Source organism: Streptopelia decaocto, assembly GCF_964273445.1.
Source record: "Streptopelia decaocto genome assembly, chromosome: 1".
In the NCBI taxonomy this organism is placed as follows: Eukaryota; Metazoa; Chordata; class Aves; order Columbiformes; family Columbidae; genus Streptopelia; species Streptopelia decaocto.
This window is the reverse complement of record NC_138663.1, coordinates 16827441-16971619: the sequence shown is the minus strand read 5'-3', so window position 1 is coordinate 16971619 and position 144179 is coordinate 16827441. Positions and strand designations below refer to the sequence as shown.

At 39.9% G+C, this 144179-nt stretch overlaps 1 protein-coding gene across 1 annotated transcript; it reads right to left on the bottom strand.

The window, feature by feature from the left end:
- Positions 1-38866: 38866 nt before the first annotated feature.
- CPNE8 (copine 8) lies at positions 38867-140305 on the bottom strand. The gene is made up of 20 exons (XM_082063450.1): positions 139868-140305; positions 127549-127589; positions 120197-120243; positions 111375-111478; positions 107174-107213; positions 104095-104171; positions 93324-93387; positions 90259-90362; positions 89042-89146; positions 83469-83510; positions 77676-77751; positions 72676-72729; positions 69680-69741; positions 60078-60124; positions 58333-58514; positions 56280-56407; positions 52621-52723; positions 49230-49287; positions 45575-45648; positions 38867-39455 (listed from the first exon to the last, which is right to left on the bottom strand). Exons 1-20 carry the CDS (start codon positions 140005-140007, stop codon positions 39267-39269), a joined length of 1737 nt encoding a protein of 578 aa, XP_081919576.1. The 5' UTR covers positions 140008-140305; the 3' UTR covers positions 38867-39266.
- Positions 140306-144179: the final 3874 nt, after the last annotated feature.

The following is a 144179-nucleotide window of genomic DNA, read 5'->3' as shown; positions in this document are numbered from 1 at the left end:
AATCACTGTGTGACACGTATCTCCAGTGGAGATACGGGCTGGAGGCTGCTACCGCGTCACACAACTGAGTCAGCCTCCCATGCCTGAGTGTGCTTCTTAATTTAGATGTACCGGGTGACAGTTCCTTCACATGTTCAACCCTGGTGCTCAGAGAGCCATTTGCTTTATTGCTGGTTCGCTGATGCCCTCCTGTGACTTACTGCAGGTGACTGACAGCACCGCTGTGGCACCAGTGGGTGAGAAGGAGCTGCGTCAGGAAGGGAAATATTTCCACAGCATGAGCAGACAAGCAATATAAATTGCTTTGAAAGATCATTGCAGGAGCTAAGCTCTAGAGCATGGCCCACACATGGTGCTTCTATCATAGCACTGTTGCCCAAATGATTTTGGAATCAAGGTCTTGGAATGTGTCCCACCTTAATTAATAAACATCAGGGACTAAGACTGCACTCACATTATTATTAAATTCTGTTCATTTAAGTAACAGGTCTAAGTACTGAAGGTCTCTCTTACCACTGAGGAAAGAGGTGACGATTTTCTTTTCAAAGTGAAATCTTAATAATGTCCCACAAAGGATATGACAGGACTCCCAAAATAAACCCCCTCAGTCACTGTGTGAAGTGGTAGCAGGACAGTGGTCGGGTGTCCACCCTTTTTGGCTTACCTTGTCTCTGGCTGCGGTTCTCTTTCAGACAGGTTAATAATGAACTTACAGAGCAAGCCATGGAAAGAAAGTAATGACATTTTATTGTGATTGTTAATTATTTTCATTACAATAGCTCCTAGCAGCTGCGGCACAGAATGGATCCCTGCTGGGGAAGACACTTTGCAAGCACAATGGAAAGACAATCCCTGTCCCAAGCAGTTTAAACATTAAGCAAAAAGCTTACAAGAGGGTAGACCATGTCTCAGTGTCATAAAGCTCTGCTTGCCTTCTGCAACAGTGAAAACATCAAAATCAAAGATTATTGGCTGTCAGATGCTTCCATAAAGCAATAAAATGAGCAAGGAGAAAAGCAGTCTTGCATGAAGACAATAATTTCCCTTTGGATGCTTGACTGCCGCTTCCCTGAGAAGTTTTCCATGTCTCTCTCCATCCCCCTGACTGGCAGCCTTTCCTCTCTGTGAGCAAGTTCTAGAGGCCAACAAGGGAAAGCCTTGAGACAAGAAAAGCTTTTGAGTGGGAAACCTCCACAAGACATCTCTTTAACCCCGTGCCTGCTCTGCAACCTCACCCGCCTCCCGCAGGGAAACGGCTCCCAAGGGGCCGTTTCGATACTCAACAAAAATAAATTTCCCATGGTCTCTGTAAGGCTGTGTGTTAGAATTTCTCAAAATATTTTATTAATGGGACAATGCCCACCTGCAGTGTAATGCTCAGGTCCAAAGCCAGCTCTTAGCCTCTCTGTACCAGTGACGAGGCTTATGTAAGGGTGACTCATGCCCTGAGCAGCTAACACTCTCGGTGCTATTTTCTCCTCAATAGCAGTACATGTAAGCTAGGGTCTGTTTTTGGAGCTGAAACTGCTTATTTCATCGCCCAGCATTTCTGTGGCCAGTAGGGAAAAAGCAGTAATGCAAATTTCTGTTTTGCGGCAAAAAAGAGGAAAGATTCATTTAGTAATGCCCATGTGTTGTATAAACATTTATGACTTGGCTCTTTCTGAGAACTAGTTCTCATCAATTTATCATGCACCTTACATTTTGCTACCTACATTTTCTTACTTTTGGTAAATCTTTTAAAGGCAACCTGAAAAGGTGAAAGACCAGCCACGAGCCACTTTGAAGTTGGTGGCTGGGTGTCTGAATGCCTCTGCTGCTCAGCACTGGGAAAAATGTGTCTGAAAAACCCACTTTCTCCACTCTGCTGGCAGCATCCCTGTCCTTGCCAGCCACCAACACCTTCCCTTTCCACCAGGACAGCCAGCCACTGAAATAAGACCCCTGGGAGGTGAAGTAATATGGATTTGGGCATCTCCCTCTGCCCACTTTTGTGGCCAGGTGGTGGGCAGCATTTGGGGGATGCAGCTGTGGAGCCAGTCATGGACGAGCTGTGGTGAACACCTGCAACACTGGTACCTCCTGCCTAGATGAGGGGTCTGGGTATTTGGCTAACACTGAGAGCTGCTCCTCTGATTCTGGGCTCAGAGCCCTGGATGGTCTGAAAAAGCCTGGTTGATGCCTGGCCAGGAGAAGCCACTTGGCCACTGTCCTCCACCCCCGCACCGCTAATCAGCTGCTTCCAGGTACCACGGGGGCATTGGGCACCCAGAAAGCCAGTTAGTAAGGATAGTACCTTCTCCTGTACCATAGTGCCACCTGAAGCCCTCTCCTCATGCTGATAGGGGTACAGCTGGGATGCAGCATGCTTCCCATGCCAGTCACGCCAAAGGGCTTCACAGGCTGCACCGAATTCCAGCTTTGAAGGCTGAAGTGCAGACTGGCTGCTACCCCTCACAATGCAAAAGTTGTTTCTTCACAATCCTCATGGTTTATCCCCACACGACAACTAAGCATCATGCAGCCACTCACTCTCTTCTCCTCCAGAGGAACTGGGGAGAGAATCAGGAGAGTAAAAGTGAGAAAAGTCCTGGGTTGAGATAGACAGTTTAATAGGTAAAGCAAAAGCTGTGTGCACAAGCAATGCAAAATAAGGAATTAATTCACTCCCTCCCATGGGCAGGCAGGTGCTCAGCCATCCCCAGGACAGCAGGGCTCTATCATGCATAACAGTTACTTGGGAAAACAAATACCGCCACTCCTAATGACCCCCTTTCCTTCTTCTCCCCCCAGCTTTACATGCTGATCATTACATCATATAGTGTGGAATATCCCTTTGGTCACTGAGGTCACCTGTCCCAGCTGTGTCCCCTCCCAGCTTCTTGTGCACCCCCAGCCCATTCACTGGTGGGTGGTGTGAGGAGCAGAAAAGGCCTTGACCCTGTGTTAGCGCTGCTCAGCCGTAACTAAAACATCCCTGTTATCAACACTGTTTCCAGCACAAATCCAGCATATAGCCTTAGACTTGTTACTCTGAAGAAAATTAACTCTATCCCAACCAAAACCAGCACAACGATGTATATTTAATTTATAGATTAACATTAGCATTTGCAAGAGGAATGACTAGGGCTCTGAGTTATCACTTCCTATTAACCTAAATTATTGAGTGTCTGAAATGCGTGAGGAAAATCAGTGAGCAGAAAGTATCAGAAAATTGTTCCTCTGCTTTCCTTGAAGCACAAAGAATAAACAACCTCCTCCTCCTCCCTTTGGAGGGCTGTGCAAAAGCATGGAAATGTCAAATGAGAGAGCCAGGCAATTGTCTTTTTAAAGAATCACAAACATTATCCATTTTCCATCTCATTTGTGTAAAGCTCTTAATACATATTGCATATCATGTACATTATCAGATTCCTAATTGCCATTAAAACTTGATTTTTTGACTGCATAGAGGGGCCGATCCTGCAGCCCTCTGTTGTGTGTTACAGCCCTTGCTCCTGTGGACGTGTCTCCCTCCAGCAACAATGCAGCAGTCTTGGGTTTTTGTTTGAACAGGCTTTGGGGACCTGGGAAAACCAAACCAAACCAAACCAAACCAAACCAAACCAAACCAAACCAAACCAAACCAAACCCAACCAAACCCAACCAAACCAAACCAGAACATAACAAATGTCCCCATTCAGCTGCGCAGGGCATGCAGGATGGGCATGAGGATGGGGAAGGGATGCAATGGCTCCCTTGCCCCACTGCTGTGAGTCCAGCCCCACTCCCATCCCCAGTAGTAGATTTCTGTGGGCTGCTTGGGACATAGGCCAGGGCTCATCTCAGCAAGTTTAGACACCTACAATTAAGGCAACTTCTTACTCTGATTGTCTAGGTCCCTCCTTCGTGCCACCTGGAAGCCAGCTACCCCATGCAGTCAGTAAATAGATGGTCAGAGCTGTTCTCTTTCTCCACAATTACAAGGAGAACTTTCCTGACTAGCTTGGGAGAGATGTCTAACTTTTTTTTTTAGATGTCTAAATGATCCGTCATGAAGCGAGGCTGTGAGGAGGAGGGCAATCCTCATACTTCCAGGGTAGCCATCGCAATTATGCTGTGGCAATTACGCCGCTTGCCATCCCTGAGCCCAGAAATCCAGGCGAGGCAAGGGAAGGAAGCTTACTCTCGTTGTTTAACCTCCACATCTGAAATGCAATATTTTTAGTGCCTCATTTTCAAGCATTCTTCCTCTTCATTCAGTCAAATCAAGAATAATCACTTGCATTTATGTAGCAACTTTCAGGCATCAGAAGTGTAAAATGCTTTACAGATCTAAGATGGCTATTTACATTGCTTTTTATTTAGTCCTCCTTATGCTCTGGTTAGGGACAAACTGGTATCAATCAATTCGTTCTGCACTTATGAACTTTCATGATCTGTGACTGACAACTTTAATAATCTTCTTTATGAAGACGAGGCAGCATCCAGAGTAGCACCTAAATGGTCCCCAGGAGCTGTAATTAAAATTAAGCCGCCCATGGGTTGCTTTGATTACAACAGGGCAGGCCAGCTTAACCTTCAATTTATGCTGACTTGAAAGATGGCTCATACAGAGAACCTGTATGCCAGACATAGATTTGAATTAATTATGCTGATTCTCTGGTTTTATTTTACTATCTGATTAGGCTTACAAATGAAATCACAGTCCCATCCTTTGCAAGAGCTTTGTTGCGAGCGCCAAGCCCCGGCAGCCCACCGTGGGGTACCTACCTGCTTTCCACCCCTTCTCCGGAGCCAGGGACGTGTTTGGGCAGCTGCGGGAGGTTGTCCCCTGTCCTGCACCCACTGCCGAGCTATTGCTGGCTGCAGACACAAACCTGCTTATCTGAGTGCAGAAATGATGGGCTGCAAATGTGTACTGAGCAGCAGCAAGATGGGCAAACCTCAGCTGAGCTCGATCCACTCTTTCCTCCTGCTTCTCACACATCAACCAGGCTCTTTGGTGTTCTTTGTCTTCCAGCCGCATGGAATAAGGCTCTTAATTAGCATCAACAGTATCTGAAAAACTAATCAGAAAATATGGTTTCTTAGGTGAGGTTATTTTCTAAATTCTGTGTATGAAAATATACCTTCACATACAGCATTTTGCATAAATTAAGCTGGGTGTCTCTCATGTCATGTAGTTTGAAAAGCCAGAACTGAAAGGTGGTGGATGCATCTCAGTAAGGCTATAATTTTGTTACTGTCACTTTTAGAAAATGTCAAAACAGATGTATGAAACCTTCTTGTCCTCAGCAAACTTACCAAACCCACTGGTACCAGATGAGCAGCACGTAGCACAGCTTCTTACCAACCTTCTGGAATAACTTCTTAACAACTGTATTTTCAGAGGTTTCTTTCCTTTTCTTTCCTAAAAGCCTGTATCATATCACCAATTGAACTACAGTCTCCCTCACACAGTATTGTTTTTCCATAGATTGGCAAAGTACATGGATTAGGGGATTTCTTCAAATGCCTGTTTCTCCTCTGGCAAAATAATATCTTTTTACAGCAGCAAAGACATGCTGTGTACTTCTGCTACACTTGTGATAGATCCAGACTGTCTGTTTCATTGGCATCTTTTAATGCAATGCAGACAAAAAGCTACTATGCTCTTTTATTGGTAAGTATGACACAAAATGGGCTTGGGCTCTCTTTCTTGCTGCCTCTTGTTAGTCCATGAACAGATGTGTAGGTTGAGATGGGAAAATACAGTTTGACTAGAGTCAACTGACTGCCAGTGCCTATGCCCACGTTTCTGTTGTTCCCGCTGCTGTTGATCCCTGGGGTATCGCTGTCCCCAGCTGCCAGCTCGAGCCTGCCAGGGCAAAGCTGGCACTCACACCTCTTTGCCAGGCAGCGGTCAGGTGTCCTGAATTGGCTAAATGGAGAAGTCCTCACCCCTCTGTGAATCTGCAAAGTGGCAGGGTGTGAAGGTGGATCCCCCTTGAGAGTGAATGTACCCTGCAAGCAGAGCCCCGCACCCACACAGGGCTCTTGTAGAGGAGAGGAAATCACGGCCCAGCTTCTTCCTCATGTGCAATTTTTTAATTCTGTCCTTAAACTAAAGGCTTCTCAAGACACTGCCCTTGCAAGTTCGGGTGGCTGATGTGATAATTTCTGCTGGTCTTCTGTTGAACTGAGTGTGTCCTTATGGACGATTACTTCCCATCTCCTGTAATGTTTCATTCGGTCCAGCATGCAAACAGCTCCTTCAAACACCAGTTTAAAACATCTGTCACAAAGATGGAAGAACACTGGGTGTTTTGGTAGTCAGTCTTTGGAGTGTTTAAGCCTAAAATTCCTCTTCCCTCTAAGCTTCAGTCAGGGAGCTCTTGCAGTGAGAGCCACAGTGCTGAAGCTGGAGTAGGTCTTACTCTGAAAAGGGAGATGAGGAATTTGCCAGATATTTGGCTCACCCTGCACTGTCTTCCGGGTGTTTTAGGAAGGCTTTGCAGACGTTTCCTGAGCCTTACTTCTTCATTTCCACAAATTATTAAACTGCCAATCTTCGTATTGCTGGTGAAATCCTATTAAAAGGTTTCAAATTATCATTACAAATTGAATCTTCTCTCACGTGTCTTATGTACTATGAATCCTGTTTTATTAATGCTGCAATATTTCAGGTCTAGAATTAAAGCCAGGAGGTTTGGTATAGTAATTAGTCCTTGAAATAATTTTATCTGCAGTGTTTTGATCCATTTAATATTCGGTGAGTTAATGACAGAGCTCTTCCTAGCAGCATTTCCACCTCTGCATTTTTGTGATGCCATTTGAAATGGGAATTGGTTTACTGGGAAAGTGGTAATTGAGGAATGTCTCTGGACAAAGGGAAAGAGAAAGGCCAGACTTTGCCTTGTTTTAGGAGAGGCTGGGACACATGCTCACCCCTCACAGCCTGCCAAGGATAGAGCATCTCTAAGGGAGAGGGACAGTGGCAGGAAAAAAAAGACATGAAGAAGGAAGGGGCTGAGACAATGCTATGCCACTCTGTGAGGCTGGGGAATCAAATGTCCCCTGTGCTCTGCAACAGCAAGAGAAAAACCCAGAGCATGTCTTTACCTTAGCTGTAAGTGACCTCCCAAAGATGTTTCTCAGTGACGGGGTACAATCCTGCAGCTTCTGGGACCACCTTCCCTGTGTATATCAACTTTCTGCGAAGTCCTGGTCAATGGCAGGTCAGACCATGTCCCATCTCTAAGACAGCTTCTCAAAAAAGTTCCCTTCGGTGCTTACCTGACCTCTAGAAACCTCAGACAAAAAATCACACCTAAGAAGAGCTTAAATAAGCAAGGCTGTGCAGGGAGGAGCAGAAAGAAGAACCACAGCCTCACACCAATTTTGGAAGCATGGATTACCGCCAAAGGCCACCCTCTCTGCTTGAATCCCAGCCTTATTCTGGCTCACAGAGGGTTGGAAACTGGCTTCAGATCTTCACAGGCATGCTGGCTGGAGAGGACTTGTGGACCCGTCCAGCCCAGCCTCAACAACAATGGGACAAGACACAGTCAAGCCCATCAACTCTTCGTCTACTTGAATCTTGAGGACCTCCATGAACGGTACTTTCACAGCCTCTCTGGGCAGCCTCTCCACCACTGTTCTGATGAAGAGAGTGATGTTGCCGGTCAGTGGGGCTTGGTGTGTCCTCTGCCACCACTGAGCAGCTTGTGCCACTGCCAGGGTGGGCATGAGGATTATCCCACGGAGGGGTTTTGCTCCAGTGCTTTGAAGAGTGAACCACAGTTGGGTTTGACAGCTAAAGCCATTCTGCACCGCTGTTGGGAGGCACAGCTCTTGGAGATGGTCTAGAGATACTGCTTTTTTTTCCCTTGGTGTCAGTAGAAGCTAAAGCTGCAGTTGTTACCACTAATTACCTGAATATATCTTTTATCTCCTGCTGTGTCAGTGAAATGTCAAGAAGAGAAAGTGCATTATGAAGCACTACATAGAGCCAAGGTAGATGGGGGATGTCAATAGTTCAGGTCCTTTTGAAATCTTTAGGTTTCCTTTACATAATTCAAATTAACATGGCTGTTTTAATGGCTTCTTTTATTATGTTGTTGCTTCCCTCCTAGAGCTCTTAAAGCATTGTCAGTGTGAAGCTGATAGGCTGATGTTAACTACAAAGGGACAGATTATTAAGTGTAACAGCTCTTAGACAAAGAAAGTGGGAGAACCAAACAATTGGCTTCAAGAAACAGTTTTCAGTAACCAAAGAAAGATAATAGATAATAGTTTGTGAAAAAATAGTTTAGAAGAAGAAATAGTTCAGGAGAATTGTCAGTTCCTTGTAGCAAATGATGTTATCATACAACTGGAAAATCTACCAGCATGTAGGCAGGCTGGAAATTGCAGCAGAAGACCAGTTTGGATAAATTCCAGTTCTTTAGTGAACTCATACAAGAAAGAAGTACAGAGAAAATGGGCATGAGGTCAAGTGAGTAAGGATGAATATCAAAGGACAGCATGTGCCGGAGGGGAGAAAATAAAATTCAAGTGAAAAAGAAACAAAGAATAGCAAAAACCACAGTCTGTGGAGGCATTAGTGGAATGAGAAATATCAGAGGACACATTGGTTCACTACCCATTGCAGAAGGAAAAATAATGGCAAGCGATACCGAGGAGGCTGAACTGCAGAATGCTTTTTTTGACTCAGTTTTCACTAGAGGCACCAATGATCAAACAGCCTATATAACGGAGGGGGAAAAGTACAAATTCTGGCTAAAAGGAAAGAACAGGAAAGTTAAAAATGTTATAAAGTACAGCAATATATGAAATATTTGAAATTGTTGGAGCCTGCTGAAATTTGGAAGTTGGATACTCTCCAAGGATACTTCAAGAACTGGCTGTGCAATTTCAGAATAGAAGTCGGGAATCAAGAAACTACATAAAAGAAAATTGTATTTCTTGCTAAGGAGAGATAGAAGGAAGCTCTGGTAAATGCACATCATTCAGCTTAATTCTGATTCCCAGAAGCAGCACTGGACAAACAAACATCCAATTTGTAAGTGTTTCAAAGACAACAAATATACAAGTAATAGCTACTGTAGATTTGTCATACACTAATAATGTGCATTGATGGTTTGGATACCACCTTACATGAGATTTTCATTACTAAGCTAAGTAGATAATACCTAGAAAAAGCTGAGGGTGAACACAAGTCTGGTGTGGAGCTCAGCAGCTGTCAGTGAGGTGCTGCCCAAAGGGTCATGTGGATCAGTCTCAGTTTCAGAGGAGACTTTGTGGAACCAAGGACCCACCAGCATCTTCACCCACAACTTGGGTGAATAAAGGGTTTGTGCACTAGGTTTTCAAAATTTCACAGAGTGGGAGGAGCTACTGAAGGAAGGGAGCTGGACTTAGCTGGGCAGATTCTGAAAATGCCCTGAAATTTTGAATTCAGTTCAACAGAAGTGAAGCCCTACATCCAGGTAGATGTTACCAACTACACGAACAGATGGGGCATGATCCTGAGTATGCGACAGACCTGCAGAATAGGCTGTGGGGTTTTGGAGGACCAAGCAGAATGAGGAGTGTGCTGCCTGGGAAGGCTGCAGGGAAGTGGGGCCACAGCTGGGAGAGGAGGGTGGTGAGAATGGGTTGGACCAACATCCCACCCCCTGCACACCCCAGCCTGCCCCAAGTGTGGGAAAGGGCTTGGGCCCCACCAAGGTGCTTCCCTGCTAATCACAGAATATCCTGAGTTGGAAGGGACCCCCAAGAATCATTGAGTCCAGCTCCTGTCCCTCCATGTGACAACTCAAAAATTCACAGCGTGTGTCCAAGGGCATTGTCCAGTCGCTCTTTGAATAATGTTGTCTTGAATACTCTTCCAGAAATCAGGTGTTACTAATGTTCTTTGCTATTACTCATTAAACGAAACAAACAAACAAAACCAAACAAACAACAGCCAAACCATACATTCAGAGCACAGTAACACAAAATCTCTCTATTCAGTAGATTAAAAGGCACAATACAAAAGTACCTGTATGTATTTATTCACTGCATCCTTCTCATCCTTTTCCTATCTCCTCCAAAAGCCTTGGCATAAGAACTGGTGGAAGCAATAATCACCAAAGTATTTTCTTTTTATTGAGCCTATGATAACCTGAATTCAGCTCCAGGCACCTCTCCTGCCCTACTGAGTGGGTATTACCAAGATAACCAGCAAGGGCTAGTGGCAGCTCTTTGATCTCTTTGCCAGGTGATGCGGGAGCAAGTTCAAAGAGGCCAGGGCTTGTGCTCCCTCTGCACGTTGCACCCCTGCACGTTGCACCCCTGGGTGCTCCCGGTCTGGGCTGTGGCGGGATGCACCAGCTCTCCCACCCCTGCTCCAGCCGGCATCAGGGAGCCACGTCCCCTCTCTGCTCTGGTGTGGGGACGAGTGGGATCACAGCTGCAGGTGACCCGAGCAGGTTTGTTCCTGGAGACACTGAAAAGTCAGATGAGCAAATAATGAGCAGTTCAAGGTGACACTGAGCCAAAAGCTGTTGTGGGACATATAGGAACTAATTCAGATAATTGTCAAATGCCATTGATAAAACAATGGAGGAATCCTGCTTTAACAGATCTTAACACTTCAACCTTTTATTTCTAGCTGATTTTTAAGAGACACATAAGTAATTTTAACCCTAGCAAGAGAGTACTGAACAGTGTCCTTCAATTGATTTTAACTATCATAAACACTGTCAGTGTTTTCCAAGTTTCATTACTCAGACGCAGCCAGCAAAGCCTGCTCCGCAAAAAAATCAGACTAGCAAAGTGAAAATTAATTCATGATCACTGACAAAGAACTTGCATATATCAAAGGAGGAAGAAAATGTTTTTTGTAAACCTTCCTTTGCCTAGCATTTAAACATTGTTCCTTTCTGTTCTTCTGCAAAGAACATTTTAATGGGACTCTGTAGGTGAAAAAATGCATTAAAAGCAATTATTTCTGTAATTACTATCTTTCTTCTCCTGACCTCAAAAAACACAATCCTGCACTCACTGTTAGCAAATTATTCCTGGGGTAGATGCCTGTGTAAATGGGGTCAAATATGTGAGACATCTAAGATGAGTGGATAGCAGGAAAGTAGAGTGATCAGAGGCAATGTGCATTTTTCCTCGCAGAGGAATTGCGTGGAGGCTGAGCTCGCAGCATTTCTCACCGCTGATGCTCTGAGCGATCTCACACAATCACTGTGCCTCTGGCACTGAACAGCCAATGTTGAGGCTACCTGACTGCAGCAGTATGCCGAGCTGCTTCCAAACTCCATTATTTATGACTGCAAACAAGTGCACACAAGCAACTGAGGCTCACGTTCCCACCCGCAATGGTACCTGGCACTTAGTCAAAAAAATCCTGGCAATGGCCTTTGTGTCACAAGACAGATGATGAACCTCACCCCAGATTTGCTGTGAAAGCTGTGGATTTCCAGCTATTAGACACAACATGAGTTTTTCCTCACAGAGGAATTGTGTGGAGGCTGAGCTTGCAGCATTTCTCACCCCTGCTGCTCGAAGTACTCTCATATAAAAAAACCCAGAGTTTCAGCCCAGCTTTTAAGTATGACTAGATTAATATTCGAGGCAATTGGCTGCTGAATTAGGATTCAGGATTCATTCTCTAAACTGTCCTGTGCTGCTGGAAAAGGGCTCCCCAACACCCCTGATGGAAATCAGCCAGTTGAGTTATAATGAAGGCTCGTAGCAGGACTTCTCAGAAAAACACTCTTTTTCTGCCTTTGCATCAGAAAGTGAGGAAGTGTAATCACATTTATTTTACTTCAATCACTGGCAGGATGGGTCTCAATGATGCTCGGCCACCCTGTCCTGAGTGCTGGTGGCTGCATCCCCGCTGCCTGCAGCTGCGGAAAGCTGGGGCGAGCCAGAGCTTGTGCAGCTCCTCAGTGCACCCCTGAGCGTGTCAGGGCACACGTGGCTCTGGTTTGGCCCGCTCACCTGGTGCTGTCACAGCGGCACCATCACTCCTGACATGAGTGTCGCAGGACTGTTGGAAGGATGCAGCTGCTCAGATCCTCAGACCTAGAGGCCACCATGAACCCTCCCCATGACAGCTGCTATTTTTAATCACTTTAACCATTGCAACTAATTCAACCAGAGAGCCTAAAGTACCTGTTAGCTGTGCTTGTTCCATGGTGCTCAACTGGGGAATCTGGGGATAGAAACCAAATTTTTTTCCCCATCATAAAAATGGATGTCAGGCACCGAGCTACCTTAAGTGGCTTGGGGAATCTCTTCCCACATCTTTTGCATAAGACAAATGGTGTTTCTAGACCTTTTTGTCTGCAAGGTAAATAGAGGGTACTCTGAAAAATGTACTGTTGGACCCCCGAGTCTGCAGATGGCCAGAAGCACCACCCTGCGGGGAGTGTCCACCAGCCTAAGGGGGTGTCCACCAGCCTGGGGCTGTGTCTACCACATTCACCTGGATGGGACACTAAGTGCTAGGTCTGGACATGTTGCAAAGAGCTGAGCTGAGAGGGCTGGAAATATTGTCCTGATTCTTTCTTGGAGGTAAGAGTATTAAACTGTCTCTAATGTGCTGGGGTAGACAATACTGAATGCCCTGGGGAGAATTACAGCCCATCACACACAAGGAATCAGAGAACATGCAGGGAAAGAGACATTCTGGGTCTTTTTGACTTAAACTGAGGGCAGACAATTGAATACAGCATGTGCAGCAGGGTTTATCTATAGGTATGACAGCTACCTGTGAGCAGATATATACCAGTAAGTGTGTCAGCTTGACACGACAGTTACAGCAATCTCCTCTCCATGTAGCCAACAGAAACTGCAAAGGAAATGATCTGCCTCCACAGATAACCTTGTTGTAAGCATCTCTTGACAGGAATTAAGTCCAAATTCTTCAGAGGAAAACTCCTGCTCAGGAGAAAGGAGCTCCCAGCAATGCCTGCCCTGCCTCCGGGTGAATCTGCTGCTCCCAGGCAGGAGGGAATTAGGTGACCCAAGTTGCAATTTTTAGGTCACATCAGCAGTGAAGCTGCTCCCAGATGGAGTCGAGGCAATTTGCCTGTGATATGAAATGCATATGTGAGATCAGAGTTAAAAAGTCCCTCACTTATTTCATCTACTTAATTCATTTATTTTATCCTTGGTGCCTCTTCTGGCTCTCAGCAAGGACAGAAGCTATCTGGCATGCTGGATACCGGAGCTGGAGAGAGCATGATCAGCAACATTGGGTTGGTCTCACTCCTGAGAAGCTCAAAAGGAACTATTATTTTATTTCTGGTTACACTTTCAATGCTTCTTGCATCCATTTTTTTCCCCCTTCTCCTCGCCTGGCAGTGCATAGTCAGAATCCTTTTCTGAGGCTTTCCTGGGCATTGAAATTGGTTTTACAAGCAGGCACCTTGCCAGTTATTTTTCTCCTGTTTTCTTAGAAAAGGATCAGACGTATTTATTGTCCTGGTATTTGTAACCATGGCAAAATACCTTACCTTATCTTCTCTGATGCTTATGTGGTAACATGGCTATTTTCTACTGGAAGTATATCAAATTGCCTCCCAATTCTTCTAAGTCTATTAACATTTTTATAGGCCTCTTTCTTATAGTTATATTGGAGTCGAACTATACAATCCACTCAACAGATCTTGGGCTTTGTGTTTTGTAGTGACACAAATCCTGTGCTTACATGATCAGGCCTGTAAATCAGTATTTTTACTTGGTCTGTATAGAAGAGATGGGAGGAGTAACATTCTCTCTCTGCCCCAGAAATGTGAATGCCCCCGAGCATAATGTTGAATCTCTGAGGCCCATCCACTGAAGAGAAAGACACAGTATTTTCTACAGAGATGTGCCAATCAAAAAGCAGAGCTTTTGGGGTCTGAAAAATAACACCAAAGCATAGAAAAATAGGAAAGTGCAGGTGCAAGGAATCTGTGTGAAAGAATGGGTAAGTTAAAGTACCATAGGAGGAAAACTAAGCTCATAAGAAAAAGAGGAAACATTCTAGATGCACTATCAGGCGACAAGGGCTGAAAGGAAATATGTTGGAGGAATATTGTGAACTTCTGCCTCCTGTATTAAGCAATTATCTCCTATTAAGGTTTTCAACACAGCATATTTTCTTGCTTAAATTTGTGACCTCACTAAATTTCAATTGATTACACACAACTAAATCAATTTAGGATATTTTTAAAGATGGCCTGAAAGGGAAAGAAGCCATACCACTTCTGCTTTATTAGCAAGTAAGCATCTTCTTTTAATGTCACAAACGTGCATGCAAGACTTCCTGTTGCTTTTGTTATTTTTAATACTTTGTTGTCCTTTGGAAATTCCTAATTGATTTTTGCAGGATATTTGTGTGCTCTTTAGGTGTGTGCATGTATAATCTGATCATGAAAGTAATTTTCCTGCAAGACTGGAGACTGAATGAGATGGTAATACAAAGAGAATGGCACCTGAACAACTGGGAGAGGCAGAAGTTTTTAGTTAAACTATTTTAAAAGGTTTGACATTGTTTTCAGTGCTCACTACTTCCAGCTTCCCGCAGTGCTCTGGGAATGGCGCTGCCTGCCAGGCAGAGGTAGAGCCCGGGGAGCTGTGCTATCGCAAGATCCAGCATTGAAGTCAAAACCAGGGCCTCACTTTTTGCTGGGTCCTTCACCCTGCAACACAACCCACATCCCATGCACCTGCAGGGGCCGTTCAAGCCTCCTACAACCTGCATTATTGGGGTGGCAGGTTTAGGAGTTGCTATTTCTAAGCTAAAATTTGGGATGAAAGAGAATTACACAGGCTGTCTCAACATGGATGAAAGATCCGGAGGTGACAGAGAGCAACCACAGTCTGTATGTGTAAATACCCACATCTGAGCTGGCCTTCCTTTATAGTCACCAGAGAGAAAAAGGCACAGCCTGTGTGAAAACTCACTTCATCCTAATGAAGCTGCAGAAATAGCCCAGTGAAGTTGCACCCTCTAAGAGCCCATTTCTTGCTCTTACCTAGAAAGGAAGATCAGGGTGATGGGCTCATCTATAGATATTTGCACCACAGACATCTAATGTTAAGGCAGATGAATCCTTTGATTCCACCATAGCTGGCATCAGTTCTGACACCTCCTGCCTCTATGTTTATTTTTTCCTGTCTTCAAAAATATCATATGACTTACAAGATAAGCTTGCTCAGGAAAAGAACAAACAAAATTGATCAAAAATGAACCACATCCTCTTGATACAACAAATAGACTCAGACAAAACGAAATGAGATTAAAACCTGTCAATATTTAAAGGACTTGTAAATTGATAATTTTGGCATAGTTGTGCAAATCTGCAGCCTGCCTACTGCCATGGAATCCAGAAGTGGCCTCTTGCCCCTTTTATTAGCAGTCATTGATTTCTACGATGCTGCAGACATGCAAATTGCTTTGCAATCAAATAGATTGATTCTTGGAGGGGGTGCAGGGTCCAGAAAACCTGTTGGCTGCCCTGAAAACTGAGGCTGCTCAAGTAGGAGCTGAAGCAGGTTCCCAGTTGCAGTGTTCAGAGCTCTCCCGGCAGCAACCTTCCTCTGGAGGTTCAAGCCTAATGAACACTCAGACTGGTACTAATGATCTCTTAAAAGTGTTCATGCTCTGAACATTCCAGCAAACAACTTTTCTTTGAAGAGGCAGTAACTTAATGCACCAGAATATCCTATTCATACAAGCTCTTTCCTATATTTTCATTTTCCTCCACAGTTCCTTGGCTTTTGCCTTTGTCCAGAAGGATGTTTGTTAGTTAAGAGCTTTGGAACCTGTGGCTCTCCAGTGGCTCTGGGTGTTTTTCTTCCTGCACACTGGGCTGTTGGTGACACTAGTCTGGCATGGTGGAATTGAAAGCTGAGAGATGTGACAAAATACGCAGTATGTGATCCAAGCTCTTTAGAAAACAGCAGTTATCACTGACAGGACACGGTCTGTGCTCCTTGGTCCATTACAGTCAGAAGGAAACTTTACAGGGCTTTAGGATCACAGAAAAGAGAACCCAAACTGACTCAATCAGTAATTTAAAGACAGGCTTGAAAGATGAAGAGAGAGATGAAGGAGAAGTCATGTTGTCCATGGCTGACCACAAGCATGAAAATTGTGTTCACAGTTGACTGGTGGCACACAAGCAGGACAGGAGTAGATCATTTGGTGCAACACTTGGAGCCTGGCAGGATCCGAGACCAAAAATTGTAGCTTGCAAAAAGAAGTCAAAGGTTAATGGAGTCCTCCCACCAGAAGAGCCCTGTGCTCGGTGTCATCAGCAGCCAATGGGGCCCAAAGGACCGTTGCCCCTCCTGCAGCAGGGCTGTGTGCCGCGATGGGGAGGGGGCAAGGAGAAATCACCCTGCCAGGGACAGTGGGGCTCCCTGGCTGCAGACAAAGGCTCAACAGCACTTTGGGAACAGTAAGCTGCGAAGATTTATTATCTAGCCTGTGAGGCCCATTTTCAGTTATCAGTTTTAATTTGGACAGGGGTTGCATTGTGCTCTTTCACCATATCACTCTGTTCTTTGGGGAGAAGGCTGAGAGAAGCACCTGATTTATCTTCCCTCTGGCACTTATTGCTTTGTGCCTACTGATGCATACCCTTCTTTGTCTTAGCTAAAGCCTAATAGGTTCAACCTTCTTGGTCCCTTTGCACAGCAGTCCCAAGATATTACTAATGAGAACAAATTATATTTTGGCATTAAAGCTTTTGAATCCAGGGGGAGGCCTAAGGTACAATAGTCTAGAAGACATGTACTATCAATTTGTGCAATGACATTAAAATAAGGCTCTAGTGACTGGAAACTGATATTGGATAAATTTAAGTTAGCAGGAGAATAAGGACTTTCAGCAGAGTAATTAATCAGTAAAATGGCTGGGTTGGGATGATGGAACATTCTATGTCTATTGAAGATCAGGTGTCCCCTTCTGGAGGGGTGAAATACTTGAATTTGTTTACTGGTCTCTAAATCTATGTGAGAATTCTCCTTTACTGGATTATTTTTTTTCCCCAGCTCTGCGTACTTCGGGAATGATTTCTTCTAGTTGAAACAGCGATTAGCACAGGGAAGTTGACAGGGAAGTACTATGATGTGGGCTGCACTAAGAGGAAGCTAGAGCTGGTACCTTGGGTTTCAACAACAGCAAGGGCTTTAGGGAGTCTGTGATGTCTATAGACACACATGGATTGGGTAGCTGCTGTTGAAGGTTCATCTGCATGGCCACATGCTAATGGACATGTGACCCTGCTCGCCCTGTGTGCTGTCAAACTTTGGCAGTGCTGGCCCAGGAGCCAGCCCGGGGCAGAGGGGTAGATAAGAGACCTGAGGGGTTTGTGCCCCACCTGCTCAGAGGATATGTGTTTGCCAGCATCCCTGGAGAGCTCGCCTGGTTTTTGATGTACTCGTGATGGAGAAGCTGTGAGGGACACAGGGAAATGAGCCCACTATGACAGTAGCTGGAGATGACCCAGCCCCAGACTGGTGCCCCTCCCTCGCTGCAGTTTGAGGGAAACTGCACAGAGCAGACCTGGACTTTTAATTAATACTCAGTTACTACTGACAGGTTAGACATAATTCTACTGGGAACAGCTGCAGCAAAAGCTTAGGGTCACCACCCTGGTTGACTCCGGAGGCTCTATCCCAGTCCTTTTTTTCACAACTTCAAGTGTAATGGAATGTGAGTGGTTCTTTCACTACCTCACACATGTGCCACCAAGAAACTATGCTGCTTGTACAGGGAACATTGAGCCCACATTGCCAGCATCCCTCTGTCCTGCTCCGCTCCTTCTCCCTAAGCCCCAGTTTGTGCGCATTTTTACCCTCCTGACTGCAAGCACCCTAATTCAGCCACAAACCAATGCAGCTCAGGACTCGCAGGCAGCTTTGATTCACTCAGTCAGCTCCTGGTCCTGCTCTGGCACAGGCACAGGCGCAGGCTGCCACCAACGTTCACGTGCAAGCAGGAACCAGATGCTGATGGACTCCTGTCTGCAGGAGGCAGATTTAGGGTGGAGCAGTGGGTCTGGCATCACACTCGACCACATCCCCTGCAGTGTCTCTGGCAGCGAAGGTGCTCTCAGGGAGAAGGCACATATGAACCTTTACCAGATCTGGCCAATGGATATTTCTTACACACTCCAACAGAAGACTCCTCCTCAAGCCAAAGGATCTGCTTCATATGAAGCACAGAGAGGAAAGCAGAACAGCAAGTTGTTCCACTCACAGTCAGAAGGAGACAGATCAATATTTGGAAAGCTCTGGCCCTGAACTGAAAACAGATACAACATCAAGTATCAGGATTTCAGGAAGCTGTGGCCATGTTCAGAAAGAGTGATGGAGCACCTCTTTTTTATGCAAAGATTTTTCATCAGTCTTCTGAAAAATGTAGTGTACATCAGCTTTCACCTGTTGAGGTTGTCCTAGTCACCATTAGGAAAAGTCCTCTGACTTATGTACAAGAGAAATGCAGATGATAAAGTCTCATTTTCTCTTAAAAGCTACATTAACATCTCTTACAGCAACTCCTGGCAGACAATACTACGGGAACAGGCACCCTGCTCCAGCTGGGACATTGACAAACATCCACCAGGAGCCACTGTTGGTACAGTCATCTCTGCAGCTGGAGCTGGGGAAGGGCTCACGTTGCCACACAGACAGGGCTCCCCACAGCAGCCAAGCAGAACAACGTGTCCTTTCAGTGTCTGACACCACTGATGAAGAAAAGATAACTTCCAAGTCCTTCCTAGCTGTCAGCAAGATTAAACTCGGCCTGGCTCAGCAAATGAGCCAAGAAGCAGCTGCCACCCAAAATATATGGTGATGGCCAAAAGCAGCACACTGAAGTGCGGCATCTCACCTGAAATCTTTCCACTCCTGCCTGACTTGTGGCTCTCCAGACAGAGCTGTGAGCTCTCACACCTCCAGCAAGTCACTGGAAGTTCAACATGGTTTATTACCATCCATCTATTATATACTATAGTACTTATAACTGAGGGGAAGGCCTATTCTTCTCTGACAGTAAATCTACACCACGGAACAAAAGAGAAAGCTTGTTTTGACTTGTAATCTGACTAAACCTGACAAGGAGGGAACAGAAAGGCAAAAGAAACAAAGGCCATTTTTATAGCATTTTTTAAACAAAGAAACAACAAAGCCAAAGTAAGGCAGCTGAAATGTTTGAAGTGTTGCTGCTAGAGCAGTTCCCTCTCTTATCAGTCTTCTTCCAAAGTCACTTTCTAAATAACTAATGCAACTATCACCTCTGCAACCAGGCCAAAACCACTTGGATACTCGTTTGTAAGCATTAAGGATTCACAAGGAAAGAGAAGTAGTGCATCTGAAATTCAGTTTCAAAACACTTAAAAATAATCTAGCTCACTCTAATCATTCGCTATTCCTAGTGAAGCCTGATGAACAAGGCAGTAAGGCGCAACTGGCCCTAACATATCCGCTACATCTCATCTCCATCATCTGGGTGTACGAGCAATTGCACTTTTCAACATCTGTGCACCCCCGACTTGCTATCTGGACATGTTTTTCATCCCAGTTAAAACTCCAAAGCATACATAATACCAAATGTGAGTTTTGCCTTACAAAATGGAAAAAGTAAACCTGAACTTCTAACTGTGGCATTCACTGGATAAAATGCACAGTTTTAGTGTAGCAGAGAGGACAGGCATGATACTTGAATCTAGTCTTTGTAGCCAAGAAGCTGGTCCCTCTAAGTCAGGGGTGTCAAACTCATTTTCACCAGGGGCCACATAAGCCTCGTGGTTTCTTCAAAGGGCTGAACATAATTTTAGGACTGTATAAATGTAGGAGTAGTTACATTCATACAGTCCTAAAATTACATTCGGCCCTGTGAAAGCAATTGAGTGAAAATGAGTCTGACACCCCTGCTCTAAGTGCTCAGATTACCCAGTGCTTAGTGTTCGCCCTATGACAGGGACTGCAAGAACCTGGGACCCACCAGAACTCCACAATTTCCGGGTGTGACGCACAGATACAGAGACACTGAAACCACTTTTATTTCCCAGCTGCAGGTAAAGAGGTGCTGATTGCTCCTGTGCTTCTCCCTGAATGTGTGCAGCTGGAGCCTGCTCCAGAAAGTTGTGAGGTTGTTATCTGAAAGCCAGCCCCAGGCCTCATGCACAACATGGTGGTGTCAGAGCTGCATTCAGTGGGCTCAGCTGCCCCTGAAGAGCTGGCCATGGAAGGGAGCTCCCACGACTGTACCCCACTGGAGTTTCTTATATTGAGCTGATATATGTAGAGCGATCTCAATGTATTACCCTGTCTAATGCTCCTGCTCACTTCCTTAGTCACTACCCAGCAAAGCAATTTGCTCAAGAGCAAGGAGGAGACTTTGGGAGCAGATCCTTTCCCCGGTCTGGAAATGGGCGATGCTGCCACTATGGCACATGCAGGGGATGCGGTTTTGTGATACTGAACCCCACTGCTCCACCCTAAATCTGCCTCCTGCAGCAGGAGGACAAGGGACCAGGAGTGCTGTGGTACAGATGGGATCTCAGCTACTCTAGCTGTCCTGCAGCCCACAGTGGGGAGAAACCTGTATGAGCAGTTGTGGTCTCCAGATACTTATCCATCTCCACAGACGCTGACAAGTCCTGGAAAGTGGGAGGCACTGACACTATGAAAGATCCCAGCTATTTCTTGGGCGACAATCCAGGAGCCACCCTCAGTGGGACCGCATCATTGTGCTGAAGCAAATCCTTTTCTACAGCAGCATGGCCCTGTGTATCCAGCATGGAACACTGAGTTGAATGCACCACGTGACCCCTTCTGAGAACTTACACTAGGCCACTCCTATCCTGGTACTCACCTCCACAGGCTCCATTGCCTCAAGATCATGTTTTTACAGAGGGCTTTATGTTGGAAGGGTCCACTGGATTACAGCTGGTCCAATCTCCTGCTCAAGTTACATCAGGTTTCTCAGGGTCATATCCAGTTGAGTTGTGAATGTCTCCAAGAGGTGGATCCATTTTTCAAAGGAGATCCTCTCACCTCTAGGTAAGACATGTAAGGTTTGAGTTGGCCTGGAGCATGGACCCTGATTTAGATGTCTGTGATCAGGGCAGTGCTGATTTACAGATGACGTCCGAGTCACGACAGCAACACCCATACTGTTCTACAATGCCAACTCACTTCCACACTTGGGATCCTCTGAGGCTGTCCAGATTGTTTCCTCTGGTTGAAATATTTTAACCCACCCAAGCAGCACTAGAAAGGGAAATCCCACCTTGGAACAAGGGATTTTTACTGTGGATGAACAGATAAAGAGAACCAAGAGACAGCAGAGGTGTAAGCTGAAATAGGACATGACAGCAAGAGGAAGAACAAGAGTGACATGTACAAGAAGTGAAGGTAACACAAGCAGTGAATGAAGAGGACATTCAAAGGACATTTATTTTTTTTAATAACTATTTTGGTAGCTGGGGAAGTTGTATGGGCAAGACACAGACTTCTTTCATACAGAAACCTTTCACATAGTCGCCTGAACCAGTCTTTGTCCTTGTACCTCCAAATGGAAAGGGCTCTGGCTCCCCGCACCAGGGAGAGCGGTGCCATAGAGGTGTAGACCCAAGTGGAAGTGGCAGCGGTGCTTCCTCCAGTGCTTCACTGAAGGTGAAACTTTGAGACACAAAGAGCAGCTACAGACATGCAAGGGAACTGGTTGTTATCAATAACATTTTAATGGACATGTCCCATCCCTGAGTCCTGCTCTGCCCCATTGCTCTTTTCTCCCAAATGGGGAGGTCAGCAAGAGTCTAGTGAGATATGGAGCCAATGTGTGCTGCATGGGGGCACGGGGCCTTGCAGCTGCCCAGAGTAGACAACGGCAAGTCCAAGTTTAAGAGCAGGTGCTTCACAGCTTCTTTGAGTGAAAAATCAAACAGAGCAGACTAAATACATTACACTAATTAGGAGATGCAATATCCAGAGAAGAACAAGACAGTGTTTTCTTTGGGGGACATTAGCTGCTGCCCATGTGAAAAATAAAGTTTTCCCAAATGATCTGTCCTGGCTAATGTCCTTGCAGATGTACTTTGGAATAAATTAAACAAAGTCATTGTCTTGGGTTTGTATCTGCTCAGTTATCTCACACCCTCCAAGGCTCTTCCTATTTAAGTTCAGTTATTAAAAGGATGAACAAAAAATACACTTAGCAATTGAAAGGAAGACTAATGTTGCTCTCCCAGCACCTGGAAACATGGGACACTGTCTTACATTCAGCTAGACAAGAGCTAAGCCTTGTTGTGTAATTATAGTTGTAGGAGGCTTTGTTCTGCATCCCTGCGGCCAGGAGGCTGCTGTGGCTGCCTTCAAATTCATCACTGTCCAATGTGATTCATGGCATTGCTGGCACAGATCAGGATGCAGCCCCTCAGTCCTGAGCTTCTTGGTGCTGCAATTGCTGACAGCTGTGCCAGGATGGCGACTGCTGGTGCCAGTAACATCTGCCACCACTTGTGCTTCTTAAAAATGGAACAGCAGGACCCCAAAGCAGGGCAGGCATAGCGACCAGAGCTTGGAAGTGAAACAGCACCATCAGGAATAGGGCAAAGAGTTTGTTGATGCAACCAAGTCTATTTAACACTTCTGGGTGAATGGCAATGCAGTGTGCTGCAAGCTGACAAATATTATACTACAGAGATCTTCAGTTCATACGGTTTAGTGCTTCTCTCTGATGTGCTGGAAATCCCACTGGATTTGCCACAAATACTAACGGACAAATTAGCAGTGGAGGTCTCCTTTCTGACTGAAATCCAAATTAGTTTTAGTGCTGCCACCTGAACTCCTCCAAATGTTGCAAAACCAGACCCAGTCCTGGCAAATCACCCTTGTGGGTGAAGAGCAGAAGGACGCCACTGCCTGCAGTTCCACTGCAGGGCTGTGAAGATGTTGAGCTCACCTTTCGCCTCTCTTGCTGCACAAGCTGTTGGGCTACTGGCCCAGGGGAGCCCCCAGTCCCCACCAGCTGCCCCAGCAGCATGAGAGCCCTTCAGGCTCCCTCCTGGGTGTTTGGGGGGGGCCTCCTCTCCATAGCACTGGAGACCCATCCTCATCCTGAGCCACCTGCCCCCAGCCCCCTGTCCTCATGAAATCTGTTATTCACGTGATGTGCTTTGCCTTTTGGTCTTTGTTTTTTTCTTGTGCAGAGTCTTCCCAATTATTTTTTTTATTGGCTACTTAGTAGAGGAGTCCATTGTTTAGATATTAAAATTTTCTTCAGCCTGTTTGTTTGACATCCAAATGTTTAATCAGTGATTGTGCTTAAGGATAGTCTGTATTTTTATTATCTACTTAATCAGATGAAAGAAGGCCTTTTTTTTTTTTTTCTTTTTAATTCATTTTTAATTAAGAAAATGCCTAGACTTATGGCACAAGAGGAGCACAGCCTTGTACCTCCTAGGCAGGAGCAAGCAATGCTGCCAGGGGAAATGTCTTGTACAAATTCTTTCTTTCAGATCTGGTTACAAAAGAGAAGTAGCACTGACATGATCAGTGTGGTAAATGCCAACTGTTGACTTGCTGAACCTTCCGCCAACCTTGGACAACTAAAAATGCACTTATCTGAACAGCTTATCTCAATTAATTTTTATAGATAAATATACAAACTATATATATGTCATTAATGCACAGAGGCTTCCTTTCTTTGAAGCTAGTATGGATTTCAGCAAAGCATTAATATGTTGAAACAGAGAAAAAAACCTTGAAATATGAAAGAGATGGTTAATTGAAACTGAAAATCCTCTTGAGTAGTTCTCTGCTCTTCCCAAGCCACCTGCTTCTCAGCTGGGCATCTCCTGTCCATGCAGCAGGAACACAGCCCTAGCTGGACACCAGACACCAGGAGAAGGATCCAGTTTTAGACCAGCTTTCCCACCACTGATTTTAGGTCAGCAATAACTGCTGTATTTATATTGTCTCTATTTTTCTTCATTTAACATTCTCTTTACAGCTTTCCATGGCATTGCTATTCCTTTTGTGAACTGGGACTCTGCTCTATTCCTTTCCCTTTCACTACAAAGAATTAAACGCTAATATCCCTGGAGCCCCCTCTCCCCTAATGGAGGCCCCTGTAACTGCTTGCTCTCCCATAGACTGGGGCCATTGGGTGATGCCATCATCAGCCTTGGCCTCTGCGGGACCCAGTGTCGCCAGAACTGAAGTGCTCACTGGCCACCACGGTGGTGGGGCTGCACCACTCTCCTTGTGCTGCGCTTGTTCCTCTGGCTGTTTGTCTCCCACGTCCCTGCCACAGCACCCACCACCATGTGCACCACCACCACCGCCTGCTGATCACCTGGCCCCAGCCCACCACTGTTCCAGCAGCCATTCCCACCCAACACCTGGCTGTGGGGCTCCCTTCCCATCTGGGAAGGAAGTCACAGGAGTATTTGGGTCACTTTGGAGGTGTGACTGTGTTTGCAAGTCCCTTCAACCTCCTTTAAGCCTGAGATGGATGCTCACACTCCCAGAAGTGCCAGCAGCTCTGCTCTGTCCTGCTGCTTCCACTAGAGCCCATGACAACAGCTGAAGCCCTTCCAGACAGCCCTTCCTGGCATTGCAGCCAACACTTGTCTTGATAGGGGATTTTCATCAGCTTCACAGAGCACTATTATGGCATTACTTCAAGTGTCAAGTGCTTCTACTGAATTTAAACACTGAAGACTTCCTTGGAGAGGCTCCTTGCAGGCAAGGGTCCTCTGTGCAATCACTCCCAGATCCTCCAGTGACAATCGGATGTCAGTTGAGGCTTCGGGCAGAGATTTCTGCCACAGGCAGCAAACAACACTGCTGCTGCTTCCAAAATGCCTTGTAGTGCCTCACCTGGGGTGTGCAGCTTTGAGGTCTTGTCAGTTGGCATACGTTACCTTCACTCTTCCCACCCCACATCTTGCTCCAGGATCACAGGAATCACTGTTCATGCCTTGTGGCAAGAGCCACCACTCTTCTTCACTATAAGGTGCTTGAGCATCCAGCCACTTGCTGCAAATGCAAGCAGTGCTGCTGCAAGTGGACCTGAGTCTCTCTCAGCTCTGCTAAGATCTTCTGCATGACGAGGACCAGTGGAGTCTTGGCTGCCAGGCCTGCCTGGACAGATTTCTCAACTCATTGCATCTTCTGGCTCCCCTAAGCCAGGGGAAACAGGTGAAGGCTTGTTAAGGGTGGAAGCAGCTTCTGTGGACATAGGGCTTCTGGTATCAGGGCTCAAGGGGGTTGAAGTTGGGCCAGAAAACTTTGCTGGTGGTGAACACCTGCCCTTATTGTTGTGAGCAGTGAGTAAGGGTTTCCATGTGCTGCATGGCTCCCAGGCAGCATGGGCAGGGAGGGATGGAGAAATGGAACTGGAAGGCTGAAGGAAAGGGAGCATTTTGCACCATGCTGATGTGAATTCAAAAGGCCTTTAGGTGGCAGAGACAATATAAATACAACACTGGTGGCAGCCAACTGTTGATGTCATTGGAGGTGCAATGTGACTCCATGCCTGCATCCCTTTCCTGGTGAGCAGGAGCAGTTCACATGGAAAAGAAGGGTCTACAATGTACGCTGTTGTCTCTCATTTTTCAGGGGACAGTGCACAGCCGCACGTGCTGAGCCCTCCTGAACATGGTGGTGCAGAGCATCTTTCAATGGTGCTTTGACATGTCCCATCATTTCAGTTTTGAGGCAGACATTTGGGGCCCCATGAATCAGTGCACTGTTCCTGCACTGTTGAAGTCTGGAGCTGTCCCAAGGTCTATGAACAGTCCGAGGAGCCTTCTGGTGCTCCCCAAACTGCTGCACAGACCAGCCTGGGCATCAGTCTCCCTTCAGTCTGGCACGGACATCATGCTCGTGGCAGAAGAACTGAGAAATATCACACTTGCCAAGAGTTCTCACAAGAGATGGGTTTAACCTACCTCGGTGCCTGTGCTGGCCCCAGACCCTGCTTTGGCAGCCCCAGAACTTGCCAGTTTTTGCCACCGCTGCACAGTGCAGTGCGGGTCCAGAGTACCATAAATCCTACCCAGACAGATGCAAACAAGTTTCTCTTCTTCCCTGTAAACAACTGTTAGTAAAACTAGAAATTGTCCACCTACCCCAGACATGGCTATACACCACTAAGCAGATCCAGGAGCCCTCTGCTTCAGTCCTCTGGGAGGACACAGCCCGTGCTGAGCCCTGCTCACCCAAGACATCACACAGGGGGATACACCACCGGGACAAAGCACATTAGTGGGACCCCTCTGTGTTAGGTGTCACTCGGGGATGAGCTGAGGTTCGTGGGGAGCCTGAGTTGCCCATGTGTATTTGGCTCCTTACCTTGGAGAGTATGTCCACATGGGCTTACATGGGATCATGACAGAGACAGACTTGTCTGAGTGCAGGATCACAAAGGTCTCACCACGTTGCCTGGAGGATCTAGGCATGGAGCAGCCCCATGAGAGTACAAGCCAGAAGGAAAGGTTTCCTCGCATGTACATGTGACATGTTGAATTCGTTGCCTTTTTCCACAGACCTTTGTTGCAAAGTTAGCCAAGCCCACCTATTTTAATAAGAAAGGAAGAAATACTAAACCAATGATTCTACAACAATGTGAAAATTAGTGGTGGAGAGGAGAAAATGTCATGATCTTTTTTCTTAAACTAATATTTTGATTTTTCCCAGGAGTATAAACAAGTGGCATTGGGGCTGTCAATTAGCTACACAGTGATGGTGGCACTGGTGTTGGGGTTTTATGCTCCAGCCTCTTTGAAAGGCAGAAATGCAGGTCGGCCCTGTCCCTGCTCACCTGGGGCCACTGCAGATGCTCCTGCCCTCAGAGCCATCACAACCCAGCTCTGCAGAGCCATGTCCTAGCACAGCCTGTGCCAAGGAGAGACTTTCAGGTGTGATCCCACCAAAGGTGGCCCAGCACCAGGTAGTTTTTCACAGTTATCATTACTATATGAAGCCTTCCAATGGGAAGAACCTATTTGGCTTATTGCTTAATTTTGGGTGTTTCCTTTTTACTCTCAGTTTCCTTGTGAGGGCAAATGCCAACCCTGGTGGTTTCTGACAGCAGCTAAGACTTGTTGAATCTCACCTATTTTGTATCTTCAGTCCTTGCGGAATTTTCCTTCCATTCTTTGACATGGTGGGATGGGAAGTTATTCTTCCTCCTTCTCCTGTCACCTCCCCCCATAAGCTGGGAAAATGGTGATTTTTTTGAGATAAAAGTAACTTTCCAAAGAACATTGAGGCTCTGTTTCTGCCTTCATTTTATTCAGGTTTTGCTTGGGTTTAACTGAAGGTTGTCAGCAGCTACAAAGGTATAAATCCGAAATAGCTTCTTGCCTGGCTCATTCAGTGCTGCACCGCACCTCATCCCATCCGGTGAGAGCTCCTGTTCAGCTGCTTTGGTTCAGACTTCCTGCTTCTGGGAGACTGGAAGGCCAGAGACCGTTCTCAGAAGGGGAACTGCTCATGGTTCACCACCTGTCTCCTGGGCTGCCTGCACCCGTTGATGGAGCGAGACCTGCCCGTCCCCACAGCTGGTGGGGCTCTCCCAGCCCACAGGTCTTTAAACATCAGCTTTCCTGCCTCTGCCAGAACAAAATAATGGAGAAAACAAATGTTTTCCCAAAAATAGTGCCTCCCTTTGTGGCTTTGAACCACCGTGTGTCACCCGTGCTCCTGCTGAGGCTGGCTTTAAGTACAGCTGGCTGCTCCGAGTATGGAGGGCCATTACTTCTCCCCAGAACAGATTGTCCATACAATCGACAGACTTTGTACATAATGACTCAATGTCTATGAAAAAAAAACCAAAACCAAACCAAACAAAACAAATAATAAACCCAGGAGAGGAGCTATTGAACCAGTCTGCTGGGTTGGAAGCAGCACGAGGTTGTGCCAGCCAGATGGGAGCCCAGAAGGGGTCCCCTCCAGCCCTACTCCCCTCACCCAGAGCTCACCAAGCCCCTGCCTGGGCTCGGTTCCTCGGGCACCCACACCTGGGGCCAAGGTGTGTGACCACGATGCGACCATGGCTGTCACAGTGATGTCCGCACACTCCAGCCCTGGATACAGGAGAAGGTGCCGGACAGACCATGAGGGTGGATGGATGGGAACCACGGCAGAAGGATGAAAGAGAGCAGAGGAAGGTGGTGCTGCTCTGAGTCTCCACTGAAGCTCTTATTTGAGGTTAAACACAGTACATAAACTTCAAACAAGCAGGTGGGAGAGTTTTCAAAGCATGCAGGGACTTACCCCTCCTCCTCCACTACTGCAAGACCTGCCCGTGGACAGTGAGCACAGGTATGAGTTGGCAGGGACGGCAGAGCAGCACATCCCCAAACAGCCCTGAGCTCTGGCTTCTAATAAAATTCATGCAAATTTTAGAAAGCAATTGAGATATCTGGAGCTTCCTCCACCTGTCACTGGCTTATTTCTAACAGAAGCCATAATGAGGCACCTGGAGGACAGGATCATTTAGTTTTCTTTACAGTAATCGCAATTTAGATGCACCATAATGTAATAAGAGCAAGAAGGGAACAGCGACTGGAACGGCTCGCTGTTTTGTCAGGCCTGATCAGCTGCCAGCAGCCAGGCAGGCCCTATCCCATCATGCTGAGAATACAGCTTTGCAGTCCCATTTTGCAATAAAAGCTGTCCATTCCTGTCCCCGCCAGCCAAGCATGCTGACCAGAGGCACGACCACCCGCAGCCACACACCTCGCTGCCCTGGCCACCCCGCGGCACCTGTCTCAGCACACAGCAGCCCAGCACACAGAGAAAGCCAGTGACTGCCGGGGGCAAAAACACGTAATTCAGCTCCTACCAACTCAAACAGGGCTCTCCAAGGGCCCTTGGTCACCCAAGTGTGTCCTGAGCATCCCACAGTGCTGAAGCCAGAGTGCAGAGGCACATCTGTCCTTAGAAAGTCCCAGCTTGCATTGCTGGGAAATTTTGCCTACAAACTCTAAACACAGAGCTTGCTGCACCTGCTTACATGTTTTATACGGACTTACCTACAGCTGTCTGCACAAAACAAGTACAACCCTTCCCACACTGTGCTGAGCAGCGAGCCCTCTTTCAGCTCCCTTTACATCTAGGCAGGGCTGGTGTTTAGCAGCTGGGCAAGAGCTGTAGCTAACGTGTGTATAATGTATAGCACGGAGCTCAGCTGAGCTGCACCCTTACCTACTCCTGCTCTGAAAAGCAACAAGTCCCTTTTACTAATCAAAAGGCCAGAAAAAGGCCTGACCCTTCCCCTCCCTGCTGGCTTTGTTAGCACAGAACAACTCTGCCATTTATCTTTTCCTCCTGAACCTGCAGGAAAAAGCGCAGCAGGAGAACTGAGGAGAAACCAGCAACCTGCTCGGTGGTTTCCTGGCAGGTTTGCAGGGAGGAGCAGGGCTCGGGGACAGTGGCCAAAGGCCACACACCAGCCTCTCAGGGGCCACTGGCACAGAGTGGTTTGGTGCCCACCATTTGTCTCCCCAGCACAAGGCAGGATCTGCTCTGAGAGAAGTAAATCAGCTCAGGCACCTACATTACCACCAGCTGCTCCTGACAGTGATTGGCATTCAACTGGTTTCACCTTCCTCCAACCCTCAGATGTTTAAGGCTTCATCAAAAAAGCACATTCAGTACCGTTTGCCTCTGCCTTCCGTTTCTCCAGCAGTAACTTCCATTTCTGTAGATGATGGAAAACTAAATGGCTGTTGGCAAGGATATCCTAAATTCATGACAGTGATCACTTGCTGTCCCCTGGGGCTCCAGGTGTCCTCAGTGTAAATTCAGCAGGATTCCTTGCCACACATTGAGTACTGGGGAGCTGTGCAGGCCTGAGGAGCAGCTCTAGCTGCTTCCCGGTGAAGCCTGTTCCTCTCACAGCATCCCACCATCATCAGCCATCTCCTAAAAATCCAGTTTCTCATTTTGCAGAGTGACCTGGGAACCTCAGCTGTGAAGCACAGCAGGAGCCAGGCTGCTTAGATCTATCAGCATGCATGTGTGATGGAACAAGTGTGTCCACTGAGGAGGACATCCCGTGCTGGGAGATGTCCTGGGGGGAAGACTGCAGGCAAGGAGGCCCCAGCCTGGGCAGGAGCGGCCATTGTCCTGGTAGCTCTGCGGTGGGCAGCTGTGGGACTCTTGGCTGGGGTGTCAGCTCTGCCAGTGACATTGCAAAGGGAGAATCTGCTCTCTGATCATACAAAAACCACAGATCCTGTTTTTACTGTGTTTTCTTCAGCAGCTTTTTCAATTGCCATTCGTATCCCTCTCCCATGCCACCTTGTCAGCTCTCCGTGGTCTCTCAGCTGCCAGTCACATCTTAGGTGCCTGCCAGGCTCCTGGCAGCCATTCCTTTCCATTCCCCAGTCCCTTCTGTGCTGCCCATAGCCCAACACTGCTGCAGAGAAGAGCCAGGCTCATGGTCTCCATTGCTGTCCCTGGAGCTGGAACAACTGGTGCCACAGAGCCCCAACTTCAATGTCTTGGATGTAACACAGTTCTGCTGGTGATGTTCTGCTGCATGTCACTGTGGTGGAGGATTGCAGGTTAACCACTTGTGCTGGGGTCTTCTCCCTTGTCTGTGGTGGTTACTAATTAATTACACTTGTAGTCTTATACCAATGAGGCCTGCTGCTATGATCCTTCATGGTAAAACTGAACTTAAAAATGGGGCTGCCCCTCTCAAGAGGCAGGTGGGGCTGGGGCCCCTCAGCTTCCCTCACTGTCCGCAGCACCCAGCTCGGGGCAGGGAGCCACAGGGCCACCCACCTTCAGCCACTGCCGAGCACTGGAAGTTTATGGTTCCAAGTTTTGGAAGCCTGGTACTTCCTTCCAATGACAGGTAATAGACAGATCTGTTGATAAGGACACAGCGCAGGCGTGAAGAGCATTTAAAATCTCTCTATGCTGTGAAATACCTAACAGTGCCAGAAAAAAACGACTCACTAATGCTGTGGGTGTGTGCTAAAATGTGTGTTTCTTTTCTGCTAATTCTTCCAGGGAAGTGGGAGATGTTGCGGTGCAGCTGACAGCATCTCTCAAGTAATGAAATGCTGCGATTCAATGGTTTTCCACACTTGCAATAGCAGCACCTTCTTCCCATTTTTATTCCTCCAAGAGGCTTAGCAAGATGAGAAAATCTACTTCAGAAGCAATTGCAGTGTGTCTGCAATTGACTTGTGGGTTTGGGGCTTTTTTTAAAGACTTTATCTGCTGTAACACCTCTTCTTATGCTGGAAAGAATTTAGCAAGCAGTAAATAGCTAAATTCATTAGCAGATGTGATTTCTCTGTAGTGTGAGTTCTACTGAATGAATCACAGAGAAAATGCTAAAAAGAAACTTTTATTCTAAGCTTTTCGAAGGGCTATCGAAATGGCATTTGCAGAGGAATTTGTATAGGTCTAAGTTAGAGAAAGGTGACAAGTTTTGAGGAGTTCTAGATAAGAGAAAATGAGGATGACTCAGGTTCAAAACCAGTGGGGTTTCTTTTGTCAAATACTTGTCATGGTTGCAACAAAAGGATGTCTGCAACTCCAACTATTAGTTAAACAGAAGGTCAGTGGGGGAGAGCATGATTAACTGACAGCTTGCATTGTAAAATGATTTTTCATCCACACCAAGGAATTTTTACATGGTGAACATTCAAAGCACAGATTTAAGGGCATCTGATAATGTTAATCCAATTATAGTTCTATTCCAACATCCCTTAAATGCTTCCTCTATTACCACTGAGTGAATTAGAGATATGAGGGAAATATCACTTCTTGTTATGGAAGAAACTGAGTGTTTCAGTATTGCCTGGTGCTATGAGTCCCAAGGATCCAACAGCACATTGTGTCCCTCCCTGTGAAGATTGTAGGGAATACTTCTGTTGATTTTTTTAAAATTTTTTTAACAGCCCACAAGCTTAAAATGTGAGTTTTAACTCCCAAGCTGTTATGGATAAACCATGCTAACACGTGTGATATTCAATTATTGAATTACAGGTAAATATGACTGATGGAGCACATCTAGCCAACGTGTCATGACTGTAGGATTGGTTGTACTTAATTATCAATGGGAACTAGGGGCCAGTGACCAGGAGCTGAAGTACGCCAGAGATTTTGGTGCCCAGTCTGTAATGCCAGTGACACGGCGTCCCCAAGCACCCTGCACTGTGCTGGAGGCCACGCTGGACACGGAGCTCCTTCTGGCTCCGATGGTTCGAGCTCATTTCTGAGACTCCTGGAACTCTCTGCTCCCCCGAACATGTGCTTTCACATCTAACTGGAAGCATGTTTGACAGCAGCGAGCCGGCCATGCTGTTCAGCTTCTCCACCACCCACACTCCCTGAGCCTGGTGGAGGGGAGATGTCCTGTGCTGCGGGTGAGAACAATGGAACATTGGGGAATTAAATTCCCAGATATTGCAGGCAATAATATGACCCCAGCTCCTTCATAAACTCTTTAAGTAAGTTTCTCACAGAAATAAGCCAGATTTACTGCCGTTACAACACTTCACCACAGTTATGCTTAGAAGCCTCAGGTGCGCAGACAGGGACTCCCACCTCACTTTGCCCTTGGACCAACTCCCTTGGCACCTCTTGCTCCTCACCTGATGCTGACCTGGCTGGTGTGACCACCGTGAGGCCGTAGCCTCCACGTAGCCTTTGGTCACACACAGGGGCAGTCATCTCACCTGTCCACCAAACAGAAATGTCCAAAGAGACTCTCTCTTCACCAGCCTGAGTCCATCACTCTGAAAATGGGTGACTGGAAGCATTCTTGTATTTCAGACAAAAACCTTCCAGAGCCTTCCTCAGCCCTCCCAGGGCCTCCCTACTCACCCACTCACCCCTTTCCTCCTCCCCTAATGTATTATCCTTGCCACTATCTTAATTAGGCCGCCTACATTTGCAGTATTGACAAACAGGGTTTCAGGAGGGTATTTAACTGTTTAATGTCATATTTTCCTGCTCAGAGAGAGGCCACACAACTAGGCCATCTCTAGTGGCTGTCCAGCCTGTTCTGAACAATTCCTAAGACAAAGATGACAGAATTTCCCCATAATGCACTAGAAGGTGCCTCCAGTTAGTGAAGGAGGTTTGTCTATCAGCCTGTATAAGCCTTCCTTGCTGCCAAAGATGATCACATCCCCTGTCATCACTGACCTTTGAGAATAGCTCATTATAGCACCTCTTTGCACAGACACAGTTATCACCATCCCTCTGGTCTTTTGCATACAAAACATACCCAAGTGCTTTAATTTTTTCCTCACAGGATAAAAATTATCTACTTTTCCTCTCTCCTGGACTCTTTCAAAAGTGTCTGCACCATGCCTAAAGTGTGGCCCCATGGTCCAGGCTCAGTGCCAAGCTAAGGCTTCAGCCTAGTTTAGCATGGAGCAGTAATTATCTCCCTCTTCCACATGAACACAACCACTGTTAACATCTTCCAGGGTGATCTTTGCTTTTTATGCAGCAATATCACAATTTGATTCATATTCTGTTTGGAGCTCAGCTGTAATCTGCAGATTATTAAGTTCTGAACTGCTGCTTATCCAGGTATTTTTCATTTTCCTTTCATTTGTGCTTATTTATTTTCCTCCTGACTGCAGTATTTTCCACTTTTTATTTTTTCACAGCAGTTTATCTCACTGATTCCTGACCTCCTCTCCAATTCATCTAAACCATTTTTGAATTCTAATCAGGCCTCCCAGCTTGCAACCCCATTGAGGTGATACATTCGTTGGTTTTATAAATGTAGCCCCTAATCCCTTTGTTAATTGCGTTCATGACAATATTTGCCAGAAACAGCCATGAGTGACTCCAGCTGGACTCCCCTCCATTCTTCCAGGTTTGACAACCTGTTGGTATTTTCCATTCACTCCTGCTCACAGAAAGCAACCTATCCAGGCTATGTGCTCACTCCTGTACTTTTGGAGGCTTTCTGTCAGAGCCAGTGGAAGTATTTAACAATATTGTGAGGGGCTTATTCACTCTCTTCTTCTCGCAAAGAAGTTCCCCAGGCTGCAGTATTCCTGTGCTCGCAGAAACCAGCCAATTCATTTCCCCCTGAATTCCCTTTGGCTGGTGATTGCATGCTGATGGCCCACTCAGTTGGAGACACAGCGTTCAGCGCTGATCACTTTGCACATGCAGTCAATTGCTTTGATTTCATGATCAGCCTGAAGCAAACTGAACTATGTAACAGCCTGTGGCACAAGGACATGCAGGCCACCCAGTTATGATGTTCATGTTCCCCTCCAGGCTGGGCAGAATTTTTGCTCCCTGAGGAACAGACCAATGCAGTGGTCATGGAATTGCTCAGCGCACAGCCCCAGCCTGCTGGGGCTTGGGAAGGCTGTCCCACCACCCATGGCTCGGGAAGGCTGTCCCACCACCCATGGCTTGGGAAGGCTGTCCCACCACCCATGGCACACATGGCAGTAGGTGACATGCAGCACACTTGTGGTGCAGGTACCTTGCAGCAGTCATACACCTTCTATAGCATGGAATATCTGTAAGAACACTCAGCCACTTCAATGCCTTTGATTGTTTGCAAAATAAAATCAGCAAATAAGAATCTCAATGAGGAAATCTATTTTTGTCAAATGTTTGGCTGTAGGCACATACTCAGAAATGAAGTACTCTATATTCTTCATTTAGGTGGCCAACTTGAAAACACTGGTCATGTACAGTCACTCACACTCTAATGGCAATGAATACAAATGCACAATTCTGGCTTGAAATAAAACCTGAAATCATACTCTATCAATCCAGTGGCAAAGAAGCAATAAACCACTATGGAGTACTGAAGAAAATTTGTACTATTGCCATAAAGCATTTTGAAAGAAAGTAAGGGTGCACTTCAAACGAAAAATGTGAGCAGTACGAAACAACAACCTAACAATGTGAACGGATGTGGTCAGTCCTTCCTGAAAATATTCCTGCTACAATGGGATCAACGTGCTCCCCCACATGCACTGACACCAGAAAGGCTTGTTGTGATAACACACAGTGCCCCTTGCTGTGGTAGTTCACTGTGGTCATCAAAAAAGGTTAGAGACCTCTGGCCAACTCCACAGAAACCTTCCCTGATCATTTGCCCAACTTGCTCCAGCAGTCTTCTGGGACTTTTTCCAATTGACCCACATCTTGTCTGAAGCCTCAAAACTGTACCTTGTACATGAGATGAAGCCTTATTGTTTTGCGAACAATGAAAGGATTATCTCAGGTGCCTATATAAAAAACTGTCCATTTTGTCATCCACTGTAATCAGTCACTATTTTGCAGAACTGCCGCAGAGCCAGAAACTGCTGCAACTATGTAGTGGGTTTCTGCTACTGGAGCACCATTTACCTACTTGCACTGATTGAATTTGCTTCTCTTTCAGGTATTTTTTCTAACTCATAAAAATAATTCCAACTTTTAATCTCATCTTTGGAAGTGATTAAACTATCTCTGGTTGATAGAATCTGCTCATTTAATAACCATCTTTTCTATATTGTGTCATGAACAGAAATAACAATACCAAAAGCAAGACTGGTCCCTATGGAACAGCAGTTGCTGTATTTTTCCAGCTTGATGATGAAAGACTGATAGCATTTTTCTGAACAGTCTAATGAGTTTTGTAGTATTTCACAACACTTCAAATGAGGCGATTATCTCCTGCTTTGCTTATAAAATGTCATGTTAAAGCAGCGGTTTCTCTCTTTTATCCTGAAGCTCATTATATTGCTTTTCAAGATAATTGTTTCAAAAGCGTGTATTATTAACAAATTTGTATCGGTAGATGTGAACCTAGGTTTAGATTTATTTTTTTTTAATTGACTATTTAATTCAATTATTATCCCTCTTCTGTGAAGCCTGAAGGAAAAATACATTGATCGTTTCTGTTTTCCCTAGATTTGCTGTTTCCTCATTCTTTTTGTTAAACAATGGATTCAACTTTCCTTTCTAGCATGGGATTTACCAGCCTTTAGCAGTCATAATTTATTTTGGTTTTCTGTCCCTTTTCACGCATATCTCTGCTTTTACATTTATCCATAGCAACACATTCGCCCTTTCTATTGTTGTTGACTTTTCTCTTTAAAGAACTTCTGATAGAGTCACAATAGCCTCTTACTAGGCTCCCTGGTTTCCCACTGCATCGGGCATAATTTGTCATTATGTGGCCGTTTACTAGTTCACAAAGATGATAATCATTTACCATTCTGATTGTTGCAGCCATTTGACAAAGTATTCTGGGGTGAATTCCATTTGTCCCTACTTAGTGAGAATTTTCAGCTTTTCAAAACGTGTCTTTTCAGAGAAAGCCTGCTCTCCTCAACTCTGTTCCTCCCCTCCAGATATTTCCCTGGGGGACCACACTTAATAAACCTTTTTGTGTATAGAACTAACTGATTTAAAGTTCACCTAATTGTTGCATATGTTGCCATCTTTAGCTAAAATTTTAAAATCCTCTTTTCTAATCAAGGACAAACCAGTTTCTTCTTCCAGGTCAGCAAACAGGTCCTCAGTAGCCATAATCAAACCTCAAAGGGTCACTCTCAAACCACATCCTCCATGAGATGGAGTCCTTCCTCGTTTGCAGGAACATTTGTAGAGTTTGCATCCTGCAGTAGCATTTTCTGCATATAATACAAAGAAAACATCTGTTCAAAGATGGATACCAAGGGAAGCCTTTCAGGGCAAATAATTTATCACCTAACATGTAAGGTTTTACCTTTCTTAAACATAAATACTATCTGCTACTCTTCTGCTGTAGAAAATGATCAAATTTTGGTAGCAGCTAGTGTTTCTTGGGAAGGAATGGGAGTCTTGTGTTCCATTATTCTTAAGAACAAAGCCAGAAGTAAAAATGGCCAAATACAGTATTTTGGAGAAATTCAAGTTTGGACCATTAACTCATCTCTAATACTGAAATGACTGAGGCTACTGTGTGAGTCTACACTATGATTCACATACACATCACAGGAACAGGATGTCAAATGTATAGGGAACATCCCAAGTCTGGAACAAGTCTCCTTTTCCCACTAGAATACTTAGTCCACTGATCACATCTATTTCTTTCTATTACATATGTTCGATTTTAGAATCCAATACCAAACAGAAGAAAAAAACAGCAGTGCAGAATAGAATAGACTGGTACTTAGGCTGGACAGAAAACATAATTTTGATTAAGTAATACCTATCTTTAAAAGCTCCTTCGCTTGTTAAGTTAGTTGTTAAATTAATTTTGAGACTGATCACTGGATTAATAAAAGGTGCTGGTTAAATGAGAGCTAAGAAATTTACTCTAAACTGAATAAAAGAGGCTTGCAGTTTTGGCCTTAGAATGAAAACCTGTTAAATACATGGGCCACGGGGAACCAGTACAAATGTCAGCATAAAGATTTATCTAATCAAATGACACAATAGAAATACAATATTAATTCAGTTATTTCTGAAGTGCCAACACTGTGAGTATGAAAAATGAACGCAGAAGATGGAAGGACAACACCACCACCATTCAGTAGATTTGAACTTATTCTTTATGATGCACTTTCATCAAAATTTGTAGTTGTCAGGTATCAAATTCGATTCATGCAACATCAATAAATCCACTAAGAAATACATATTTCGGTGAGAAAATTAAAGTCCATATTTATGTAAAAACTGTTTTGAAACAAAAATAAAACAAGATTCATTTTTACAAAAAACTTTTTTTTTTTTACTAACAGAATAATTATCTGGAAAAAGTAATTTGCCACATGAGATAGATAAAGGATGTTAAATATATTTAAAAATGGAAGATTCTGCATATACACAGTTATATACCATTAATATTGAAGATATGCTTTCTGGCAAAAAACTTCTCATGCTTAAAAAACGCACCTTAATTGTATACTGTACATTACAACATACAGTAGTAAGAAACAGAAGTAGTAAACCGGTTATATGTGAAGAAAAAAGTTACATTACAAGACAGATACAACTATGACAAAAAACTAAAATGTTCAGTTTTAACAGTATTTGAAGGCAATTCACAATCATTTCAGAAGTTTTGTGAAATTTAAGGCCATTAGTTCTAAATAAAATGTATCCAACACAAACTCACAAACCCGTGTATTTTGTAAAAACTGTACATGCAAAACCATTTTATAATTATATATGAACAGGCATATAATAAAATTTTTGGGTAGTTCCGCACACAAAATGTGCACAAAGCAACATGGTTGTGCAATTTTTAAACCAGTTAATTAATATCATCATTCATGCACCCTGAATGGAATTGTGATTAAATGACAATATTAAACCCAAATATTAAGAGCCAGCATCCCTTTGAATGGGCAATCTAGACAAAAAAAGTTAAAATTTAAAATTAAGTTTAAAATGGTTCATTATAAAACATCTGCTGTAATTACTGCAAAAGACTTTTTTGATGCAAAATTTCCAGTGCTTTAAGGAAGGCATGATAAGGTTTAATGAGTTCAGTGAGTCAACTATAATACTCTGATAGTTCTTATTTGAGGTAATTTTCTTTAATTACTTATAGCAAGTAACTCTTCTAATTTGCTTCAGTAACTAGTTTAAAAAACTGTAAACTTAGATAAACTTAGAAATTGGAGGATGTCTGAAAAAATACACATACCACCCCCTCAAAGTTTGGAGTTAGTCATAAGTCTCATGCAATTATGATATTCACATTTTAGGAGTTAAACGGTGAGATGAATAGATTACTGAGCACTGATTGAAGCAACTCAAGTATTGGAAAATACATATATATTTGTCCTTTTCTTTGTTTTTGTTTGTATTTGTCTGGACAAACATTCAAAGAGATATTGCTTCTCTTGTTATCTTGTGACAAACTATTGCAAGCTAGAAGACATGTGAGTCAATATTCCAAACTTTTATTCTTAAGAATAGTTATAAAAGTACTGAAATTTAAAAATAGTAACATGTAAACATTGATAGAGAGTAAATAGCATTCCTGTACATTTATATACACACAGTATTCAGAGAAGACTATATCTTCTGAGTTGAAATCCTGACTTGTGCTTTCCCCTCAAATAAATACATCAAAAATTAGGGGTTTTTGTCAAAAAAAAAAAGAGACTCTGAGAGAACATCAACATTTTGCTCCTAGCATTTAAAAGCTTTCCAGTTGCTCATGCAACCATAGGAGAATTTTGGTACATGAAGAGAATTTTTCTATAGCTCCAAAAAGCTATGAGAAGCTACTTCTGCATCCAGGGACTCCTGACTTGTGACAAACGCTCAGCACTTTGGCACCGTCATATCTGAGTCTGCAGCACGTGAATGGGGGGTGTGTAGGGTGGCGGTGCAGGTGATGGCTTTATCCCCCTGACTCTCATGTAGGACAGAAACTGCTCTGGGATCTCAGCTAACACATCTTTAGCCAGTCTCGCCATGCTTAACACGTGGTTTCCGCTTCTGTCAATGTAATCTCGGAATGGCACAAACTGCAAAAGAAAAGAGATGGTCACGCGGGTCATTATGCAGACACAGAATACATTTTACAATACAAAAATGAGAAAGTTTTATCTAGGGAGTTAGAGTACATGAATATACTACTTTACACAGTTTATATACATATTATTCCGTTCCATTCCATTCCATTCTATATTGTAGATATACACATATCTCAATTATTAAAAATCCATCTTCTAATAGAAACAGTGCCATGCTTTCACTTGGGTAAACTTCTCATAAGCCCTGGCTAGCTCAGACTGCTGATTAGATGTTTCATCAATATATTTGGTTTATCTCTCAACCCCTTTTCGTACAAGAAGGTAATTCTGCCTCAGAAACCTATTCTTAGCTTACTTTTCCTGATTATGGGGCTCTCCTACCAAACTGCTTCTGCTCTGGCAATTTATGAACAGATTTTTTGCCATCTGAAGTGAACAAAACAGAAAGGATGACTTTATATTCTTGACCATTCTGCATTATACCTAGTAGAACTATGAACCACCTGAACAATTTTTACACAGTACTAACAAATTAATGAAGAATCTAAGCAAAAAGGATTGGATTAAAAAAGGAACTTTTAATGTGATACTCAGATCTGCAACACCTACAAAGAGTTAGTTACCCAGCTCTGGCTCGAATTTCATAATAATTAATGAGATTATTCTGCTACTGGTATAGAAAACAAACAAACAAACAACAAAACCCAACAATCTAAACTCCTTGATTTTTATTCACAACAGACAGCATGCAGAGATCTAGTGGGTTAAGACAGCTCATGGGTTATGTCAAAGAGAAGGCTGCTTTGAAATTCTGCTTCTTGCTCAGGTTTTGGAGCCTATCTCTGGGTAACAGCTGGGGGACTTTCCAAAACTGGGATTCAGTGTCCAGAGCTGCTTCTGGTACTGACATGCTACACTATGCTATGCTGGAATTCAAAGCCTAATGGTGCCTTTCCACCCCTGCTCTCAAAACAGGGAAGATTTGTTAACTGTTGTACTCCAGGATAAAGCTAGAACTGATTAAGAAGTCAGATTCGCAGATCTCTCATCTTCTGGCTGAACTGTAAAATCTGAAGACTTTTTTGCCCATTAAACCAACCAGACAGATTTTGATTTCTTGGATGCACAGCAAAAAAGGCTACAGATTAAATTCCATTTTTCTAAAAAGCACTGAAGTTTTCAAGATTTAGGGGAACAATGAATTACAGTGAGAGTTTAGCCCACACTGTATTTCTGAGATCCTGAGAGTTTTCCAGAAAAAAACAGAAATAAACAAAAGAGATCTACTAAATATATTAAACAAATAAAAAAAGAAACTTGGATTCCCCCAGCCCCTGCAAAAAACCAAAACAAACAAAACAAAAGATCCCCAGAACAAAGACAACATTTCAGCAGTAAAGAATTTTAACTTAATTAAATAATTTTTATGATGACTTTGGAAAGCACTTCTCACTCTAGACTTACGACACCTATCTAGGCATCAATCTCCTACTAAAAGGTGTTTAGAATTCAAGTAACAGATGAGTTTTTGCATAACTCTCCTGAAAAGTTATTAAGCTTAACTTAAATTGCCAGAAAAATAGGCTTCAAGCCAAGGATTTGAACTACATTGAATTAAACCGAAACCTGTCACCAAATTAAGTGTAAACAGCTACTGCTTGGGGCATTTCCCCAGGAAGCAGGAGATCCGCAGTTTGCCAGAAGATGACGAGTTAGTCACGGAGTAGTTGAGGCCAGAAGTGATCTCTAGAGACCCTCTGGTCCAAGCTTGCTGCTCCAGCAGAGCCACCTCGCCCAGGCTGCCATGGTCAACAGGACTGCAAGAGCAGCCAGCAGGACTATGCAGTGAGAGCCGCCTTTATTCCAGATAGGAGCATCCTTTCTTTACCTTTTCATTGGGTGGTGGCCAAGAATGTATCAGGCATAAGGGCAGGAGAACAACAGGCAAAAAGGAACCTGATTTTAGGGTATTAAGCCAGGGCGCGAGGTATCTGCAGTTCCATATTTAGCTGTCTTTTTGTGTTTATTCAGTAATTCTTCAGTACAAAAGACAAGCACATACTGTGACATTTACTAGTACTGAATCCTCCATGTCCTGGTTTTGTTAAAAACAAGTTTCTCTTTCAGTGAATTTTGCCTGTCAGCTAAAGCCTTCATATTAACTGCATTTTCCTGGAGAACCAGGCACATGTTTTGGTAAACATAGCAATGGAATGCAAAGTTATTGATAAGCACGGATGGACATCTCGCGAGAGGGGCAACAAGAAACAAGTGACCAAGAAACTGACCAACTGTGTATAACATTCCAGTCACGTGAATACTTCATATAAAAGTGGGAGATCACAAGGATCTCGTCCCTTTTTGCCTTTTCCTTTTTGCCTTTTCCCTTCTGCTTATGGCCGACATTAGGAGAGGACCTTGCTAGTCATCCCTGCAAACTGAGGCCTAGTGAGAGACTGAATCCAGCTCCGCTTGGCTGCAGAGTCTGATCCAGGACTTCGGGTGATGGCTCTGCAGTTGCTGAGACTTTCAAGATTGGTTTTGTATATTTTGTATTATTTTCTCTATTCTTATTAGTAGCATTAGTAAAACATCTTTAATTTTTTCCAACTCTCTTCTCTCTGTCCTTCTTTCCCTCCCGATCGCCTGTCCTTAGTGGGAAGGGGGGAGAGGGAGGGGTAAAAGGGGAGAGTGAAGGGGGAGAGGAGGTTAACAATACATCTGCCAGGGTTTTATTGTCACCCCGCAATCTAAACCCTCGACACTTCATCTCACAAAAAAGGCTTTAGCAGTGTTCAGAAGCCAGCCCAGCACTGGCCTGTTCCAAGTGGTTGTTCATTCTTAAATTCCATCAACTTTTCTGTAAGAATACACCTGACTGTCCCCAGACGCATGAAGTTAGAAGAACAACAAACCAAAATGAGCATCTCTGTAGTATGCAGGTTTACACATTCAGCTGGGAAGGGATAAGCTTGGTGTTCATTTCCCCCTCGTGTGCTTATTCATTTTCTAATGCAATGCCAGTCGCATGTAAAAAGCAGATGGAGTCCGAGTTGAAGAACAAAATGTGTCCCATCCCAAGAGATCACCTTACCCATTAGTCTGTGGACATGAAAACTCAGACCACAGTTCTACAGCAAAGCAAGACTCCTTCAGCAGCCTAATTGTTGAAAGGCAACTATACAATATATTAATAGTTGGAATGAATTAGTTCTCCCTCCCTTCTCCTTACAGTATATATATATATTTATATATATCAGAGGAGCTGGTGTAACTATGGACAGATAAGTATACATACAAATATGCAAGGACAGCTGGCAATGCCAGCAGGGCCCAGAATTGCCACGTAGAAGAAGCAGGGGGGGCAGAGGAACAGAACCAAAGATGGAAGAAAAACCAAAGGGAAACTGATGGAGTGTAAAATAGAAGCATGTGTATATATAGCCTTCTATAGTCTGAGAGTTTAATTTAAAAGGCTAATATACACAATTTTCAAGAGAAACAATAGGTAGATTAATACAAGCAAGTATTTTCCTAAAGCTTCTTACATAGAAAAAGGATAACAAAGGAGCAGAAATGAAATAAACTGAGGAAAATTACTACACGTATAATAAAGAGTCCTTACAATGCGTACGTATACTAGCGAGGAGGGAAAAATGAAGGTCACGTCTTTACCCGAATTGCAGTCAGCAGTAAATATAACAGATACGGCGACTCACTGTTAGCAGGCTATTTTTTCCCCTACTAGTTTAATTTAAATATTTCACAATACTGACTGCTAAAATTAACAGTTAATTTCACTGGCTAATTTTAACTAATCTAATACACAAAAAAGATAAACTCCTTATATTTGAGTAGTTAATTTTATAAAAGTAAGTCGTTTTAATCCTGCCAGATACAAACTAACGGTCATACCAAATGTAAAGGTTTTGACATTATCCCTTTTTATTTATTTAGCTAGCCTATGATGTATTTGTTAGTATTTGGACAGAAAAAGATCACAAAATACTACTACCTTTGGGCAATTCAATATGTCTTGGGGCAAAATTCTGATTGAAATATATTAATAGTAAAGAAATGTTTTATTGCATTTCTGATGTGCAATGAATTCTAAAGAAATACAAGAGGGTATTCATTGCATATCAGTTTTATTTCTCAGCAGGAATTAGAATATTTCTGATGAACAGTATTTTCACAAATCTTGTTTATAACAATTGAAGAACTCTATGCATTTATGCCTTTTGAATGTAAAACCAGTGGCTTTTGGACCTGCTGCCGTTTGGAGAAATTATATATAATTACGTTGTGTACATTTAGATGCATTTAAACATAAGTGCAATGCATGCCAGAGATATCTGAATTAGCTTTAAAACGATCTGACATAGCACATGGCTTTGCAGAAAAACTCATTTGGGGTCCAGAAAAGTTACAGTTCCTGCATATATAAATGAAAACAAATATACACATTCCAAAGTTCATCAGCTGCAACATGACCTTAATTACTATTAACACATTATCACCTGCGATATGAGCTAGTTGTATAGCTCAGTTATTCAAAACATATATATTCTACTAACCAACAATAATATAAAAATCCAACCTGGCTTGGAGAGAAAGATGATAAAATAAGCAAGAGGAAAAGTAAGTGAAGACTATGAATTTTGACAAATAGGAAGAACAAAGGGAGAAGAAGAGATGGCAGATGTAAGGAAAGGTTTGAATCTAAGGATGCCTGTCAGTGTTTAAGAGGCATTTGGACAATGCCCTTAATAATATATTTAAACTTTTGGTCATCCCTGAAGTGGTCAGGGAACTGGACTAGATGATCACTGAGGGTCCCTTTCAACTGAAATTTCATAAATGCATTCAGGAAAAATATGCCTTCCATAAAAGAATTAGTTTTAGACAGATATCATTCTTTCTGCGGTCATCAGGTTGATCCAATTTTTCAGTAGTGTGCTGCTTTTCAAATGTCAACTTTAATACTTTAGCAAGCAGGGATTAGTGTGCTGAGCCAATGTCTTTCTCTTTCTTTTTTTCCACTTTAGTATCCCATGAAAATAAAAAATGTATAGCTAGTTAATTTTACTTGATAAAAAAAAATAATGAAATGAAGTTTCTCCAGGGGAGCAGGTAATCAGGAAGCACGACAGGGTGCCTGGAGCATGGATGAAGCACATCGTTTGGACAGCTGTGGAGTTCTAGATATCTGCAGCTCTGAGGGGAACGGGGATTACGGTGGGTGTGCATGTGCACGCAAAACTGCTACAGCAGCCTGCCAGGGGTTGCCTAGCTTTGAATGACAACTAGTGGGAGGACTGAACGACTGTATGGAGCAGGAACAGAACAGGAGGACTTTGGCAGAGAAACAGAGGCGTCTGTGGAATGCAGATGAGAGTAGCACTCTTGGGGCTTGGTTCAGACATGTAAACACAGGTCATAGAATCATAGAAGAGTTTGGGTTGGAAGGTCATTTAAAGGTCAGCTAGTTCAACCCTACCCTGCAATGAGCAGCAGCATCTTCAACTAGATCAGGTTGCTCAGAGCCCCATCCTACTTGACCCAGAAAGTTTCCAGAGATGGGGCATCTACCACCTCTCTGGACAACCTGTTCCAGCTATCACCTGAGGTTCAATAAAGCACGAGACATCTGCATGGTCATGTGTGACAGACACAACATAAGAACTGGGAGACACTTATGCTCTTCTGGACTGGCAAAGTCGAGAAAAGACACTGTAGGCATCTCAAATGCACTTGTTAGAGATCTAGGTATTGCCGACTTCTACAGAAGTTGCAGCTTTTCTTCATGGTATTATATTATAGTGAGATTTCAGTACAGAGGCACCCAACTCTTATCCCATGGCTATATAACCCTAAGACTTTATATCAGTGTGCTGCCAGTTAGGGGTCATTTCCTAATGAATGCAAATCCACTACTATGTGTTACACAAAGGCTAACAGATACCACAGAGAATTCCTGAGCTTGTTATGAACACCCCAAGATGAAGTATGTCAGTGCTAAGGTAAAATGAAAGGCAGGACTATGGAAAGAAACAAGAGTTCAAACAAAGAGGATCAGTAAAATCTAACCATTAAATTTTTTCTCTCACCTGCACAATGTCTCTTTCTGCAAACTTTCCTCTTGAAGAAATCCTCACTACATCACCATCCAGTTCTTCCATAGCTTAAAAAAGAAGAAACAAGAACAATTAATCTATGAGTTCAGCTACACAACAAAAACAAACTTACTGAGAAAAACTTGAGTCAATTTTCACTTCAGAGCCACAAAGCCAACAATTGTTATTTAAGTAACTCTAAGATCATTTGTGCCATAAAAGACACCATGCTTTGCAGTTATTTTGCACTTTTTCATACTGGCAATTCATACTTTTTGCCTTTATTGTCATCTTCAGAATAAAAGAGACCATGATAAGGTATTCATCCTTCCAGCTCTCAAACCAGCAAGTGTATCTGTTTTGTTAAGGCTACATTTATGCTTTCATAGGTGGAGAAGAATTCATCTTTAGCAATTATTCTTACAGAAGATATCATAGGATACAGCACAAAGACATAATAACTCACATTCATACTGGAAAAGCAATGACAGGAATGCACAGGAATGAGGAGTTCTTAAAAAAAATATTTTATCTTTCTGAACAGGATCCAGAAAAACTAAAATTGCCCAGATACCCAGAAGCCATTCTAGATAGAACGGCACACCTGCTCTCTGGTCAGTGTTGAAATTGATGGAGTTGGGATCACAGACTATTGCTCAGCCGTTGGATCTGCAATCCTACAACCCTTCTTTGAGCATACTCCATGAAAATCAAAGCCCTGCATCACTGAGCTTCTCAGGGTTTTACAAATTCAGCCAAGTTCACTGAAACCAACCTTTGAAAACCTAGTTCGTCCAATGCAACAACTAGAAAGCACAAATGATGCTATCAGGAGCCAAGTTCAAACCAAACAAAAGAGCATGTTTGTCCAAAGAAAAAGTTAGTAGGTCTGTATGGTACATTGCCAGTTGATGCTGCTGATGTAAAAAATGTCCGTGTGTTCAATCCAGGAGACTGAACAAGTATTTGAAGGACAGATCCACTGAAAATTTCCAAAATAGACATAAAGCACATCCTGCTCAGGAAATTCAGATCTAAAAACAGTATTCAGGGAAGTATCATATTTGCTTATTCTGTTCTTAACATTCTCTAGATAACAACCTATGGCCACATCAGATAAAAACAGACCCCTGATCTGACCTGTTATAGTCATCCTCACATCCTTGTGTAAAGATCTGCCAAATGTATGTGCCATCCTATCTGTTGTAGTTTTGCTCCTGTTAGCAACTAAGACCACAATAGCCACTTGCTCACTTCCTGGATCCCCCAATTAAGATAGGGGAGAAAACAAACAGAAGGGAAAAACTCCTGGGTTGAAACAAAACCAGTTTAATAAGTCAATAAAACAATAATAATATATTTTTATATATATATATATATATATATATATATATATACACACACAAATACATAGTGTAATCCCTCACAAAACTCCAGTCATGCCAAATCAGCCAGTCCCAGAGAGGAGAGCAGCCTGGTCCCAAACAACTGATCGCAGTAAGAGAGAGCAAACAGGAAAAAGCCCAAAAGGCCAACTGCAAAATGGCAGAATGGCAAAAAGCCAAACTAACACCCAACACCCAATGGAACAGAACTCCTGAACAGAAATAACCGAACTAATGACCTAGAAGACCCAAACTAACCAGCCAGACAAGCTGGCTCCAGCTTTACAGTGAGCATGACACTAATGGCAGGGAATATTTTGTGGATCAACCTGGATGACAATTTAGATGCTGTCCCATCTGTGCCCCCCTCCTATCAATTTTCACCTGCAGATGAATGGTTGAAGCAGTCCTTGGTTTCCTTGATGACAGCCCAGATATCATTGAGTTCTTACATTCTTTTCCTACTGACTCCAAAACAGAGCAAGCTACTGAAAGAAAACGTTAACACTATGCTAGGGTGCTATCACATTATTCTTATACTAAACCTAAAACAAATGACTGTGCTAGCTACTAAAGATTCTAACTGCATGAAGAAAAATGAACTTCATTTCAGTCAAATCAGCACACTATCTGAGCTCCAGACTTTTAAGAAACCCTCTGGTAACCCCCAGGGACTGGGAGATCCAGGGGGCAGTGAAACCTGGAGAGGAGTAGCTTAGTCTCTCTACAGCAGAACTGATGCTTGACTGGCATTGTGATTATAAGACAGTGTGCCTGGAACATATACCCTCCTACACACAACACTTCTTCGGTATCCACATCAGTCATGGAGTTTGTTTTTATTCCAGAAGGAATTTCTGTGGGTGGAAAAGTCATTTCTCTGCCCTCTTGGACACTGAGGGACTCCAGATTTGGCACACACCTCACAGGTGAATTTCACAGGGGCAGTATAGTCATGGAGTGTGGGTCCAGAGATGGAAACTGTATTCTGCACTATAAACAGAATCCTGCCTTAATAAAAGCAACAGCGATGGCATCTCAAGAACCCTGCAAAGACAACCTCCAGAAGTAAAAAGAAGACAGAATCTACACGTTCTGACCGAGTTAAGGGGAGCCTGGGCAAACCCAAGGACTGGGCAAACAGGAAGAAAGGGAAAAGGCAAAGGAAGGGTCACAGAAAAGTGACATATGACTGAAGTTGGAATTCTCAGGGGGGAAAATGAAGCTTGCAAATTTCCCTCATATACATTTATGAAGATATACTGTCTTTTTCATCACTTGTGACATACAACCATCTGAAGTGCAAGCATCCACCCTGACAGTCTCTTCAAGGAGTAAGATACTCAAAATTATCACCAATATATCACTTGGCAAAAAGTGTAAGAAAGTCAGCTCCCAATAAACTATTATTCTTGTGCTATTTTTTCCTCTTGTTTTCATACTCTTAGAATACTGTACAAAAATTAACATTCAAGTAATTAGTGACTATTTACATGATACAAAAGTGGTAGTACTAAGCATATTTCATGTACAAAAGAATACATTATGTCTAACCAGAAATACTAGAATTAAAAAGAAAGGATGTAGGACTTTGAAGAATAGATATACAGGGGATGTCTACACTTCATAGTGCAGTGATATACATGATGGCACTTAATAAATTAGTCCAAACAACAGAAGCAGCTTACTTATTCAACAGAGAATAGTGTTCTGGAACATCACATGAAAGAATATGTAAGTAAGCCTGGTAATTTCTTTCCTGTTGTAATATTTTCTCAATGCTGCTACACAGTGAAGCTCACTCCCATTATATTGTGAAATGCAGTTTAACCTAGATCACCTCCTCAAACGTATTTATTTTTCTCAGTATTTTTTACCACAGTAAGAACAGATGATGAATATTTCCAGTCAACTGAGACTTCACAAGGCCACTAAATATCCGTGCTGAAGAAATTCAACATTACTTGAGTATGCTTACTTTACCGTGGGGGCTTTTTTCCACTCATCTTCTGGAGCTCTGTAAATGCAGAGCCCCCATATAGTTCTGTGACTTGAGCAGAGAGCCTGAGGGGCTCCACAGCTCCACATGGTAGCTTGAAATCATACTCAGTTATCAATCAATCCAGCTGGAAATGTCAACAGCCCTTACTGCTTGTTCCATATGATGGCTCTTATAAAGAACAATATTTGTTTGAAAGGCCACATATTAGAATACTAAAATGTAAACAAATATTAAAAATTCTAGGAAAAAATTGAACACTTACCATCAAACTCTGCTGGTCCTACCCCCACTATAATTATTGACATAGGAAGCTTTGAAGCCTTCAAAAGAAGAAAAAGAGGTTTAACGGATAACATAACCTATGCCAATAATATGTGAGATCTGAGGACTACTGGAATAAAAAAAAAATGCAGAAGTTATGTTTTAAGAAACAATTTTTTTTCCACCTGAAAAGTTGAGTTGTGTAAACTGTCTGCTTAAATGGTACAAAACATCTTGGATGAAGAGAGAAAGGAAGATGATTATTTTATTTTTTTCTTTATAAAATCTTGGAATACTATGGGATAGTAATTAAACACAAACTATGTTAGGATTTAATACTAATCTGACAACTAAGATGACAAATTTATCTTGGAAGCTTCTGCAAACTGCCATTAATTGCAAATATGTTCCCAGTAACAGTTTGACATGTATTTAAATATACTTTGCTGTTTCTCGATGTTACATAGCTGCCTGGCACTATGTGACATTATTTTTTTACACAGGTCTTATGTCAGTTCTTCTCAAGAGAATAAACTACCTGACTAATATGTATCTTATATTTCTTCCATGAATGAAATTTTATTCAAGTCAGTCATCCATGCCACAAAGTAAGTCAGATATCGAACTGGCTTACAGTAAGATTTTTAATTTTACGTTATCTTTTTCATTCAGTGAAACAAGGCAAAGATGATATCTGGCTTTCCATGAATAAACTCCCTGTAAAACCTTTAAAATGACAAAGACAGTATAATAAATACTGGATTTTCCTGCCGCGACAGTAGCACCAGATATCTGTTACTTTAAAGAAATGATCCGAAACTGCCTCTGTTGAGGAGGGTAACAACTAAAAAACCCATCACCAAATGTCAGGGTTAACAACTGTTCCTTATTGAGATATTCTGATGAACTGTGAAATTTCTACAGCAATTTTAAATGGGAGTATACACTAGCCAGAACCATAGATCTACACTTTCGGCTTCACTGAAGTCTGAAGTCAAGTGGTTTTACAACATACTGTTATATTTTTCGTTTGGAATATAAAACATGTTTTTTTCCCTCGTTTAGAAGACATTATAATTTTAGATATATCATCAGCATTTCCCATTCTTCATTTGTCATAATACAAATATATATATATAAAACTAACTTTAAGTAGCTTTACAGTTAATTACTGTCAACATGCTATGTGAAACAATGAAAATATGCCATTCTATAAATCACTATTTAATGTTCTACACCACTAGACATTATACACTATGTGCTACACACTGGCTGCAAATTCATCACACAGTGTTACTACATAGTCAAGCTTCCAGCTAAAATTTTGTAGCAAACTAAAAAAAAACCAAAAAACCTCTTGTTAGTTAAAGTTTAACTTGTTAGTTAAAAACTAATGTGCTACTGAAGATAATAGTTAAAAGCCCTGGGCAAACAGCTCTAGGTGGCCCTGCTCGAGCAGAGGGCTGGACAAGATGACATCCAGAGGACCCTTCCAACATCAGTCAGTCTGTGATTAAGGGCCACAAATACAGTGTAATTGTATCTGAAATACAGGGCACTGCCTAAGTCAATAATAGTGAGTATGGAATATTTTCCAGACATGAAGGCATTTCTTACAACATAACACCTTCAGTTTTTCAGATGTTTTCTAGAATCTTACCACTTGACTGTAAAGAAAACATCCTTTAAAGACATTCCTACTCGGACACAATATGTGACACAATGTGTATGAAACAGTAAGTGGCAAGGACACGATAAAGACAAAGAGTTAAACTTTTGCATATAAACTTAAGTGCTGACATTTCCTGAACGACAGTGTAACCTTTAAACAATTTGGTAAAACAGAATGTGTCTGACATATATGCTGTAATGAGAAAGATGCCTAAAAGCATGATTAGTGTTAAAAAATGAAATATACTCTTCTTGAGTTTTATACATATCAAGTTGCATTGAATATCACTGCCCTTTTTATTATTTTGGATATTTTTAAGTCAGAAAAAACTGCTATTGAATAGCATTTAATTAGTTCCGTCATGGTACGCTGTGCTCACAGTTCAAAGAGTACACAGAAAACCAAATGCATCTTCATAATGACAGCAAATATTCCCAAACGTCCACTCATTCCAAGCTAACAACACATCTGTATTTCCAGGCTAACAGCCATCATTCCTGGAAATTAACTATTACTGGAAACAAGGTTTTTCTGTGTCTTAGTGGCAAGTTATTTACTTAATTTTACAAAACATCAGCCAACTGAACTTGTTGGTCTCATATGGACTTTAAACTGAGGGACAAGTTAAATCAAGAGCTGCTCTTTTTGATCCGTGGAGCCTTTTTATTACCAAACTTCTAAGCTAAACTAGAGGATGAACCTCCAAGCTAAAAGCTTGTTTATCTGCTTTAAAAGTGGTTTATCCTATTTTAATACTAGAAGAGGAGAGGAAGCAAAGTGGTGCCTTCAAACACACTTGTAGCTTTGGGTATAAAAACTTAGAGGTGGGATGTCAGAGTCCTTATTGACACAGACCCTGTCCTTGTGCTGCTGGCTAGAACTTGAGGGCATCTCGCTCTCCAGGGAAAGAGATGCAAGAACATTTCAGTAATATTTGCATGTGCACCCTACAAACCAGAACGGTATTGAGTCTCTACTGGAGGAAGAGACAGTGGGCCTCAAAAAACAGGCTGCCTAATTCTACGCTACTCATTTTCACATGATGCTCAATTATTTTAATGTAGGCTTTTCAGCCACCACTTCACTAGCAACTAGATCCGCTGTGGTATGTTCTAAACTGTTAGTATAGATCTTTTCAAATCCTGATAGCTGTTTCTGTGCACTTTCACCTGACATCTCCCAGGCGCAAAAGTGAAACTTGTTCATAATACAGTTTATTAATTATAAGCATAGCTGTTTTGAAGAGAAAAATATTGAAAATAATGTAGAAGCTGAGAAACAACTAAGAATTTTTAAAATTCCAGGGAACTATTTAGAAGGAAATCAAATGACTGGTATGCTTGCCATTTGGGATCAGAAAGTTTGGAGCAGTTTCTAAAAAGTGGTGGTGGTGGTGAGGTGTGTGCATCAAAGCTGTCTACAACTACTAGAAAGAACAGCCCACATGGTAGAATGTGCATGAGGAAGGAGGAGGCAAGAATCAGATGAGGAAAACCATATGAACACACAGTGTCGGAGAGGAAAAGTATCACTTCCCACAGAACACTAGTTCATTAAGCTGAGATTCAAGTTTTGGTTTCTTTTTGTCGTTATGCATAATAAAAAAATGTTAATTTATGGAACAAATTTAGTGCCTTAAATATTAACTGTTTTATCACCCCAAATATTAATTCCTAGAAACGCAATTCCTTTGAATTTCAACACTTTCAGCAAAACTTACATTTACTATGGATTCTTTTGTTTGAGCCATATCGGAAATAACTCCATCTGTGATAATGAGAAGAACAAAATACTGGGAGCCATCTTTTACTGAAGCGGCATATCTAAGGGAAGAAAAAAACAACATTATAATAGTAAAAAAACCCTTTATACAAAGGAACTAATATGAAAAGAAGCTTTATTCTAAAAATTTGACTACTAAGGACTAATAAAAATACAGAAATATGATGCAGTGGATTTCAAAAGTAAAGACATTCATAATTAAGATGGACATTACTCTTGAATGAGAACATCAGAAAAACATTAATTAATACAATATTGATAGTGATAATCTGCATGTGTTGAATCAGTGAAAATGGGAACTGTATCACTACAAAGAGGAGCGTGGACAAAATGCCCTTTAAAAAATCATGAGTTGTTAGAAAGTCTAAGTTATTAAACAGTTATTACCTCTAAGGAACATAGCTTGGTATGAAGGGAATATGCATATAGGTTTTATAACACAATTTATCAGGAATCAGCACATTACATAAATATTTCACTAAATTTTTTCTTGTGTTACAAAACCAGGTTATGTACTGCTGACCATACCAGCAGACTTACAGTTCCCATTTATGTGCACAGCTGTAAAATGGCTGAACACGCATCCTGCAGCCTTGGCTTAGATACTCATCTCTTTGCACCAGCCACACACGTGATTTCAAGACCCAAACTTCTCCCTGTTCTGTACACAAATACAAGACGAAGAGTATCCAGTGCCATTCCAGTCCTGCCTCAGCTGAAGGGCCCAAGAGGCAACTGCTCTTGGAAAATGAGCAGTTTTTGAAGATTTGGAAAGTCCTGAAAGATGGTGAGTTGGTAGCAGCCACACTGAACTCTGTGGCCTGCATACCAGAAATGAAGACTTAGGTTCATTTATCTTCAACTCCCATGGGTCGAAGTGTCCTATATGGTTAGTGAATAACTTATTTTTTTTGCATGGAACAGGCTGCTCCACTTGCTGCTTCACTTGACAGCAGCCAATATAGTTACAGCTCTTCATGAAGGCTCTTGGTGCTGTGAAGGAGTCAAACAGGAGAACCTTGTGATAAAACTGGTGATAAGCAGTATGGAGAGCGGAACAAAAAATATATGAGTCTCCCTATGAATACTGTGGAATGCCCCAGTACAGAATATGACTGCCACTGTCTCATTGGGCACTGAACATGAAAGGTCTGTGTCACCAAACAGGATCTGTTCTAATGATGCTCATGATGATTGCACGTGCTTAGTAAATTCTAACTCTGATGTTATACAGTGCACTTGCAAGCGAGTACGGCCAATAAATAAGATGCTGTGACCACAACATTTGGAAGAGTTTGGAGGAATGTGTGTGAAATGGAACCTACAACTCACGTAAAGTCGCTACTCTCCTCTCTCTCTGTCCCCAAGATACAGACAGGTAGAAAAGCCACACAGACAATGAACCTGTTGAACATCTATTTACATCCTGGCAGTAGGAACAGATGGTTAAATATCTAGATTAATAAGACCTACTGTGGAATACATTTTCTCTGCCATGCAGACACTTTTTTAACCTCATTTTTCCATAACGTTTACGATCTTTTCGTTGATGACTGCAGTGACAAGGGATGATAAGACGAGAGAGTAAAACAAAAATTCATTATTCTTTCTGAGCACTTAATACTACATGCCCACACTGAAGAAATTGAATAGAAATTTGGTTATTTCGCAGAATAACACATTCTGAAGTCTTCTGCAAGAAAGATTTTCTATGAGGAGGGGAGATAACAAATGACACTAGGTAGAATCTGGTGTAGATAATTCCCTAGTCAGGGAAAGGATAATAAAGTCATTATCTGCTTAAAGAGCTTCTGAAGAGTTCTGAGATCACAACAGGATGGTAATATCTGACACAGTTTCCAGAGATTTCATCAGAGGCATATTTGAAGTAGGAGGGATGTGGGAAGAAGTTTCTTTAAGACTGAAAGTATGTTCAAAGAGTAAATGCAGCTAGATCATAATTTCTACTACCATGTATATTAAAGTCAATAGAAGAGTGAAGAAACTGAACATTGAAAGAAAATCATGTTACTGAGAACTGGGCTGGAACATGGACTGTATTAAGGATGATCATGCAGTAGAAATCCTCAGGAAGATACTTAACTTTTTCACTATAGTACAGTGTGATTTACTACCAGGAGTTTCCAAAGTTTGCAACCACTTGGATATTTAGACAAAACTTCAGTGGAAGAACTACAAATGCAGGTGGCAGGCTTCTGGAATTCTGCAGAAGTTGACATATATCCCTGAAAAACAACTGGTTAGAAAAGGAACTCAATGTATGCCAGTGCTTTGATGGTACTAGATGATGAATTTTTGCAATGCACAGGAGGTTTGAGGTTAACTGCAAAATTCTGAATCAGCCAGCTCGGCTGATACAATAGTTTTGAAGAAGAAGAAAGAGCCAAAAAATCAATGGGTTGGATTTCCAGTTAACATGGCTAATACAGACAACAAATGCCTGGAATTCCATACATGGAATTCAGCTCTCATAAGGATTGGCATATTTCCTCATAATCTGAAAACTGCTACTGAAGAGACCCTGCCAAAGAGAAGATTAAAAGGAAACAGCTAGTTGCTAAACAGAAGCAGTGGAATATGCATGTACATAATTTGCATGGTATGATTCGAAGATGGAACAACTAATCCTAATGATAAATAACTGAAACCAATCCAAGCCATGCTGGGGTGCACAGAAAATTCTTGGCACTATGGAACTTGCAAATTACTTTTCATTGAGCTATAGAACTACCAAGAGGAAGAACAGACAGTAAATACATATTTTCTGCAACAATTATATACTTTGCAAGCTCATAAATAAAACATTAACAGTACAATGATTTATGCATCCCTACTGCTTTATTTTATAAACACTAGTTCTTTCTCTATATCTATAAATAAAATAAAATCTGTTCAGGTAGTTACTTGGCTAAATTAGCTGAGACATATCACTTTTCCTATACCAACACATGCAGGGATACTGTAAGTCATTATCTTGTCTGCCACAATAAGGCAACATTATCCTCTTTAAGAAACTTCCACAAACACAAGAAGGTTTTACTTTGAGAAGTTAGATGAGTTGTTGCATAGCACAGCACCGTGGGTCCCCAGTGGTGGCTGCTGCGCTGTTGCCGTAACAGCACCATGACCAGCCGGGAACTGCTGCGACAAAAAGCCGTGGAAGATTTTGTTTACATTTTGAACATTTTGAGATTAGAAGAACGACATATGCATTAAAAAAGTAATTTTTTAATAGATTTATGTCTTTTCTGTGAAGCAAAAACTCTGTGCTCCAAAGGACAAAAAAGGAGCATGGCAGAGTGATCTCACAAAAATGTTATTTCTTCTGAGATTTTAGCAGAGGGTGGATCAACTGGATCACTTGTATTTATTTTTAATCAGTGATGAAATTCTTCATAATACTATCACATGGTCTTCAAACCTACTCAAAGGTACAAGTTAATCATGTTAAACTGAATAAACAAAACAACCATAAATACATTTTTCAATGTTGAGCATCATGCAACTGTTAGACTTGTATGTGAAAGTTGTACTGACAGTAAGAAGTTTCTGTGAATTACCTATTGTGATGCTTACCTGGCTACATGATTAATTACAGGGGCAAAGTTTGTTGGTCCATAAAGCTGTACAGATTTTAGACTCCTGTAATATGCCTCCATTACACCATCAATTCCATGGCAGTACGGATTTTGAGGGTTTCCATTCTAATGAAAATAAAAGATGATTAATCACTAGAAGTAATTATGAAGCAAAAATGATGTAGGTTAGTGAACACTACCTGGTGTATATTTTTAAATGGCAAAGACCTAAGCATTCCAGGATCTACTCAGAGAGTTTACTACAAGTGACTAATATAAGTGCCATGGCTGGTTGTGAGTGTTAACTGCTTAGGGAAGGAGGTTCTAGCAGCTTCGTGCTATTATATGTGCAGCCTGAATCACTGGAACTGGTTCCTAGACATAAATACCATCCTAACGAGAATGAAACAGTCTTTCTTACATGTAAAATAGTAACAGGCATTTCCCTGTGTGGAGTTAAGGTATGAATTACAGGGCAGATATAAAACTGGAATAATGTTTAAGAACACAGTTCTGGCTCAATTATTTCTTATTTTAAAAATATGAAAAAAAGAAATGGTAGGCAGATCCTGATGTTCCTACACTATGTGAGTATAAGGTAAGCTATAAATTCTTCATTCTTTTGGTGCACTGTTCTACATTGGAAAACTGATTCTCGGACTGGTATAGAGAGATTAAGAAACTAACATATTCTTTGGGAACCCACTGAAATGGCTGGGACAGTAAATTCTTTGGGCTGGCATTTTACTGCCTATCTCCATAATGACTCTATAATAAGGATACCTATTTACAGATGACAATACAAACACAAGCTAAATCCCAGATTAATGACCCAATGTCAGGCCAAACAAATGATCCATGTAAAGCTTCAAAGACTTCCAAATAACCTTACTATATGTGACAACACCTCACTGCCTTAATGTACCAGTATCTCATTCTGAGGTAGTGTATACCTCCCTGCAAATCTGGAAAAGCAAAGGAGGTTTTAAATGGAATTGATCTAGAATGTTAAAAGAGTGTTGAAAACTGCTTAGCATTAAATGGGAGATGCCTACATGGAGGAAGGAAGACTGTTTTTTCCTCTATATTAGCACCATAATGCCTCATGAATTAACTGGATTAACTTGAGAAACCGCTTTCAGAACTGGAAGCAGCCAAGAATAAGTCTGCTGTTTTAATAGCCTTAAGATTATATGTACCAATATATCTGAACTTGCTACACAGAAGTCCAAAGCAAGTCTGTGATTCAAACTAGTATCTGCAATTGCACCTGTTCTAAATTACTATCCATGTGGAAAACCTTTCCTTGAGATAAGACATATAGCATTGTTTTCTAGCACAGGCTGACAGAAAAAATACACATCTACAATCACTACTCTTCTGCCATGTCTTTGTTGCTATCTAATTTACACTCACCTGATATAACTACGCTTGCTGTAATTCTGACAACTTTATCTTACAGAAGAATAAAAACCTCAAAATAAGCAAGTAGATAAACATCCACGCCAATCACAAGCATCAGTTACAACACATCAAGATGTCTGGAAAATCCTGTTAGATTTTAGGTTTGTAATTTAACTGGCACATGGACCAGTCTCAGATTTGTTCTGGTCACCCCAGTCTCAGAGTCCACTTAGTTATCTCTATGTCTCTAAACTAAGCAGCCTGGTAAAGACAAAGAGATCCCAGAAAATGAGAGAGAACAGTAACAATAATAATGAAAGATTATCTTGGATCATGATTCACTTGCTTCTTATGATAGAACAGCTTCAATCTAAATTCTTTCAAGCATCTGCTTCTCATGCTGCCACAGATGAGGTTAAAGATAATTACTTTTCTTTATTACTATTTTTGGCCTACAGGGACTTCTTCATTCTGGATTTCTATCAGTAACTTCACTATGATGAAAAATTTTGAAATAGCCTTTTAGACAGAAGAATTACCACATTCTCTGTTCTCTACTTGTCCAGTAATCACTTAAGACTGAACCTGAATTCCAAAAATGTTGTAGTAAAGAAATTAAAACAATTTATAAATATTAATTTACTTACCAGTGCAAATTCATGTGATACTCTTCCATCTGGAGGGAGTCTAGCTCCAAAACCTAGAGCTGGGAACATTTTATCACTATCATAGTCCTGAATGATTTCACCTACTGCTTTCAGTGCCATGCCGTAAGCGTTCAGCTGATAGGGATTCATGTAGTGCAATGAAGTTGGCTGTGAAGGGTTACCTGTTGAAGCAAGGATCAGATTTACTGTAAAACGGAAACATTTCAAAATTTTCTCTCTTAAACATTATAGAAATCTAAGAAAGTAGAAATTGTAAAGAAAAGATCATTAAAAGAAAATGAACTTATTTCCTGAATAAACAGAAGTGGTTCTATCAGGTTAAAATGGAGTGTTCTGAATACATTTTAATAGGTTAACAGCAGTGGCTGTAAACCTTCTCAGCATTGAACAGGCAACAAGAAACTGTGATTAGACTTAGAATCATAGAATGGTTTGGGTTGGAAGGGACCTTTAAAGATCATCTAGTCCAACCCTCCTGCCATGGGCAGGGACACCTTCCACTAGACCAGGTTGCTCAGAGCCCCGTCCAACCTGACCTTGAACACTGCCAGGGCTGGGGCATCCACAGCTTCTCTGGGCAGCCTGTTCCAGTGCCCCACCACCCTCATGGGGAAGAGTTTCTTCCTTATGTCTAATCTAAATCTACCCTCTTTCAGCTTAAGGCCATTACTCCTTTCCTATCACTACAGGCCTTACTAAAAAGTCCCTCTACAGCTCTCTCCTAGGTCCCCTTTAAGTACTAAAAGGCTGCTATAAGGCCTTCCTGGAGCCTTCTCTACTCCAGGCTGAAGAACCCCAACTCTCTCAGTCTGTGTTCATAGAAGAGGTGCCCTAGCCCCTTGATCATCTTCATGTCCCTCCTCTGGACTCATTCCAACAGCTCCGTGTCCCTCCATGCTGGAGGCCCCAGAGGTGGATGCACGACTCCAGGTGGGTCTCACAACAGTGGAGCAGATGGGCAGAATCACCTTCCTCGACCTGCTGGCCACGCTCTTTTTGGTGCAGCCCAGGACACAGTTGGCTTCTTGGGCTGCAAGTGCACATTGCTGGGTCATGCTGAGCTTCTCAGCAACAGCAACCAACACTCCCAAGTAGTCCTCCTCAGGACTGCTCTGAATCCATTCTCTGTCCAGCCTGTATGGCTGGGATATCCCCCTCTGGCTTGGAATTGCCCCAACCCATGTACAGAACCTTGCACCTGGCCTGTTGAACTTCATAAGGTGTGAATTTGCGTCATTTTATGATATGGTATACACTTTGCAGACAGAATTCACAAAAGTATTATGACATTCTGAAAGCAGCTTTGGAGGAGGATCACAACTTTGCTTCATCTCACTGCAGCCTCACTCCACCTTAAACTCCTTTATTTGCCCCTCTCTGTGAGGTCATCTAAGTTAGCCAGTCTTCTCCCAGCAATAATAATAATAATAAAAACCAAACAACCAAAAAGTACACAAATATTTGCAAACTGCTCCTACCTGTTAAATTTTATATTTAGCTTTTTCAATTTTTATGTGTTCTATTTGCCCTGCTTTTCTGGGTAGGAACTGGCCTCTAGTCTGTTGCTCAGCAATACAGAATCCCGATTCCAGGTGGTGCCAGGCATACACATAATCAATAACACGATGAAGTAAAGCAGAATACTGATATAGATACACAGATATGCACACTTAAATCTGAACAAAGCACATACATACACAAGACTTCTATTTTTTTTTCCTTACCATTTGAGGCTGTGAAATCAATAGCTACTGTGAAATTGATTTGGGTTCTGCAGAAAAAGCAAATACAAATTTTATTAATAGTTTCACTGTTATGTGGAAAAATAAACAAGAGATTATAACGTTGTTTGTGGACAAACTGTAGGACAATGACTTTGTAATACAGGAAATAAACACTGAAAATACTCTTTTATAAAGGTTCCAGTCAAGAGCTACATAACGTTATTTTATTAACACAATGAAAACAGTTACTTTACTCTATCCTTCCTTTTTTTTTTTTTTAATTGTTTATGAAAAATCCTAATTGTTAATAAGGTTATTACGATCTATAACCAATACTAATTCATTTTCATCAGTAATACTGATTTTTCCTTGCACATATTTTAGCCCTAGTCATGGAAGACTTTGGCAAGGGAAGTCAGGTTTTACTAATCTGCTGCTTTTCTTAACACTAAAACTGTATCTTCATTCAGAGCACATCTGAAATCATGCTATGCATAAAATCTTTCTACAGGATATCATAGTTTTTGGCAGCGGATTTCATTCCTGTGAACATAATCAGTACTATGAGTGAGCATATCAAGGTAATTCTTGGAAGACAAAAGTAAAATCTGGAAGCAGCAACATAAAGATCTGTATTTGGAGCAGTAGCTAAATAAATCCATTATCATGCATGGATCAATTGTTAGCACAGAGTTGCTGTCAGAAAAATTTATCATTAATAGACTTTTACAGAGTGACAATCCAATTAAATGTAGTTCTGTTGCACAGCTTTCTTCAGGACAAAACACTGGCGTTCTGGAGATAATCTCTTAGCTAGTAGGACTCTATCAGGAAAAAGTTTGTATGAGTATGAAATTGATGTTTTGCTCAGATTGAGTCTTTTACACCTTCCTTCAAATTTCTGCCTCTCACAGCATGTGCACCTATGAACTTAATGACCAAATTAGCAAAGATGAAAGCTCTTTGAAAGTTACTGAACAGATTTAACTCATACACATTTCGATTAAACATCAACAATTGGTTACTTGGCCTTGCAGTAACTGTTTCCTGTTCAAATAACCTCATGTGGCCAGAGAAAATACTGTTTATTTCATAAAAAGCTGTGCATAAGGAAAAAAATCACATGGAATCATTTTATCATACTGATCAAGGCCAACACAAAATAAGCGAGGTTACAGGTTGACTCTGTCTCCAAAAAGTGGTATTATAAAAGTCTATCAATGCCCACAGTATCAAGAAGTCATGCAGTTCCTTGGAACATGGTCAGCCCTGAGTATGTCTAAAAACACTGTGGCATCTATATGGACTTGAACAAAAAAAACAGTGAAAGCTGCTGCAATCTCTGAAAAGTTCAGAGACCTAAGATTTCCGAGAGACGCCTTCTGCCAATACATCCGCATTCTGCTTTATGTGGTTTCACCAGAAACTTTTTAATGGCAAGACAAGTCAGATTTTGTTTGATCTGTACCCAAATGCCAGGCTCTGTGGCTTCTTAATCACAACATCCTTCTGCACTGTCAGTTAGTTGTAGGAATAAGGATCTGAAGACGTACACGCCAACTAGTTTTCTACACTACAGTGTGCAGAAAAGTTGTGTTCTTCCTCACATAAGAAGGGGTTAGGAAAAACAACAACAAAGAAGCCTAATACAATACAGTTTTCAGATTTATGCTTGAAGTCCTTACTGGCACTGCTAAGCAAAACTGCATTGGGGCTATAATCCCCTGTACATAAATTTTAAGGGCTTTGATGTGGTGTTATGCTTGAAGAGCAAAACAAGACTCCTCTGAGCATTATATGTCAGGTACATCTAGCACAGAAATCTTTCAGTGTGCTGAAGAATGTGTCACTGCGGAAAAAACCAAAATAAAACAAAAAACAAAAAAAACCAAACCTCAAACAGCTTTTCCTCTGCATAAAAACAGCAAAACTTATTTGTAAACAAATTTTCTGGATCAGCTGTTATGATCCAACTGGTAAGAAACAGAGTTTCGTAGACAGTGAATTAAAGGCAGAAACAAGAGAAAGCACAGTAAAAGAAGATTAAAAAGGAAAACAGCTAACAAAAGTAAAATTGAAAAATATTAAACCCGCATCTAATGGCAAAACCAGCAAACCTAACTTTCATGTGGCTACAGGTAATGACTGACAGCATCAGTTTGTGAAGTATTCCTCAAACTGGTGTCTATCTGTATTAAAAATATACTGCTCCAGATAACAGAAACTTACCTGGTAAACTAAAAAACACCCTCTCCCATTTACAATCCAACATAATATGGACTATGACTTTTGTATGTTACAGTATCTGCCAATTTGACAGCTATAAAAATCATTGCATAAAATGAGATTGAATCTGATGTCTACATCTCTATAATTTGTTTCCATCTGTAGGTACATTCCCAAGACAGTGTCGTGCAAGAACTTAAACCAATTACATTATTTCAACCATTAATAGATGACTGTACGTAGTTTCAAATTCAGTTTCCTAAATATAGGTTCCTAATGTCATTTTATAACCCCCAGGGTACTTACTACACCATGGACATTTTTGGTAGTCTAAAATGGCATTAGATGCCTACACAGTTCAGGAAACTTCCTCCCACTCTTAATGCATCTGTCACTTTTTCTTATGGACTCATGACCCCAGAGAACATCATTCACATCTTACAGAGGACCAAGAAAGCTACAACAAACCCTGTTAGAGCAAACCTGCACTGTTATTGCCCTGTTTTCAACGATCATTTTGTTTGATATGTCATGTAATTTCTGTATGGAGAAAAGAAGGTTGAGGGGAGACCTTACTGCTCTCTACAACTACCTGAAAGGAGGTTGTAGCATGGAGGGTGTTCGTCTCTTTTCCCAAGTAACAACCAATAAGACAAGAAGAAACAGCCTCAAATTGTGCCGGGGAGGTTTAGTTTGGATATTAGGAAGAATTTTTACACCAAAAGGGGTGTCAGGCATTGGAACAGGCTGCCCAGGGAAGTGGCGGTGTCACCATCCCTGAGAGGTTTAAAAGACATGTAGATGTGGTGCTTTGAGACAGGGTTTAGTGGCTGACTTGGCAGTGTTAGGCTAATGGCTGGACTCAAAGGTCTTTTCCAACCTAAATGATTATGATTCTGTTATCAGAAACATCCCTCTGAATATGATCTTATGGAAAAGAGATGTAGAAGCCCAAGTTACACAGGGCACCAGTGTCCTCTGAGGAAAGGAATAATGAATTGCGAAAAGGTACAAAATAAAGGTCAAACCTTGCAGCCAAAATTATAAAAATATAATTAAATCTTTGAACACAAAACCTGGTCTTTCAAGCTCAAATAAATAATTCAACTTCAAGTTAGTATCTCTGGAAAAACTATTTTCAAAAATGAACAAGTGTATTTTGTGTGAAAGATTATTACAAAAGGTATTAATTTCTCTAGTGTTTCATCGGGACTGAAAAAATTAAACATCCATTAACTAAAACATTAATCCAAGAAGTCTAATTTAGAGGCTGTGTGTCATGAAAACATCAGGTATCACTACTTTGGAAGCCAAATGGGATGACTGGAAAATTCATCTGGATGATATTTTAAGAAATGTTTTCTTGGCAACACATGTTATTCTGGAACCAAATTAAATGTAATTAATATATCCGAAAGTCCACTTTCTTTTTTTTTCTTGATTTCTACTACATGTTTTATTTCTTTTTAACAGACTAATTCTTAGATTGTATCAAGTACACACTATTAGGTCACTGTTATTAACATATTAACCTTCATCAACACTAACTTTTAAAAATAGATTACTGATTATTATATTTTATGTAAAGGGACATTAGTTGAAAAATCATTAATTCAGAATAAGGACACTCAAAAATGTTAAAAAGCATATAAACTTGAAGTCTTCAAGACAAATTTACGTGACTGATTAAATGACGCAAATTTTAAAACACAAGAAGACAACAAAACCTGTCATGTTTAATAAGGAAATTCTTTGGCTAAGGCTCTGTTCCTGCTTTTCCAACTGTACAGTTCTCCAAGGAGCTACATTAAAAGCTCATAACACCTGCTACATCAGTGATGTTGCAAGGTCATGAGGGTTTGCACAAAAGCCACTAAAACATTGACACGTGGCTAGGCAGGCTGAGCTGCTCAATGTCCCGTCCTGTCCCAAGAGAGAGTTCAGGCAGAACATCCACGCACAGCAATGTGCCTTATGGATTCAGAGCTGAATAGATCACTACTGCTCTGCCAGGATCTAGTTGGTATAGAATAACATGATCTATTTGATACCTGGACAGGTGATTTCACCCTGTACTATGATGAGAAATGAACAGTAATCACTTCGCAACCACAGAGTGGCAACTTTGTTTCTTTGGGAGGACAAGGTGAGACCTATCCTCTTTTATTAAGAGTTGTATCAGCACTGATATACATAAGGGAACAAACTAAGCCTGGGTGTAGCTTCCTACTAGGCTTGATAACGTTTGTAATGATTATATTTTTCTAAATAGTACATTGGAAGGAAACATGAATTTCCTCCTGTGGCTTCAGAGTGACAACCAGCTGGTCTGTTAGCAGGGGGGAGCTGCTGAAGGTTTGAGGACCACTTATTGTGCACAGCTCTACAACAGAGCTAATGGAATAACTAACACTACCAAGAGGCTGTATCCTCTCCATGGCATTTAAGTCCCCAGTGACAGTTAGATCATAATTCCTCCTTTGCAGATGCTTGTTTGGCCAAATGGAGAATCAACATAACGAGGATTTTTCTGATAAAAGCTCTATAAGATCTTCCTCTTATATAGTCTTATTACTCATTACTCCCCAAGGATACAAAAGACATCTGGTAAAGCCTCCAAAATATGTAGCTCTGCCAGCCCTTGCTTGAAAACTGTCTTGCACACCAGGTCTCCTCTGAACATTAAATATGCAGGCCATTGCATTATATGGTGCACTGGCTGGATGAAAATAGCTGTCATGAAAGGAGTTCTAAATTTCCATTATGACCATAAATGAATCAATATAATACAGTTAAAAATGTATGCCCAAAGCCCTTAGAATCCAAACAACATGTGGGTGTTCATTTCCAAAATCCTGGACGAAGGTAAGGCTTTAAATACGATGGGAAGAAAACATTTCCTCTTATCTTCCACTAATTTGGGACAGAAGAGACGACAGTATTTTGGGGTTGCAAAAGGATTCAGCTTCTGATTTTATTGATTTACAAATGCCTAGAGTAACTTAGTAGAATAGGGAGTGATCTAAGAAGTCTAACAGGCTAGAAACATCATGGAAACATCCTTTCAGTCCACTCAGTCTTGCAGCTTTTTGGCTCCTGGTCTCTCCCACAGACAAAAACAGAGGAGGCTATAAACTAAGTGTTTCACAGGCATTCCTGTAAACCAGGATATTTTCAAGTGCATTCCTCTTCAAGGCCATACCCCTTACATTCCTGAGCTTATTCACATATTAGGAGGCATTTTGATAGAAATATGTTATTAATTGTTAAGTGGCAGGAGAAGTCTGATTTTGAAACAGACATTAATTTTTAGTACAATGTACTTATTTTAAACATGGGAAGACCAGTGTGGCAAGATACGTGATTAAGTATCAAGATGTTAGAAAAAGTCAGCTACTAAGATGGCACCCCTTGACATAACGTTCAGATGCAAAAGAAACAGCTACCTCTTTCCTGCCATACTGCTATAAAACACAGTATTATGTAGTAAAACAAAATTAGAACTTGTGGATAAACTTCTATTTAATTCTTCAATGCTCTTTAAAAAAAAACGGTCATATTGATGATAGTTACAATGCAATATACCAATTAAACAGATGCAGACTCAAAACATAAATTAAATCAATAATGTAATCCCAATTTGTCACACTTAAAGACGTCAAGATTTCCATTAAATCAGTATTAGTTCTAGACACCTCAAAACAATTCCAATTAAAGTTCTGAACATGAAGTATTTTCATAAACATCCATTTAAAAGAGCCAATGTTGTGTCAATTGCAGAATCAGTGTTTTCTTCCCCTTGCCTAACTAAATGGAAGTAAAACAGAGAACTAAAAAAGCAATTTTGGAGGCGATACTTGATGGGAAAACAGACTGATTAATGATGAAATCTTCTCCCTTCCTTCAAAATCTGTCAGTTGGACTGCAACTGATACACGGTAGTATTAAATGAGACAAAGGAAGGAACAGAGAAGCCCAGGAAATGACTCTGAGTCTCAGCCTTCAGGCCATGTTTACAAATAAAACTGCAACGGCTGCAGAAGGAAAGGTAACATTTTATACACGTACTTCTACAGTTGTCACTGGCACGTACATAGAAATAACTGTATGAATCACTAACCAAGATTCTGTATAAAATAATTCAATGATAAGTATTACTGCTTACTTTTAAGTGCACAGCATTCTACTGTTTTACACTCTTTTTATATAAAAGAGAGAAAAAAAGCTTGAACGGTAATTATTAATATCACAAGTCTTCTTTGACTTGCAGTTACAGAGATGTATACAAAATATCAGTAACGACAAAGTAGTATTTGTATTCAAAAATCCTATTTGTCTTTAGTATATAGATAATTAGCTTTATTAACTTGTATTGTAACATCTCAGTGGGAAACGTGATAAACCATCCAAAAAAGATTACACGTGCACACATTATATTCTTTTTTTTTTCAAATTTAGATACAAAACTTAATACCTCAGTTCCTTATACACACTCTTCTTGTAGAGATGAATGATGAATGAATGGGAAATAAGATAGTTGAGGTATATATGTGCAATACACTTCAAAGAACAAACAGCTACACTAGAGGTAAAACTGTTTCTTCATGCATCTGTGCATACATATGCTTCATTGAAAACAAACTTTTAGTAAACATGGATGGATGGCCATTTTCTGCTTCTGGTAAAGACAACAGCAGTCCTAATAAAATTGACCTGTTTCTCTCAAACTCTACAATTCTGTACTAAAACCAGAATACTTGCACAAATCAGAAGTGCTCCACAACAGATTGACCACGACTGTTCATATGGAAATCACATCCAGAACCTTGATACTCCAAATACTCTTCTATTATCTCAAGTAACTATCTGTTAACTCACGGTGGTTCAAAGCAGGCACAACCCGTATTCATCATGGGAAATGGACTCAGAAACACAGAATTACCCGGTTTCCTAACCATGGCAATCTAGGTGCCTGAGGAACGGCTTGCCAAGCAAATGTGCCAATAGGATTCTTTATAGCATATAGAGTTTACATGTTCTTCAGCTGTTAAAGATGCAGTAGTATCTTGACAGCATGCCTGACCAATATTAGCAAGTTTTACCTTTGCTAAACTGTAACAGATTCTAAGGCAGTCAACAACCAAATTAAATCCTCTCTGAGGAGAAACTGTAGGACCCAAAGAGTGCAAAAATAGACAAGAATTACTGTAGCAGCAGCAGCTTCCATTTAACTGAACTGGAGGTAAGGATAGCAATTCTGGAAAAGCTTGATAGTTTGTAGTCCAGAAGCATCCTGAGTGTACTAAAAAGCCTTTTAATGTCCCCAAACAGACTCACCTCGGCCCTCCACCAGGTGCCTCTCCATTGGCTCAGGAGCCACATTTCAGCTGAGCCTTCAGTCCCTGTCTGAGCTATGTCTGAGGAGTATAGGTCTCCAGCTCAGCCAAGCCCATGCCTGGCCATGGACTTCATTAATCCAGATCCTGACCCATGGATTGCCTTCCTGGCTTGACCTCCCTGCCTTGTCCACCATAGTTCTGTCTGGTAATGGTTGGACCTGGTCCTGACTTGGTCCCAGCCTGACCTTGGTCTGCCTCATCAGCGCAAACTGCCATTGAGCTCAACTGCATTGAGCCTGGCCACCATCTCTGGGCCTGCCCTGCTTGTCTTGCCTGTGCACTGCACAACTGGCTGGTGAGACCCCGCCTGCCAACCACACTGCCCAGCTGCACCCCCAGCTTCCCAGCCATCCTGGGGAGGGACGGCTGCCCTCTCACACAGCCCCTTCCTTCCACTAACATGTCCTCCTACTTACACATCTCCACGATGGGCCTACACAACTCCCTCTGAAGGTCACCCATAACCAGGCGTGTACACCATACAACATTGTAACATCAAACAATCAAATCAAATGTTGCAGAGGCTCTGTATCCTATCCAAATGAGAAAATATGTTCAGCCACCAAAGAGCGAGCGAATCGGCAAGGTAAATCACAAACTTCTCCAAAGATACTGAGTAAGAATTTTAAGGAGAATACATCCACATCAATGTTAAAAACCCTAATGAAGCATTCCCATTTTTAAGTACTATGCATAAAACATTCTTGTCAGGTTTAATCTTAATGAGCCAAAAGACACAGTGTTTTGAGATATGTAACAGACTGAATTTACCCTTAGTGAAAATATTTATTTTCTTGGCTGGAGATCAAATAGCAGTGAACCTGGATCTCCTAACTTCAAAATTTAACTGTTTGGAGAACTGAAACATCAAAGAGGCTGTTAGTCCTTGAGAGAGAAAAAAACTACACTCTGCAGCAGCCCATGGGTTAGGGTCAACAGTTTGGAGAACATCTGAACAACGATCCATTCCCTCTACAGGTCAGCAGCTCAGTGCTGAGTACAGCCGCAGGTTGTGGTTTTTCAAACCGCTGAAGGCAATGGCAGGCCAGAGAGCTTACTGACAGTTTCTCTGCAGCTAACGATTATGATGGGGGTTGTCACTTTAACTTAATGAACTTCGGCGATTAATGTGTTAGGAATAAACCTTAAGCACATTCTCGTCTGTAGGATTATCACTGTTGGGAAAAAAGGCAAAGTCTTATATTGCTACTGCCAAAACACAACACAGACTTCTTTATTATTTCGGCTGAAGCCTGGTTGAAGACTGACATAAAAATCTAACTTGTTTCTTCACAGGTAATCAATGCTCTAAAATAAATGTGGAATGTATATTCAGATTTTATTACTGAAAAATCCACGTTAAGTACCTAGGAACGTATGACAAATTATTTCCATTTATCTTAGAGAAGAATTGTGTTCTGGCAGGGAGGTTAAGAGCCAGGAATTTGTGAAATTCCATTCTATTTCAAGGCATGCTCTAGGGTAAGCCATTTGATGCTTCTGTCTCTACTTCCCTTTTGGGAAAATGACAATAAATGAGAAATTGAACATGTTATAAGTTTTACATAATTAGTATTGAAGAAATGCCTTTGCAGGGGAACGTCTCTAAACAAATGCCAATATTAAGTACACCAAAGGTCAGTGTAATCAGAAGAAATAAAACAGCATTTTACTAATTTGCTAGTATATGGGTAATTCCCTTTCGCTTAATCCAATTTTCACTGGCTGATCAGTGGTCATTACTCAGTGTTTTAGCACCACACCAATTCCAACATTATAAGCGAAGTTCCATAATTTAACTTACATCAATAACTATCTGCAGGTTTTACGTAGGAAAGTACAGCCTCTAAAATGAGGAAACAATACAGCTCTTTACAGATACTACTTAGAGTCATCATATGCAAAGTACATATACAAATTATTAGTGAATGACAATGAGATTGTGAAAACGAGAAAGGTTTGTTGCCAATCACATACCCGCCTTTAATATAGTCAAGGAATGAAACTTCTGTTTCAATTAGGAAGGAAAGCAATGTTACCTGAAAGCAAATAAAAGACAGTCAGACATGAATTGTCATTTCCCAGCAGAACAAGTAGAGACATAAGCACAATGTTTCCGGAGCTCTATCCTTAAGATGTAATATCCCAGAAGATTTAAAAAAATCTGCTACAATTGCTTCTCTTTTTTAGTTTTTTAAGAAAAAGCTAAGGGATGGAAGGTTGTATTCCAGGGCAGGTTACCACATGCATCTCTTCTGATCAGTGTGCACTACACCTACACATGAATATTAGAGGCTGGGTGACAATGCATCTATCCTTTGAGTATTTCAACATTGCTTAAAGAACCCAATTACAATTATGTATGTCATTTCTCATCTCAAAGTGGTATTGAGTATTAATGCAAGCCAAGAATGAAAAAAATCTAGTAAATTATAAATATATATGAAATATGTAAAATAAATTAAGTCGGCTATATAAAAAATGCAAAGATAAGAAATTTCTTCAGTCCTAGCTTCTATCACTCAGAAACAACAGAGGTCTAAAACACAGACAGTGGTCTAAAGGTGTCACTCGCATTTCCAGCACTTGAGTCACAGAAGTATAAACTCAAGTGGAAAAGATCCAGCATTCAAGATCTTCATCTACTGCACAACATCTATGAACCAAATAGTTAAATCCGAATTATTTTCATTTTATTTACAAACTGACACAAAACCCTCTCACAACATAAGTGCATCAGGCAGGCAGGCTTAAGTAACTACTCAAAGCAAATTCACTGATAATGACACAAAGAATACAAAAAGGATGGAATGTGTAACAAAATTTGATTTGCCTCCACCTGCAGCAAAATATAAAAACTGAAAATATTCCTATGTTGTAAATTTGGACTCAGAATGAGATTACAGGTAGTAATTCTCTCTTCTATCCTAATTTCTTTGTCACAGCTACTCTGTGATCCTAAATGACTTGCAAAGTTTAAAACCATCAAATTACCCTTCAAGTTGAGAACATAAGTCATAACAAAGTTCTACCAGACTATCAGTAGCTGAGTCTTGCATATAAGCCTGCAATTTCCATACATTTTCCCACTGGACACAGTCATATGAATGATTCAACTGTTATTACAGCTAGTTAACTTGCTCCTAATTAGTTTAAGCAAACATTTCAGTGAATCCAATTTAAAATGTAACAAATGGAAAACACATGCCACCCTTCCAAAGTGGCCAAAGTGTTTGCTTCCATACAGACAATGACTACCAATACTCCAAGTTTTATATGGTGACTTTTAAATTGTACTACTTTGCTTTGTTTAAAACTAAACATTTCTGCTTAGTATGTAGTTTGTCTGTCTGAATTTAACATGAACCGTGAAGTAGTAATGAATTGAGATGGCTACTGTAGGTACACAGCACTTAAAAGCAGCAGTGCGATAGCAGTCAATGATCTATATCCACTTTACATAAGTTTTCCAGAAGCCAAATTCCTATCAGTGAAAACGATGGTCTTGCTGCCTGCTTTTGAAATTTAGAAATCCGTGGGATAAAGGATATTTTTGGTGAATGATAGGGAGAAGAAAAACAAAACTTCAGGCAAACACATAGGAAAATGGCAATTTGGAGAAGTGTAAGAGAAGCTGGAAGGACTAACAGAAGTTAATGACAAATGGAGGCAAAGACGACTCGATGAAGAAATTACAAAACCAACAGTAGAGAACACTGGTAGAGAAGGAAAGAGAAAAGAAATTTACTAACAGCATTTTATTGGGAATTTCCATGTAATTTGAGACAAAGCATAACAAGGCACAGTTGATTCTGTCTGTCCAAATGTAAGTAAAATACATTCTTTCAAATGCAGACATTCATATGAAGGTGTTAAGATATTTAAAATTAAAATCAACAGGAAAATGTAACATGTAAACGTATTTTTTGCTCTTCTGTACCATAAGACGTCTTACAATTTTGAGTACGCTTACCTTTGGTATTGATTTAAAATAACCGCTTTTTGTAAGTTACTCACTGACAGAACTTTATTTTAACACACTCAATTCTAGTAAAAGGAATATGTTAGCAAAAAGTAAATTATCTAATGAATCAGGTCTTGTATTTTAAATGTTTGTGGACAAGCTGCTTCTGCCTCTTTTTCACAATTTAAAGCAGAGGTACAAATAAGTGTTTATTTTCCTACTGATGAACCGACTTATGCAAGAATGTGAGAATGACAGAAAATTCCTCAAGGCTACAGCTCAGGGTGAAAGTCACCCTATGCTGACGTCAGTGGAACTGCTCATGTGGAAAATAACCCACAAGCTGGATATGTTTTAAAAAAACCATATCTTATATCTGATTAAGTTTTCCAATATGCAGTTCTTCAACATTTATCTTCATTTTTTTTTGTAACTGATGTTGGAACATCATGGATGCCAGAGCACGGAAGTTGAGTAAGCGTTGAAGGGAATTATTTGCATTGCTAGCAAATCCTTCATAAAACAGAATATGGCATATGAATGAAAGGACATTAAAATCTCATCCCAAACTATACTAACAGATCTTTCAACATAAATTTACAAAAACATGCTGGAAATAAAAAATGATTAATCGCTTTGTTTAGCCATGATAAGCATAATAGCTTTGACTGATGCTAGCTCGGGAGTTAATTTAAAATGAAAATTAACTTTTTAAAGTGCAGATAAATTTCAGATAAAAATTAAGTGTTCAGTCCAGGAATTCCAAGGATTTGACTAAAACATTGGTACAACAAATTTGGAAAGCATTGGCAACTTAACAGCACACCTGGACACAGCTTTTATCAGACTCCTCAAATTAAAATAATCTGAAAATAAAAGTTGTGTAACAGTAAATAGTTTACTGTTGTGGTATTCACAGAAGGTTCTGTTCTAATCCTGTTAAATTACAAGCCAACTACTCTGTGTTTCAAGAGAAAAGCATCCAGTAATATAAAATATATTTACTTACTGTTCCAGAATTAACATACTTTTTCTTTTTTCCTTTTTTCTTTGGATTTATTACCTGGAAACACAGATAAAAATATTAAAGCAGTATGACTTATGATCTAAAATAAAGATAAGTGTTTAGATATTTTCAATGCAGAAAGTAGTCTGTTTTCAGTGCATTCTAAATTTATTCAGCATACTGTTTACTTATGCACCTCAGTGCTGGGATATATGCATATTTCAAAACCCAGTGAATTTATCTTCATGGTACCTGCTCGGTAAGCCAGTGCTGTTATTCACATTTGAGAAATAGGGGACTGAGGCAGAGGTGATAGTGTTCACTAAATCTGAGTGCTCAGTGAAAAAACACCTCTTTGCATTTTCACAAGATTCTGCATTTTTCTGCATTCCTGATTCCAGTGTTTCAGTGTACTGTGTCACCGCTTCTTCATCTCACAACGCACCTCTTCACATTCCAGTTAATGTGTTTCCATTTTTGCCTCAGTATCATCTGATCAACATGAGAGTCGTTTTACTCCCCATTTCTGTATTTGATGCAGTGACAGGATCTGGCTGATGGGAAAAGCAATTCTGGGGGCAGATCACACTGTCCCAGAATTAAAACTGGTCAGTAATTTCATGAAAATGGTGCAGACCACCACTTGATTGCTGTACAGGAGTTGCAGGGCCTCAAGGCACTCCCCATGCACAACAATCTTCATGGAACTGGACTACAAAGCACTAAACAGTTTTCTTGAATGTCTTGAACCCACGCCTATAAAATTTCCCGCTGTAGTCACCAAAAAAATTGTTTCCTTTATGAATACCTACCCATTCAAAGGCAAGTCTCAGCCAGTTTCATTACATACACATTAAAATGTACTCCTGCTTTTCTCAAAATTGTACATGGAACTGGAAGCAAAACATTATTTTGTTAATTAGGTTGATCAACTATCTCCTATATAACTAGGAAACTCAAACCCTTGTGGCTTACTGCCAAGTTTTACTGTAAACTACTCACAGATGTTCTGTGAATGACAAGGAATGAAAACATTCCCAACTGAAATCTTAGTCACTTAACTGCTATAAAATATTTAAACAATTTTTCCTGAAAACAGGAAAAATAGTAATACACGTCTTCCAAACATTCTCTTCCCCCAACCAAAATGAAATTACATTTAAAGATCATATTCCTTGCACAACATACAACAGCTGTGAAATGTAAGGCAGAAAGAGGTAACTATCATACCAAATAGGCTCCCGTATGCCACAGATAACTGATAAGTATTCTTCAAAGCTTTTACTGCCTCACACATACAAAGGCCCTTTAACACTTAAAAAAACCCCAAACCAAAACCAAACCAAACCCAACCCCAAAACAACCAACAAAACAAAACAACACCACACACAAAAACGCCCCCAAACAAACCCTGTCCCTCCTATAAACAGTGTCTTGACTGATAAGCAATGGATTAAATCTGTGTAATGGCGGTTTATACACAATGAAGTGATTCTTGTTGAACCAGAATCTCAGCCAGAAGCTGATTCTCCTGCTGACAGCTGCGCAGAGGAGGAAGATGAAGGTACCAGACTGCCTGCCTGCCCTGTGGCCCTTCATTCACAGCTCTCCAGAATCCAGTGATCAGGCCTGAATTTGCAGCATATTTCTTGCCAGCAGTCATTAAACGCCAAAAAGCAGATTCAGATGAATCTTCTGCTTCAGGTAACTTGACAATTGGTTTCTAAGGAATTGCTACGAATTTCACTGGAGCTTGGAGTGAAATATCACAGGAAACAAGGCATCTCCTTGATATCAAAGAGTAATTACATTACAGCTTGTCTCTCTCCTATAATTCCAGCTACTATAATTATTATAATATTTATTTTTTCTCAAAATTCAGATAGCTTTCTAAATAAACCAACATTTTTTAGCCTCTGAAAGCCTTACACCCCTGCAGTAACCTAGGAATCTACATGAACTCTCACCTGTTTAAAAAAGTCAACTGAAAACAGCTTGTCATACCACTATTTCTAATCTGAAACTATCAGGCACCTACTCAAACACAAATTTCTCTACCTGCCTTGGGTCAATATGTAAATGTAAAATAATTTAAAAATATTTTTTCCAGTCTCTCTTGCTCTGATATTGCACAGCCTGATCAAGTAGAATCAGTAGCAAAGCACAGAGGATTGCAATGTGGGGAGGCAAACATGGGATGCTCAGGAAACGTGGGAATGCGATATTGATACTATATTTAAGAAATTGCAAAATTACTTAGAATGTTACGACAGAACATTCCTAGCAGGGTAGAAGCCATGTCAGTGGTACAACAGGAGAGGACATTTTCACTGCACACAGTAATCTGTGCTGTGACACTATCCAAAGGAAAGTGATGTAAATTACAGTAATTCTGGGGTTGATCTCGCATTAGTGTTTGCCTAAACAATCATATTTGTGATCACCTATATTAGGAATATGAAATTTTACAAAATACTGCTATTTGATGGCTGTAGTCCAAGACCGATTAAAGGATAGCTTACAGAATAACAAACATCTGCACATCATGCAGATAAAAAACAACCAACAAACCAACACAAAAAAACCCAAACAGGCTATAGCCACATAGGCTTGTATTCTCATTATTAGCAAGAATATCTTCCATGAGGAAGAAAAAACACATTTCAGTTCTGAGAGACATCGTGCATGCAAACTGCGTGATGCTGGAACTCATGGTGCAAACGCAGAAGCTAACCTAAATCCTTCAAAAAGTATACCTAAAACCCTGAAGAAAGTCTTACATATTTATTCTGAAGGACATAAGAGGCCTTGAAATTAAATAGTCTACCAGGATAGCCATGAGTAATCAGCTGGATTTGTCTTACATCTGAATCACCCCTGGGAGAAGTAGAACCGAAAGAAGTTCCGATCACAGGATAAAGATTACATTGATGAAGATCTTGCAGACAGGCTGGTCAGGAGTTTCACCAACATGCACATACGTGAGTCTAAATTCACGAACAGGCTCTCCTACCAGAATGGACAAAGAAGGAACAGAATCTTCAAGACAGTTCATCACAGAACCATTCCAAAAGCAATTACAGCCCATATGAATCCACAAGTCACCAGGTGGCATCACATAGCAGAAGTGCCTCTATTACCTGCAGTATAACTCGAAGACAAATTAGCTGCTAATTTGAAAGAGAAGATGCTCATACTAACAAGACTATGTTATAGGGAGATTCCATGGAAAAAGCTTTTCCCATTTTTTCAGATGGCAATACGACCACTGTTGATGTTGGGGAGCCTTAGTTATTACTTTCCCCTGGGAAAGCAAGGGAAGAAGGTATAAGGTCAAAATCTTGGCTTCTGGTAACACTGGAAATCAAGGGCAGAGTCACAGAGTCACTAAAGAAATACCAAGAGAAATATCACACACAATAGCCCAGGCAGAAGCTGGGAAGGAGCTCCAGAATACAAGAAAGAAGAAATACTTTTAAGGACATCAAAAACTACAGGGGAAAAATGCTAAGTGCCTTAATTTTTCTTCAGTTCCTATACTTGGTCTACGTTATATAAGACATGGGTTGAAACTGCTGCTACAGGAAGAGGACCCATTCTATGCTACCAGAATGTCTAAAGCGTGAGAGGGCTCTGTGTATGATGACATTTTCCAAGAGAGAGCTACTTTTAACTAGAATAAACCTGCTGGTAATCAGACCTAGGAATGGGCATTTGTATTGTGGTGCGATGACAGCAACCCATTGCATAAGGGTAAGAATCAAGGTCTAACCCAAAAAGAGCAAGGCTGCAAGAGCCAAGGCAAAATGAAGGCAATTTCTAGTAGGATGCAGTTACCTTTCTTATTTTTCCCTTAGGCACTTTGGCAGATGCTATATTTTCCTGGGTTATGTTCATCACTCAACTGATACAAACAAATTTTAAGTTCATTAGAGAGGAGACTGTAGCCTCTTTAATATGAAATAAAGGAAAAAAACAACCAACTCAAAACTGGACCATTCCTGTGTTTAGTATTATTTATAAATTCTGAAAAGGACAAAAGATCTCATATTTTTAAGCAAAACCGAGTTCCTTTATGTCACTTCAAGTTTGTGCATCTCAGTTTTTGTTTGCACAAACTCATTGGTTTCTTCTGAGAATAAATGACAGCACATTTTGAAGATTCAATAAAGTTTGATCTTGGAAAAAAAGTGTTTTTTTTTGCAAATCTCAATAATCTCATACTAAATTAAGAAAGAAGTCTTAAATTAGAGATTTATTAGATCTGAAACAAACAAATCTGCACAATTTTGGCCAAAGGGCGCTGAGCAGAAAAGAGGAAGAAGACTAAGAGGATACATGGATGCAGCCTGCATTCACCTACAATACATGATAACATCTTACCACTATAATTGAATTGACAACTGCCTGTCAATCCCAGTAGCTGGCAGAAGTGTAATTCCTAAACTGCAAATAAGATGCAAATTTTTAAGCAAATATGGTAACCCACCACATGAAAAACCCTACCAATAAGTAAGCTAAATTTTCTGTCACTTGTAAGTCCTTAATCAAAACTCTAACGGTTCTGAAGTCTGCACTTAAAATAAAAGGCATGTGAGAATACATCTGATGTAGGGATCAACAGATATTCTTCGGATTGTAGAAAATAGCATACAACACAGGTAGCAGTTGCCAAAAGGAGAAATAAATGACGAATCGTTCATACACAAATGGGGGTAACCCAGTATTTGTTCCAAGTTATTACCAAGTTATTACTGCTTCAAGCTCTCTTCTTGCCCTGTCACAGCCCAGCGCACAGACACACGCACACATACCTACTTGTCCTTAAATCCTTTTATGAAACGGCACTTTCAGATTCTCTGTTCTTCTTTATAAAAGAAATGTGAAATAATTCCAAAGTGTGATTTTCACAAGCACTGTGCAGATTTGACCTGTTTGCCATGAAAACATTTGAAGTGTTCTCATATGTTTCCTGAAAGCGAGTAAATACTCACAATACTTACCTCGTACACGTTGAACTGAGATTGCCCCCTCGACAACTCTCTGTAACTTGTTGTGAATTCTCCAATGAAATCATGGCTGTATTAAAAAAAAAAAGTTTTACAATCAAATGCACAGCATTTATTGAGACGTGTATTACATCTATTTATGAAAAAGACAAGCACAGCCAGTATGAACTGACACACAAGGAAGAAGCAATGGCAAAAGATGTAATTTGCTTAAAAAAAAGCTTTGTTTTTCCCTCTGTTTGATGTTCACTCTATTAGTAATAAGAGTTTAGACGTGAAAAGTATCTTTCTGATGTTTTCTGCTTAACTGAGTTGCACAACAAGGATTAGGTTTAAATTAGTGATCTGACCCCAATGTAAGCTTACAGAATCTGAAAAACCAGAGTGGGCTATCAAAGACTATCTCCATTTTCTCACTGGGTGACCACTGTCATCATGGACTCTGAACTGTGTACAAGACTACATGAGAGAAAGTAAGACAGGGAAAGCAGTAACAAACCAGAAAAAACAAACCAGCCCTACCAATTGGTGAAATGTGGCGTTGAGTGGTACTTTTAAGGGGAAGACCTAAAGCTTATTTCAGCTGCTGTGTTTTCCCATCCGGGAGAAGAAAAGCCACCCGCTGAGGCCACTCATCTTACAGTATTAGACACCATTGGAAAGCACATCTTAAGCTAACACTAAAGCAGTGGTTATCAAGCTTCTCCTTTCTAAATTCTGTTCCTGCTCTAGGAATACATTCAAGACTCCTGTGCTGTCACCCACGTTGTGACAACTGCTTTGTCACCTCCTAAGCAGGGGATGGCATGCCGAGGAGCCGCTGCGAGCGGGTGTCCAGAGCAGCGCAGGGGATGAAGCGTCGCTGAGAAAGGTGGCTGGGAACAGGGACCTGGGGCACAGAAACTACAGGGCTGCCAGAAGTGACTGAGCTGCAGGTCTCGGATGGGGGTCTGGAATGGAAGTGACCCCAGGGGCGAGCGCCGCACAGCCGGGCACACACCTCCCAGCACACACAGACCTGCTCCCGCTCTCCACTCTTCCCAGCTGAACTTTCTTCACTGCTGCTCCAGCTCCCATCCCCCTGCCCCTCTGGTTTCACAGCTGTTCCCTAACAAGGTGTTTTATCTCCTCCACATTCTGCCTCTGCATCTGGTGAGCTATGAGACTCACTTTTTTACCTTCCCTCCAATGGTACATTAGAATAGAAAGTCAAAGTGTTGTGACTTAGTTACTTGTAAAATTTGTTTTTAATAAATACAGCACACTTCTAATTAAGCTATAAATATTAAAAGCAAATTTAAATAAATCAATGTTGCAGGAAGAGGAAAAATGGAAACAATCCATAGTGATATGAAATTTCTTTCTTCATTTATTCATGATGAAATGAAAAAAACAAACCCCAAATATGAATCTCACTTTCTGAAACCAGCATGAATTCACAAATTATGTAAAACAAACAATTAAAACGTTCAGTCATTATGTCAACGCAAATGAAAAAAGCAAAGCATCCTGTAAGAAAGCTTGAGAAATACTATGTGGTAAAGATATTCCCGATTACTCAGACCCAGAAGGGACCACCTCTCATGAAACACTCCCTTTCCAGTTTGGAGATCAGGAAACTGCTTCTGAGACTGACAGACTAAGATTTTTCTTAAGAAACACATTTTGGAGTTATCACCTCCTTTGATTAAATGTTCTCCAGATTGCAATGACTATTCAAGCAGGGGAACAGAGGAAGCCATCCATACAGGCTACAGAACTTGAGTTCTATATGGGCCGTAGCACATAAGGTGTATTTAACCTTGGGTAACTGTGGCACTGGAGAAAAATGCACCTTGATAAAAGAGGAATATTTTCCTTCTGTAGCAGTTCTTACCTTAAATTTTTGAGTCAGCTTGTGTATTTCAAAGACAGAAATTCAAACAATAGTTCAATGACTATCTACAAACATGCTGCAGCAAACAGAGGAATGGTAAGCAATTCCAGTCAGGGATGTCTCTGGGTAAAAAAATCTGTACTGCTCAGAAGTAACCATTTCCTTAATTCTAAAGGACATTGGAAAGCCTCCTTTCCTTGTGGCAATATACACAGACTGATAAGAACTGACCTGGAAAGATACAATTCCTCCAACTAATCATGTTAAAAAGGTGTGGGCATATATAACCAGTTCTTTGAACTTAAAAGATCATCAACCTGGATCTTCACAGTCAGTGTTGAGATGGATGTATGCCCCCCATGACGTTCACTCTGACAGATGAGTGTCTGTCAGACAATACTGGCCTTCGCCAGAAGTATAAATCTTTAAGAAAAACAAGGCACCGATCCCTCCCAATAATCATGATCACATGTCACTGAATGGATCTCCTTATTAGTCTCTGCATTGAGAATCCAAATAAGTTACTGTCTTTGCTTTTCTACCACTAAATATTCCTGGACTTAAAGACTTTTGTCCATGAGCAGTGTATCAGAACCTTGCATCGGAGACTCCTAGCACATAAAATAATCACTCGAACCACACCTCCCTAAATCTACCACTTTTGATGCTATGCTTTGAAGTGCTGAAAATCACTTTCAGAATTATATAAACTTTGATCACCAGAGATATGTCAATGAGTAAGGGGAAAAATGCCATAACCTAAAAATCAACTATCCACCTGGAGAAGGAGGATGAAGATGGAGACCAAGAAAAAAAGTGAGAGAACCTAGAATCTGAGAGAGACAATCTCTCCTGGAATGTTTACATTCTCAGATGACTGTTTCGGTGGCCCTAGGTTAGCATGGTAATATTTACAGTTTTAAAAATAAAGAAAAAACCATTTCTTCTGCATAACAGATCATAAATGTCAATGCTTTTGCACCATATACGCTAAGTAACAACTAATCTGAAATTAGTGAAAAGCCTTTGGAGGGAAATAAATCAGTATTGCTGAAGGGAAGTTGCAGATCATCTTATTTTAACTGCTGTAAGACTCATCTGCAAGTACTTAATTATTAAGGACACTCAACAAAAAGAAAGTCACTTTGTTTCACATGAGCAAATGAGTGGGCTTGTCCAAAGTAGCAACTTCTGTGACTTCTTGTAGAGCCAAATATTTTTGGGCATGTAAGCAGTTAACGAACTGACAACTTTCGTGCAAATACTGGTTTGAGATAAAGAAATGTTTAGTAATTAATGATATTAATGTTACAAAGGTCCTGTGTTACCTTTTAGTCAGGAAATTTTAAGTGATGTTCAAAAACAAATGAGAGCTAAGAATATATAATTATTCTTAACAATGTAATTCACGAAAGTGACAGTAAGAAGCTCAACCCAAAGCACCCGGGTACTGTTTCCACAAAAAAGAGAAAAAGAGAAAAAAAAAAACCCCAAACCTCTAAGTCAAGACTCAAGAAGTCAGAGTCAAGTCAAGATTCAGTAATCAAGTACATGCACAGTAATGTTGCCTTGCTGATTGCAGAATAACCTGCAATATTCAGCATAACTTGCTTTGCTACATAGCAGGCTCTCTGATGATCTTTCAAAGGTTACTCCTGCCCAAACTGCACATCTGGAGCAAACAGATTGAGCCCAGTGAGTTGATCAGCGAGTGTAACAACTGGTTAAAAACAAACAGCCCATCAAAAACGGAAATTAATATAAACCAAGGAAAAGCAGCATTGTACAAAAAACTGATAGATTAATTCTTGAATGGGATTCCCTTCAGATACATTTGACAATGTCAAAGTTAAATTAGGCACTGAGGTTCTTGCTATGATCACCAGTAAGTCATAGGCACCACCGAATGGCAGTTTATTCCAGTTAGGATTCAATCAGACCACTTTCCCTGTAAGCTACTGAAGTAGCTCAAATGATTAGTTCAGTCTAACTGTCTGATTTTGACATTGTCTGAAGTTACATGAGATGAGCGCCGTCTCGTCTTGCTGAGGAATTTAACGTGTAAGATGTCAGTGTTCTGCCTGCCTCTAAACTCAAAAAAGGTAGAAAGCAAAAGGCAAAAAAGAAGACACAACTAGAATACTAGTTGCTGTTTTAGAAATTAATTTTGTAGGTATTCAGAGTGGGATGTGAGCAAAAGCAGGTAATCTCGCAAACTGGGAGTGTGCAGAGGCTAATGATGATTGCCTGAATTCCACAGTATGTTGACAATTTCACTCAGAATTGCAGCTACACAATAATATTTGTCAGATTTCTTTCTTATCTTTCTAATCACACCTCAGTTTCAGATTTTGGACAAAACTGGATGGCGCATGAGGTTTGACACCTTAAAAAAGTATAATCTATATTTTTATTAACTTGGCAATACAATTTAATTTTTCATTGTTAGATAATTAAAAAAATATTGTTGCTTATACACAAAAGTGTAAATATATGAAAATTTTAAGGAGTTGGAAAATCTAAGTGAGGAACAGAGAATGTTAACAGAAATTCATCATTATGGTGATGCAGTGATTTTTTGCTAATATAGCTTTGTTAATTCAAATCCTTGTATTTTTAATTGTCAGAATACGTTATTTTGTTGCTCCAGGAAATATCTAATCAAGAAGGATGAGTTTGCGGTAGCAGGCATTTATAGAGGATAAATATGTGACAAGAATGCTTATAAACCAACAGGCTTCACGGCAGAACCAAAAAGACAAAAGTATAAGCTGAGAACGCTGAAACTGATTTTGGACCTTGTCAGCAAGGAACTGAATTGCAGCACAGGACAAATTTGCCTATTGTGATTACAAGATCTGTTGGGCCATGGAAGCATAATATCAGTAGCTATAATGCTAGAAGCAGGTTGCAATATTAAAGACATTACTGTATAATAAATAATAATAATAAATAATATACTTTTAAAAATGCAAATGTAAGTGCATACCCATATATTTAAAAATACAAATGAAGATTGACAGGAAATAACTAAGACAGACCAACTTAAAGATAAATAGAAATGGACACATTCTTGTATTCCATACAAGTTCTAGCACCGTGATTTATGAGTACAGTTTCTAACCGAAGTATTAAGATATGAGCTCAAACATTTTTAAAAGAACAAGAGGTATCAATCCAGTTTGATAAAAAATAATTCTATCTTGTTTTTCAAAACAAAGGTGACCTGAAAGGCTAATTTCTTTAGAAAAAAAAGGGTACACTCAGTACAGACAGCAAGCTTGAATGATAACAGATTGAATTTAGCAACAGAAATTCCACGTATATTCTGCCGTCCTCTTTCTAGCAATACAGTTACTTAAAACTTCCAATTCTAGAGTTTACAACAATGTTTAGATGAAGACAGGCATGGAAAGAACATTCAAACCCACTCTGAAATTATGATAATTAATAGGTAGTCTCTACATTGCAATATCTAGGAAACCACAAAGAAGCAACTGCAAGCTCAGTCATTTTATCATACTTGAAAAGAAACAGTTATGGTGTGGTGTTTTAAGCAGAAGAAAGTAGATTATAAAATGGATTATCCATCTCTTTATATATGTCCATTAACTGATAACATGAGATTCACCAAACTGATTTTACAGATGACATCTTGCTTGTTCCATGTATGAATATGAACACGTTATGTTTGAAATGGGCCAATCCATCAGTATTTACCACAACTGGAAAAAACAAAACAGAACTGTAGCACAGTAACCTATTTTTCCAGTACCTGTACCTCTAAATATTGATAAATACCATCTTCTAGTCCTTTTTCTGACCACTATGAATATATAATTATAAATTTTAAAATGTGTATAAATACACATGGATAACCCTAAAGTTTAACAATAGAATAAATGTCTTACCTTCCATCTCTATCCCAATCATACACTTCTACTTTAATTGTCCTAAAAAAGTAAAAACAGAACCCTATTAAAATATAAATTAAAATGTATTCGGATTGCCTTTAATACTTGTATTTTAATAGCATATGGGTGCATTGATTGTGTCAAATCCAGAAGGCAGAATTTTCCAGTCATTTCTCATGGGACAGAAAATAGCAAGTCACTCAGGTTACCAAATATATCTTCATAAATTAATAGCAAAATACAGCAGAAGCTAAGGAAACAATTAAACACATAGGAAGTTTAACTGAGATATTTTTACTTGCTAATGCTCTGATTTTTTTTTTTTTTAATAAATGATTCTTTAAACCTTAAAGTATTATCAAAGTTCTTAAGAACATTAACAAGCTGGAACTTATTGTGAAGTTTTGTCTGGTATATGCTGTTATCCAGAAAAGTGATATCCTCTGTGGGTAATAAGATTTTACATAAAAAAAGTAATATATCCATATTTAGAGAAGAATTGTGCAGAGATTGAGAGGGCCATTATAAAACATATTTATTAAGCACCGAAGTAGAGATTAAAAACAATGTTCACAATACAAAGTAAAGCACATTTAAAGCAGTAAGGAATTCTAGTCCATACATGTTGGTTCTTAAATGAAAATAACTACTCTAGAATAAAATAAAGCTTCAATCTAGTAGACAGTATTAATGGTATTAACCTGTTCTAAACATTGCGCAGTGATGAAAATGGAAAACTCTGTGGGGTCCACCTAAGGCTTTCTGAAGGTCCTGTCTGTGGCTGCGGATAAAAGGAATCTGTAGTTCTTTAAAGACCCGTCCTTTTCCCCGCCTTGAGTTCCCTCCTACCTCTCTCTAGAGGAGGAGGCTGCTTGGCTATCTGACCAAAGAGGACACAAAATTGCAGTATGATTTTTTTTTTAATTGCTGTAATGCCAACAGCAGAGCTTTCAGCTCTTTCATCAGACTAGACTAGATAACCATCTGAGTCTGGCTTCCTAGAAATGGGACACACAGACTGCAGGGTTTGGGGGGGAACAGAAAGGGGCAGACTCTGGGTATCAGTTTTTCCCAAATGGACAGATTGCCCTGGACACCCTGGGAACACACAACTTTCTCTTGGTGAGTCAGGAGCTGGTGGGCAAGTTTGTCAATAAAATGTTATAGTAAAATCTGCTAAAACACAGATACTCAGTGCAAACACTTTTCCAGTAGGAGAACAAATTTGAATTTATTTCATTTAAAGCAGAATCAAAAGCCAAACTGGTAGATTATTATACACAAAAAATAATACATGGATATAAAATATTTTTTCACAGTATAAAACAATAACTAATTGGCAAATTTTCAGAGAAGCACCTCATTAAAAATGTTAAGCATATAATGGTTTCATACAGTTTCTTAAGCATCCCTCTGATGAATCTGCAACTGGCTACTGTGTGAATCAGGATATTGAGACAGGATATCAAAACAGTTTAACTAAAAGTATGGCCCAACAAGCAAGCTCATGTACCTCCTCTGCACTATTTCACATTTATGAGATTATACCTCTCCTATGTGCACAGGCTGAGAGAGTTGGGGTTCTTCAGCCTGGAGAAGAGAAGGCTCCAGGGAGACCTTATTGTGGCCTTTCAATATATAAAGGAGGCTTATAAGAAAGACAGAGACAGATTTTAGTAGGGCCTGTAGAGATAGGACAAGGAGTAATGGTTTTAAACTAAAAGAGGGCAGATTTAGATTAGACGTAAGGAAGAAATTCTTCCCCATGAGGTGGTAGGGCACTGGAACAGGCTGCCCAGAGAAGCTGTGGATGCCCCAGCCCTGGCAGTGTTCAAGGTCAGGTTGGACGGGGCTCTGAGCAACCTGGTCTAGTGGAAGGTGTCCCTGCCCATGGCAGGGGGGTTGGACTAGATGAGCTTTAAAGGTCCCTTCCAACCCAGAATATTCTATCATTCTATACACATGTAAAAGCTGAAAATGGAAGATGAATGTGGCCATGAACTATTTCCTTATGAGTAAAGTGAACTTCTGAGGAGAGCTCTGTTCTTGCTTCAGGGATGACTGGGAAACACATAAAATGTAAAAAAAAAAACCCACATAATTTACCATGCAAAGGGATCAAACTTACTTTACATACTTGAAGAACAGATTGCTTAAAGTGCAAATACTATAGAGTATATGATCATCAATATCACTAATGAAACAGGAAACATATCAGGATGGAGATAGTATATAGTTTTATTTATCTCCTTTTACTACGGGAAGTTTGTATTATATAGTGAGTAAATTCAATGAGCAGTAATAATGAATCCTACCCAGTGTAAAATGAACTGAATGTGGGACAGGAAAATAACACCTCTGGGCTTCCTGTATTTTAAGCAAGAACGTGTTTACTTTTATTCTTTAGAACAGTTTCACACAAAGTGAATTCATCAGGTCTCTGGTATTAGAGGGGACAGGAATGCAAGCAACTACTTTATAATTTGCTTCCACAGAAGCTGCTTCCCTTTCTTCCTCTGAGATACAGTTGAATACATGCTGAGTAATTTTCTTTACTAGGAAGGGACTCTTTGGGGATAAGGTTGATCAACAGCTGACATGACACATGCCAATAAATTCATGCCTAGTTGTTTTTCACATTTTTTATGTTAAAGGCAAAGAAGAAGTTGCTTTGTCTGGATGTTTCTCTTTTCAACTCAAATTTAATGGCTCTGACCACACCATTTGCTACATTTTACCCCTCTTGTGGAGTTTCACTTTGAGGTTAAGTTACCTTAGAATGTAAACTGATTAAAGTGAAAGTTTAATGTGGCATGAAATCAGGAACAGCTCCAAACCTTCTTTATCCCAGCAAGTATTTGGCCCTTGAAAATAAACTGTATTTCATTTAGTAAGAAAGGCAAGATCACACAGCTTTTCTCCCTAAAGAACCATTACTTTACTTCCAGGTTTCAAAACCTGTTACTATTAGGATACACAGGCACCCTAGTAAGTTAAGATTTACATAAGGTTTAGTGGGACTTAAGTTTTGAATTGCCTTACAAATCTGTGTTCAAATAGCCAAATCATCTCACAGAGAAAACTAGAATTATTAAGATAAATACTTAAGATGATAAAGATAAATTTTCAAGAAGGATCTTCAGACACACAACTTCAGTAAGAGCAATTCTTTTTTGAACAAAGCTCCTCTCTCATGAAATTTATTTCATATTAAAAAGATTGATCACAGATCTTAAGTTTTACCCATTCTGCATGACATGCAAGATATTAAAAGGTCTTTCAAATCTTTACATACTGATATCTTACCCTCTCTACGCTGCTATTTTATCTTAAAGGACACAGTTTAGATGATGGGTTCTCTATTTTAATTTAAATAAAAACTTTAATTTAAAAAAATATGTTAGAAAACCTTGGGGTTTAGGATAACTCTGCCTTAAAACTTTTATGCAGAAGATAACTGTAAGTGCTATTTGAGAGCTCATATTAAGAGAAAGAAAGAAAAGGACAAAAATATTAGAGATACTAAGCACTACTGTAGCACTGAAATCCCATCCCTGTGATGGCTGAAAATATATCGTAATACTATGTAGTCTGAGAAAAACTAAGGAAACCCGGGCCTTTTGACAATGAAAACTGTAGACAGAGCTCACTCAGAAGCATTCACTAACTGAAGATTTACTCTCCCCAAAACTAGAATGAATGTTTATTGTGACATATCCTTACTAATGACATTATTTCCACCTTTCACATCTAAGACAGAATCCAGAGCACCACAATTTGATCTGTGAAACTCTCCTTATCTGAAAGAGACTTTTAAGGTCTGTGTTTTTATGTATTACCACGCTGAGCTTAGGAATCTAATCCTTACCTTTAGAAAGAAAAGTTTTCAAATAACAAAACAAAACAAACAAACCCAGACTTTAGATGCTCTTTGTGGTCTATTAGCAGGTACTAATTTGAATCTGACAGCTAATGAGTATTTCTTGATTTGATACATGATTTTTGTTTAGCAGGATTCCGAAGTTCCATGGAGCCTTTTATTTCTAAGGCATTCACTGAACACGTAACGTTGAAAGCATTCAAAGTAAATTCAACGTGAGAAAACAGTAGTTACACAGTAATTTGAAGCACACTATTATACTTCTTAATTCTCCTTTGGAATGCTGGAGTTCTTTCAGTATGCCTCTACCACAATATCTTTTTTAATTATTAAGAAAACCTCTTTTCTTTAATATGATAAATACAGCCGCGTCCAGAGACTAGTTTCATGTGCACTATTTTGCTTATGCATTATGCACATGAACCCATATTCAAGTTAAAAATTCTATTTGATTAGAATGTACTTATTATGAAATTGCTGGGTTTTTTGAATCTAATTGAAAGAGTAACCACTGTGGCTAACGACAACTGTATCAAATACTTCATAAGAAGAGTATTGGCAACATAGGAGAACCCTTTTTCCTTCTGGTTTGAAGGAACATGACATCAAGTACCGAAAGAGTATGACAGATCAAATAAAGAGGCTAAGATCCTTTAGAAAAGAGTAAAAATGGCCATTCCTCCTCCCCCTCCCCAAATGACTAAAAAATACCACTCTCCTAGGAAAACAAAAAAAATCACAAGGCAATTATCTTTTGACTTTTTATTAAGCAGCTTATAAAGACAAAGCTTTAAGCTTATCACTGTGAAAGCATTCTGCTTAGCTTAGCAAATATAAAATTTACTCTCCTGGTTCTTCAGATTGATTACTGAGATCCAGTCAGTTGATTCAAGAGCTGGTTTGTTTATCCCCTGGCATTAGCCAGTAAATTACAAGTTCAAGGAATGTCTCCCCACAAGACTAAGCTTTCATGGTAATTGATTAAAATAATTTTAGTGTATGCATTTCACTCCATAATTAGCCTGATAAAGTAAGGCGCTAGAGTTATGACATGGCAAAATTGCATACTATAGTAACATAAAATGTACATGAATGGATGGTAAACACATACATGGAATCTGAAACTAAAAACTGAGGTAGAAAAGTAACTATTTAAACTCCAAATTAAAGATTGTTTCAAAGACACCCTCATAGAAAAATTATCAATTTGAGCAAAGTCTTAATTTCTCTACATGCAGCAATGTTTCACCAAAGGATTTGGCTTCTGCTGATTGAAACGTTAGTTCACAGTTAGAAGAATGCAATGCTAAATATCTTTTTATTTTAATTAAAAAGATAAACTAACTTATATAAGATCATACCAATCTCAACAGATGCTTAGAGGTTACAAGGCATTCAAACTTTTACCTTTGAAATACCCAGACAAGTACATTCTGTTTCTTAATGACACCATGGAGAGCAAATATTTGTTTTTCCAGAAATCACCATGAACATTTCTTGCAGATTTAGCATATTGGCTGTATTTTTCTAAATTCTTTAACATGATGAATGACTTTGAACACATATTATCCTTTCAAAATGCTGATTAAATTACCTAAATAGCTTCAGGGAGTGAATTGCATAAAAAACTGACACACAAAAGAATACATGAGCTAGGAGGAAAAAAATCATATATGCTAGGAAAGCTTACCGGTCGTAGTCTCCATTACACAGTGCTCTGACAGAAATCTTGAATGCCTGCCACACTGGATTTAATGTATTTTTTACAACTTCTGTTTTGTGGCAGATTGTAAAACTGTAATTAAAAGAAAATATATATGTTTTGTATTTATTTGCTTTCTGCGTGTATGTCATCAAACATGGAATTAAAAGAGCTGTAACCTGTAGTCACTCGTACAATGTCCATACAAAACTTAAGAAAAAAAGAAATGCAGAGAAATCAGAGAGAAGGGAGGACTGAAGAGAACCAATCTGCTTGAGAAATATTAGACTAGGGTGCTAAACAACTCTAAACCTAAAATGTTTTTACCCAAAACTTCTACAAGGGAACAGGGAACAGACACACACCACACATAGGTGTCCTGGTTTCAGCTGAGACAGAGTTAATTTTCTTCCTAGTAGCTGGTACAGTGCTGTGTTTTGCATTTAGAATGAAAATAACATTGATAACACACTGATGTTTTGTTTGTTGTTAAGCAGTCAAGGACTTTTACAGCCAGGTGCACAAGAAGCTGGAAGGGGAGAGTCAGGACTGCTGACCACAACTGGCCAAATATCACAGATGTCTGGCCTTTGGGCTCATACAATATTCTATGTGAGGACTATCAGTTTCCAGGAAAACTTAACCTGCCAGTAGACCCCCACATAAGCAGTGTGTTGACCAGAAGTTAGCATGTCAAGCCTTAGCAGCAGAACAGGAGAGATTAACCTACTTTAAGAAATTCAAGCCTGAATGCAGCAAACAACCACTTGCAAAAAAAAATATATCTATCTATTTAAGGTATTTTGAATTCTATTTTCTAGGACTCTGTCAAAAAGATAAAAGATAGTTTCAAATTTGCAGTATGTTTTTGCCTAAAACCATTTCTAAGCATTCACATATTCTTGAGAATTCTCTTTAAAGGCATGCCATATCTTAGCAAAAGTAACATTATTTAACTATTTTAATTAAAATTATTTTTCAGTGCTCAATATTTATCATACATTCAACTCTTAAAACCCTGAGATGTAATCTTCAATCTGTTACAATAGTTTTATTCCTATACTGCATGATATAATATACTTAAATCCAACAAACACAAAAGAAACGCAGCTTAATCTGACAAATATAAAGAAATGATAACTATATCACGATCTTCAAACAAATTGCCTACTGTTTATCATGAGAAATACTTAACAGGCACCTACCTGCCATCTTCATTGCTTCGATGAAATACAAGGAAAGGATCAGATTTCCCAAAGAAGTCCTTCTTGTCTAGTTTGTTCGCACAAAATTGCATTAAAACAGAATCCTGAAATGGGTAATACAGAAAAATTACCTACAACATGCATTTTACTACACTAAACTAAAAAAAAAAAAAAAACCATATAAACAGAAAACAAAATAGATGAGGGAATCTGCCTTCTGGATGCCCTCTACATTCATTCCTCAATCCCTGAGAAGATGATGCGGCAAATAATCCCGGACAACATTTCCAAACACATGAAAAACAAGAAAGTGGCTGAGAGTCATCAGCATGGATTTACAAAGGGGAAACCCATGCCTGATCAACCTGAAGCCTTTCCTCATGATACGGTGTCTCAGTGGATGGAGGGAAGACTAGTAGCTGTTGTTTATCTTGACCTTAGCATGGCCTTACACATTGTCTCCTGTAATAACCTTTTTTCCAAACTGATTAATTACAGTCTAGACAACCAGACAGTCAGGTGGAATGAAAACTGGCTGTTGGGCTTGAAAAGGACATGATCAGTGCCACAAAATCCAGCTGGAGACCAGTGGTGTACCCCAGGTATCAAAAATGGGGCCAATAATATTTAGCCTCTTCAATAATGACCTGGATAATGGGACAGAGTAGATCCTCAGAAAGTTTGCAAATGATACAAAACTAGAAGTAGCGCCTTATACACCAGATGGCCATGCTGCCATTCAGAGCCACCTTTATAGTCTGGAAAAATAAGCCAACATGAACTTCATGGAGTTCAGAGGAAAATGCCAAGTATTGCACTTGGAGGGGAACAACCTCATGGACCAGTAGAGGCTGCAGGCCAAACAGCTGGAAAGCAGCTTTGCAGAAAAAGACTGGGGGGTCTTGGTTGACACTGAGTTGACTGATGTGCCCTTGGCAGCAAAGGCAGCCGAAGAGCCTCCTGGGCTGCATTAGGAAGAGCACTGGCAGAAGCCGGAGGAGGTGACTCAACACTGGTGAGGCCACTCCTGGAAGACTGTGCTACGTTCTGGGCTCCCAATACAAGACAGACGTGGACATATTGGAGCGGTACCAGTGAAAGAGTCACTGAAATGTTGAAGAGATTGGTCTGTCTCTCATATGAGGAGAGGCTGAGAGAGTTGTAATTATTTAGCCTGGAGAAGAGAAGGCTCAGTGGGATTTTACCAGTTTGTAAAAATATCCAATGGCAAGGAGTAAACAGACTCTGCTTAGTGGTATCCAGTGGAAGAACAAGTAGTAATGGGTACAAGTTGAAATACAGGAAATTCCATTTAAATACAAGAAAAAAACCTTTTTACTGTGCCTGCGCTGAAACACTGAGACTGTGGAGTCTCCTTGGACATTCTCAAAACCTGACTGCACAGAGCGCTGAGTAACCTGCTCTAAGAGGAGCAGGTAGGTTGGACTAGATGATTTCCCAAGGTCTCTTCCAACCTCAGCAATTCAGTGATCACAAAAATCTTGGCCAAAAAAATCTCAGAAGATCAGATAAGAATTAATCCAAATACTGAATAACCTTAAGCAGGAAAATATCACAGACAAAGTATGCAACAGCTGCTGAGAAAGCACAAGAGAGTAAGAGAGTGCACACATGAAAGAGCATGACAGAGAATGCAAAAGAGAGTGCAAGACAAAGGCACTGAATCCCAAATTCTTTGCAAGCTCCCTTCAGTGATTTTGAACTACTCATCACAGATGTAAAATTTGAATGGGGTGAATCTAGAAGAACACAAAAGCCTTGGAAGCCACCTAGCATTTGTCTTCATCAAAAAGGAAAGAAAAAAATCCCTCTGATTACAGATTTAATGACGTATTTATGACTTTTAAATAGTTTGTTACAACTGGGATACAAATTCTGGTCTTGGAGGACAAACCTGGAATATCAGGAAAAAATTGGCTTTGGACTTTTTAAAGGTCATAAATAGATGCTTGGGGTGATGGCAAATGTCTCTTAAGAATGGTAGGAGCTTAATTTCTTAAGGAATGTAGAGACACAATTTCTGTAGGAAAGCAGTCAGTGATGTATCTATTTTGTCATCTGATGAAAAGCGTGAACATTTTGATCATGTACTACGTACAAAAGTTTCACCCGATGTAAAACAGAAGGGAAAGACAGGTCTTTTCCATGACCATACTTATTCATTTGTACTAGTAACATGGGAACTTCCTCCTGCTATGTGGGAGTTCAAGGAGCCTGAGCTGGTGCACCCTGTTAACATAACTGTGCAGGACTGGCAGGTTGTCTGGAAAAGGCAAAGAAGATTTGAGCCTGTGTGCTATTCAAATACACCAGTTCTGCAGAGAAATAATACAAACTTGACTAATCTGGAAATAAGGCACAAAATTAAGGATTTCTTTTTAATTTAAATATTTAATGAAATTAAGAAAATAAGACACTCAGGGAAGGTCATGGCCACACCATGTCTCTCCCTTTAACCAGTCAAATTCCCCACTGCTGGTCCACTCCCTACACCCCCCATATTCTTCTGTTTTCTATTAAATAAGTAGGCATATGCCACTAATAAGGCACTTTCTACTGTTTAAACTCTTATGGCAATTATTTGAAATACTTTACTAATTTTTTTCAATAAACATTATTTTCATATTTTTTTAAATGACAACTCACTATTAGCATAAATCCTTTTAATTATAAGGATAAAAATCCAAAAATGTGCTTTGATATTCATGCAATGTCAATGTTCCATAATGGAAACATAATTCCATGGTTGAAACAAATGAATCTTTGTTAAAATTTTGACACTAAGAGATTAAAATGTGATTTATTACTTGGGGAAATAAAGACTAGATTTAAAACTCATTTAAGAATCAAAATCTTTAAGCTTTGTATTGTTTTCCGCTTCAGCCATCTAAAACTAAGAGTAACTGACAGGAAAAAATTATCTTAACTTCTTACACATATCGCAAAATGCAAAATTATACCTTATACCTTTGGCAATCTGTTGCAATATAAATCAGAAGAGCATTTTTATTTTACTTTTCAGAAAGCAATGAACACACACTTACTCGGCAACAGCCCAGTTCCTCTGCTGTTACTATGACTGTTCCACATTTCTTCCCAGGAATTCCCCTGCAAGAAAATACATCTTCATCAACTCAGTTCCTTAGTATCATTTATGAAAGTTACAGCTGACACAGATAAACACAAGGTGCGCTTTCAAGTCACAAAACTGATGGCATTGCTACACAGTTTCCCTCTTCTGTCACTTGTCCTGTGTAAAAAAGTTGGTTCATCCAAAGGGAATTGTTAAATGAGTTGTATATTTATTTGAACTAGCAAGAAACAAATCAGTTTCAGTTTTAAAGGAAATAGCATAAAAAGTTTAAATGGGTTGATATGAGAATATCAGACATTCTATTTTCCACCCTCCCATTCTCATTTTGTTGAGAGATGATTCTATAACTTAGTTATTTGTGAAAAGCATTCTTTTGCAAATTTTCCTTAAACAAAATATCTAAAATATATTTAAAACTATACACCGGCCTTATTTGACAATATTTATTCTGAAATATGTAAGACAACACATAATCTCACATCAGATACCATAGCCGCAAAACGAATTATAGTTCACACCCAGCAATTAAATACATGCTGCTGCAACACCTGAAAACACAAAACAGATCCTTAGCATAGAAACCAACAGAGGAACAGAAAAGCCACACATAATCTGATAGTATTCAGGGGCAGACTTCGGGGGGCAGGGGAGGGTGGCAGGGGAAGTACAAATACTTAGATGCAACTTTTTGCATGATGCCATACTATAAATGAGTAGTTCTGTAATATCCTAATGTCTATCAGCATGTCCATTAGCACACACCTTGGCAATTCCTTCTAGATTTTTTTTCTTCAAAACTAATGTGACTGCTTATGCTCATTTTATTTCTAGTTCTTTATTTCTTCACATCTTTCTTGAAAATAATTAATTATTTGAATAAAATTACTTTCCAATAAGACATTAAGGTAACATTATCACAGAATCACAGATTGTTAGGGATTGGAAGGGACCTCAAAAGATCATCCAGTCCAATCCCTCTGCCGGAGCAGGAACACCCAGATGAGGTTACAAATTTTCAAATCGATTATATTTTTTAGGTTTTTCTAAGAGAACTAGAGGGCACTCCTGTTCTTTTGTTACAACAAAACATTAATGTAAACATTTACTGTTGTTCTTATATCATTTATTAGTTTCCTTAAAATTTCTGAAATTTTTACAGTGCTCTACAACTTTAAATAAGTTTAGCAAGACTGTGGCATAACAAAGAACTGCTGGGAAAACAGTTTTAAAAGCAGATAAAAGTTTAGAAATTAGTAACAGAGGAACAAATACTGATGCAAATTTATGCAAGCTCAATGAAACTCTTGTTTAGAAGTTGATGTTTACGTCTATGCAGAATACATCAGGGAATGATGCTCCTATACTGCTGCAGTCATCTGGGGACAGGTGACTGCTCTCCTGCACCTCCTCAGTGCTACACAGCAAGTTTGAATGTCACAAGGAAAACAGGAGATATGGGAACTATTCAAGTTTTTGGTGTGAAATTTTAAATGATGATTTAAATACATAAAAGGCTTATGGCACTCTTCCATTTAATGCAGTGTGACATACAAAGTACAGTTAAGACCAAACAGGAGAATTTTCTTCAAATAACAGAAAAACATAGTTTTATCAGCATCCTAAAATCATCTGGTTTTAAAGCTTCAACAGCTCATGACTGAAAATTACCCATTTTACCCTCTGTAGCAATGGGATATGGCAAATGAAATATCAGGTTTTCAAAATATGGAAAAGCTGAATCTTTTCTTTTGAACAGTACTTCTTGACGATTCAGAAGTGTTTAGAATTTGGTAGCAGTAGCAGAAATAATGTAGTGATCAGGGTGATATTGACCTTACATGGTAAAATGTTTCAAGAACAAATGATCATGACACTGGCTTTGACAGGTAAGGAAGAAACAGAAATCTCAGAATTGTAACTAAAGAAACAGAAGTTCTCAGCACGACCATTCTGTAGGTTATGCCAACTGAACTATAAGGCACCGGCATCAGAATTACCATTACCTGAACCAAAATTCTTCTTACTGAAGTATTAAAGCACAGTTAACTGTGCCATTAGGGACATATTTGAGACAGTATGGGCAGTGACAGTACTCTGAAGAAAAAGTATCAAACATTTCCTTTCATGTGAAAAGTCAAACAGATTTATCCCACTTCCAAAATATTATTGTGTCAGATGCTAGACCGTGAGAAGTACAAACCTGATCAGCTCCTGAAGAGCTGGAGGTCTGAAGTAAACTAGAACCATAGAACCTCAGCACCATCAAGTGCAACCATCACCTAACTCTAGCACTAAACCATGTCCCTAAGAACCTCATCTAAATGCCTTTTAAACACCTCCAGGGATGGTGACTCCATCTCTTCCCTGTGCAGCCTGTTCCAATGCCTGACAACTCTTTTTGTGAATAAATTTTTCCTAATATCCAATTTAAACCTCCCCTGGTGCAACTTGAGGCCATTTCCTCTTGTCCCATCACTTGCTACTTGGGAGAAGAGACCAACCCCCTCCATGCTACAACCTCCTTTCAGGTAGTTGTAGACAGTGATAATGTCTCCCCTCAGCCTCCTGTTCTCCAGGCTGAACAGGCCCAGTTCCCTCAGCCGCTCCTCATCACCCTTGTGCTCCAGGCCCCTCACCAGCTTCGTTGCCTCCTCTGAACTCTCTCCAGGACCTCAATGTCTTTCTTATGGTGAGGGACCCAAAACTGAACACAGGATTCGAGGTGTGGGCTCACCAGTGCTCAGTACAGTGGTACAATCAATCCTCTAGTCCTGCTGGCCACACTATTCCTGTTACAAGCCAGGATGCTGTCGGCCTTTTTGGCCACCTGGGGACACTGCTGGCTCATATTCAGCCAGCTGTCATGTTGATAGCTGTTGATAAACAAGCTCCATTTCCCACAAACTAGTCACCACACAGTTGCCATTTGACAGAGAACCTTGTGCCACCCTGCCTGCAGTTATAACACATGACAGTCAACACCTGCCTGTCTCAAACTGAGATTTGCACAGGAAGACATTTATTAGGAGACATGCTTCAGCTCATCTTATGAACTTGAAGGCTAGGGGAAGCCCAAACCCAAGAGGTACATGTGTCTGAAGGGAAACTGGAGAGGCAACCCCCTCAAGATATTTGCCTGGGTATGTCTGAAAATATAGGGAACTCTTGAGTAGATGCAAAAAGTACAAACAGCATAGTCACCTCTGAAAGTATTTGGGGTAAAGTTTGGCTTGACATGTCACCAAGGTTCTCAAGGATATGTGCCTTATAAAAGAAGGACAGTATTTTTATACTATGATGACTGGCAAAGAGGTGAAATGCTTACTCAAGATTAGCATGGAATTTCTCTACAGAAGAAAAAGTTCTCATTATTAAGGAACTAAAAACTCTACCAAATGACCTCTGCAGTTTGTGACATTATTAAGTATGAACTTTGTATGCTTGTCTTTAGAATACAAGCATGAAAAAAGTACTGGACCATTCGAAGACACTAGACACTAAAGAGTTTGTTCTCTTATAAGTTCCTTTAAAAAACATTATTTAAAAAAACGCTTAGATGTAAAGTCAGCACCCTGACAAAAACTTCAGTGGTACCAAATCAGCCAAATGAAAAGACCTTTAACTAGCAATAATGCCTTGTGAGAAAATAACAAAATAATTTCAAGCTGGTCTTATCACTGTATGAAAATACACTACTTGGAGATTCACTATTACGAACCAGTCCTTCCAGTTGCCAGGGAAATATTGACTAATATTCTCTTCAAGATGAGCATGTAAGAGTTCTACCTGTTTAAATCCAGAATGCAGTGCTACCGCCCATCTTCTTTAGTTTTAAGAAATAGCTGGTCCTGAGCTGGACTTGGTTCTATAGCACTGAAGTGACAATACAGAATTTATGTTCAGGCAACCAGTTTCTCCGGATAAGTTTTGCTGGAAAGGGTTACGGATCAGGTTTTGAGGGGTAATGATGAGCCAATCTGTATTGCATAACCACTTCAAACTCCAACACTCAGTGGTAGTTATCTGGCACCCAGATGTAGAAAGTGTGCCAGTCTAAGGCTAAACAGGGTGCAAACTGAATAAAGGAAGGTAAAATGTAAGGAAGATCTATGTTTCAGCAGGTCCTTCTGGTTTGAGAGCCCAGAACGTGTAGGTGTTCTACAGTGATCATTCCTTTCTGTTTAAATGTTGTTTAAAATGCCTTGCTGGCATTGCATGCCCCAGTTGTTTAAAATGCCTTGCTGGCAGAAGTTGTTATGGCATGGGGTTCACCTGAGGCCTCCAATACTAAAAGCTAAAGAATGAGAGACTTTGTCTTTAGAACAAAGACGCCAATGGAAACGTGCCCAGAGATGGCAAAATAATTGAACAGTATTTGAGGGAGCAAATAATTTGACTGTCAGAGGAACCGAACTGAAAACCATCATCAAATTAAAGGTCCTCAACAATACCTGCATGTCTCTGAACAGGATACAGTCTTGAGGAGTAATTATTGTGTCCTTAGAACAAATGATTCTACAACTGAGACATCACATCTGCAGCACCTAGAGAAGTCTGAAAGGACACTGTGAAGACCACCTGGGCTTTAACAAGGACTGAAAGGAGGACTTTTCCAGAGTTGGTGAAAAAGTCAGAAAAAGATGACAATTTATATGGGAAATCAAACTTAAGAGGTTAAACAGAGCTTCCAATTTTGCAAGCTGAAATTGAAATGAGGCAGAGAATGGGACATTTTTCAGATCATTCAAAAATTTACAGTCCTATCCTTGAATTTACAGAACTTAACCCTCTGGCAGTCACAACCACAGATAAAACAACAGGACAAATATACAGGGAGTCCCATTTCCAGGGTTCAGATGTTTTTCTATCAATTATGTTCACAGCAAGATGACAGGAGAAAGAACTTCCCAAAAGAGGCCAGCTGGCTCCAGTACAGCCTCATTAGCAGGCAATGGCACTCAGATGTGAATAACTAGCACAGAATGCTCATTAAGCTTTGCAATGGCTCTGCTGCCTCATTAAAGGGAATCCCTACAGGAATGCACTTAGTAGATCCTGAAAGAAGCATCGCTCAGGGTTACAAATGTGGCTAGTATCTTCTCTCTAGGAAGAAAGAAGATGCAAATATCTAGTTCTGAATAATGTTTGGGAAGGTGACACTCTCTTGAGAGAAAAATAAAGCTGTGCCATTTCTGCAACTAGGTACGTATGCACCTCATCCTTTCATGCTAATACAACTGGGGCATGCAAGGCCAGTCTGAGGAAATCTTACATATGGAGCTGTCTTGAGAAAGCATTTAATGAATCTAGTATCCCAACAGGTAAAGAGAGTAAATATTACTGTTAAAATGCCAGATTCTCCATTTCACCTGCTTTGCATAACTAGATTTATTTTCCAAGAGAAATCATCCAGAGCAAATGTTCACCTCTGTACCTGGCCAGTCTGTAAAATAAAGTGCAGCACTAAATTATGTTATTGAACAGAAACACTCATAGTCACAGGGATAACAGCTAGCACACCACCATACCTGGAGTGACAGACTGCACTGAATTCAAAGCCCATAATGGCATCAGAAACAGAGTGAGGTTCAAGAGACATCCTTATGGCTGCAAAGACCAAATACTATTAGGTTCATGCCTCACAGGCATAATCTGCTGGTGCTCTTAAGACCAATGAAACTGCAAGCCATGCCAGTCATGAAGGCAAAGAAGAAAAATGTGCATGTATATCTTCACTTTTGCATTCATCATGAAGGTTAGCAGCAACATACCTTTCAGCCTGCCTGACAGACCACTGCAATGGTAATCCTCTAGGCTTAATGATTTTGATGAAGGATAAGAGTATGCTTTCATGGTAGACTTTCCAAGGGAACTTTCCCTGGTGATACACAATCTGACTTGGAGTTGGCTTTTCTAAATGTCTAAACTAGCTAGATCTGAAGTTTAAGCTTCAAGTTTTTTCTAATTTTCATTTTGAAATAATGTCAGAGCTTACTTGAATGCCAATCAGAGAATGGAATTCAAGATTCTCAAGCTGCTTAAGTACAAAAAGTACTACTTCAGTGGTGGCTGATTGGGACTAAAACAGTACTGGGCATTCTCTTTGTCACACATCCATTGGCAGAGAACAGAAAAAGCAAAATGTTAACGAGCTTCAGAACTACTGTGAAGAGAAAAAGCTCCTTATCTCAAGTGACACCATAAATAACTTTCAAGCTATGTGAATGTGAACTTGACTTTGTGAAGAGAACTGTAAATTCAAAGCATTCCTTCGGAATAGAAGACATGCAATATTATTAAGAGACACTAAACACATGTCTATAAGCAAACAATTCTGGAATGCAATGCAATGGTTTAATGGAAAAAATAAGACAATAAATGTCTCCTAGAAACCAAGGTATCCAGATTTCAGAGTCCAGAGTCAACAATCAACCAGGCACAGTTGTCCAGTCACAGCACTGTCACCATTCTGTAAGAAGTATCAATTGCAAAATAAAACCTGAACTCTGGCAAGTGCTGATAAAGAGTCATGAAGACTTTTTCCATTAATATTAACAAATATCTACCCATACCACATATACAAAAAGGGGGACAACTGATTCAGGCCCATTTAGTAACTGCCTTACAACAGAGTATCTGCTCAACCAGACCTGCACAATGCTTGTTTATCCAAGACAGAATGTATTACACAGGCCAACACATCTGTGAAATAATTATAAGACCTTTTTTCCATAGAATCTTCACTGATACATTTTCCTGTCTCATAGCTAACTTCAATGTTTAAAACTTCATCAGTTACACACCTCAGACTTCACTTAACCTATACCAAGTGATGTGAAACTGCTGAACGGATGATTTTTAATCTACATGTTTGAAATAAATTTCAGGAATTTTCTCATTAAAAAAATGGGTAGTGTGCCAAATAATTTACCACTTTGTAGACAGAAAGAACTATAAAGACCCTCAAGCAGTCAGCAAGATTTGTCTTACTAAATATGGGTGTCTAAAGTCAGCACCTTTCTCTGACCATGCCACCACAGGCTTCCAGTAGAGTCAACCAACAACTAGTTGGAACAGTCAACGGAGCTGCAACAGCACAATTCACTGCGGCCGTTAGCATAAGTTAGGCCTAGACAGTGAAAAGTAAGTGAACTTTTGTTGTGGTAGAAGTAAACAAAATAGAGTCATCCTCTTGTCCCGATCGACAGCAGCGTTTGTGTGCTCAAGCAGACAGCTAAACACTGCAAACAACCTGCGGGCCACCAAGAGCTAAAAACACGTCCCAAAGAGGTGGAGACGTGTGTCTCCATGCCATGGTGCTGAGGTTTTCCTGGGACAGCGCTGGTAGGAACTGGGCAGGGGCTGTGTAACTGGGTCACTGGAGTTCCCCCTTGTTCCTCCCTTGTACCTCTGTGCTCCTTTGTGGGTGCAGAGACAGGACATAGACGAGCTGATGATTCTTCTGGGAGGGGTCTGGAAGCAGCCAGGGCAAGGTATAATTTGGGATCGCCCCACCTGCTGTTGCACCTCTCTTCTTTGTTTGCAGACAAGCTTTTTAATTGTGTAACCTAACACACCTCTTCTGTTACACCACTTACTATACTCGTCCTCAAGGATATTTCCTGGATATTTTTAAGTTTTATACAATATTTATTTTATTGCAGACAACTTGTGATTAGCTACTGAAGTTGAAGGACATCTTAAAAGTTAAGGTTCATCTGAAAACCTTGATAGGAACAGAAAGTGACACAGTTTTAGAGTGGCTTCTCTGGGTAGTTTTTCAAGTTATTTAAGGAAGTGATGCAGTGAAGTAGTATTACTTCTAACATTTGTTACTGTGTGCATTAGTGCATTTTTAAGTTTAAATAGTCTATTTGTAAGAGTTTTCCTGAATTATGCTGCAGACACTGAAACCTTCCTCACCTCCAGAATTGAAGAATTTACCCTGAAAATGGAGTCGTTCCCAGTGTGCACAGTCCCACCAATGCAGAGAAGGGAAACAATAAGGAACATGTAGTGGTATTAATAGAACTGTTTATGCCCTTGATTTAAAAATAAATAGCTTAAAAAGTACTGCTGTGGTCCTTGGGGAGGGAGGGTGAGGAGGGCAGGAGAGGTTGCGGGGAGCAGGGAGGATTACTTGGACTAGGGACTTGTCATAAAGACTGAGTCTGTAAACACAGTGATCAGGTAACTGGACTATACTTAGAACCCTTCAAAATTCAGCAAAAGTGCATTTATTACTGACCTCAATCCTGAATATTAAAGAGAATATGTATCATGTTGTTAAAGGATGTTGCAGCAGTAATGACTGCAGCGTTCAGGGAATTCAGCAAGAGAACTAACAGATTACATACATCATTGTTACAAATCAATCTGGATCATCTGCAGTTGGCTGTAAATTAGGGAAACTAAATCAAAGGGTTATTTTGATAAAAAACTAAGTGGAAATGTCTTGCAAAGACTTCTCAAGTTTTTTTTATGTTACTCCACTTTTCAGCATGATCTGTATGATAAACAAGTCCTGCTGAATAGCTGAAAATTGCCTTTGTACAAAAACCAAATGACTGGAAATAAGACATTTACAGGCAAAATTTAGTCAAGGCTAATGGACTGGAAGGGCATAATTACAGGAATGCCTCCCTGCAGAGCAGTGCCAGTCAACCCATGGCATTTATCATTCAAAAGGATTTGTTGCAGGTATGCCTAAGTCTCAGAAATTCAAGTACTTTAAATTCCACTAAAATATTTTTTAAACTTAAAATATAACTAAAGAAAGTTTACCACGGTTTTTATAATGGAAACATTTCTTGTATTTTATTTTAAAGTTTTCATGGTTTCATAAGGACCCTTAGACTAAGTTAAATGAAAACTATGTGAATCGTCTTTAGGTTTATCAGTTTAAATATTCTGTTCCGAACTGGTATTTCAGCCAGAAAGAGTTCTAGAGACAAACTGATACTATTTTTGGCATGAAGACAGGAAAATTCAGATGCTTTTCCAAGCTTATACTTGCAGCAGAATTGCAAATATTTAAGAATTTAATTGGATTCAAGTACTGAGAAAAGTTTTGAGTTCGACAGCTCAACACTTCCAAGTTCTTGAAAGATAAAAGGATAGTTATCATGGGTGGGTCTCCTTGAAGCTGGACACTGTCTTCACCATGATGGAAACTTTAACACCACCTCCACAGAACATCACCATGCTATTCAATATAAACTAGAGAAAAGCTTCTTTTTAAACAACTATTTTATCAATGGCATTAAGTTATTTACATAAACAAGAAAAAAGTATATTATAAAATCTAGGGGAAAAAGTTACCATTGGTATATTTTATACACTGATAACAGAATACCGACTTCTGAGATTTTTCACAGGACTTCAAGGTTGACACAGGACTTTGAGGTTGACAGGTACAGGATACAAGATATGTACAGGAAGAGTGTATAAACCATATAAACCACTAATAATAGATATAGAAGTGTCATGTCAGTAACAGAAATGGTTATTCAAATATATACATAGAAGAAAATGTATTACTAGGAATATATTTCTTAAGATTTTTACATCAGAATAATAATGCATCATTAATATAACTCAATTAAAGAGATTTCTTGTATTTGCAATTACACTAAAATTATATTAAATACTAAATATATATACTAAATTATACTAAAATAATATCTAAATACATTCTGAATTTTGCAAATTGTTGTAGTTCATCAAGATCCTGGTTCTTGTTATTTGAATACAAAGTCAGAATATATGTGGTGTTTTCAGCAAACTTTGGCCCAGAATAATACCAGGCTTGCTAAGCCTGAAAACTTCATCTGCCCTTATAATGAAACCAGTGAAGAAAAGTTAATGAAGTAACCCTGGTATATTGCTCATAATGAACCCAGTATAATGGGACAAGAAGGACGCTCCATCCGACAGAGTAACCAAACCCATGATCATTCACTGCAGTGCAATCACAATTAAAAGAAAAAAAAAAAGTCAAAAGATATTACCATCACATGAAATGTCCAGTTAGAACTTTAAATGTTTGCTTTTAATGTCATATGTGAATTTGTAGCATACATTCTGATAAAAATTGTAAAATATTTTCAATTACTCAAACATTATTTAGGAATAGAAAATTAAGATTGTTCATATGATTTGTATTTTAAATATCTCTGCATACCTATGAGCAATAGTTGGTAAATATCAAAATCCTATCGTTGGGAGAAAAATCCATTGATCATAAGAAAGATTTCATAAATTTAGTAGAATAAATAGAAAATATTTCATACTGTGGCTTGTCTCATTGTTTAGGAACTGTATTATTGGGAACAACAGAAATACAAGTAGGAATGTTTGGATTTGAAACGGTGAGGGTTTTCTTCCATGATGCTTGAACAGAAGGCAATAAAAATGTATGATGTGTTCATTTGCAAACTAGAAAGAAAAACATGTTTAAGATTAGTATACTCAAACTCTGTCTAATGCAAGATGTAATGAAGTTGGTAAACATTTTGGATGAGTCAATTCCTTTGCTAATTGTCCAAACTGAAGCTTAAATTATCATAAAGAATGACTTCTGTTGTACCTAACAATTTATTCTCTCTTTGAAGCCATGTCTGTCAATTCCATGTACCAAGATACCTCAAGGCAAAACCACCACCCCTCTGACCTCAGGCAGCAGTGTGCATTCATCCAGCATTCAAGAATGCCATACTTACACAATTGATTTTTCCAGTCTGCTCCCCTGTGATCCAACTATTTCTCCCAGTGTACAAAACATTTGTCCCAAAAAGTCCTGAAAAGCAGTAACATAAACACTCAGAATTCATATTTCACATTGAGACAAATTTGGTTTCCCATTTTATCTGGGTGCTTCACTAGTGTAGAATACATTCTGCTGAACATCACATCTTAAAATTAATTATGCAATAATGACTCATAAAACAGACTCACTATTACATATTTTACATTACACTGGGTTACATTTACAGAAGTAATTCTAATGCACTCCACTTACTGTTTTTATATTGCCATTTTAATCAACAAAAAATGAAATTTGATGGAAAAAATCATTACTTTCTTCACCTTCTTTAACTGGAACATTTTAATAAATTTCTCTTTTATGAAGCGATTCTACACTGATTCTATTAATTTCTTGGCAGCTAATTATGCTGGCAGAAATTCATGCCCGTGCAGGATCTGTATGAGCACCCTGGATTGACAGTTATGCACAAGTATTGCTCTAATGAGAGACTATTTTTGTGTTTTACAATTTAACTGCATCACCAAAAATCACGTAATTTTTATACTATATCTCCCTGTAGTATAAGAAGCCTAAAAATATGAATGGATTTTCAAACTGTTGTATGTATATTGAAAAAAATAAAAAATTATGCTGCAGTCCAACTCCTTATCTTGCAAGTGAAAAAGAGCTTGCTAGCTCTGCTCTTCCCAGCATCACTGGCAGTGGTGTTAGCAGTAGCTTGTGACATTTGTACACAAACAGTAAAAAGAATCGAGACACTGTAATTCGTGTACAGCAAACCATAACTTATGACACTATATATAGTAGGGAATATATGTACAGATAGTTCTGACTCTGCTCTCGGCCCAGGCCACTCATTCCCATCTCTGCACTGTGTTAGTTATGGGTCCATACAGTGAACTGGGTCTGAGAACGAATCCCACTGTGTTCTCTAACTGCTCTGACACTGCGACGCTGTTTCCATAGAGTCTTCTAAAATTGTTAAAATTTGTTTGAAAATACTCAACTCCTCATTAATTTTTAAAACCACTAGGCATGATACATTCTAAAATAACACCATTTTCTACACTGAAACCACATATTCCACAATTTTCTCTTCCTTTTGGTGCAGTTTCTCTGATTAATTTTTATTAGTTCCACAGTCTGTTATTAATTACAATTGTTCATTACTCTGTTCCTTTTTTCTTAAATGAGGAATCTACCATGAACAAAAAAGTCTAATTTCAGGTAGCCAGTTTTATAAGATTACGTTATTACAGCCAGCCACAATGGCAGCACTGTCTACTCTGGTTACTTCATACATCTGTTATAAAATTTGCTTCACTTGCTTCTCATTTTGCCAAATCTGAGTCACTGGAATTGAAACTCTCCACGTTGACTCTTTTTTCAATCCCCAAACTGTTCAACTGTCAAATGACACTGCCCAGTATTTCCAAAGGAATGGGTCAACAGCTGTTGTTAGGAACAGGAAGGATCTTATTCCACACAAAGTGACAACAACACATGAGATGTCTCACTATGCAAACACCTCTGGCCTGACATTTTTCAGAAACACCAAGCTCCCAGAGCACAGATATGAGTAAAATTCTGCTCACATCCCACCAACTCATTGCCCTAATCCTTGAGAGCTCCGTGAAGGAGGCGCAGGACACTGGCAGCAACAGGGACCATACAGACCAACCTTGAGCACTCGGGAAATTATGGAAATTAATTGCAATGGCTAAGAAACACATTTCTAGCTACCATCTTTCACAGGGCTCTCAGAGCTGTCTTTGTGTACATAATACTACATGGCAGAGTTTGGTGTCTTCAGCACAGATACCAAGTCTACATCAACTTGTACACATTTCCTCTTAGAGACAATGGAGGGAAACATATTTCTGCTATTAACGTTAATGTCTAAAGAATAAAGTTTCACTCCACACTTGAAGATTTGAGGAAATCTGCACTGTTGGTAAAACAGGACCTAATGTGTCTGAGTACGCTTAGCCTTCTATACTTAGAATGTAATGGCATATATGTAATTCACAATGCACTCAAATAGTCTTAAGACTATCTTTTGTGTGTGTGTTGGTTTTTTGTTTTGTTTTGTTTTCTGGTGGGCTCAGCAAGATACTAAAATCATCAATTCCTGTTCTAGTAATCAATTGAATCTAGGCTCTGTATTTCCATATATTTTTTGTTTGCACTTCAACAGTGACTAACTTGTGTCATTTTCTTAGAACTTCATTATGAGGTTTTTGTAGAAAAAAGTATGTTTGGGGAAAAAGAAAGAATTCAGACAAACCATTTACTACAGAAGTGCAAACAATCTCAGGCAGAAGCCCAGGATGAGGATTTATCCTTACTGAAGACACTACAGGGAAGACTTCTATTTTCTGCATCCTCTTATCTAGCATTGTAGTTATTCAGATCACCTTTCCACGATGACGGAGATGGAAAACAGTTTGTCAGGGGCTTTAAATCTTTACAGGGAGGATCTAACGGGAGATCAATGGCCAAAAGTCTTACTTTTTCACTGTGAACTGCACACACACCCCACATTCTTTCCATTATTCTATTTCCTTTGCTCCAGATTCTTAAAGGTTCTCTTAAGAAACTTCTCCTGTTTTTATTTTAAAAGAATCACTCAGAAGCTGCTAAATTCGACTCTCGTATCTCTAAAATCTAAAGTTAATATTTAAACCTTCCTCTTCAAGATGATATGAGCATAAAAGATTTCTACTAAATTAACTGGGACACAATCAAAGCCTGTTTATGGTTTAAAATTTTTAGGATGCGGAGAAGTATCAACAAAATGCAGCTTATGAGGTATCGAAAAAGGTATAAACGTGTGCTTAAATATGCTCTTTACAGGAGGAATGTCCCATTAAAATTATACTCACGAGCATTATGTATGTTATTAGCAACAGCACAATCACTGTATTTGCCTCCATGTATCTGGTATTACTTACAGTCAAAAGCAAATAAACATGTTTAGGAAAGCATAAGCAATTCAGCACAAGAAGGTATAATAGCAAGGTAAAACTTACATGTTTTGATAGGTTAGGACTCTTTGAGTCAACATCATAGCTTAAAAAAAAAAAAGGAAAGTTACATCAGAGTTGCCAGATGACAGATCTGAAGACAATGTAAAAAAAAAATAAATCATTAAAACAAACAAACAACACCCCCCACCCCTCCCCCATATACCACCAAAAAACCCCACCACAATTCTTTCACTGTTTCCATGGGTGAAATTCACACAAATAGATACGTGGATGGAAGTCTCACCAGTAAGGAAGACAAACTGAATCATCACAGATTACAGCACTACGGTTCACTAGCTCTTTGAAATGAAGTTAATTTTCAACAAAGTACAGGCTACCAAGAGAAACTATTGATACTCCTGTTTGAACAATGAAAGCTGCCAAAAATCACAACAAAAAATAAAAATTAATCTTAGAAAACAAACTAACATATGAATTATTTTCTTGGGTAATTTTTTAGTCATTTGACTAATTAAATTGTAATAACTGACAATAAACTAAATTGCTTTTAGCAAGAGTTTGACTTGTTTTCATCTCATCATAATCTTGTTATTCCTCCAGCTAGAAAATGTCATTGTTTCCCTTCCATTACCAAGTCAGATTTCAAAAAAAATTACTCTGTGAATCCAAGAGAGACTAAAAAACATAATATAATGAAAATACTGGGGCATTACTAATCTCTATACTTTCAGAGTCTTCCATCTTTATCAGATAATCCACAGTAATACTTTTATCAAATCCTACATTCAGATTCAATTGAAAAATATCTACATCCCTCTCCACCTCTCCTTCACGTTTCCATTCCCACCATGTGCTTTCTACCCCCGTGGTGGTGCTGCCACAATGGGTTGTTGGGATGTGGTATGGACCAGATCACAAATCAGGAACATGGTAACACATAACATAGCTAGATGTGGTGCCATGCAGTCAAAGTTTTAGAAACATATTTGTAAACAGAGGAACGACTATAAAATCCCTAACATAAATTTAAAAAATAGAAGTAATTGCATACTGTCTGATGAAATTTAACAGAAAAAAAAACCCAAGGGCCAGCTACAAAACTAAAACAAAGAACTACTTCACTGACAAATACAGTAACAAATCAAATACAAACAGAAAGGGGCCTGAGACATTGGTGGCTGTACAGTTTAGGAAGGGCGCTCAGGCTCATTTATCAGAACACCAAATATCAGATACACACTTGCCACTTGATTTTTGTTGCAACAAATATAAATTATATGACGTTTCTGTATATGAAAAATAACACTTTAGGCAACAGTAGTACATAATTTTGCTGAGGAACTTTAAAAAGGAAGCTTCCTAAAGATGCTTCTTTCCTAATCTAAATCAGAGGTTTAATCCATGAGTAGCTGTAAGAGTTTCACGTTTTTAACTCGAAGTTCTACAATACTTTGTTTCTCATCTGTCATTGTTACAGGGCTCTAAAGCAAATCCACAGACTATGGCTACATGGTCACTCGCAGGCAAACATCAATAACAGTTATTCAGCTTTGAGTTCAGAATAGACTTGTGCCCAGGTAATCCAGAACAGCAGCAGAAAGCAGTCAGGTCTTTCTGATAAGTACAGAGTGTGTTTGGTATTTACAGCTTTTCATCAATAAAAAAAACAGGAGTCTATTTCTCTGCTACACAAAGAATCAAACTGCAGACTGTATTTTCCCTTCCAGGACCAAGTCCTTTGCAGATAGCCCTTATTCAGAAGTTCTTTACAGGCTTTGCTTTCCTTGCCTAGACTGAGCTTAGCTTTCTCTTCCTTGATTCATTTATTTTGCTCGTCTCTTCTATTGCACTGTCTCCTCCCCATAACATACATGCATCCTGTGAAGAGCAAGAGGCAACAAAATCACAATTCCTACACAATCCCAACAGTGTCTTATTTCAGCAATGCTTTACCTACACTTGGAGGAGAATCCTTTATTCCACAAAGTAACTAGTGCTTACTTAAAGTTATTTTAAATAGCAGGCAACAGTTAAACACAGCAGATTTAATGACATTAAACCCAACTTCTAAAATAAAAAATAAAGTCTGCACCAGCACCAGGCTTCCATGGTGCAGATGAAAGAGTCTGTACCCAGCCATCTAGAAGCACCCTGTAAGCCTTCTTGGCACCGAGTGATTCCTTTCACTCCCTGAAATAGCTGAAGTCTAGGTGGAAACAGCCAGCTGCTATCTGTGTATTGAATGCAATGGAACTTTTCTTCCTCACTCATCCCTCCAACACTTCTTGTTTACTTAGGAAGCATTCTGACATGCTATAAAAAGACATTTTATGGCTAAAGAAAAATTAGACGTGTGGGGTTCTTTTTGTTTTCACAATACAGGAACTGCTGCCATTCAAGAGCATTTTAGTACACCCTGCTGGCAGCTTCAAACAATCAGCAAAACTACATGAAACATTATTAACATTGCTAACATAGAACTATCAAGAAATCATATTTTCTTCCACTGCTATGTGAAGAATCATCACTAATACGATCACTGCGCTACTTATTTTATGCCCTGCTAAATGTACAGATTGATCTGCATTCCAGAAACTTGGGGGTGGGAAACGAGACTGTAAGAGTCACTTTGAAGCAACTACTTGGGTAAGTAAATGGCACACTGAGACTAAAACCTAGAAGATTTTAAAACAGCTTTATGATGAACATGCTAGGAGATTTTAGGCTAATTATGAAGTCTTTCACAGAATGGTTGGGGTTGGAAGGGACCTCTGGAGATCATCTAGTCCAACCCACCTGCTAAAGCAGGTTCACCAGAGCAGATCACACAGGAATGTGTCCAGGCGGGTTTGAATGTCTCCAGAGGAGACTCCACAACCTCTCTGGGCAGCCTGTTCCAGGGCTCTGGCACCCTCAAAGTGAAGAAGTTTCTGCTCACGTTCAGATGGAACTGTGCTTCAGTCTGTGCCCGTTGCCCCTCATCCTACTGTTGGGCACCACTGAAAGGAGTCTGGTCCCATCCTCTTGACACCCACCCTTGAGATATTTATAAACATTGATGAGATCCCCTCTCAGCCTTCTCTTCTCCAGGCTGAACAGACCCAGCTCTCTCAGTCTCTCCTCATGAGAAAGATGCCCCAGACCCCTCATCATCTTCACAGTCCGCTGCTGGACTCCCTCCAGTAATTCCTTGTCCTTCTTAACCCGGCGAGCCCAGAACTGGACGCACTACTCCAGATGCAGCCTCACCAGGGCAAAGTACAGGGGGAGAAGAATCTCCCTCGACCTGCTGGTCACACTTTTCCTAATGTACCCCAGGATACCACTGGCCTTCTTGGAGACAAGGGCACGTTGACTCATGGTCAACCTGTTGTCAACCAGAACTCCCAGGTCCAGTTCAGCAGTGCTCATTGCCAGCAGTCAACCCCCAACCTTCTTCATCTGTTTTACTGTCTACATGATAGAAATGCAATAAATGCAGTTTCTATATCAAGGCAAACTTGCAATGTAACTGTAAATTGGGAAGCAATGGTACTACAATTTAGCACTACTATAATCAACACCTGAGTAATATTTGTCACAATTCCATAAAGCATATCAGAAGACCTCGGTCTTTAGGATTATAGATTATAAGAAGGGAGACTACACTGTATCTTTCTTGATATATTTATTAAGTAACTAACACAGGATTCTCCTAAATATTTCTCAAGAACAAATATACCGAAAAAAATAAAAATGAAAGCAGAATCTTGTGAAAGTGAAAATGAGATCAATTCCACCAGTGGAATGAAATTAGTAACTTCAGAATAATGTCAAAAGCCATCTACTTCTGGAACAACCGCTTTCATTTTAAAATCATAAAATTCAGTGCACTTAAATGCATACTGGCATTTATTTTAGTAATGAAAATGTTGGCTCTGTATTACTTTCACAGTATTTTATTTCTGGTATGTCCATACCTGTTTTAATGGCTATGCTGCAAGAATATTTTAACATTTTCACATACTTAGCTTTCTGTTTTCTAAAAGTAAGTAAGATTGTACTTAGACTAGTTAACACCTGCTAATTTCCTAAAACTTAGTCATGATTTCATTTATTTTCGAGGAAGCAAAGCTAAATCAATAATGCTTATTAATGTGTTCCATGTCAATAGACACTGTCTCTTTTCAAGTTATTTTATGCTGAACAAAACTTAATGAGTTTACAGAGGCTACATTATTAGAATCAAATATTGTTAACTTACAAATCAAATCGCAGATTCTCTCTTTCTTCAAAGAAGTAGTCCATTATAAATTTTCTTACAAAATCTGGATTTAAAGTATTATCAATTACTTCTGTTCTTCCAAACTGTAAAGAAAAAGTATATGTTTAAGCCACATGCTATAATGAAGTATAATTAAGCAGACTGTCAATATCAGCAATATGTGATATATGAGAGCACCTGTAAAAAATTCTCTTGAATAGATGCCATGAAAGAAAATGACTGTGTTCACATGAATCGATCAGTTATCTGTGGTTGAAGATAGACTGGTAGAAGATTTCATATTTCAATATAAAGTGTGGTGCACACCCTGTCCTGTACGACCTAAACTTTGTAAACATCAGCTCCCAAAGCTGATCAGAATCCACAAAAATCTGGGGAAGAAATGCAGTTAACACAAAAATCTACCAAAAAAATGACAACGGCAAGCAAAAGCTTTAAATATTAGGGAACATTAGAAGTGTATAATTTTTGCTCCTATTTCAGCTCAGCTCTCTCTTAATCTCCCCTCTCTCTGAGCTTTCGGCAAAATGCCTTTGCTTTCTTGGTGTTTACAGGAAGAACCACAGCTCTCATCAAGCTGAAACTACTTTAATTAAAACAAAACAAAACCCGCTTTTGATTGACATCAGTTCATACACATCACAAATATAGATGACTGAAAATATCAACATGATGGTTTTGTTCTTGTTTTAGCTGTTCTTTCAAGATTCTCAGAAAACGAACAAAAAAAAAAGTTATTATTGAAATGAGCATTTCATTTTGTCCTACACATTGAACATATCAAGAGAAATTTTAATATACCCTACTGAAAAGCTTTTTGACAGTCTGCTGAAAGATCATTGTTAAAGAGTCCTCAAAACTGCAATTTGGGACTAGAGGCTTTTGAATGACTCAAAGACTGCCAAGCACTTCATTGACAGAACTTAACTAAATCAATAAACATGGGTAAATCATAGAATCATAAAACAGTCTGGGTTGGAAAGGACCTTAAAGATTGCTTAGTTCCAATCCCCCTGCCATGGGCAGGGACACCTTCCACTAGACCAGGTTGCTCAAAGCCCCATCCAACCTGACCTTGAACACTGCCAGGGATGGAAAGAATAAACCTTGCAACTGAAGGTCTTTAAGACGCATTTCCTAAAAATGTTTTCACATCACAGATATGAATCTACCCACTGTAGCCTGCACAGAGCCCCTAAGCTTACAAAAGGACCCTCCCTGTTGTAAGGATAGTCCTTTGTCTCTTCATTGCAAAACTAAGCAACTTTCTTTCACTGCTTGATTCTTACTGAAATAAAATGGTAAGGAACTCCAGCCACATTATTTGCCTGCTTTAAAGAAACTCCATTACTGTCAGCAACTCTTTTTACTCCTTTGAATGACTGTGCATTCATGCATTCAAACTGCAGGGGACTGACTCCAAGCACCATTCTTTTACACAGGTCACCTGGAGAAGCAGGCCTGTATCTAAGAGGGCAACTGCTTTGCAAAAAGCAACCATCCACCCAAAGGTCTCAGGTACAATAAAATGTTCAACAAAAGTTAACACATCTTCAAGACACAGCTCTATAAAGTCTCAGGAAAAGGAACAATCCTCAGAAGTGACACAGTGGTGATCTGTATCTTTACAGAGTGTGCTTGAATCCTGTTGGGTACCTTCACTTCGGCTATGCTGTGAGATGTTCAATTGGGACAGTCTTATTCAGAGATCTCCATATTCCAGCACTTCCTATAAAAGACAGAGAAGCAAAACTATCTTCCCAATGAATGATATCACCTCAAAAAGGCAACGAATATTTAACATATAGTGTCAATTACCATACCACTTCGCCAAGACTTTACATCATTTCTTATAACCCAGATGGAGTGATACTCTGGTTTCACTGGAACCTTGATATCCCCTGCAAGAAAGCTTCTGAATATGTCCTAAGGCACAAATTGTTTAGAAAGTAAGATTACTCATTAGCAATCACTGTATTTCTTCAACTCCCCTAAGCTAAAGCACTAGCTACAAACAGGATAAGCACAAACATGGGCAGCAGAAATCTCCAGAAGCTCTCCAGAGTGATGAAGATACTGGATATTCAAAATAAAATCCCCGAGTCTCTTAAGAGAGGACTAGCACAGGATGCACATGATTCCAAAAACAGATCAAAACATGAATAAATAGTTCAATCTTTACAGTTTGTTTCAGATGAAACAAGTCAGTCCCTTTAAAAATTATTCAAGATATTCTCTGAAACACTGGGATAAAGTTCACAGACAGATTGCTGTAACAAAAAAACCACCCTCTTGAACCAGCACAGGTGAGTACTATGGCCAAGTTTTAAGCAATGAGAAACAATAGCAGTGGTAGGAAGTTGGCATTTCTATGGGAATAAGTATGGCTGGAATAAGTATGGCCTGGGCTAAAGGGCCTTTCTGTCCCCTCTGAATAGCTGCATTCAAATTTTATATACAAAGTCTCTGATCAGTTTCCAGGTCAAATAAATCTCAATGTTTATGAATAAAATCTTCCCCTGTCAGCCGCACGCTTTATAACACTCAACATTTTTGGAGCCAGGAAAAACTGAAAGCTGGAATGGCTGATAAAATGAAATATGCAGCAATATCTAAGCATTTAGTACTGTTTGAAGGTATGCATTGAAAATGAGAAGCTACTCTCTGACAAAAGCCAGTAAACAGCAGTTCATCAAACCAGGGATGAAAAATGAAAACAATGGGGTCATAAGGACCATCTGGTTTGCAGTTCTGAACAGGAAAATATCTCATCTGTGTATTTTTTCCTCTCAAGTGTCCTATTTCTTCCATTTGCACTCTTAGAGCAAAATGCCCAAATTCTCTCAAAGACAAGATTCAGCTGCATAAAGAGGAGATTTACCCTCAGTAGTGAAGCAAAGGACTCTGGGCCTTCAAAAAGAAATCCAAACATGAGTGCATTGTAACTGGTGAAGCTACCAGTGGCACAGCAGGCCTACAAAAAATACTTACTAGGTTCGGCTAATCTCTCGTGCTATGTCCAACAGAATCAGATACACATATACAAAGATATCCATGAAAATATCTCCCACCCTGTGCAGACTCAAGTAGCAAATTGTCCTGGGAGACTCCTTAATCACCAGTCAGGAAAGGAAAGGTTACTGAAGATCAGTACAAGCTTGAAGGAGAACAAGAGTATCTCCAATCATGTGGGACCTACATTTCTATATACATGGAAGACACAGAGGAACAAGGAACACAGGGAGCTGTAGCCTAAGAAAGTTTACTTTCTGCTGCCAAAGTCATCATCTAAACTGAAAAGCACAAACCCAAAATAAATGAGCTCAGAGCATAACTTGTCAAGAGTCCGTCTAGGGGCATTAATACCTTTCCTGACAAACCTCTGGCTCGACACCTTGATAAACACATCATTTTCTTGATCCTTCTTGAAATAGCAAAGGCAGTTTGCACAACAGGAGGATATACTTGACTTCGCAAAAGCCATTCAGGAGAAATGTAATGGTTAAGGAAAATGGGAAAGAATCACAGAATACTTGAGGCTGGAAGGGAACTCGGGAGATTGTCCAGTTCCACCTTTCTGCTCAATGCAGGATCAGCTAGAGGAGGTTGTCCAGTCAAGGTTTTGAGTATGTGCAAGGACAGAGACTCCGCAACCTCTTCAGGCAACCTGTTCCTGTGTGTTATCACCTCCACAGGAAAAATTTTTTTGTCTTATATTCAAATAGAATTTTCTGTATTCAGTATGTACCCACTAACTGCTGTCCTTCCACTGGAAAGAGCTGAGAATAGCCCATCTCTTCCTTCTTTACAGTCTCACACCAGATACTTACAAACATGGATAAAATGTAAACCTTCTCCAAACTGAAGAGGCCCAGCTCTCTCAGCCTCTCCTGAGACAGGCTCCAGTCCCTTTAACATCTTAGTAGCCCTTTGCTGGACCCATTCTGATATATCCATATCTTTCTCATACATGGGAGGTCAGCACTGGACACAGGACTCTAGCTGTGGTCTCACTGGTGCTGAGGGCAAGGGTCACCCACTTGACCTGCTGGCAACACTGTCCCTAATGCAGCACAGGATGTTGGGCTTCAACACTCAAAACTTCCCCATTCACTCAGATGGAAGGTACTAAGGGACTGGGGATATGACTGGAGAAGGACAGACAGATATCAATTAAAATCTCAGCTTAATTTATACAGCCTTGTGGACTCTCTCACAAAGTTCAACAATGACAAATTCAAAGTCTTGTACTGGTACTGGGGACTAACTGGTGGGGCATGAGCTGTGCAGAAAAGGTCCTGGTGCAGCCATGACCAACAACACATTGGATGGTATGAGCGTCAGCACAGCCAGCAGATCAAAGGCAACATTTATTCCCCCTCTATTCAACATATGTGGAGCCCCACCTGGAAAACTGGGTACAATTTGGGTCTCTAAATACAACTGAATCAACGGATTGGAGGAAGTTCAGTTAAATGGACCCTAAGGAAAAAAAACAAAACCAAAAAAACCCAACAACAACCACCATAGAAAACCACAAACAAAGCCCGAAACAAAACAAAAACACACACAAAACCCCACGATCATCAGGCTGTATCACACAACTTCAGGAAAAGCCAATGAAGCTCAGTTTGTTCAACTTGTAGGTTTACAGAGAAATCTGTTTCTACTACCATCTTCCACTACCTAAACAGCATTATAGAATACAGAGCCAAACAGTTCACAGAGAGCACAACCAAAGGAGAAGATGCAATAGTCAAAAGGTGCAACGAAGGAAATGATGAAGGGATATAGGGAAACATTCTTCCAGAAGGAGTGATTCAGCACTGGAATGGGTCCCAAAGAGCTGTGCGGTCTCTGTCATGAGAGAATTTAAAACCTTAGCTGGGAAAGGACTTAAGCAACCTGGCCCAACTTTGAAGATGGCTTTGCATGGATCAGGAGACTGAACCAGACAGAGCACATGAGTAGGAGGGTGGATAACACAAAGGTTTTGTTCACCTAAATTATTCCATGATTATGTCATATTTCGTATCTCGGGTTTTTTGGTTTTATAGTTCCATTAGAAATAGAACTATGCATGAATTCAAAGGGAAAGTTACTTCAAAAGGAAAAATATAATTATGACACCTAAATGTCAGTTTTAATTTTTTAAAACAGTAAAATATCAAAAATTTATAAGTACTTTTTGTCCCTTCAAATATGCATTTATTTTCAGTAAACTGTATTTCACTTTACACTATAACCATGTTACACTTAGGAAATCTTTTGGACTTGATTTAAAATGCATGACAGAAGTCTATCGGTAAAAGAAGAGAAATATGGAATATGCTGATGATTAAATCACATGGAGACAAGAGAAGGCCCAACAGAATGCATGTTACACTTCTACCTTTATCTCCTCATCAGTTACACTGAAATGGTTACAAAACTCGAGAGATGGAATTCAGTGCCACTGCTAACTTTAAATTACATTTGTTTTAATTGAGGTTTCAGTTTTTTTGGTCTGTTTACTTTTTTCCCCAAGGGCTACACAAATGATTATTTCACATGAGACTAATATAACTAATTGCTTTACTGACAAATTACTATTAAAATTTGTTTTACAGATGACATTAAAATGCTGGCCTCTATAAACCACCAGCCTACACTTTACAGCTAAAGGAAGCATCATCTTTTAAAATCTGTTTTCTCAATTTAAGCAGAACAGGTTATTTCTATAATCTAGTCACTTGCAACTAATAACATAGCTGCTAATTAATTAGTTCTCCACATGGCCTAGTTTCCCCACTGACAGTTGTGTAAAGCTAAAATCTTAACATGGCCAACAAGCAAATACGTCTGGAAATGTCATTCAGGAGAGAAACAGAATCAATTTAACTAGTTAAAGGAAAATATATGTTCAACAAAAAAAAATAAAGAACAGAGTCCCCCTTCTGGCTTTCCTGACATGGAGGGTCTTTGTCACCTCATACTACAAGCTCTCCTGGTAGAAGGGGTTTTTAAAATTTATTTAGCCATTTGAATCTTTATAGCATCTCAATTTAACTGATCCAGCCTAATGGGCTATGAGGAAAATCATAACCTTCATCATAACATCAGAGTTATAAAAGACTAGCAAGGGGGTAAGTCCAATATTAAAGATACAAAGCAACTATTGTAACTATGAGGGTTTAACCCATTCCTCTGCTAAACACCTTCTATATGAATTCTCTGAATTAATTCTTGCTTCAACTTTATGGCTGTGAGCCTTGTGTGTGTGCGTGTGTGTGGTCGGGGTTTTGTGTGTGTGTGTGTGTTGGGTTTGGGTTTGGTTTTTTTGGTTTGGTTTGGTTTTGGTTGGTTGGGTTTTTTTGCTTGTTTTCTTCTCTTTTCTTTAATTTACAGTGTTTTACCACAACTGCAATTAAATTGTTCCAATAATTAATCACCACCATTGTAAAAAGTAAGTTCTTGTTTCTTGCCCGATTTTTATTTCACTTCCTTTTTCATCTGTCGGATCTTTCTACACCTTTGTTAGACTGAGATGTTTTCTATTATGAAATTAATGTTCTTAGTGTTGATATTTACATCTGACTACAATTATCCTTAACTCACTCTTTCATTATGTAAATAATTTGACCTTAAGTTTTTCAGTGTAGCATATGTTATTTAATCTTTTAATAATTCATTACTTTTAACTTAGTCTTTTTTCTTTTAAACATCTTCCTTGAAATGTGAACAGTCAGAATCTAGTACTCTGTTACAATTCTAGGTAACTAAAAAAATGGTTTAAACTATCACTAGGTTCTTGGCTCTGATCTAAATGGCTTTTGAAAATTAGGTAACACTCTCCATTGGAAGCTCGCTGCACAAAACAGTATATAAACACACAACAAAAGATAACGCTCTTCTTAGGGTTTGTGATCTAGCTTCCCTACACATTGAATTGTGAAGACACAAATGCATAATGAACAAAAAGACCTGAAGAATGGGAAGCCATGAACAATTTTAGAAGACACAATGGAAATTTACAGAGGATATAAAATAACATTTGGCACCTCACAAAGTTGGAAATCAGCATGATGAGGACCAGTGAGAGAACAGACTTCCAGACAGGTACACAAATTTAATTTGCATCCAATGCATTCTTACAGTAGGTGGACCAGAGGCTCAGAGCCTTGCTCCATTGGCAGTTCCGTAACACGCACCACTGGTGGATATTGCCAGTAAAACTGCAGTTGGTTGAGTATTTTACAATGTCTATTATTTATTTAGCATTCACCTTTGAAGTGCTCCCTCTTGTTTTCAAGATTAACACCCGCTTTGAAATGGAGAAATTCAGATTCTTTCAATATATTATTTAAGGCTTCTGTAGTTAACAGTAAGTTATACCTGGCCATATTTCAAATGTATCCTCACAAAGTAAGGGAAAGTAAATATTTTAAAACCAAAACTCAGATTCTGATTATGCATTTGTTGCCAATTATATTAATGAAGATACCCTAATACTGTAAGTGAAAACAGGGAAACTGTTTTGAAAAACAACACCCTCTTAAATTCGAGAATGAAACATTTTAATTCTCTGCTGAGAATTTGGTGTGCAAGCAAAACACTGGGTAAAACCACTGGAATCTGTACCACAGAGAAAGAAGAGTCAATGCCCAGAAAACAACTACTCTTCATTAAGTGAAGGGTTTGATTTAACCACGGTATTGAATCCATCTGAATAGCTCAGCTGAAGGGGGGAAACAGCACACTTCTAGACTAGAGTGCTAGTGAAATTATGGAGAATATGAAATGATTTACTGTATTTACGATCCCCAAGCATCTTCTGCAGTGTTCAAAAGAAAGTGATTAGGCAAAAGAAGGAAGAGAACTATGCTTAAAAGGATATGGAACAGAAACAAGGTAAAGTACGTTGCCATAACTGAGAACCATTCTTTAACATCTACACATATCATCAGGGGCTTATTATTTGTCTCAGTTTCATCTTCTCCAAACAGTTCCAGGTGACTTCCACCTCCACAAACTAGTAAAATATTAAGTGTTTAAATGCAACAAAATGGACACATAATATGGAATTTTACTGAAATTAATGCATTCGCCACTGCAGGCAGAAAAAGCACAAAACTAAAGATATGAGATTACACATCTAATGTAATTAATCTTCTACCTAACACCTTATTTTTTATCACTGGTATAAATAGAATACATCACAACATATAATATGCAGTCCTGACTCAACCCCTCTATCATGCCAACCTCTGAATTTTGACTGTCATAACAGCTACTAGGAATGGGATTCTACTCACCGAACTTTACATCTGACATAGTCAAAAGTGTAGGCTTCTGATCATCACTTGAAGGCATTTCTAAAGAATGATTCATCTGATCTAATGCAGACATCTAAATTAGGTCTGATGAACTGCCCTCAGGATGTTATCTCTTTCCATTAACTATAAATAGTTTAAACAGTCAACTGAGTTGTAGGTATGTATATGTAGACCTTCTCCAGACGGTTGAGATAGAGATAATATATACATATTTTCTAGCAACTATCATGTCAAAAGTCTGCTTTAACTCCTGTAGTTCCCAAACCGACATGATAACCACATGCCAAAGTGCATCACCTAGCCAAGATACTCTCTAGTGAGTGCAAAGATACAATACAAGCAATAATATTGCACACTGCCATGTTCAGGTGTTCTTGCTTTGGTCACGGAGATAAGACTCCTGTTGTTCAGCATGGCATTCAAGAGGCAAGTGGCCGGCCTTAAGTATACTCAAAACATTTATGCATCTATGAATATGCATCTTACCTCTCTCCATTCTTTGTTTCCAATGGCTTGTGTGTACAAAACACAGACTGTGAAAAGAAAAAAACATTTGGTCATTTTCAGAATGTATCATATTCTTAAATTAAGTGCACCAATTTGGTAGTCTCTCTGCTGATGAAATTAGTAACTAGGACAATCAAATAGTAACATGTTTTTTTCTCAGTTTTCAGTATGCCTAATGAGATCTGGCAAAAATACCGTCTAGTAGGGTTGTTCTAAAATGGGAGGCAACGCTTAAGCTTGACCTCCAGCAAATCACTTGACAATCCTCAGCAGTAAAATTGGATAAAAGCAGGTCTTCGTTAAACGTGGATGGCCTGGCTATCCTAGTTAATCTAATGCATAATTACCCTAAATTATGATTCCTTCAAGAGATGAAAGAATTAAAATAAAAACAAATGAGAACCCTACTGGAAAAAAGAGACAGCGGAAATAAAAGTGGAAAAAAATAAAAAATAACTTCTCAGGTTTTCTTCATTAATTCTGCTTCAAGTTATTTATATGTATTGAACCATCTTGCATATGCACCCTTTTTTAAAAAATAACAAAACTAAAACATAATAAAAAATAGCATCAATGAAGTTTGTCAGCCTAAGCTGTTTTTGAAAGACCAGGCAGCATAATCCCACAGGCACGACTCTCCTCACGGATCTGGCTTTCCAGCACAGAACCCACTACACATCAATCTCCAGCTTCCCTCAGAGGGACTGGTGACTGAGGCACAGTGATTATAATCAGGTCTGTTAAACACTACTATGGGCACGAATCTTTTGCACTGAAGGAGTGATTTAAACTTTATTTGCTACAGTCTTGACCTAGTTGCAGCTAACAACCATAAAGCAGTTTTTACCTGAAACTCCACTACAAACCTTTTCTAAATGGTGGAAATACTGAGATTTTAACACTTTTTTCCTGACAAATTCTTCTCCTGTACTGATCATTATTTTTTAGCAGAAGGTTAAAAATAATACTGTTTTGGGTAGAAGCCTGGTTTTGTTCTGAGTGAAGTCAGAATCATCAACACACCAAAGCAGAAATGAATTCAAGCTTCAAACTACATTTCCTTCTTTCTTAAAAGGTATTTGCTCCACACACACGCACACACAAAAATCCCATTAGGCAGTAGCAAATAACAGGAAGGACAGAAAAAAGAAAGTTCAATTATTTAGCTCACACAGAACCTAAAAGTTAACACAATTAAACTTTTTTTTTCCCCAAGTAAGATGTCTTGTAGAAGAAAAAGCTTTTACAAAATTTCAAAATAATTCTCTGGAGATGTCTGTCTTTCTTCATTTACTCTAAATGAAACCTTGGGCAATCATACTCCCAGCTTTGGTTCCTGCTCATAGTAGGGTGAATCCACACCAACAAGCCTATTTTTACAGCACACTCTGGAGTAGATTGCTGAACTATATCACACAAAGTTACATGGGAAAAATGTGATAAAACAGAGTGAAATTAAAGCTATGAAATCAGCTACAGAAGTCTCTCAGGGTTACTGAACTTCTGACGAACCTTTGCATCTAGTAAAATCTGTGCCAAGATAACCCGAGAAGAAGGGTATGTTTCCAAATGAAGTTTCCAAAGATAAAAAACAAGCAAAAAAATATTCTCTGGAATTACTCCTACTGCTACCACAGAGCCAGGTAGGCTCTCACAAACATTCCTTTCACTTTTCTCATTGGAAACTTTAAAAAGTTTTTTAAACTAACGTTACCAATTCTGCATTAATTAATATTTTCCAATTTTCAATAGTATTTTCCAAGAATATAAATATCTTACTAATTTCAAAAGCAGATAAAATTGTGGATTTTGTTTATTTTGCCAAGAACTTACATCTAAGTTTTCCTTTAGAAACGTTTCATACCTATAACCACAGTTGAGAATGGAACTGGAATTTATTAAGAGGAAAAGCCACTCTTTACAGATAATGTGCATTTTTGCTATTCAGATAATGGTATTGTCCAGATTTTTCTTAAATGTAATAGTTTTTCCATATTGATTTGCTGCTTTATTTTTTGTACTACATCCTGCCCTGTGCATTAGTGTTAATACAGTGAATCAAGTAACAATTGTTCATTGCAGCTGTGGAACAAAAAGAATATTAAAATATGAGAGATTTAATATTGAGGAGAAGAAAGCAACAAAACAACTGTAAAATATCCACTACCATCAAATTTTCAGACAAGAAACATCCTGACACTACTTTATTTGGCTTCATAAACTAGGGAGATAAAAGATCATCTATGAACAAAAAAACTAAAAAAGATTACTGGAGGATAATTTCAGTCTTCTATCACGGTTGACGAGATGGGAGTCACGCAATATAAAAGGGTTAAAAACCAGGTGTATAGCTCAACCTTAAAACTAATTCAGTCCCTTCTTCTACTCTTACTTTTTGGAAGGCTGCTCTCAACTGTGTGTCTGTCAGAATCGTAGTTTCCAAATTCAGTTTCTTCATAGTCAGTTTACTTTTGTTTTTTTTTTAAATCTTTGGAGCACTCAGAGCAGGCAATGCTATCATTCTCACATTTTCATTGCTGAGGTATTAGTAGATTTCTACTCCCCTTCACTACCAGTGGCTCCTCAAGTGCTTCCAAAGGTATATCCCAGGAGTTGGACCACCTCTCTAGTTTAAGAATCATTTGTATAAAACCTTTAATAAGGCAAAAAAAGCTTAGAATTGTAGTATGACTAGCCATTTTCTGATCTTTTCCTAGGCTGCAGATTAAATATAATGAAGATGAAGACTAATAATTATATCATATAATATTTAAGTACAAGGTGAAAGTTTGATAGTGATACATACACGTGCATCTCAAACTAACATTTCACAAAAAACACCAGTGCTAACGAAAGCTATAGAAAAGATGCACATTCCAGATTTTCTGATAAATACTTTGCAAATTCCAACTAATTTAAAAACTTCGATCTTTCCTCTAAAACTCACACCAGAACTTTTCAAGAAACCGTCCATGACACCAGTCTCCATCAGTGGTAAGATTCATTATCCCTAAAGGCTCTTGGAGAGAAGGTTTTATGAAAACCTTGATATCATACTAATAGCAATAATCCCTCAAGAACTTATTCAAAGTCAGATGCAGCTGGAGAAATACAGATTAAAATGCTGAAGTTGATCTAAAGCACTTGAACTGGTCAAACCAGAGATCTAGGGCTTCAAGAAGCAATGAGGTTTTATTCTTTTTTTTTTAAGCCGAAAACAGTCAATAGCATTGTTATGTGGGAGGGGAAGAAATAAAGTGGGAAAACCAGGAAATTCTTAAGTTTCAAAAGCCAACACATCATGCAACCTCATCCTAAGATGGAGCTGAACACCTGGTTGTTCTTTTGTCATCTGGAAAACTGAGGGAACAACGAGGAAGTTCAGAGCAGCGCACTGATGAAGAGTAACACGCTCTGACAAGGCAGGTGGCTGAGAAACCCTTTTGGAAGGCTTTGCCATATAAACTCTTCCGAGGGATGATACATCCATACCTGATAGTCAGAAATATTTAGTAATTACATTTAGTAATTTTTAACTCTGGAAGATGATACCACAGTGTAAAATTCAAGGTAAATTTAATGAAATCATGCAATGAAGAAGTGGTGGAAGCATCAACAGTTGTCACTCAGTTGTAGATTCGGTTCCCCAAATATTATAGTCTGCACCTTCTTATTTTCCCAGCTAGCTTGGGCTTCTCTTGCCCTACACTGGTCCTTTACCATCCAATGCATGTATGTTTACCCTTTAGCCTGGCAACTACTGTTACATCCAAACTGCCCACCTCAGTTTTCCCAAACAAAACATCTATTCCCCTTCAAGGAAGTCTTAGCCACAATAAATCAGCCTTCTGCCCATGATACCTAAATCTTTCCACAATCCTGCACCCAGTTCTAGCAGGGACTCCCCATTACTCTTCACCAAACAGCTTCTGTACTTTCTAGACAGAGTTTCCTGAAGGTCCCTTTGTCCCAACTGACATGACATTCTTCTCATTGCTACTCTCTTCCATGGGCAGATCCTTCAGGGGAAGTTTTTACCTCTCCACTCTTTCAAATCAGACTTTTTCTATTATCATACTTGGGAGTCACAGGGCTCTAAAAGGAGAGGATATTCCATCCTGATCATGGTGCTGCCACCACAGCTGCACAGTGGCTCCGTTTGGTTAGCCAGTGCATGGGAAGAAAATGATTCTGCCTGTCTTTAGACAAAGAAACAGGCTAAATTCATTAATCTGTATCACCTTTGCAGGTTTTATCCCTGCCTCATCAAGGAAGCACTGCTTTAGCTCATTCTCTCCAATAAAATAATAGAAAAATTGGTTTTCTCAAAAATATTCCTAAAAAAAGTCTCCAAACTGGAAGAACAGAATGATCCAAATGCTACAATTAATCAATATATATGACTTGCTTAGACACCACAGAAGAGAAAGCACAGCCAGTAAGAGATTTTGGTATTGTTTAAAATACTTCATGAGCAAGGGCTATCTAAGTCTGTCCCATCTATAACTAATATCCCTGTACTATTTCTGTAACTTGCCTCTAGTAAGGCAAAGTGCCAGATTCCTCTTGGCATGAATATTCTAGATTGCAGAGAAGTGGTCAGAATTGGAATAAAAACTGAGTAGCAATTACAGTATCAAGAAAAGGCTAAGCAAACCTACCAAGAGAACCAGAGAAATTGCAATTTCCTTTTCAATTTCAGGAGAAGGCTGTTCATGTGGACACGTGAGTCAACTATAGGCATGTGTGTCCCTCTCTAAGGAAAAGACCAAGATGATAAAATCAGATTTTCACTATCAGTATGATCCCTAGATAACTGCACTGGCATTTGAAAAGCATATCAGAAGTGGCCTAGTCACATCCAATAAGACCTCAATGCACAGAGTGACTCCACATGATTTTACATTGTATGACATCTAATGGCTGCAAATTCACTGGGTATAAAAGTGGATCTTGTGAAAGTGGTACGATGCTGGTTTTGACACCTTTTTAGCTAACAGGATAAAGTTACTGTATACAGACCAGCCTAAGAATGGTCTTCTGTCCATACAAATCGACACTCAGAAATGTTATCCTGACACACTTCCAAGTGCAGAAAAGAACAGCACTTTTGATAATACACCCTTACCCCTTTTCACTTTTACAGTAGGGCCATATCTCCTGCTCAACTAAAGGACACTGGGAGCAAACAAACTAAATTGGCTAATAAAAAATCCTGCAGAATACTAAAACTAAATTTACACTGTTTGGAGAGTACCCACAATCAGAACTGCTTTGCCAAGTAATTTGTTGAGTGCCAATACTGACATTGAAAATAACATGAGACACATACAAGCGTCTGGGCATGTAACCATGTCCTGATGGGATATACTTGAATACTGAGGCATGTGACAGTACGAAACATTTAGGTACTTTTGTGAGAGTGTTTGTCTGTTCTTAACCAAAAGTTTCTTGAGAGAGTCTTCACAGCAGACTTCTAATGGGAAAAGCTTCTCCTTCCTGGGGAAAAGCTGCATGAAGTTAGGATTACCTTTGACATTCCTAATCTATAGAACATATTTTTTAAAAAAGGAGACATAGGCAATACAGTGCTTCTGGTGTAAGGTGATCTTGCAGAAGCAGAATTGCATGTCTTGAATATTACTGGTTTTTAGTTGACTAATAAAAACCTCAGTTGTCGAGGTTAAGGAATTCTGAAGAGTGGTCAGCGACCTGTTGCCCCGATAGACTGAATTCAGAAATCTTTACTGAATCAAGGCACCTTTCAACAAAAGTGATGAGGCGTCTAGTTTTTAAGTTTAAATATTATTAGGGACAAGTGCTTCAAGTTTTTATCAGACAGGCATAGATTGCAGGGTTTGAGTAGCAGAGGACCACAGTGTGACCTGTGTGGGAAGAGGCTGTGAACCACCCAGTGACTGTCACAGATGGTTTCAAGTCAGGTCCGAAATCCTCGCAATGAACCATCGCCTGCCAGAACTTCTGCGAGCCAGGGGAGCACACAGTGCATCTGCCCAAACCTATTCTAGAAAAAAGGCAGCGGCGGCTAAGAGCTGGAGACACAGCTGCCAAAGATACTGCCAGAGCCATACTTGTGAGGATGTGCTGCTGGAGAGGCTCTCTCAAGACAACATACCCCATGCCAAAGGCAGGACACCTCTGAAGGATCCATGGCCTGCGAGCAGCCCAAGCAATTGTGTCTGTGGGCGACCCATGCTGGGTAAGGGACAGAAGGAAGCTGAGTTGCAGGAAAAACCTAAAAAAACCCTTAATATCTATCTTTAAAACATTTCTGAGACATAAACTGGTGGATTTTTTACAGATTCAAGGTATAAAGAACTATTTTTTAAAGTGTCATAACCTTGCTTATCAGTTCAAAACATACAGCTTTCTTCTTTCCAGTAAATAGCTTATTTAAAGCACTCAAATTGGTGAAATGCTTTAGAGATCTGGTCTCAAGCTGAGTACCCAGTTCCGCTGCCAATCGGGCCTACGTGCCACAGGTTAGCAGTACAACAACACGCAATACAGCAATACTGTCCTGGGCAAAGAGAATGGGGGAACTGTTGGCCCTGGAAGTGCCAAAAAAGACATCTCCTGTGGTTTCAGGTCCTCGATAAAAGTTTCATAAAGCAGCCAATACAGGAAGATATTAATGGATATTAAATCAAAAGTCTCATCATATATATATATTCACTGGCACGAGAGGTTTTTTTGGATCCAGTCGTGCATTAATAAAACTTAATGAGAAAACACATGTCACTATCTTTTACCTGAAAACATTAATTCAGAAACCATCATACTATTTTTGATCAGGAAAGGTCATGTTTGGCAGGGAGGAAATAATTTTGGTTTTCAGTGTTTGATTCCAAGATTAGTGGACACTACGTACTAACAGCAACAAGTGCTTCTAGTTTATTTAGAAGCTTGTGTACTAGCTTTGAAAGAGATCTAGAACCACAGATAATTAAAAAAAAAAAAAAAAAAAGGAAAACACAACAACAAAACACACACACAAAAAAAAACCCAAACAAACAACAACAGGAAAAAAATTTTCTGCATTTATTACTTTTGGAAAAACATAGGTTAACTGCTAAATAAGGACTGTGTACCTCAGGAAAGCAACGCTGAATACAGTCTTTAAAATTACAGTTCATGTAAGAGAAACTATAAGTGTAAATTATTTAAGAGTAACTTAGTTTCTTAAAATAATTGTCAGAAAGACAGTGTAAACCTAACTGACACTGAAGAAAATCACCCATCTAATTTTTAATCTAGTGTTTGCAAATTTTGAATATATGAGAAGAAACAATAAAATGTTATATACTTACTTGGATCTGATTTAGAAAACGTATCTCTGTCCAAAAGATTTCTGTCAAAAAAGAGAGATAAAAATAATCACGTTTATAAAAAATGGTGAAAGATACAAAGCTGATAGCCATGCATATATGTTTTTAACAATTTTCATCTAGCGCCAGCTTAGTTCTCTGCCCTCTGAATATGTAACATTTACTCAAATTCAGTCAGCACTAACACTTGAGTCATCTTACGTTTCATTTTATTATACCTTTTGGATTTGAGCAAACTGTGGCTCATCTACTTCAACACCATGAAGTAAAATGCAACATGTGACAACATTAAATATATATAATGGATGTTAGGAACAGAAATACCTTTAAATCACAAACTGTCTATCAGAGATTAACTTGCTCATTGAACCCCAAGACTTACTTAAAAGAATAGCTATGACATCTTAGTGTCACCAGGAAATAGCTGTAAGAATCTGTCATGGATGAGGAAGGTAAAGAGAACTAAAGCATACACAGGACATAAACCAAATTGAGAAATTTTCTAAATATCTACAAAATATCTCGGAATAAGCATGTAAGAACTACTTTATTTGTTATGCAAAGCAGTCCCAACATTGTAGCCACAGTTCAGCCAACTGAGAATCACACAGAGGTGAGGAAACTCAAATTAACAATAAGTCTAGAGAATCAGGACTGGCCAGAAAACCATTCTTAGAACAGTTACCAACACTTCATCATTCAAAATTAAAACTTAAAAAAAAAATCTTGAAACACTAGAAAAATGGTCTGAAAACAGGATGCCATTGAACAGGGGCAAGAAAGAGCTATTGGACTTAGGCAGGTAGATTAAGTTAGGTGTTAAACTTAATCAACAGCAAAATGCAGCACAGCTGCATATAGTTGGATATACAGCAGTAATGTCAAAAATGCTTCTAGACATCATAATAGACCACAAATTGAATGCAAGTCAGGAATCCTGTGCCTTTGGGAAAAAGTCACACTGGAACACATAAACGAGAATGCCATTTTAGAGTAATTATCTGGTCTTCATAATACTGGTAAACACTCAATTCAAGCAATAACCTTTTGGGGACTCCAATTTCTTGTGATCTAAGGCAGACATGGAGCCACCAGAGTCCAGCTGAAGTAATCAGAAGTCTATAGAATACATCTATGAGGAAAACACTGCTGCAAATTGAAGTTGATCACCATGTAGACAGAGCAAGTAGGAACAGGTTTAACCCCAAGCTTAATCTCCTGCCCTGCAGATGCAGAAGTTGAACTTCTTTTCCGTTGTTTTACCATCTTCCATTGTAAAAATTGGCCAGACATGATGTGAAATCTCCACCACTAAAGGTCTTTAAGAATCTGTTAGGTAGCTACAAGTCCTAATAAGTTCTCTGATCTTACCCTGGAGCAAGCAGGAGGATTAAATAAACAGTTTACATCCCTTACAGATAATTATTTTTAATAATTAGTACAGCCCTTTAAAGGTCACCATTTATTGCTCTCATTCAGATCTAAATTACATTATTTTTGTACTACTCAACAGTGCTTAAAAGCATATTAATAATGTTCAATACAGCTGTTCTAAGTGGTCCACTCAGACTTCAATGAGGAGAAGTTCACACTTGGGAATAGAGCATGGCTTTACAAGAATGTTGGGTGCATCTGGTTTATTTTCTTCAGTCAGTGTAGGCAATAGAATTAAAATTAGTATTTGTGAATGAACCTGAAGTCTGCACAAGCTGCTTCTTCCCAACTTCTCTAATCCATTCAGAAGTGGAATTTGCATATATGCATTTAATTATACTGAGGCTGTATTCCATCTTTACCAAAAATGTGCAAATATAAATGGACATATTAACAAACCCAAGCTAATCAGCAACCCCAAGTCTGTATTTGACAATGACCACTACAAACTGCTTTAAAAGACAGTACAGTAAGTTCTACAATATCAGAATTCCCAATTCAAAAAGAAAATTGCTTCCTGTGCCTGTTTAATTATACATACCTAGACATGCCACTAATTCATGGTAACTAGAATTGGGTTTAGTACCCCAAATAAATTGCTATAAAAACCTAGAATTAGGGTTATATGAAAGAAATAGTATATTAGGTTTCCAGGTAGTCCTCCCATGCTCACTATCAGGATTCCAAGCAATTTTAATTCCTCTGTATAAATGCTATACGATGACCTTTTAATAGGTATGTTAGTGTTTGTGACTGCAGATTAAGATTACACCATTTTAATGACTCTTTTATTAAGATAAGGTGCTTCGAGTTTTTTGTATATTTCCTACTACTGTTTTGTTCCTTTACGGTTTTTTCCCTTGTACTTTTCCCAAATACATAAGAACATAAGGACTGACCTTACCAGCTATCGTAAAGCTCAGTCTACCCCAATACTCTTATTCCAGCAGTGGCAAAATGTAGCTACCATTGGAACAGCGTAAGAACAAGGTAAGAATCTGTAATAATTCCTGAGAATGTTCCTGTTCTCCAACTATTTGCTGCTCAGGGACTCCTTGAATTAAGAACATTTCTACACAGACAGTATCCCTGAAAGGATTGTAAGGTTTGAGATACCGGAGATTAACATTGTAATTGAGGCCAGTAAGAATCATTAAATCACAGTTTTGAACTAAACCAGCTTGTAACATCCTCAGATTGACCCTTCACACATTTTACCATAAATAAATAATGCATTCGGCAAAGTTTGCAGACACGCCTCTTCTTCCAAATCATTAATAACCAACCAAAATAGTAACATAAGAACTTAACAAGCTGCTCAAGCAATACAGCCAGTTTTGGGAGGAACGGAAAGACTAGTTCCAACAGGAGAATATATTGGAGAAATAAAAAATAAGTAAATAAATAAAAGGTCTGATCTGTCCATTAAATCACCTAACAGTTCAAGAGGCTGCTCAATTTCATTTGTGCATTTTCATCTTAGGGGAAAACAACCAAAATGCTCCTTTAAATACATCCAAACTGTATGGCACATAAGCATAGGACAATCTACAACCAAAATAATTGCTAAAACCAAAAGGAGAAAGAAGACTGGATATATTTCTGGAACTTTGTGTAGTCTTTATCCACTTAATAGTCAATGGTACTTCCTACACAGGCTGAGCAATGCAGGGTGTACCTATTCCCCTTTTTCCTGACAAAAGCATTCTCTTCAGTATTACACAATTTGTCTCAGGAAACAGCCCTAGGAAAACTCACAAAGTCAGAAACTGGAAATATCTGAAACTCCTGTTTCTTCCTTCCAATCAAAGTACTAAGACAAACAGACTTCTATTTTGACTGAACATGGTACGTATAATTTCTCTATGCCCAGTAAGCCTTTTCAGATAAAGAATGCAAAAAGAAAAGATAATTAATTGCTATCAATTATGAGAAAAGAAAAAAAGAGACACGTGCTTTTGCCTGGAGAAACAGGCACATCAAATACCTATAGCAAAGAAGTCTAGGAACATCTGTGCAGAAAGCATTATTCTACCATCACAGATCCCAAAGGAATTCTTTCTGCACCTGTTCATTTTGGAGTGGACCTTCCAAAATGGTTACAATAGCACAGTGACTAAGGGGGGTAAAAAAAAAAAACCTAGGAGTCACAGCAACAACGCCCACTTAGTCTAAACTGGAAAGCACAAAACATTAGAAATACTTGGATAAAGATTTATTTTTCTATATAATGAAAGCAATTTCCCCCAAGGGGGAAAAAAAAAAAAAAGGTAATCAGTAAATAAGTTAAAACATATTTAGTTATGTCTAGCAGAATCACTTAGTTCACACAGCTTCATGAATTCGATAAAGATTCGTCAAAACAACAGTTTCCACCCAGTGCTTTACTTCAAAAATTGTTTTAGAATAGAATGTTTCAGTTGGGAAGGACCGACAACAACCATCTAGTCCAACTGCCTGACCAGCTCAGGGCTGACCAAAAGTTAAAACATCTTGTTAAGGGCATTGTCCAAATGCCTCTTAAACACTGACAGGCCTGGGGCAACAAGCACCTCTCTAGGAAGCCTGTTCCAGGGTGTGACCATCCTCTCAGTAAACAAATGCTTCCTAATGTCTGTTTTTTGTACTATGTTTAATGTAAAAACATCTCGTATGTATAAATCAGAGACTTCAAGATTCACAGATCTAGTTAGTGGTAGCTAAACAAGTCATTACAGTTTGTGTTGCTCTGTACAACCTCATGTACTCTATGCATTACATGTATGCTGGCAAAGACAAACGCATATTAAAAAGTAATATTTACTTACCTTGTTCACATATACTTTGCTTCAAATTTGACTTTATTTTAATGATCAATATCTGAGTTTCCTATTCTGTAATTTTTAGTTTTAAATTTAACCCTTTGTTAAGCCAAACTGCTAGGCAGAAGTAAATCCAATTCCACCTTCAGAAATTACAGAATTCTGACACTGGAGAGCAGACCACAGAAACTATAGAACTGAATAGTTTTAAATCAATTTCTCTAGTTTAAAAAAAATTTAAAAATAGAAAACCCACGAAAAAAACAAAACCCAAACACCCAATCGCATTCGCATGACTGGAAAAATATTTATACATTGCTTTCAACAGCTCTGTAATCCTTAATGACAAAAATGTGGTTTACTTCAGATAAATTTGTCAGAATCTCTCCAGGTGCTAAGGTTTTATGTTTCCCTTCATCTTTAGATTACATTTAAGCACACGCAAAGACTCCTTGGTTATGAAACAAAGCACTCAGCAGTTTGCAGACACAAAACATACCTGCAAAATCATTTTTGAACTTTTGAAAACATACATTTTCAATATATTATATTCTTATATAAGCACAGACTGCTTTTCTCACAGTACACCTGTATCACTCCATGGGAAGAGGAATTGTCCCTAGTTCATTAAACAAATGCATTTCTATTTCCCTCACTCAATGCTGGGCCCATGTGCCTTTTTCAAGGAAGATCCTGAACAAAACAAGCAGTATCTCCTCATTTTTTACTGTGCAGAATAGTACCATTCTACTACTAGTTGTAACACAACTGTATTAAATCCCAGTAGCCACTGTCACTCAGGCTTAATTGGTATCACTACACTGCACTGGCCAGTCCCAGGTAAGACGATGTGTGATCTAAAGAGCCCATTTGAGTGAAGAGTCCACTTGACTTCTTGCAGAGTAATTTCACAAACAACTTTTCAGCTGTAGTGCTAGCTTAAGTAGTCACCTTTCCCAGCTAACTCTCTCCTTTTATATTCTGTCAGAACACAATAAAAGCAAGCTATTAGCCTCCAGATCTCTAGATTCAAAATGCCCTGGACCAAAAAGCAGATTAGACAATTTCTCCAAAATTTGTCTTGTCAAAAATAACTGGTTCTCTTAGGAAAGGCTCACAGCTGAGAAAAGGTGGCTCTCCTGACTAAGAGGCAATGAGGATGGACTTTTTCCTTTCTGTTCGGATTGTCTCCACTCTTTGGGGCACTCGAAGGACTGGGAAGAAAGCAAACATATCTCTGATGTGCAAGCTTAAGAAAACATCCTCAATACCTCTTCATAACCTTTAGGGAAGTAATCAATCACAATTGTTCACATCTTCTTGTTCACACGAAGGTGAAGAAGTAATTTTCAGCCTCCCAGTAACTTTTAAAACATTTAAAACTAATTTAAAGATATTGGTTCAGGAGCCATTCTCTTAAGGGGAAAAAAAAAAAAGGCGAGAAGCAAGGAGAAGATCACCACTTCTTCCATGTGGTTTATGACAACCCACAGAAAGTCTCCTCTGGCTAGATGTATGCTAAGTTTTAGGATGAAACCTCTATTAAAACTGCTGACTGCTCCTCGCGGTTAAAAAAACCCATAGGAAGTGCCAAGTTTGTTTACTTAAACATGGCGACAGTTCTGCAGCAGTTCATGAAAACAGCCAGATACTCTTGCAGACGAAGCGGACCTGAACACAATCTTGGACAGTTCCCATTTAAAAAAAAGTCCATTTAGGAATATCACAAATTGGTTGAACTCTGCTTCAGTACCAACCCAATTATTACTTGAAAGCAACACAATGAGCCATCTACATTTATGTTTCTCGAGTGGGTAAACAGTCCCTGGCTCTGAGATGCTGGTGGTGTATCCTGGGGGATGACACTAAGGATTGCCAGTGGCCAAAAGAGCTGTTTGATCTAGTATCAACTCACCAGTTCTTTCCAGCTACCTTCACCCAGCCCATCCAAATCCATGGATATGCGGTCCTATTTTAGATCTGATTTCTTCAGGAATGTATAGTTAATGTTTCAGTCATGTGTAAAAATATATAAAACATACATATTCGTTTTGCAGTTTTTCTGAAACAATTCTTTAAGAGATATAAACCAAAGAAACCATTTAGAAAACAAACATATGCCATCAGTGTAATACTCCTCATCCTTCCTCAGACATTGCAGGGGTGTTGGTGGGGAAAGCACTGCTTAGATGCCCAGAGAAAAAATAAAAGAAAATGAGGAAAATAATACTACTACAGAAAGTCTTCATAATAACACATTTAACATTGTTACACACTTTCTAGTACGCAGCCCTTTCCCTGCTGGCAGACTTTTCTTTATTCCCCCTTCTGAGGCCTAAGATTATTGGCTTCAGCTGCGGGAGGCAGGCACAGAGAGCGGTTGTTCGTGTCCCTTGTCCTGCCTGGGCAGAACCACGAAATGCACAGCGGTGGCAGGTGTGGAGCAGCTGGTCTCAGAAGGAGTATGATGCTGATGGCTGCTTCTTCCCCATTCTGAGGATCCCCACCTGGGCTACTTTTCCAACATGCTCTTACACCTTGCTCTGGCTTCATTGGTTTGCAACCCCATCTTATGTCCAAATTTACTGTATATGGTGTGGTTTACAACTGTTTCAGTCTTGCTCTTTCATCTCTTTGTTATTTCAAATCCCAGTTTTGCCCAGTTCCCAGCCAGCACTTTTTTAGTGACCACTGGTGAGCTCTTTACAGGACTGGGGTCTCCAGAGGCACCCTAAACCTTCTCTATTCAGCCCCTGCTCCTTCCCCCTGCACCCTGCGTCCCCACTTGCAGGTCCCTGCTGTCACACCACAGTGATGCCCCTCTGTGCTGCCCTGCTCCGTGAAGGTCACAAATTGGTTGTTCCACACAGAATAACCACTTTCTACTAATATCTGTAGAAAGAAATATGAGAGAAAGTAACTACACAGTAGCTACCTGGTTACTAAAGAAAATTTCGGGGTTGCAGCTAAGAAAACGCAAACAAAATTCTACATAGCCTAAGACAAGTTTAGACAAAACCTGACAAGTCCCAAGACTTGTGCTGTTAGTGTTGCTTGCAATCGCAAGGCCAAATTTACAGGCCCAAAGATCTGCCTTAAATTCCAGAAGTCACATTTCTGCATGCTTAAAGTTCAAACAATATGGACACACAGCTGAAAACCAAACTGTGTAGGCTATCAGGAACGCATCTCCATGTTTATTTTAATGGACACGGTCACCCATTTATTTCTTTTCTCCTGGTACACTAGTTTTCCCTCAGCTGAAGCCAGCTAGTTGTCTAGGCACTTTCATTGCAAAGAAAAAACATTTAAGATAAACTTTCTGTTGTCAGTCACATATAACCATTCTACAGACATTTGGTCCAGCCCAGACACACATACACAAAGAAAGCAGGAAAACAAAAAACAGGTTTACAATCAGCATTAATTTTATATTCTGTATTTTGCCCTATACAGAGTTGCAAGCTCAAATAATTTGTTATGGATGTCTCATTTATCATGGCATCTTTCTGTGATTGATGGGGATTTGTAACAAATGATTAATATTAAAAAAAAAAAAAAAAGGAGGCAAGTATACTGTCTGGAGAGAAGTGATCTTTCCAGAAATCAATGCTTAGGATAATCAAAGATACCATTAAACATACTGTTGGATACCGCAGCCACTACAAAGTGGCTGGTTAAAACCTTCAGACTGCCAAACAAAATGAAAGGCAAAAATTCTGAAGTAGGACTTTTTGTCCCTCTGTGTGAAAAACTTGAAATTAAATTACCTTGATTACTGAGAATAAGAGTTGCTTAATTCTATTCTGCCCATTCATTAATATTAGATTACTGTACAAACTGTGAAGTGGCCTAGAACTGATCCAAACCAGACAAGGGCAACCAGCTGTATTTCTGTTGAATTAAGAATGATGAGGAGTTTATGCTGCCTTCACACACATTATGCCTGTTGTGGGAATACAGCCAGTGTAGAGCCTTTCCAGCATAAACCCCAAATGATGAGGACAGACAGACTGATCCAGCATAAAGCCTAGAAGAGCAATACTATCATAACAAACCTCTGAATTAGCAAAGTGACCCTGTACTGTGTCAATGTTCTACAACAGTTCCACCATCTTTCAGATAACCATGGTACCTCTCACACACTACTAGAAGTCATAAAGTGATAAAACTACAGCTTCACTTTCCCATAGATATTAATAATTACTCTCAAGAAGATAATTCTGATTGATAACTACTCATTCAGAAAGTAACTAAACATGAACATAAGGCTTAAGGAAACTTGTAGCTTTTCTTGGAAGATAAGGTTTCATAAAGGCTGTGGCTCAATCGGGAGATTACAGAAAAAAAAACAACCAGGTGGGTCCACATAGTAACCATGAGGAACAGAAACCACCATTGTACAGGTCACAACAAAAAGTGAAAAATTTGAGGGCCCACTGAACTGCATCAGTCACAACAAGAAGTGAAAAAATTTAAGAGCCCACCGATACGTGTTAACCACCATCTACTGGTGTTCCCAGAATTACATACACTAGTTCGGTCAACAACATAGTAACTGCACTGATAGTAAGGAAGATGGGAAGAGAACATGAAGCTTTTCCAAGATCTAAGTAGACTGGAATCTGAAGAACATCACTAGAGAGGGAGATACATGATGACAGACACATGTCCTGAAACTTACATCAAGCTCAGGTGGGACAAGTTTCCACACACAGCTGGTAAGCGAAGATTCGAGTCTAGGCACAGGCCTATAATCAGTATGCAGAGCAAATACCCTGTAGAGAAAGAGGAACCTCTGGGCTGGAAACCAGTAGTGGACTAAAAAATAGAGAACAGCCTACACTCTCTCTTCCATGCCAATCGGAGGGCCAAGGTCCTGATCCTTCACCACAAAATTATGCCAGGCTGCAACAAATAAAGATCACATAGAAGGTGACAGTGAAATCTTCATCAGACCATGAATGCCCTTCAGGGCATGTGATGAAGGCAGCTACAGGGCACAGAGGGAGATGGCTGCTAGCACAACTGATCCAGACAATAGTGGACTATTACCAACACTAGAGGATCCTCTGGGATGACACATTTAAATTGTTCTGCCACATTAGATCTGGCTCTTGAGCCAAAGAATACAGATTCCTGGAAAAAAAACAACAACCACCAAAAACAACAACAACAAACCACAACTCAGAGGTTTGGAGATCTACATCTTACAAGATTCAGAAAAGAACGCTGAACTTTTTGTTTGATAGGTACTGAGTAGTAATAACTAGACAGAATTAAATTCATTTATTATTTTTCTAGCATTTGTAAAACTACAGACAATGCTGGCATTCAATAAGCCATGGGAATACTAAGAAATGGTTTTAGACCCAAAGAAACCTCAGAAAGAGTATTATCTGATATCCACAATGTTTCTGGATTTTTTTAATTTTCAGAGAAAATTTCTCATCCTATGAAATGCACTTCTCCTAAAAGTTACCTGATGTGCCCCTGAAGCTAAAACAGGCTGGCTTGCAGAATAAGTAGTAGCACAATGCCATCTGCATAGTACTGGAACCTGGCTCATCTGATAACACGGACAGTATTGGCATGCAGGGCAAATTAACTTGGGAAGTGCTAACAGATAAACCACACAGAACTAAAAGATAAATGAATAAAAGTTGTATCCTTACTGAATAAAAGAAAAGAAATAATAGAAGAAAACAAAATGAGAGAATATTGTTTAGAGTCACAAATTTACTTTGTGGCACAAACAGCTTGCACTGCTTCACTGACCACCAAGTTATACCACCTGTACAAACTGGAAGAAGCTCCCATATTCCCTATAATGAAAAAAGGAAAAGAAAAAAAATCCAACAAACAAAACACACACACACACAAAAATCCAAACCACAACAATAACAAAAAAATTACAAAGAAATAATAGTTATCAGCTGATAATTGTTGATGTAGGCTACTGACCAAATTAGTTTTACAACTCTTACAGGTATCAAGGAAAAAACTAATGTCATGACCCAAATTAGTTTAAAAGCATTTCTCTCCAGGTGTGAAGAAATACACAACTGCTAACTACTAAAGGATTTTCAGCATTCTCTGAACTTTGCAGTTTGCTTTTGCTGTATTTCACAATGTCATTTAACACTACTTTTTGAGAGCTTTAGCCAATGAACATGTTTACAGATGAATCACAAACGTGTTAATCATTAATCTCTGCACCAATGTCATTCATTTTACACTCAATTTTGAAGCATGATTTTGTGATTAAAAGCTGTCATTCCAGCACATGAAGAAAGGAATCACCATGGAAATTCCCATCCTTCTGCTCTGCACTTGATATTGAGACATATCAGGATGAGAGACCATTTTCTTTAACAAGAAAAAAAAAAAAAGCTGTTTTAACTAAACAGTTGTGACTTTCGAAGATACCTACAGTAAAATTAACATTGTAAATCATATACTAAAATTTGTTGCACGTAAAGTAACTAAGGTCAGAAATGATGGACTATATCATATACCTACATTTCTTCATAGCTATCTGATGGATCCTCAAATCATTATAAAACTATGGTTTGAACTAAATATTGCAAACAATACCTGGAACAAAAGAAACTCCCAGCATAAATGTTCTAACCAGTGTAATTGTGACAGGTCATTTGAAGAAGCTCAAAGTAATACTAAAGGTCTCGGACTGCTTGTACACATAGCAGCACGCTCTTCATGGGACCAGGGTTTGTTGTGGTTGTTGCCAGCGAACTTTGCAAAGAGAGGCAACGTGTGTGTGTGTGTGTGTGTGTGTGTGTGTGTGTGTGTGTGTGTGTGTGTGTGTGTGTGTGTGTGTGTGTGTGTGTGTTCAGATGTCAGCCTGGTGACTGTTTCAGTATTCCAAATTCAATTTTACTGTACTTCTCATGGTCTCTGCCTTCTTTTGAAAGGCAACCTTAATAATACATCAAATCATACTTTATTTACTAAAGGAGCAGAGGGAGTGGTCTGACAATTTAAGTTTAGAGCACTGTCATGCTGTCCTTGGAGAAGTAGAGTTAATAGCAACAACACCCAGGCAGCTACTCAGAAAATGGAGCAACGGACTGTAGCACAAACTTTGTCTCATTTCCCATCAGGAAACAACACTAACAGTTCAAATCATCCACTAGAAGCTGCCAACTCTGCTGGTAAAAGGAGCTACTGCTCTCCAACTAAGAGGGAATACTTAAGGAAGCTGCAAAACGTGAGTGAAAATAGGAATATACAAGCCCAAAAAATAAAATAAAATAAAAAAATCAGTCCTCTAATAGGAAACTGTCTGTGGTTCAAGAAAGAAAGCAGAATTTTTGAAATACCGATAAACAAATAACGGGCAAAGAAATTACGTGGAGCAAAACTGCATACACTAGGTTTTGTGTTACGGGTTGGCATTTTTTAAATTTATTGGCAACAGCATTAGGACAAAATGTCATGAAGGAACACGCCCGGTTTCGTAACAATTTTACAAGAAAGCCTTAAAAAACAAAAACAAAAGCAAACATGAAATGATTCTTCCGGATGGGAGTTTTCTCCGTCCCAACCCGCGACACTTGGGACAGCTCCAGAAGTTAAACACCTGCAGGAGAAATCGCTCTGGTCCCACAGGGACGCGTCCCCCGTGCCGGGAAAGGTAAGGAAAGGATGCGGGGCAGCAGCTGCCCGTGTCTCCCGCAGCCGCTGCGAGAGCCACCGCTTCTCCCGCGGGCTCCGCCGGCAGCACCCCCGCCGCGGTGCGCGGCCAGCGGGCTGCAGCGGACCGGCCGCCGAGCCCAGGCTGCTCCCCGGCTCTGCCCGCGGCTGGGGATCCATAACTTCCCCGCGCACGGGGCGCTCTGCGGGGCAGGAGGGAAAGCGCCTCGCCGCGCATGTGGAGGGCAGCCCCGCGCCCGGCGCTGCCCCCGCTCCTGCCCGCCACGCTGACAAGCCCGGGGCGAGGGGCTCCCTGCCCCGGCATACCGCGGGAACAGCCCGCTCGCCCGTCCGCACCCTCGGACAACCCCGGGGCCAGCGGGCAGGGCGGCCCCGAGCCGCCGTCGTACCTGCAGGACACGGAGAGCTCCACCTTGGTGGCCGGGATGCTGGAGCTGAGCACGTTAAAATCCCCCACGGACGCCATGTTCGGAAACCCACCACTCCTGCCTGGCTTCTGCTGCCCCGCCGGCTTCTCCAGCCCGAACATGGGGCAGCGCAGGGAGGGACGGAGAGCGAGAAGCCGGCGGAGAGGGAGGGGAAGAGGCGGCGCCAAGCGGCCACTCCACTCCACGGCGCGACGCCGCCGCCCGTGGCGCGGAGCCCCGGCCCGACACCGCCGGCTGGGGCGCGAGCGGGGCGGTGACGTCACCGCGAGCGGGAGCCGCGTGGGGCGCCCGACGGCCGGTTTGCGGGGCGACCGCCCCACGGCGGAGCGGCTGCGGCCGATCGGGGGTCGGCACGGCGCACCCGCCGCCGGTCTGTCCCGCTCGAGTACCGGACACTCAGCGGGGAAAACGGCACCGGGGCGGCGCGACCCCAAAGGGTGCGGTGCAGGGAAGGGCCCCGGTGGAAACCACCGCGGGGGCGATCCCGGGTGTTTCAGTTCTCGCACCTCCCGTCTGTTCCCGCTCGGCCCCTGCACGGAAACTCCCGTCCCATCCCGCGGGCTGTCCGGGGAAACCCCTGCTTCTTCGCTGATGAGTCAGCGGTCCCCGAGCAACCAAGGAACCTCCCGACCTCCGCGGGAGCCAGCCGCTGGGAAGGAAGAGGGGGGGCTGCGCACTGGCGGGTCACGTCCCAAAATTCAATGCCCTGCGCGCAGGCCCGCGGTGAGGCAGACTTGTTTTCCCGGAACACCACGGAAAACGCAGCCCGGTAGCAAACGCCGGGGGTGTCCTGGGGGGTGGCGGGGCAGGGCTGGGGCGCGGCGGCTCTGCTGCCGGGCGGGCTCCGCGCCGCCAGGGGGCGCGACACAGGGACCGCTCCGCGGGGCTGCGCTTCTGCAGAGCGATCGTGACAGCGGAACAGAAAAACCTGGGAAATCAGACATCGGTGATAATTGCACCTGTAGAGAGAACAGCAGTTGCTATTACGGGAGACATGACCGAGAAGATGTGGTTTTGCCTTGGTTATTATATGCATTGACGCATACAGAAATGGGAATTTCACCCTCCCGTGTACTTCCACAGGCCTGTATCTTTTTTTTTTTTTTTTAAAGACCGCTAATTCAGTCGCTGTTCACAATAATTCACAATAATCTTAACAGTTCCATCATCTTATTTCTCGTGTATTTAATTGGTATCCAACACCATGGCATATAAGGAGCCCCCAATATTAATCTCTCATCACAGCAGTTTGATGAGATATGGAAGTGCCACCATCCCCATGTCACATGTGGGAAGATAAGGCACAGGCAAATTAAACACCATGTATTTTGTCGCACAATATGTAGGACAGGCCAAAGACCACAGGTTATCACCCCAAATCCTGTACAGAAGTCCTCTCCTCCTCTGGTTCTGCACATAGAAACTAAAGAGTTTAATGTGTTTATATATACGTGACAAATGTAACTCTAAACCCACAAACCTTGTCAGAATACAGTAATTTTAAAATTTAATTTCTAAATACTTGTTGCTGTAATTCAAGTTCCATGCATGATCTCAGGTAATACATCAAAATAATGATGGACAGAGAACTTCAATGTGGACATCTGGTTAGCTCCTGGTTAGCCAACGGATTAAGCAGTGGGAATACAGAAGACAGTAATATGGTCTTCTTTAGGGGACATACACTGCCTGTGCACAGCACACATCTGAAACATAACTTCAGTGGGAGAAACTCAAAGGTATCACAGCTATTTTTATTCATAAACTTATAAATTCACACCCTGCTTCTAATCTTCTGCTCCTGTTTTCAGGAAAGTATCACCTGAAGTCTCTTTTCTTTCTTTTCCTTCTCTTGTCCTGTTGTTGAATGCAACGCAGTTTCTCGCCAGGTATCATCAAAGTATTTCCTCTTAAAGCAGCCTGTTTGCATTTTTCATTACAGCCAAGAAGCCACGTATTGTCACAAGTATTCTAGGTGAGTCTGCAGCCAGCCAAACCAGTAAGCCTACAGCTGAAATTACTAAAACAACCCCACAGGTAAATTTAGTTCACTATTATTTTTTTCTGTGCAGCAGAGTGAAGGGATGGGTGAAAGACCACTGGTGTCTTGAGAGGCTAATGCCGAGTACAAATAGGGTACTAGATGATTAAAAATTAAAGAACAGATTTTAAGAAAAAATTAAAACTCTTTCTCAGCGTTTTAATACTGTTCCTCCCTCTTTTATAATCTACTGTAAAAATCTAAACATAATCAGTGGATCCCACAGGGCATGGCACGAATAACTTAGAAGGCATTAATAGTTATTGTAATAACTATAACACGATATATATAATATTATAAAACTGTTATAATAACTATAGGCATGGATAACTTAGAAGTATATAATGTAAGTGTGATATGATCTTATACTCTTCCCTACTGATCCACTTTAGATCACTGCTTCGGGTTGGGTAGGGGTTTGGCTTGATCATTTTTATATTATTTGATCTTCATGTTTTATTCTGCTTAGAAAAATGGAAATAGTTGGCTATTGGTGATTCTATAAGTAGAACATCCTATGAAAGTAATGAAGGCATTAAGGAAATTCAAGTCTTCAGTGTTGCTGGGGAGATATCAATCGTCTCTCATGATGTTTGTAAAAGACACGGCTATTTTGTCTTCTTATGTTTTGTCTTAGAGTAAGTATGTAATTCTCAAGCACTGAGAGTGATTTATATGGGAGAGAAACGAAAAACTAAAATGAGGAATAGTTGAAATATATGCACCGATGAGGCTAATATACATTACTGTAATTCCAGAAAGGCACATTGTATTTGCTCGTTCTTAAATGGCACTGTGGTGTAGGGACTGCAACAATGCCCAAGTATTAGGAAAATATCTGGAATTTACATACAGAATACCTATCAGATTACAGCATGAAAGAAACACTAGGGCTGTGTATTGTATATGCTGTGCTGACATTTGAATGAGAGCATTGGTGCTGTGAAAATTTTGCAATGGAAAGCAAGACATATTTTCCTCGCTTTCTTTTGTGATTGCTACTTTATTGTTGTCAGCTGTTGCTAATTATCAGATATCTACATAACTTGTTTCAGTATCTGCAACCTAATTTGAGGAATGAGGGATATACTTTCAGTAATTACTGCACAAACTATGAACAAACTACAGATTCCAGAATAGCTGTAATGTGTAGTACTGAATGATTGCTTTGAAGCATCACTGCTTCCAGGTTTCAGCAGTATAATTGAACCCAAATGCAACAGGATGCAAACATTAATTACTCCCCTCCACCTCCTCAGCTTTCTGCATTGTAGATTATTAATTAGACATCTCAATAAAATAAGTTTTATGATTCAATCTTTGCATTTCTAAAAACCCACACACAAACCCAACACAAACTATTCTGTAGAAAGTTAAGGAACTGGAAATGATATCTATCTATACTTCTGTAGGTGTGAAACAATATGTGGATGAGTACAAGAGTGAGTTTAGAAGCAAGCTTCTAAAGCTTGAAGAACAAGAACAAAACAACTGCGACTATAACACAATACGATTTTCATGACAACCAAAATACTGCTTACTAGTCTGAATTTGTGATGAACATACCGTATTCCCTGGTTCTTCCTCAAGTATTTGTTCAGTAATTATCTTAATTAATGTCTAACAAACACCATCATTTTAGCCTGACTGCTGTCAAACTGTTTCTCCCAAGAGCCTGAAGAATGGGGTGAACTGAGCCATAACTTGGCCCTTTCTGATAGGTGAACATAGCACCAAAACACTGCCAATATCCTAATACATATGGCAGCTTGAGAATTGGTATAGCTTTCCTGCCTTTGATCACTACACTTTGCTTCCTCTTGCTTTGCTACTGGTGATTGTTTTAATCCGTTGACCTAAGACAAGGCATTTAGCATTTACTGGACCAGGTGGAACCATCAATACCACCGTTATTACTGAAACCATCAACATGGCTGCATGCAGACCGCAGGCTTTAAAAACCATCCGTGATACAACATGCTGATGGATATGTTTAGTCCCTTTATTTTTCTAGTATGAATTATCTCCTAGAACTCCATGATTTTGTAATCCACTTTCCAAATGCACAAATACTGATGAAGCTGGTTTTGTGATAGTGAAGTCTAAAGGAGGTGTCTGACTCAGAGGTTAGACATAAAGAAGAAATCTCCGCTCCTTCACGGTTTTCACTTTAAGTGCTAGTTTTTCAAGGGCTTATGTCTGCAGTCTCACAGGTGTCAATAATACATTCTT

Excerpts from the sequence above, each read along its gene's own strand:
- CPNE8 (XM_082063450.1), bottom strand. The coding sequence starts at position 140,007 with ATGTTCGGGCTGGAGAAGCCGGCGGGGCAGCAGAAGCCAGGCAGGAGT. Across the intron at positions 111,479-120,196 it reads GAAACAAAGAATGGAGAGAG|TTTGGAAGAACAGAAGTAAT; the intron begins GTAAGATGCATA and ends TTTTCTTTACAG. Across the intron at positions 104,172-107,173 it reads GTCCTAACCTATCAAAACAT|GACTTTTTGGGACAAATGTT; the intron begins GTAAGTTTTACC and ends ACTGCTTTTCAG.